General features: G+C 44.3%; 1 protein-coding gene and 1 long non-coding RNA gene across 2 annotated transcripts in view; both read right to left on the bottom strand.

The window, feature by feature from the left end:
• Positions 1 to 35,555: 35,555 nt before the first annotated feature.
• On the bottom strand, positions 35,556 to 103,371 carry LOC106594365 (leucine-rich repeat-containing G-protein coupled receptor 5; the record flags this gene model as incomplete). Its single annotated transcript, XM_082963351.1, has 14 exons — positions 35,556 to 41,771; positions 42,171 to 42,248; positions 42,445 to 42,581; positions 51,581 to 51,706; positions 52,285 to 52,356; positions 60,594 to 60,665; positions 60,771 to 60,836; positions 61,285 to 61,356; positions 62,452 to 62,520; positions 63,087 to 63,158; positions 76,636 to 76,707; positions 76,857 to 76,925; positions 98,102 to 98,173; positions 103,148 to 103,371. Coding segments are annotated over 14 exons (2,277 nt in total), but the record flags the coding sequence as incomplete, so codon positions are not given.
• A 21,296-nt stretch (positions 103,372 to 124,667) lies between these two features.
• LOC123733412 (uncharacterized) overlaps positions 124,668 to 137,884 on the bottom strand; it is an 89,088-nt gene continuing 75,871 nt past the window's right edge. Inside the window, exon 3 of the long non-coding RNA XR_014381241.1 lies at positions 124,668 to 124,845. This is a non-coding gene — a long non-coding RNA (uncharacterized LOC123733412). The remainder of the gene's footprint in view (positions 124,846 to 137,884) is intronic.

Below are 137,884 nucleotides of genomic sequence, written 5' to 3'. Positions count from 1 at the left end.
GAGGAGGTGAGGGGAGGTCACACTGAGTGATAATGTCTGAGGAGGGAGGAGATGAGGGGAGGTCACACCGAGTCATAATGTCTGAGGAGGGAGGAGATGAGGGGAGGTCACACCGAGTCATAATGTCTGAGGAGGGAGGAGACACTCCCAGACAATTTTCCCTCCAGGACTGACACGCAGTAGTGATTGAACGGCACTGAGTTCGCCCATTAGTTTCCACTATATAGATCAACGTTTTTTCTGTGATCGAATCAAAATTATATCAGCTCGTTTTCAAAGCAACAAATCAAAACAAATTTAACTTTGCAAGACTGAGTCTGTGATTTTGTTGTAGTCAGAGCCAGAGCTCAACGGAGTAGAATTCGGGCCCACAAGCGGTCTTTCAATCACCCGTGAGTGAGTGCGCTTTTCAGATGAATGCGCGGTGCCGCACGTGTGCACATTTGGTGATATTCTTTGCCAGTTAGAAAGTTATTAGCGCAGTTATAGATAAGTATAGGTCAGCAATGGGGAGTTACCGCTTCCTACAAGAGCACAAAACCTGTATGTTACATTTGAAGCTGTCTTTGAAAACCCGTCAGGTAAAAAAATCGTGTCTTAATTAAAGGGGCAGTGTTGTATTTTGAGACGGGCTTGAATATGCAAATAAGCCCACATGCAGAGGGCTAGCCTACATTGTCTAATTCTCTGTATGGTAATAATTATTCATTATATTTTGTAAAGTGGTTTCTTGCATCATACAACACAATGCAATGTACAGTCAGTCACCTGTTTGGCCCATGGTGTTGCAGACCAAGTAAAAAATCCTAAATTAATGTCAAGCCCTTCATAATGTAAAAACGTTTTTTTAAAGTCTCATGCAATGTAGGTCTGCATTGAACACCACAAATAGACTACTGTAGGCTATATCATATAAATCAAAAGCTATTTCAATGTGAACATTTTATGGGATTTGCTCCACTGGTTTTGTTGGTAGGCCAACATTATGCTCAAATAGCCACAATAGCCTATTGGCTACTGTCTAAAACTGTAAGGGTACAGCCTCAGTGTTCACTGTAAACGCGCCAGAATATAAAGAACATTCTCACAATGTTCAAGTTTCCGCTCACAAGACCCAAAATGTTGAGGGAACATTGCTCCCAGATGCCTCAGATACTGCTCAAGACTGACGCTGAAGGAGGCAGCCGCTGTGTCCACAACACTAAGCCCTACACCTGGTACCTCTAACTCAGCTCTAGCACCATCTCTGTCTTAGGGTAGTGAAGCGTGGAGGTGGCTAGGAGCTGTTGTTCCTCTTTAGTTCAGTCATATCTCTGTCTTAGGGCAGTGAAGCATGGAGGTGGCTAGGAGGAGTATCTCTTTACTTCAGTCATATCTCTGTCCTAGGGCAGTGAAACATGGAGGTGTCTTTACTTCATTCATATCGCTGTCTTATGACAGGGAAACATGGAGATGGCTAGGTGGTGTATCTCTTTAGTTCAATCATATCTCTGTCTTAGGGCAGGGAAACATGGAGGTGTCTAGGTGGAGTACTTCTTTAGTTCTGTAAGGATCGACGCTGGAGACGAGAAGCAGGTACAGGGAGTGAACATTTAATAACCATGGACAGAAACAGAATACGGACAGCGTCTGGACAGGGGAAAAGTAAACGACAATAATGCTGATGGGGATGAAACAGACAGATATAGGGAAGGCAATCAAAATGTGAAGGAGTCCAGGTGAGTCCGATGAGCGCTGATGCGCGTAATGATGGTGACAGGTGTGCGTAATGAAGGGCAGCCTGGCGCCCTCGAGCGCCAGAGAGGGAGAGCGGGAGCAGGCGTGACAAGTTCAGTCATATCTAGAGTTTCTATGTCTCAACATTTATCTCTCGGGTTTAACCTCTAAGCACAATCAAGGACTTGAAACGTTTACGTTTCAGTTCTAGTGGGGAGAATGAAGAAGAAAAACACACCTGTTTAAGAGCCTTTTTCAGTCCCTTCTTCGAAATTGTGTAATCAGATTTTAAAATATAATTGTTGAATCCACTCAAACCGTCTATTGTTTGTTTCATGTCTCTTCAGATAGCTCTGTGCTCACGTTCCATCTGACAAGACCTTGGAGAGGATTCATTGTTGAAAGAAGGCTGGTTTTACACACACACACTGATTACCCACACGCTCACCGCACAGATTTGCTCAAGTGTTACTCATTTAATTTCTCACACAATATTGATGTCCCTGTCTCCTTGGGCGGTCAGGCTACTTTGTAATGTTGACAGTCAACGAAGTTTGATGTGCCCTCCTCAGCTTCACAGGCTGAACCAAATTAAACACTATGGATCCCCCTTTTACTGTCATCTCTCTCTCTCTGTCTCTCTCACTCTCTTTCTTTACCTCCTTTCTCTCCTCTCCTTTTCTCTCCTTTTCTCTCTCGCTCTCTCTCTCTCTCTCTCCTTCTTTTCTCCCCTCCCTCCCTCTCTCTCTCCTTTTCCCTCTTCTCATCTGCTCTCCAGATGTGCAGCATGATAAACCCTATGCATTATACACGCGGAGAGGTCCCAGCTCTATTCCATCTCTGAAACTGCCGCCCAGCTTTCTGAGATCCCATGTGAACAAAAGGAAAGCTAACCACTGGGCCGTAAAGATAAGTCCCATTATCTTTTTAAGAGTAGTAACTGTCCTCTTAAACAATGTTTTCCGGTAGCGAGTATGGAAGATAATAGAATAATATGTGCTACTTATCCAACCTGACTTCCAGTTCAGTGACTGAATATGTTTGTAGTGTCTGTGATCCTTGGAATTTAACCCCTGACCTCAACACACTCTTATCAACTGAGACAGGAGAACCACATCACTGCTTTGTCACAACGAGTATTAAAGATAGACATTGATTATCAAATGTAACATACACCCTTTTGAAACTTGAGCATCCCATCTTCCACTCACGGCCTTAGTTCGTTTTTCACTGTCATCCTGTCCTGCTCTGTCCACATTATATTGAAGACTATTAAAGTGATGAAGGTTTCCTGTCTGAAGATCAGGAGTCTGTCCTTCAGTGAAAGCACAAATCCTAGATCAGCGAAACCCGAATGGGACCGCATATTTGTTAATGGTACAGACATTGGGTTTGAGCTGTAGGCTTGTGTCTTGATCCAGACAACTAGAACATGGTCATGGACTCATGTTGGTTATTGGAGAAAAGTAGTGGAGTATTTTTGCAATATTTAATAAGTTACAGTTTGTTTTACATTTTTGTAATCGGATGCATCACAAAAACACAAGGAAGAATGTCCAACAAAACAGATTAGATGGATTCTGGGGTTGACATCCATTTTACATACAGATGAAGCTATCAGTGCAATCATGATATTGAATATTGAGACCTTAAAACGCTAAATGGTAATCCAGCCAGTTTAGTAGGACTTGTCTTGGAGGATGATGTTTGACATTCAGTCGTTCTGGCCAATTCAACCAGGGTTATGTTGACAAGTGACATCCTGTTTGCATTGTGTTTATTTTCCACTGTGCAGAGATGGAGCCGAGGAGATGGCTTGTTTGTGTGTCTGTGTGTTTGTGTGTCTGTGTGTTTGTGTCTGTGTGTTTGTGTGACAGAGGGCCTAGTCAGTACAGTAGATGAACTTGCAGCCCTCTCTTTAGAAGACAGACATTCCTTGACCTTTGAGCCATTTCAACTCAGCGTGGCTGGTTTTATTAAAGGCTATGACCTGTGTTTGCCAGAAAGGTTGCACAAGAGGTAGACTATGGATGCAGAAAGTGATGAAGCTGAATTGGAGGTGGATACGACAGAACAGATGGACCGTAGTTTTGTTGGATTTGTTTTCCTATCAACATTTATTATTTTGTCCAGCCTCCAGGAATAATGAAACCTCTGGACCTCAGCCCTCCATCATCTGCACCTCAGCCCTCCACCCTCAAACCTCGGGACCTCAGCCCTCCACCCTCAAACCTCTGGACCTCAGCCCTCCACCCTCAAACCTCGGGACCTAAGCCCTCCACCCTCAAACCTCGGGACCTCAGCCCTCCACCCTCAAACCTCTGGACCTCAGCCCTCCACCCTCAAACCTCTGGACCTCAGCCCTCTACCCTCAATGACCTTTTCAACTTGTCACTCCATCTTTATTGTGTGTGTGTGTGTGTGTGTGTGTGTGTGTGTGTGTGTGTGTGTGTGTGTGTGTGTGTGTGTGTGTGTGTGTGTGTGTGTGTGTGTGTGTGTGTGTGTGTATGTGTATGTATGCTCTCAAATATTGTGGAAAGTGTGGCTTCGGGGTCATCCCCAAGAATGTGAGGAATGAAATCTGGACTCTGTCTCAACGTTCTGACACGCATCTCACAGGTTCCAATAATACAATACGTTTTGAGAGATATGTACCCTTTCTTTGTCTAGCTATAATACTATACTATTATATACTACCACTATACTATCTATAGTACTGCACTACTATATATACTACCACTATACTATCTATAGTACTGCACTACTATATATACTACCACTATACTATCTATAGTACTGCACTACTATATACTACCCCTATACTATCTATAGTACTGCACTACTATATATACTACCACTATACTATCTATAGTACTGCACTACTATATATACTACCACTATACTATCTATAGTACTGCACTACTATATAGTACCACTATACTATCTATAGTACTGCACTACTATATATACTACCACTATACTATCTATAGTACCGCACTACTATATATACTACCACTATACTATCTATAGTACCGCACTACTATATATACTACCACTATACTATCTATAGTACTGCACTACTATATATACTACCACTATACTATCTATAGTACTGCACTACTATATATACTACCACTATACTATCTATAGTACTGCACTACTATATACTACCACTATACTATCTATAGTACTGCACTACTATATATACTACCACTATACTATCCATAGTACTGCACTACTATATATACTACCACTATACTATCTATAGTACTGCACTACTATATATACTACCACTATACTATCTATAGTACTGCACTAGTATATATACTACCACTATACTATCTATAGTACTGCACTACTATATATACTACCACTATACTATCTATAGTACTGCACTACTATATATACTACCACTATACTATCTATAGTACTGCACTACTATATATACTACCACTATACTATCTATAGTACTGCACTACTATATATACTACCACTATACTATCTATAGTACTGCACTACTATATATACTACCACTATACTATCTATAGTACTGCACTACTATATATACTACCACTATACTATCTATAGTACTGCACTACTATATATACTACCACTATACTATCTATAGTACTGCACTACTATATATACTACCACTATACTATCTATAGTACTGCACTACTATATATACTACCACTATACTATCTATAGTACCGCACTACTATATATACTACCACTTTACTATCTATAGTACTGCACTACTATATATACTACCACTATACTATCTATAGTACTGCACTACTATATATACTACCACTATACTATCTATAGTACTGCACTACTATATACTACCCCTATACTATCTATAGTACTGCACTACTATATATACTACCACTATACTATATATAGTACTGCACTACTATATATACTACCACTATACTATCTATAGTACTGCACTACTATATATACTACCACTATACTATCTATAGTACTGCACTACTATATATACTACCACTATACTATCTATAGTACCGCACTACTATATATACTACCACTTTACTATCTATAGTACTGCACTACTATATATACTACCACTATACTATCTATAGTACTGCACTACTATATATACTACCACTATACTATCTATAGTACTGCACTACTATATACTACCCCTATACTATCTATAGTACTGCACTACTATATATACTACCACTATACTATCTATAGTACTGCACTACTATATATACTACCACTATACTATCTATAGTACTGCACTACTATATATACTACCACTTTACTATCTATAGTACTGCACTACTATATATACTACCACTATACTAGCTATAATACTATACTACTATATATACTACCACTATACTAGCTATAATACTATACTACTATATACTGCCACTATAGTAGCTATACTACTAAACGACTATATACTACCACTATACTGGTGATACTACTATACTACTATATACTACCACTATACTATCTATACTACTGCACTACTATATACTACCCCTATACTATCTATAGTACTGCACTACTATATATACTACCACTATACTATCTATAGTACTGCACTACTATATATACTACCACTATACTATCTATAGTACTGCACTACTATATATACTACCACTATACTAGCTATAATACTATACTGCTATATACTGCCACTATACTAGCTATAATACTATATAATACAACTATACTATCCATACTACTGCATTACTATATACTACCACTATACTAGCTATACTACTATACTACTATATAATACCACTATACTAGCTATACTACTATATACTGCCACTATACTGGCTATACAACTATATACTATCACTATACTATCTCTACTACTGCACTACTGTATACTACCACTATAGTAGCTATACCACTATATATTACTACTACTATACGACTATATACTACCACTATACTAGCTATACTACTATATTACTATATACTACTACTTTACTGGCTATATTACTGCACTACTATATATACTACCACTATACTATCTTGGTACTGTAATACTATATATACTACCACTATACTATCTATAGTACTGCACTACTAAATATACTACAACTATACTAGCTATAATACTATACCACTGTATACTGCCACTATACTAGCTATACTACTAAACTACTATATATTACCACTATACTAGCTATAACACTATACTACTATATATTACCACTATACGATCTATACTAAGTGTGCTGCTATATTCTACCACGTTACTATCTATACTACAGCACTACTGTATACTACCACTATAGTAGCTATACTACTATATATTACCACTTTACTTGCTATAATACTATACTGCTGTATACTACCACAATACTAGCTGTACTACTATACTAGTATATGCTACCACTATACTAGCTATACTACTATATTACTATATACTACCTCTATACTAGCTATAATACTACACTGCTATATAAAACCACTATACTGGCTATACCACTATATACTACCACTATACTAGCTATACTACTATGTACTACAACTATACTAGCTATGATACTATATTACTATATACTACTGCTATACTAGCTATAATACTATATTACTATATACTACCACTATACTGGCTATAATACTATACTACTATATATTCCCACTATACTATCTATACTAGCTATACTACTATATACTACCACTGTTCTAGCTATAATACTATACTACTATATACTACCACTATAATATCTATACTACTATACTGCTATTTACGACACCTATGCTAGCTATGCTTCTATACTGCGATATACTACCGCTATACTAGCTATGCTACTATATACTACCACTATACTAGCTATACTACTATATGCTACCACTGTACTAGCTATAATACTATGCTACTATATACTACTGCTATACTAGCTGTAATACTATACTGCTATATACTACCACTACACTAGCTATATTACTACGCTGCTATATGCTATCACTATACTAGCTATACTGCTATACTACTAGATACTACCACTATACTGGCTATACTATTTTACTACTATATGCTGCTGCTTTACTAGCTATACTACTACATACTACCTCTATACTAGCTGGTTGGCCATGGAGGGAGAGGACGATGGTCCTAGATGTATTCTAATACAACTCCTGGCTAGGTATCAAATCTATAGCACATCCAAAAGGATAGATCAAGTAGTCCTTTGGGAATTGAATTAGTCCCTGCTCAGCTGTGGTGCTGAGGTGGAACAAAAACCTGCACATGTAGTTAAAAAGTGAGGCTTTTGAATGTTAGCTAAACTCCTAGGGGAGACATTAAGGTTTTCCTCTTTAACAACAGAGGATGTAAAACTGGCATACTGAGATTCAAGATAGTTGGACTGATTATTGCCCGAGCAGAGAGGAGAGAGAGGAAAGAGCTGGAACTATGCCCCGTTGGTATAGTCAACCCCATCTCCTCCTCCCCTCCTCTCCTCTCCCCTCCTCCTCTCCTCTCTTCCTCTCCTCCTCCCTCCCCCATTGGTATAGTCAACCCCATCTCCTCCTCCCCTCCTCTCCTCTCCCCTCCTCCTCTCCTCTCTTCCTCTCCTCTCTCCCCTGTTGGTATAGTCAGCCCCCTCTCATCTCCTCCTCCCTCCCCTGAAGCCCTCCGGTCGAGACAAATGCGATGTAATCTCTCTCAAAATATACACAAATAATGATCAGCCTAAATTGTGTTATGAGAGTCAGGCTTGGCATGCTGTCAGACCTCCCAAACGGACAACGCTGAATAACCACTGGACTTCAGATGGAAACACTTCCAAATCAGACTTCCAACATTGTTCTTCGTGAGCTCTCTCTCTGTCTCTCTCTGTCTCTCTCTGTCTCTCTCTGTCTCTCTCTGTCTCTCTCTCTGTCTCTCTCTGTCTCTCTCTGTCTCTCTCTCTGTCTCTCTCTGTCTCTCTCTGTCTCGCTCTGTCTCTCTCTCTGTCTCTCTCTCTGTCTCTCTCTGTCTCTCTCTCTCTCTGTCTCTCTCTGTCTCTCTCTGTCTCTCTCTGTCTCTTTCTGTCTCTCTCTCTCTCTCTCTCTCTCTCTGTCTCTCTCTGTCTCTCTCTGTCTCTCTCTCTGTCTCTCTCTCTGTCTCTCTCTGTCTCTCTCTATCTCTCCCTGTCTCTCTCTCTGTCTCTCTCTCTCTGTCTCTCTCTGTCTCTCTCAGGCCCCATGAGTGTCTGTGCATGTGTGATATTTCAATGCTCTCAATCTATAATCTTAATTAGCAATGTAACATTTCAGTTACTTTAATAACAACTGTGTTGCCAATTTTGAATCTGAACTAAATATGTCTATAGATATGTTGACTAGCTTGTGCCATTCTAGTTATGTCTTGGTGTCTAGTCGATAGGCTGAAAAAAGAGATGGGGCAGATGAGCATAGTAACTGGCTGCATCGGAGGACTGTGTCACTTTGTTGAGGGAACCCATCCCTCTTAGTGATCCCTGAAGCACACTTCCTCTGTGACCATTCATGTGAATGGTACGCACAAATAAACCATTATGACTCAAACAAGGAGTGGCAGTCCAACAGATCCCTATGGACTGGTGAACAGATCTGTGCAGGATCATTTAGTCAGTGGCTAGCTAACCCAGGCAGCACAGCAAGTTATTTTAAGCAGCTACATGGACCAATCTAATGTGACAGTGGTGTGATGCTATCAGTGCTTTTATAGCTCTTGGACTGCTGTGTTCCCTATTGCCTCCCTCCACACATCCAGGCTCTGCTCTGCTGGAAAACTCAGAGCTGTGAAAAACAATTAAGAGCGCTCTTGAAATGCCCTCAAATGATCCGCCGGATATTGCCAGAGCTAGTGAGTGGGCGAGTGAATAACTATCTGATTCAAACAATAAGAGCTGTTGGTTGGACGCGTTGGCAGCATCCCGACCTTCTCTGAACATGCAGTTGTGCGTGTGAAGTGTGAAGGCATTATTTACTTAATCACATTTGTGAAAAGTAAAAGCGTCTTGTTTACTGGGACGGCACGAACCAATCTGATTGGGTATTTATTAGGGCCTTTGAAGCTACAAGCATCCACAACCCCATCCATGATGTAGTTACCCCACCTATTCAAAACAGACCCCCCATTCCTGATGTAGTTACCCCACCTATTCAAAACAGACCCCCCATTCCTGATGTAGTTACCCCACCTATTCAAAACAGACCCCCATTCCTGATGTAGTTACCCCACCTATTCAAAACAGACCCCCCATTCCTGATGTAGTTACCCCACCTATTCAAAACAGACCCCCCATTCCTGATGTAGTTACCCCACCTATTCAAAACAGACCCCCCATTCCTGATGTAGTTACCCCACCTATTCAAAACAGACCCCCATTCCTGATGTAGTTACCCCACCTATTCAAAACAGACCCCCCATTCCTGATGTAGTTACCCCACCTATTCAAAACAGACCCCCCATTCCTGATGTAGTTACCCCACCTATTCAAAACAGACCCCCCCCCCCATCCATGATGTAGTTACCCCACCTATTCAAAACAGACCCCCCATTCCTGATGTAGTTACCCCACCTATTCAAAACAGACCCCCCCCCCCATCCATGATGTAGTTACCCCACCTATTCAAAACAGACCCCCCATTCCTGATGTAGTTACCCCACCTATTCAAAACAGACCCCCCATTCCTGATGTAGTTACCCCACCTATTCAAAACAGACCCCCCATTCCGGATGTAGTTACCCCACCTATTCCAAGGAGGGTCAACAAAGGTCAATCCCTGGGCCTGACACTGGAGTCCCTATATAGTGCACTATTACATTCCCTATATAGTGCACTACTACATTCCTTATGGTAAAGGGTCCATAGGAGAGGTAACTAGCCAATAGGGTGTAAAGGGTTCCATAAGAGAGGTAACCAGCCAATAGGGTGTAAAGGGTTTCATAGGAGAGGTAACCAGCCAATAGGGTGTAAAGGGTTCCATAGGAGAGGTAACCAGCCAATAGGGTGTGAAGGGTTCCATAGGAGAGGTAACCAGCCAATAGGGTGTGAAGGGTTCCATAGGAGAGGTAACCAGCCAATAGGGTGTACAGGGTTCCATAGGAGAGGTAACCAGCCAATAGGGTATATAGGGTTCCATAGGAGAGGTAACTAGCCAATAGGGTGTAAAGGGTTTCATAGGAGAGGTAACCAGCCAATAGGGTGTACAGGGTTTCATAGGAGAGGTAAACAGCCAATAGGGTGTAAAGGGTTCCATAGGAGAGGTAACCAGCCAATAGGGTGTAAAGGGTTCCATAGGAGAGGTAACCAGCCAATAGGGTGTAAAGGGTTCCATAGGAGAGGTAACTAGCCAATAGGGTGTAAAGGGTTCCATAGGAGAGGTAACTAGCCAATAGGGTATATAGGGTTCCATAGGAGAGGTAACCAGCCAATAGGGTGTAAAGGGTTTCATAGGAGAGGTAACTAGCCAATAGGGTGTAAAGGGTAATACAGTCTGGGTAATGTTACAGTCGGGCTACAGTCTGACTACAGTCTGGCTACAGTCTGGCTAATGCTACATTCTGGCTACAGTCTGACTACAGTCTGGGTAATGCTACAGTCTGGCTACAGTCTGACTACAGTCTGGGTAATGCTACAGTCTGGCTACAGTCTGGCTACAGTCTCACTACAGTCGGGGTAATTTTACAGTCTGGCTACAGTCTGGCTACAGTCTGGCTAATGTTACAGTCTGACTACAGTCTGGGTAATGCTACAGTCTGGCTAAAGTCTGGCTACAGTCTTACTACAGTCGGGGTAATTTTACAGTCGGGCTACAGTCTGGCTACAGTCTGGCTAATGTTACAGTCTGACTACAGTCTGGGTAATGCTACAGTCTGGCTACAGTCTGGCTGATGTTACAGTCTGACTACAGTCTTTATTGTCACCAGAAGAATGTGCATCTGCATGGTATCTGGGTTAGTCTACATGGGTGAGGGTTTGTCTACATGGTATCTGGCTAAGGGTTAGTCTAAGGGTTAGTCTACCTGGTATTTGGGGTTAGGGTTACGGTTAGTGTACATGGTATCTGGTTTAGTGTAGCCTACTTGGTATTTGGGTTAGGGTTAGTCTACATGGTATCTGGGTTAGAGTTAGTCTACATTGTATCTGGGTTAGGGTTAGGCTTATTCTACATGGCATCTGGGTTAGGGTTAGTTTACATGGTATCTGGGTTAGGATTAGTCTACATGGTATCTGGGTTAGGGTTAGGGTTAGTCTACATGGTATCTGGGTTAAGGTTAGTCTACATTGTATCTGGGTTAGGGTTAGTCTACATGGTATCTGGGTTAGGGTTAGTCTACATGGTATCTGGGTTAGGGTTTGTCTACATGGTATCTGGGTTAGGGCTAGGGTTAGTCTACATGGTATCTGGATTAGGGTTAGTCTACATGGTATCTGGGTTAGGGTTAGGGTTAGTCTACATGGTATCTGGGTTGGGGCTAGGGTTAGTCTACATGGTATCTGGGTTAGGGTTAGTCTACATTGTATCTGGGTTAGGGTTAGGGTTAATCTACATGGTATCTGGGTTGGGACTAGGGTTAGTCTACATGGTATCTGGGTTAGGGTTAGTCTACATGGTATCTGTGTTAGGGTTAGGGTTAGTCTACATGGTATCTGGGTTAGGGTTGGTCTACATGGGATCTGGGTTAGTGTTAGTCTACATGGTATCTGGGTTAGGGTTGGTCTACATGGTATCTGGGTTAGGGTTAGGGTTAGTCTACATTGTATCTGGGTTAGGGTTAGTCTACATGGTATCTGGGTTAGGGTTGGTCTACATGGTATCTGGGTTAGGGTTAGTCTACATTGTATCTGGGTTAGGGTTAGTCTACATGGTATCTGGGTTAGGGTTAGGGGTAGTCTACATGGTATCTGGGTTAGGTTTAGTCTACATGGTATCTGGGTTAGGGTTAGTCTACATGGTATCTGGGTTAGGGTTAGTCTACATGGTATCTGGGTTAGGGTTAGGGGTAGTCTACATGGTATCTGGGTTAGGTTTAGTCTACATGGTATCTGGGTTAGGGTTAGTCTACATGGTATCTGGGTTAGGGTTAGTCTACATGGTATCTGGGTACACTCTTCCATGCCTTCTTAAAGCAGCACAGAATGTATAACAGGTGTTAGAGCAGAGAGGTAGTATTATGAATTGACACTTTGAAGAAGGGAGACGCACACACACACACACACACACACACACACACACACACACACACACACACACACACACACACACACACACACACACACACACACACACACACACACACTTAGAGGAAGGGTGGCACTCACAAAATGTGTGACTGATTGGTGAGGCGACAGTCATAGATACATTTAATTCCGGCTTATTAAAATGGTAAAAATAACATTACATTATTAAAAATCGCAGCCAAACAATTCATAATTTTTTTAATATACCCTCACCACAAAAATGAGAGGGATTTCTTAACAGACATCAAATAAAAAGCGACGCGTTTAGAGTTCCCAAATATAATTAAAATAAGATGACAGCAGAGTAGTTGGGATTCATAGGAAAATACACAAGCTGGAAGAACAGAGCAGAACAAAGATCATTATTCCAAACCAAAACAGAGAGAGAACTGCTGAGGCCTTTTTTAAATGAAAAGCACAAATACCTCTGAGTCAATCAAACCAACACAAACAAACATCAAATGAAAATTACAGTTCTTGTATTTATCCTAAAATATTTACTCCGTAACCCCAGAAAGTGAGACATCACACACCATTTAAAAAATATGTTTTTACTTTGTTTGGTTAGTAATTACGTCTCAATTGTGTACTGTACACATAACCACTGTTCAAGGCCTTGTCTTTGATAGATGCTTCCCTGGAATGGAGAGATGAGGGGATGAAGAGATGGAGGGATGGAGGGATAAGGGAGAAGAGGGAGAAATGTCTGCTGAGTCAAAGAAATGTCAGGAGGAGAGGAGAGACGCACAGTCACACCAGACTGTATGTGGAGCATGATTGCACATGGTTTAGACCCATTTCATATGTTCCTATTTCATGAGGGCTATAGACCCGGGCCTTAAACCAACACTGCATGCAACTCAATCAAACCAAATTGCGGCAATCAAACGAAATTGTTAATTGATGGCTTCATCAAAGCGATAATTATACAATTCTGTATTTTTTTTTGCTGGCCGACTCCAGGGGCGCAGACTGGAAAAGGAATCTCTGGTCTATTTTCATGGTCTACTGCAAATCCCTGTGTTTTCTTTCCACCACACCACTACTACAAGAGATGCCTCTTTATTCTGTGGCACCAGTCTGAAGGTAATAATGATTTCTGACTACATCTAACATAGTTTATAGGATTTGATTGCGAGTTGGGATATGAAAAAATAAAATAGAAAGCAAATAAACTGTATGAAAGCTTGCATGAGGTTTTTAAAGAGAAGGTCACATGTCACTATTTAAACAAAACAATATGGACAGATGTTATTATCCTGCTAATATGGTCAAAAGTCCTTGTTCTGAGCAGGGTTTTATGACAACATAATTATGTTATTGTTTTTACAAAGGAAATCGGCAATTTGTTTGGTGTGTCATTTTTTGAATTCCTCTTTGAAGATGTTGGTCCCGTCATTGTTGTGGGAAGTTAAATGTTTGTGCTGGGAGCACCAACACACAGCCTTCAGAAAGTATTCACACCCCTTGACTTTTTCCACATTTTGTTGAGTTACAGCCTGAATTTAAAGTTGATTACATTTAGATTTTGTGTCACTGGCCTACACACAATACCCCTTGATGTCAAAGTGGAATTATGTTCTTAGATATTTTTAAGCCGTGTGGCTCAGTTGGTAGAGCATGGTGTTTGCAACGCCAGGGTGGTGTGTTCGATTCCCACGGGGGACCAGTACGGAGAAAAAGAGCGTCTGCTAAATGACTAAAATGTAAAGCTGAAATGTCTTGAGTCAATAAGAATTCAACTCCTTTGTTATGGCAAACCTAAATAAGTTCAGGAGTCAAAATGTGCTTAACAAATCAGATAATTAGTTGCATGGACTCACACTGTGTGCAATAATAGTGTTTAACATGCCTTTTTAATGACTACCTCATCTCTGTACCCCACAAATACACTTATCTGTAAGGTCCCTCAGTCAAGCAGTGAATTTCAAACACAGATTCAACCACAAACCAGCTTGCAAAGAAGGGCACCTATCGGTAGATGGGTGAAAATAAAAAAAACAGACATTGAATATCCCTTTGAGCCTGGTGTGTTATTAATTACACTTTGGATGGTGTATCAATACACCCAGTCACTACAAAGACACAGGCGTACTTCCTAACTCAGTCACCAGAGAGGAAGGAAACCGCTCAGGGATTTCACCATGAGGCCAAGATGACTTTAAAACAGTTACAGAGTCTAATGGCTGTAATAGGAGAAAACTGAGGATGGATCAACAACATTGTAGTTACTCCACAATACCGACCTAAATGACAGAGTGAAAAGAAAGAAGCCTGTACAGAATAAAAATATTCCAAAACATGCATCCTGTTTGCAAGAAGGCACTAAAGTAAAACTGCAAAGAATTTGGCAAAAAAATATACTTTATGTCCTAAATACACAGCATTATGTTTGGGGAAAATCCAACACAACACATCACTGAGTACCATTCTTCATACATTTAAGGATGGTGGTGGCTACGTCATGTTATGGGTATGCTTTTCATCGGCAAGAACTACAGAGTTTTTTTTAGGATAAAAAGAAACAGAATAGAGCTAAGCACAGGAAAAATTCTAGAGGAAAACCTGGTTCAGTCTGCTTCCCAGCAGACACTGGGAGACAAATTCACCTTTCAGCAGGACAATAACCTAAAACACAAGGGCACATATACACTGGAGTTTCTTACGAAGATGACATTAAATGTGCCTGAGTGGCCTAGTTACAGTTTTGGCTTAAATTGGCTTGAATATCTATGACAAGAACTGAAAATGGCTGTCTAGCAATGACCAACAACCAACTTGACAGAATTTTTTAAAGAATAAAAATAATGTACAATTCAGATGTGCAAAGCTCTTAGAGATTTACCCAGAAAGACTCACAGCTGTAATCGCTGCCAAAGGTGGTTCAAACATTGACTCAGGAGTAGAAACGCTTATGTAAATGAGATATTTCTGTATTTCATTTTCAAGACAAAACAAAATAATATTCTAAAACATGTTTTTACTTTGTCATTATGGGGTATTGTGATGTCATTATGGGGTATTGTGATGTCATTATGGGGTATTGTGATGTCATTATGGGGTATAGTGATGTCATTATGGGGTATTGTGTGTAGATGGGTGAGAAAAATAGATATGTTTAATACATTTTGAATTCAGGCTGTAACAACAAAATGTGGAATAAGTCAAGGGGTGTGAATACTCTCTGACGGCGCTGTAGATCATTGATCTATACTTTATGCACAGGTTGGTCAGGGAGCTTTCCTTAAAGAAAAATCATATGCATTTTTCAAAGTTTATCCACGATAGATATTCTTCAAGTGTTTGATTTAGTATTCCGGGTTTTGGGCACTGTTCTATGTTTATGTATTTCTATGTTCAGTTTAGTTATTTGTATTTCTATGTTTAGTTAATTGGGGGTTGAACCCTCAATTGGAGGCAGGTGTTTTCTCGTTGCCTCTGATTGAGGGTTCTATAAATAGGTATGTGTTTGTTTTTAGTATTTGTGGGAGATTGTGCTGGGTATAGCTCTGTGCCTTACCGGCCTGTTATTAGTCGTTGTGGTTTTGTTGTGTATGTGTTTATTTTGGTTTACCTTCTTTGTCCGTTGAAATAAAAGAAGATGAGTGCACATTTCCCTGCTGCGTCTTGGTCCGCTTTACCCTACGACAACCGTGACATAGACTTCATAAGTTTGTGAGATTCTGTTGCTACGTACGTGGAACGTTTTATTTACTTTTGTGACTTTATTAAGGCTCTCTAGAAAATACCAACCAGGGGCCAGGAATTATCCGTCAACCTCCCCAACATCCCTGTATCATCCCAGGAGAAATCAGACCTGCCCTTGGAATATCTCCTGTCACATGCAGCACCTCCCAAAATCAACCAGCTGTCATCACAGCAACTCCTCTATGAAATGAAGAGGTGCTGTCACTATGGTAACCACACAGGGCACGGTAGAGACGTAACAACACGTTATTCCGGCTGTGTCCGTAATAGAACACTATTCAGTGCACTACTTTTGACCAGGGCCCTCAAAAGAATTGCACTATATAGGGAATAGTGTTCCTTTTAGGATGCAGCCTGGTTGTTTTAGACGTGGCCCTCTTCTCCCGAGTGGCTGCCGAGTGGCGCAGCGGTCTAGGGCATTACATCTGAGTGCTAGAGGCATCACTACAGACCCTGGTTTGATTGCAGGCTGTATCACAAACGGTCGTAAATTGGGAGTCCCATAGGACGGCGCACAATTGGTCTAGTGTCGTCCGGGTTAGGGTTTGGCCGAGGTAGGCCGTCATTGTAAATAACAATTTGTTCTTAACTGACTTGCCTAGTTAAATACATTTTTAAATGTTTTATTCTCTGACAGGGACCAACATTCTTCCTGTGGAGTATGATTCTTATTGTCTGTAGATTAGTCAGTGTATAGGACTCAGTACAGACTCCAATGGTCTGTCCCAAACAACTGCACTTCCTCACTCTGATTATTTTCATCATGAGCTCTAACATGCAGTTCATTTAATCAACTTCTAATAGGACTTTTCCCTTCTCCCTCCTTCCCTCTCTCCATTACTTCACTTTTATTGAATGGAGTGAATATGCCAGAGTGCGTGGCCTTAATGGGGTCGAGCCACGTGGAGTGGAGGAGAGGAGCGGAGGGAGAGGAGAGGAAGATAAACAGAGCAAGAACAATCAAAAGAAAGTTGGGAAATAACCGCTTCCAGATATTCACAGATATTTTTTGTGAGGTCCAACGAGTGAATGAGAGCAGATAAGTTATGGGAGAGTCAATAAAGTTCTTTCATGTCCAGTGGGAGTGAGGAGGGTGAGGCCATGATATATTAACTCACTTGGAGGCGTTGCACAGTACACATTAACGACAAACGCACATTAGCAAGTTATAGAGTCCTTGTGTTGCCGTTTGGTCTTATCTGTGACCTGGATAAGAGAGGAACAACAATGAAACATGAACACAGTTACAGGGTCACACAGAGCCAGGGAGGGAACATGAACACAGTTACAGGGTCACACAGAGCCAGGGAGGGAACATAAACACAGTTACAGAGTTACACAGAGCCAGGGAGGGAACATGAACACAGTTACAGGGTCACACAGAGCCAGGGAGGGAACATGAACACAGTTACAGGGTCACACAGAGCCAGGGAGGGAACATAAACACAGTTACAGAGTTACACAGAGCCAGGGAGGGAACATGAACACAGTTACAGAGTCACACAGAGCCAGGGAGGGAACATGAACACAGTTACAGGGTCACACAGAGCCAGGGAGGGAACATAAACACAGTTACAGAGTTACACAGAGCCAGGGAGGGAACATGAACACAGTTACAGGGTCACACAGAGCCAGGGAAGGAACATGAACACAGTTACACAGAGTTACACAGAGCCAGGGAGGGAACATAAACACAGTTACAGAGTCACACAGAGCCAGGTAGGGAACATGAACACAGTTACAGAGTTACACAGAGCCAGGGAGGGAACATGAACACAGTTACACAGAGTTACACAGAGCCAGGGAGGGAACATGAACACAGTTACACAGAGTTACACAGAGCCAGGGAGGGAACATGAACACAGTTACAGAGTTACACAGAGCCAGGGAGGGAACATAAACACAGTTACACAGAGTTACACAGAGCCAGGGAGGGAACATGAACACAGTTACACAGAGTTACACAGAGCCAGGGAGGGAACATGAACACAGTTACAGAGTCACACAGAGCCAGGGAGGGAACATAAACACAGTTACACAGAGTTACACAGAGCCAGGGAGGGAACATGAACACAGTTACAGAGTTACACAGAGCCAGGGAGGGAACATAAACACAGTTACAGAGTTACACAGAGCCAGGGAGGGAACATAAACACAGTTACACAGAGTTACACAGAGTTACACAGAGCCAGGGAGGGAACATAAACACAGTTACAGAGTTACACAGAGCCAGGGAGGGAACATGAACACAGTTACACAGAGCCAGGGAAGGAAGATGAACACAGTTACACAGAGTTACACAGAGCTAGGGAGGGAACATAAACACAGTTACACAGACCCAGGGAGGGAACATAAACACAGTTACAGAGTCACACAGAGCCAGGGAGGGAACATAAACACAGTTACAGAGTTACACAGAGCCAGGGAGGGAACATAAACACAGTTACACAGAGTCACACAGAGCTAGGGAGGGAACATAAACACAGTTACACAGAGCCAGGGAGGGAACATAAACACAGTTACACAGAGCCAGGGAGGGAACATAAACACAGTTACACAGAGCCAGGGAGGGAACATGAACACAGTTACAGAGTCACACAGAGCCAGGGAGGGAACATAAACACAGTTACAGAGTCACACAGAGCCAGGGAGGGAACATAAACACAGTTACAGAGTCACACAGAGCCAGGGAGGGAACATAAACACAGTTACAGAGTCACACAGAGCCAGGGAGGGAACATGAACACAGTTACAGAGTTACACAGAGCCAGGGAGGGAACATAAACACAGTTACAGAGTTACACAGAGCCAGGGAGGGAACATGAACACAGTTACACAGAGTTACACAGAGCCAGGGAGGGAACATGAACACAGTTACAGGGTTACACAGAGCCAGGGAGGGAACATGAACACAGTTACAGGGTTACACAGAGCCAGGGAGGGAACATGAACACAGTTACACAGAGTTACACAGAGCCAGGGAGGGAACATAAACACAGTTACAGGGTCACACAGAGCCAGGGAGGGAACATGAACACAGTTACACAGAGTTACACAGAGCCAGGGAGGGAACATGAACACAGTTACAGGGTCACACAGAGCCAGGGAAGGAACATGAACACAGTTACAGGGTCACACAGAGCCAGGGAAGGAACATGAACACAGTTACAGATTTACACAGAGCCAGGGAGGGAACATGAACACAGTTACAGAGTTACACAGAGCCAGGGAGGGAACATGAACACAGTTACAGAGTTACACAGAGCCAGGGAGGGAACATGAACACAGTTACAGGGTCACACAGAGCCAGGGAAGGAACATGAACACAGTTACAGGGTCACACAGAGCCAGGGAAGGAACATGAACACAGTTACAGAGTTACACAGAGCCAGGGAGGGAACATGAACACAGTTACAGAGTTACACAGAGCCAGGGAGGGAACATGAACACAGTTACAGAGTTACACAGAGCCAGGGAGGGAACATGAACACAGTTACAGAGTCACACAGAGCCAGGGAGGGAACATGAACACAGTTACAGAGTTACACAGAGCCAGGGAGGGAACATGAACACAGTTACAGAGTTACACAGAGCCAGGGAAGGAACATGAACACAGTTACAGAGTCACACAGAGCCAGGGAGGGAACATGAACACAGTTACAGAGTCACACAGAGCAAGGGAGGGAACATGAACACAGTTACAGAGTCACACAGAGCCAGGGAGGGAATTTATTTTATTTATTTCACCTTTATTTAACCAGGTAGACCAGTTGAGAAGAAGTTCTCATTTACAACTGTGTCCTGGACAAGATAAAGCAAAGCAGTGCGACACAAACAACAACACAGATTTACACATGGAATAAACAAGCGTACAGTCAATAACACAATAGAAAAAAAAGAAAGTCTATATACAGTGTGTGCAAATGGCGTGAGGCGGTAAGGCAATAAATAGGCCATAGTAGCGAAGTAATTACAGTTTAGCAAATTAACACTGGGGTGATAGATGAGCAGATGATGATGTGCAAGTAGAGATACTGGTGTGCAAAAGAGCAGAAAAGTAAATAAAAACAATATGGGGGTGAGGTAGGTAGATTGGGTGGGCTATTTACAGCGATCGGTTAGCTGCTTGGATAGCTGATGTTTAAAGTTAGTGAGGGAAATAGAAGTCTCCAGCTTCAGCCATTTTTGCAATTCGTTCCAGTCATTGGCAGCATGTCACAGTTGTATTTCTTTCTCTCCCAGGTTCAGGTTTCCACACCCGATGTATCGTTAGCACAAGTAGAGGATAACACCTACAAATACAAACTATTACATTATTACATAAACAGGTTTTAGGGCCGGTGGAGGGAAAGCATGTCAACATCATCTTTAACTCAAATTGTTATTTCATCAAGGTAATACTTCCCTTAGCAAAAACCAAGGCTTCCTAAGGAGCTCAGCCAATACCGAAGCTTCCCCTCTCACCTGCCTCTTCCCCTGGGCGGCCACAGCTTCAAACACCGTAGCTTCCCCTCTCACCTGCCTCTTCCCCTGGGCGGCCACAGCTTCAAACACCGTAGCTTCCCCTCTCACCTGCCTCTTCCCCTGGGCGGCCACAGCTTTAAACACCGTAGCATCCCATCTCACCTGCCTCTTCCCCTGGGCGGCCACAGCTTCAAACACCGTAGCATCCCATCTCACCTTCCCCTTCCTCTGGGCAACCACAGCTTTAAACACCGTAGCTTCCCATCTCACCTGCCTCTTCCCCTGGGCGGCCACAGCTTTAAACACCGTAGCATCCCATCTCACCTGCCTCTTCCCCTTGGTGGCCACAGCTTCAAACACCGTAGCTTCCCATCTCACCTGCCTCTTCCCCTGGGCAGCTACAGCTTCAAACACCGTAGCTTCCCATCTCACCTGCCTCTTCCCCTGGGTGGCCACAGCTTTAAACACCGTAGCATCCCATCTCACCTGCCTCTTCCCCTGGGCAGCTACAGCTTCAAACACCGTAGCTTCCCATCTCACCTGCCTCTTCCCCTGGGCAGCTACAGCTTCAAACACCGTAGCTTCCTAACTAACCTGCCTCTTCCCCTTGGTGGCCACAGCTTCAAACACCGTAGCTTCCCATCTCACCTGCCTCTTCCCCTGGGAGGCAACCTCAAACAAAGGAAACCAGGGTTATAAACAAAGCAAATTACATTGCTCCATGAATCAATCACTTAGGAACACTCAAATAGGGCAAAGCATGCACAGTAATTAAGGGCATTCCTCACACCTGTGACATTTACAAACATTTTTTCAATCGAAGGGGGATGCTCAGATTTCTTCTCGTTCATACTCTAAGATATACACTGAGTGGACAAAACATTAGGAACACCTGCTCTTTCCATGACATAGACTGACCAGGTGAATCTAGGGTGAAAGCTATGATCCCTTATTGTATGTCACTTGTTAAATCCACTTCAATCAGTGTAGATGAAGGGGAGGAGAAGTGTTAAAGAAGGGTTTTTAAGCCTTTAGACAATTGAGACATGGATTGTGTATGTGTGCCATTCAGAGGGTGAATGGGCAAGACAAAAGATTTAAGTGCCTTTGAATGGGGTTTGGTAGTAGGTGCCAGGTGCACGGGTTTGAGTGTGTCAAGAACTGGAACGCTGCTGGGTTTTTTCACGCTCAACAGTTTCCTGTGTGTATCAAGATTGGTCCAGCACCCAAAGGACATCCAACTAACTTGACTCAACTGTGGGAAGCATTGTGGTTAATCTTGGGCCTGCATCGTGTACAACATGTGTATATATCACTTCTAGCATGGTGACGTTAGACCTTTTAAATAAAGCCCTCCCTCTATGAATCCCCATCTCCATCAAAGGTGAACTACGACAATCAGGTCATCATTCTACACTACAGACACAATAGATCATTAAGGGTTACAACATTCTGGTACATTTGAATTTTTTTACCTAAAAACATTTTTAGCTGTCCCAAAATTCCCTGGTTTTCCAAAGAATTTAATTTTGGAGGATTCCAGGATTTCCTATTCATTCTGGGAAACTTCCAATTGGAATTTCTGGAAAACCAGGACATTTTGGGAAAGTGACCGGAATTTTGCAACCATAGACACAATGGACTTGTCATTAATTCAGTATTGATGCATTTCCTGTGGGGAGCTCAGAGCTGTACTGATCAGTTAGAAAGTAACAATGGCTTCTCCCTATGGACCTAGATGGGATCATTAAAACAGACTTCACACAAAGAAACTGACTTTTAACTCATTATACCCAAGTTCCTCACTTGGCCCGTCCCTATGTGTCTGTCATTAACAACCTTCAGATCAAGCAATCATTTTTTCTTTTTTGTATCTGTTTTTTTTCTAAACCATATTTATTGTTGTCCTTCTCAGCACTGAATTACAAAGGAGGTAATTGATTATCTGATATCAGTGAAATATTGTAAATCTAGTTCAGGTCAGACCGACATGGTCACACAGTAACCTAACCTTCAGGGGATTGTAGTCTAGCTAAACAATGAAAAACAGTTGGCCTTGACGTCCTCTACAACGGTCCTTTGAAGTATTCTAGGTGCTATTAAAGGTGCAGCCTTACAGACACAGTGGGTGCCTCCCAAATGGCACCCTAAGGGATTAGGGTCCTTGTCAACAGTAGTGTTCTATATAGGGAAAAGGGTGCAATTTGAGACGTAGCCAGAGATCTTTATTCCTGAGACTGTCAGTACAGGAGCTGGGTATCAAGCTGTGATGTGATTTTACAGAAGAGTAAAGGCTGGAACTGGTTCAAATACTAATGTCTTGGCCTCTGGCACCTTCAACATCCTCAGTGACTAGAACGATTGTTGCAACTGTGAAAACTACCCCCAAGTAACTCTAGAAAACAACCTATTTGCCTTGTCATTTCCTGTGGAATCATATCAGCCAGTCATAAAGTGATATGAGAGCCAACAGATACAGTGCCTTGGTATTCACACCCCTTAAATTATTCCACATTTTGTTGTGTTACAGCCTGAATTTTAAATAGATTACATTGAGCTTTTGTGTCCCTGCCCAACACAAAATATGTTTTTAGAAATGTTTACAACTTAATTTAAAAAAATTACGTTGAAATATCTTGAGTCAATACGTTTTCAACCCCTTTGTTATGGCAAACCTAAATATGTTCAGGAGTAAAAATGTGCTTAACAAATCAGATAATTAGTTGCATGGACTCACTCTGTGTGCAATAATAGTGTTTAACATGCCTTTTGAATGACTACCTCATATCTGTTCCCCACAAATACACTTATCTGTAAGGTCCCTCAGTCAAGCAGTGAATTTCAAACACAGATTCAAACACAAAGACCAGGGATGTTTTCCAATGCCTGCAAAGAAGGGCACCTATTTGTAAATTAGTTTTAAAAAACCCACAGAAAAACAGCCAATGAATATCCCTTTGAGCCTGGTGAAGTTATTAATCACACTTTGGATGGTGTATCAATACGCCCAGTCACTACAAAGATACAGGCGTCCTTCCTAACTCAGTTGCTGGAGAGGAAGGAAAACACTCAGGGATTTTACCATGAGGCCAATGGTGACTTTAAAACAGTTACAGATTTCAATGGCTGTGATAAGAGAAAGCTGAGGATGGATCAACAACATTATAGTTAAGCCACAATACTCATTTAAATGACTGAGTGTAAAACTACAAAACATTTGGCAAAGAAAAATACTTTATGTCCTAAATACACAGCATTATGTTTGGGGCAAATCCAACACAACACATCACTGAGTACCACTCTTCATATTTTCAAGCATGCTGGTGGCTGCATCATGTTATGGGTATGCTTGTCATTGGCAAGGACAAGGGAGTTTTTTTTAGGATAAAAAGAAACGGAATAGAGCTAAGCAGTATAGTAATTGAGAGAGAGCTCTCACATTTTTCAACATGTTTTTTTACAAAAGGATAGATTTGTAGTTAGATAAACTTGGGTTTTTCAGCAGGGACATATACAGGATGCTAACCTCCACAGCATGGCCTTCGCCCCAGATCAAAACTCCAAACCTACAACTTATTCTTGGACAAAATGAACCAGATAGATTACTATTACCAAGGTAACCCAGTTTTCAAGCTATACGGAGGATGCTCTAGCAAACAAACAGCAGAGACCTGAGGACACAATCCATCCTGGAACTGAGTGAGTAGCGTTTGGTCTGATGCTATTTTGAACGCCAAGAAGAAAAGTACATTACAATGATAGATTTTACTTTACGGAGATTGAATGCTGAGTTAAGGCTGCCAGGCTTGCTAGGACAGACCAGATACAACTTCAATTAGCACTGCGGTGTGAAGTGAAAGGTGTTGAGGCCTTTGGGCCCAACACGTGGCAGGAGTCTCTGAAGCCCCCTCGTGCTGTTCAAAGTCCATCCACTGGCATTTTCTACAAGAAATCTGCCTCCAGAAATTAAAGCTTCTTCCAAGTGGGTGTGACACCTACTCCCATTGCCTGCTGCATTGCTGCTTGGATTCCACCTGGTGATCTGTTCATCGTCTGTCCAGGCCTGTCTCCCCCTGTCTGGTACAGGTACCCCCACCACACTCACCCCTCTCTCCCGAGCTTTCGCTCGCCTGCAGCACACACACTAATTCAGATGACCATCCTACCCATGCTAGATTACGAAGACATAATTTATAGATCGGCAGGTAACGGTGCTCTCGAGCGACTAGATGTTCTTTACCATTCGGCCATCAGATTTGCCACCAATGCTCCTTATAGGACACATCAATGCATTCTATACTCCTCTGTAAACTGATCATCTCTATATACCTGTCGCAATACCCACTGGTTGATGCTTATTTATAAAACCCTCTTAGGCCTCACTCCGCCCTATCTGAGATATCTACTGCAGCCCTCATCCTCCATGTACAACACCCGTTCTGCCAGTCACATTCTGTTAAAGGTCCCCAAAGCACATACATCCCTGGGTCGCTCCTCTTTTCAGTTCGCTGCAGCTAGCGACTGGAATGAGCTGCAACGAACACTCAAACTGGACAGTTTTATCTCAATCTCTTCATTCAAAGACTCAATCATGGACACTCTTACTGAGAGTTGAGGCTGCTTTGTGTGATGTATTGTTGTCTCTACCTTCTTGCCCTTTGTGCTGTTGTCTGTCCAGTAATGTTTACACCATTATTAGTGTTTAAGTTTTCAGAAATGCTTTACAAATATTATCATTTTTCTTCCACTTTGACATTACAGAGTATTTTGTGTAGATCGTTGACAAAACAATTACAATTAAATCCATTTTAATCCCACTTTGTAACACAACAGAATGTGGAGAAAGTCAAGCCGTGTGAATACCTTCTGAAGGTACTGTATTCCATGTGGATATTAATGTGGTCTCCTAAATTGTGATGCAGCTACAAAGCAAAGAAACGTGAATCTGTGTTCGATGGTCTTTTCATGGCCGTGACCAGGAAGGTACAACACCTGCAGACGGCAGGAAGGTACAACACCTGCGGAGGGCAGGAAGGTACAACACCTGCAGACGACAGGAAGGTACAACACCTGCAGAGGGCAGGAAGGTACAACACCTGCAGACGGCAGGAAGGTACAACACCTGCAGACGACAGGAAGGTACAACACCTGCAGACGGCAGGAAGGTACAACACCTGCAGACGGCAGGAAGGTACAACACCTGCAGACGGCAGGAAGGTACAACACCTGCAGACGACAGGAAGGTACAACACCTGCAGACGGCAGGAAGGTACAACACCTGCAGACGGCAGGAAGGTACAACACCTGCAGACGACAGGAAGGTACAACACCTGCAGACGGCAGGAAGGTACAACACCTGCAGACGGCAGGAAGGTACAACACCTGCAGAGGGCAGGAAGGTACAACACCTGCAGACGACAGGTAGTGGTACATCATCAGACAGATACCTCAACCCTGATGAGTCATACGTAATAAGACAGGAAACAGAGGATCCTTTTACCTGATTCGTTAACCTGGACATTTTATTTATTCTGGGTCAAAGCAATCACGTGACCGCAGACGTCAATAAGGAGTTGCGTCTGGGAATACATGTCATTTTTCAGTCATTTAGCAGACACTCTTATCCAGAGCAGCTAGGGTTAAGTGTCTTGCTCAAGGGCACGTTGACAGCTTTTTAACAGATTTGGCTCAGGGATCCGAAACAACTATTTTGGTTACTGGCCCAACACTTTTAACCCACTGGATTAAGGAGGTCGTTATCGAATGCAAATTAATTTGCTGGGCCAATTGTGCGCTGCTCTATGGGACTCCCGATCACGGCCAGTTGTAATACAGCCTGGAATCAAACCAGGGTCTGTAGGGACGCCTCTAGCACTGAGATGCCGTGCCTTAGACCTCTGCACCACTCGGGAGCCGAAGTGAATCGTATCACTGCCGAACTCCATCCACCCTGGTGAAGCAGAGCGCCACACAGAGAGAGAGAGATCTGACCCCTGTTATCAAACATTGAGTAATCATTGTACTGCTATGAGCCATTCACATCGACGAGGCTGTAGTGGAGCGGATCTAGAGCTCCACGTTCCCTGGTGTCCACATCATTAAGGACCTATCGTGGTCTGAACACACCAAGAAAGTTGTGAAGATGGGACGACAACGCCTATTCCCCCTCAGGAGGCTGAAAATATTTGGCATGGGACCTCAGATCCTCAAACAAGTTCTACAGCATTGAGAGCATATTGACTGGCTGCATCACCGCCTGGTATGGCAACTGATTGGCATCCGACTGCAAGACACTACAGAGGGTAGTGCGTATGGCCTAGTACATCACTGGGACCGAGCTCCCTGCCATCCAGGACCTCTATACCAGGCGATGTCAGAGGAAGACCCTAAAAATTGTCAAAGACTCCAGCCACCCAAGTCATAGACTGTTCTCTCTGCTAGCGCACAGCAAGCGGTAATATCTATATTACCAGGGGTATTGTCAGGAATAATCTTCTGGCCATAATGTTGAATTCCACTGTTACCTCTGTTAGTGTTAACCCATTGGGAAGCCCACTGTAGTCAGCTGGTCCAGCGCTATTATTTCAAATACCACAAATATGGATACCCCCGCTGTTTTCATATCGCTTGGAGCGGCTTTAGCTGTTACGTGTAAATGTACATAGTTTGATGTCTAAGATGGATCTGCTTGATATCTGGGTGCATGACACGAGCCCAGATGTTTTGGTTCTGACAGAGAATTGGCTAAATGACATTGACATTGACTGGTTACAACATCTTCAGGTGGGACAGACTGAAAAAAGGCGGAAGGGGTAGTTAGATATGAAATAAATTATTGTGGCATTGTGCTCTCTTGAAAAACCCACACGGATTAATGTACAAAAAACCCCACAACTCCTGCCTGATTGATGTAATTCTAACTGATAGCTGCTGCTAGTACTTGTCCAGTGGTGTCTTTGCTAATGATCTCAGTGATCACTGTCCTATTGAATGTATTAGAGATGCCAAACCGATTAACATGGATCCTCCTATAATTATGAAGAGATTGAAAAAAAGAAAAATCCCCACAAGCTTTTCTTCATGATGTGTATTACTCTGCTTTCTCCTCTGTCAGATGCATCCTGACCCTGAATCAGCTCTAGAATGGGTCCCACCATCTTTGAAATGCAAGAGAAAGGTCGTAGTTATAAGCATCACTCTGGTTGTAATTCCGATACTAATACTTGGAAGTCTACTTTAAACACCTTGGAGTAAAAAAGAGCAAATCCTTGTTTCTCTATAGAACTTTCAGATCTTGTTACGACGAGAAATCAGGAAGGGGCCAAGCCTAAAAAAACAGACTCTGTAGCTGATTGGCAACTTTTCAGGCAATTGACAAATAGACGCACTTCCTCAATCAAGAAAGTTAAATCTACTTCCTAAGGTCTATCTCAGATTCTGCTGGTGCTCCGTCTACATTTTGGGAAACAGTTAATGCACGGAAGTGTGGAAATTCCTCTAGTTTCCTGCAAGTTGTGTCAGAATCTGGCTTCATTACTGAGAAGAATTTGATAAGTGATGCTTTTAATCAGCGTTTTATCTGTGCAGGCTCTTTATTTGAATTGAAGTGGTGGTTGAATTGACCCTGATCAGCCAGTCGACTGCCTGCCCCTGGAGATCCCTTCAGTCTCCTCAGAGTTCAGTAAATCTACTGTTAGATGTTTAGAGCCTCTCACGTGGGATGATCTCCACAAGTCCTTCATGTTGGTGGAGTTGGTACCTCTAGAGGGCAATCAGGAAGATGTTCTGAGGACCTTTTTACTGAAGAACGTGTTTGTTTCATATGGTTGTGTTTTGCTTTTTCATGTATTGTGTTATTGATGTGTATTTATGCAGTATGTGTAGTGTAATTGTTGTTTATTGATGTGTATTTATACAGTATGTGTAGTGTAATTGTTGTTTATTAATGTGTATTTATGCAGTATGTGTAGTGTAATTGTTGTTTATTGATGTGTATTTATACAGTATGTGTAGTGTAATTGTTGTTTATTAATGTGTATTTATGCAGTATGTGTAGTGTAAATGTTGTTTATTGATGTGTATTTATATAGTATGTGTAGTGTAAATGTTGTTTATTGATGTGTATTTATACAGTATGTGTAGTGTAATTGTTGTTTATTAATATGTATTTATACAGTATGTGTAGTGTAATTGTTGTTTATTAATGTGTTGGACAGGTCGTCATTGTAAATATCAATTTGTTCTTAGTTAACTCACCTGTATAAATAAAGGTTAAATAAAAACTCACTGCTCAAATAGTCTACAAATATGTAAAAGAGATGCACATCCACTATCTCCCACATCTTCCGCACCTCTCCTCTCCTCTCCCTCTCTCCTTCAACTCCTCTCCTCTCCCTCCCCCTCCCCCCTCTCTCCTTCAACTCCTCTCCTCTCCCTCCCCCCTCTCTCCTTCAACTCCTCTCCTCTTCCTCCCCCTCTCTCCTTCAACTCCTCTCCTCTCCCTTCCCCCTCTCTCCTTCAACTCCTCTCCCTCTCTCCTTCAACTCCTCTCCTCTCCCTCCCCCTCTCTCCTTCAACTCCTCTCCTCTCCTCTCCCTCTCTCCTTCAACTCCTCTCCTCTCCCTCCCCCTCTCTCCTTCAACTCCTCTCCTCTCCCTCCCCCCTCTCTCCTTCAACTCCTCTCCTCTCCCTCCCCCTCTCTACTTCAACTCCTCTCCTCTCCCTTCCCCCTCAACTCCTCTCCTCTCCCTTCCCCCTCTCTCCTTCACCTCCTTTCCTCTCCCTTCCCGCTCTCTTCTTCAACTCCTCTCCTCTCCCTCCCCCTCTCTCCTTCACCTCCTCTCCTCCCCCCTCACAACACACCTTCCAATCACATGGAAAATTGCCATTGATTTGTTTTGTTTGGTTAGTGTTTCAGCCCCAGCCCAAGAGAGATGTTTATTCAAACCTGGGCTCCCAATTAGGGTAGCGATGCCTGCTCATTCATAATAGGAGAAAAACCCCTCCTCTTCTGTTTACTAAACATATCAGTCATGCTGGGTCTGATTGATGTGTGTTTACTCTGCGCTGGGGAGATTGAGTCATTAGTCTGTGTGTGTCCCTTCACTTATGTGGAATATGATTTTAAACCGAAATGATTCTTCCTGGACCGGCCCGATCCGGCTGCCATTTTGTTCTGCATTTTGTGGGGGCCAGTTTATTTCCTGTTACCGTTCCAGAAAAGTATATTTTTTTGTTGCTCCTTTGTTGTTTCTCCCGACCGTACTATTGAGTCAGGCCCAGTTGGATCCTGTATCACGGACGTTTAAACACCGTCGATTAATTCTTGTCTTCCGAATAGGAGGAGTATTCTGGACAGTGAGTAGGCTGAGATATGGATTCCTTCCTGTTCAGTTCAGTGCAGTTTTTTTTTCTTTCTGTGAGGACATTTCCATGAGGAGGAATGCAACGCAGCGAGTGAACAGATGGTAGAGTTTAAAAGCAGCACACAGCTGTTCCAGAGAAATGATCAATACTCTACCTTATGATTACAATGATCATTATTTACAGTTACAGTTATTACAGTTAAGACTTCCAAGTATTAGTACAGTTATTTCAATCTCTGAGTGTAGAAACAATAAAGGCTAGAAAAACCTTCTAAACTGGATCAAACTGATATATATATATATATATATATATATATAGAGAGAGAGAGAGAGAGAGAGAGAGAGATTATTTTCCCTTTTGTACTTTAACCATTTGCACATCGTTACAACACTGTATATATACATAATATGACATTTGTAATGTCTTTATTCTTTAGGAACTTCTGTGAGTGTAATGTTTACGGTTCATTTTTATTGTTTATTTCACTTTTGTGTATTATCTACTTGTGTTAACATATGTTTCCCATGCCAGTAAAGCCCCTTGAATTGAATTGAATTGAGAGAGAGAGAGATTTTGATAAACTCCCATATCTACTGGGTGAAATACCACAGTGTTCCATCACAGCAGCAAGATGTGTGACCTGTTGCCACAAGAAAAGGGCAACCAGTGAAGAACAAACACCATTGTAAATACAACCCATATTTACTTATATTTATTTTCCCTTGTGTACTTTAACCATTTGTACATTGTTACAACACTGTATATATACATAATATGACATTTGTAATGTCTTTATTCTTTTGAAACTTCTGTGTGTGTAATGTTTACTGTTAATTTTTATTGTTTATTTCACTTTTGTATATTAGCTACCTCACTTGCTTTGGCAATGTTAACACATGTTTCCCATGCCAATAAAGCCCCTTGAATTGAATTGAATTGAATTGAGAGAGACAAATGGAATTGAAGAGAGAGACCTGGAACCTATTGACTCACCACATGAGGTCCCCATCTTGGAAGAAGTGTTACTTCTTAACCCAGATGAAATGCGAGTGGATTAATGGCCGCAAAATGAGAAAAGTGAACTCAATAAAAACACAGCAAGTGTGTTACAGTGACAGTCAAGATCAGGGAGGTAGTAAGAATGACAAAACGCTCACTATGCCATCATCTGGAAAGTCTAAATACAATGTTGGATTAATGACTAGTGTGTCCAAATGAGCGCTTTTCTTATAACAAATGGCCATGTTAATACCCTTAATCGTGGTTGATATAGCAACACATCCTAAACATTGTCATCTCTCCCCCTTTCACCTTCTCTTTCTCTGTCTCTCTCTCGCTCTCTGACCCATCACTCTCTCTCTCTCCTCCTCTTCAGTCTGTCTCATCTCTTTCTCAGCCGTGTTTAAACGGGCATGACCAATCCCAAAGGTATTCTGTCCTCTCAGGGCACACATTTTAATTAGTAAAGAAAATAAAGCCATCATACCATTGACGGCACACTGTGTAAACAACCCGTTGGTGGTGGGGCACCACGGAGAGTCTGGCCGGGCAGGGCCATGCATCACGGGGTCTACACACGGGACAGATATTTTATTAGTCCCAAATGGCACCCTATTCCCTATATAGTGCACTAGGGCCCATAGGGCACTGGTCAAAGTTGTGCACCATATTGGGAATAGGGTTCCGTTTGGGACGCAGACATTCTCACTAGGTATGGAACAACTAGGTTTATCAGGCATGGCTGTGATGGATCCATTATATAACTTTCCCAAGTAGGACAATATACAGTATAATGTGTATATACAGTATAATGTGTATATACAGTATAATGTGTATATACAGCGCGGGACATGAGCAAATAAATGGTGCTATTTGGTCTGACTGAAATGTGAGATAAGCGTGTTAAAATGAAGGTCAGTGTGTGGAAAGGTATACAGAGAGACTGTAACGGGAAGGGTTTCCACTAACTCATGTGTTTTAATAAAGTCAGAATAAAGGGCTGTTTTGACTCATTAGTATAAGTGGATTAATGCCTGTGGGTGTGTGTGTATGTGTTCATGGTAATGTTTCAATGAATATAAGGAAGAGAGAGAGATAGAGAGAGAGCGATAGAGAGATAGAGAGATACAGTTGAAGTCGGAAGTTTACATACACTTACGTCATTAAAACTCGTTTTTCAACCACTCACACATTTCTTGTTAACAAACTATAGTTTTGGTAAGTCGGTTAGGACATCTACTTTGTGCATGACAAGTAATTTTTCCAACAATTGTTTACACTGTATCACAATTCCAGTGGGTCAGAAGTCTACATACACTAAGTTGACAGTGCCTTTAAACAGCTTGGAAAATTCCAGAAAATTATGTCATGGCTTTAGAAGCTTCTGATAGGCTAATTGACGTCAAATGAGTCAATTGGAAGTGTACGTGTGGATGTATTTCAAGGCCTACCTTCAAACTCAGTGCCTCTTTGCTTGACATCATGGAAAATCAAAAGAAATCAGCCAAGACCTTAGAAAAAAAATTGTAGACCTCCACAAGTCTGGTTCATCCTTGGGAGCAATTTCCAAATGCCTGAAGGTACCACGTTCATCTGTACAAACAATAGTACGCAAGTATAAACACCATGGGATCATGCAGCCGTCATACCGCTCAGGAAGGAGACGCATTCTGTCTCCTAGAGATGAACGTAGTTTGCTGCAAAAAGTGCAAATCAATCCCAGAACAACAGCAAAGGACCTTATGAAGATGCTGGAGGAAACAGGTACAAAAGTATCTATATCCACAGTAAAACGAGTCTTATATCGACATAACCTGAAAGTCCGCTCAGCAAGGAAGAAGCCACTGCTCCAAAACCGCCATAAAAAAGCCAGACTACCGTTTGCAACTGCCCATGGGGACAAAGATCGTACTTTTTGGAGAAATGTCCTCTGGTCTGATGAAACAAAAATAGAACTGTTTGGCCATAATGACCATAGTTATGTTTGGAGGAAAAAGGGGGAGGCTTGCAAGCCGAAGAACACCATCCCAACCGTGAAGCACAGGGGTGGCAGCATCATGTTGTGGGGGTGCTTTGCTGCAGGAGGGCCTGGAGCACTTCACAAAATAGATGGCATCATGAGGAAAGAAATTTATGTGGATATATTGAAGCAACATCTCAAGACATCAGTCAGGAAGTTAATGTTTGGTCGCAAATGGGTCTTCCAAATGGACAATGACCACAAGCATACTTCCAGAGTTGTGGCAAAATGGCTTAAGGACAACAAAGTCAAGATATTGGAGTGGCCATCACAAAGCCCTGACATCAATCCTATAGAACATACTTCTGACCTACTGGGAATGTGATGAAAGAAATAAAAGCTGAAATAAATCATTCTCTCTACTATTATTCTGACATTTCACATTCTTAAAATAAAGTGCTGATCCTAAGTGACCTAAGACAGGGAATTTTTACAAGGATTAAATGTCAGGAATTGTGACAAACTGAGTTTAAATGTATTTGGCTCAGGTGTATGTAAACTTCTGACTTCAACTGTAGGTTTTAATGCTTACATCGTCTCAATGTGGCCTTGAGTCTTGGTTTGGTCATTAACTTGTTTGGTTCTTGTAGACACAGAAACTTTAGTCATACTCTGAGATTACTCTGCTATTCACCACTTCCTGATCTCCTACGTTCATTATCATAACTCATGACTTACAAATGTGGCTATATAATCAGATAGATACAGTCTTGTCCGTTACATGGGCAATCAGCAGGATTTTACTGTACCCTTTACATGGGCAATCAGCAGGATTTTACTGTACCCTTTACATGGGCAATCAGCAGGATTTTACTGTACCCTTTACATGGGCAATCAGCAGGATTTTACTGTACCCTTTACATGGGCAATCAGCAGGATTTTACTGTACCCTTTACATGGGCAATCAGCAGGATTTTACTGTACCCTATACATGGGCAATAAGAAGGATTTTACTGTACCCTTTACATGGGCAATCAGCAGGATTTTACTGTACCCTTTACACGGGCAATAAGAAGGATTTTACTGTATCCTTAACATGGGAAATCAGTAGGATTTTACTGTACCCTTTACATGGGCAAACAGCGGGATTTTACTGTACCCTTTACATGGGCAATCAGCAGGATTTTACTGTACCCTTTACATGGGCAATCAGCAGGATTTTACTGTACCCTTTACATGGGCAATCAGCAGGATTTTACTGTACCCTTTACATGGGCAATCAGCAGGATTTTACTGTACCCTTTACATGGGCAATCAGCAGGATTTTACTGTACCCTTTACATGGGCAATCAGCATGAGTTTTCTGTACCCTTTACATGGGCAATCAGCATGAGTTTTCTGTACCCTTTACATGGGCAATCAGCAGGATTTTACTGTACCCTTTACATGGGCAATCAGCATGAGTTTTCTGTACCCTTTACATGGGCAATCAGCATGAGTTTTCTGTACCCTTTACATGGGCAATCAGCAGGATTTTACTGTACCCTTTACATGGGCAATCAGCAGGATTTTACTGTACCCTTTACATGGGCAATCAGCATGAGTTTTCTGTACCCTTTACATGGGCAATCAGCAGGATTTTACTGTACCCTTTACATGGGCAATCAGCATGAGTTTTCTGTACCCTTTACATGGGCAATCAGCAGGATTTTATGAACAATAAGTCCTGTTGTGTGATTGCATATAAAATAACATCAAACATGATTTATTTCTCAGATATACAACGTTAAGTTCATTTAATTACACAGCCATATGAAAACAAGGATAATAGAAGGATACATGAGTCATGATTGATGCAGAGCCTGAAATAACTTTATTTTTCGTCTCAACATGCCTGGTGTGCCACCCACCCACCCCGGCGCTGACGGAATAATGACATAATTGTGCTCAAATCCATTATTTTAATAAATCACTAAGTTATAAGTCATATTTCCTTGTGGATCTTGACATGTTTACGAAAAAGTTCACAAAGTGTTTTCTTTCTGTTCTGTTCCACACAACGTTTATTACCTCTAAATCGTCCCACCATCAATCTCCTTTTAGGAATAACAAACACCACTCACAGATTACGCTCATTTGGTAAAGTTGTTTATTACATATTACACGGATTTAACACTCTGATATAAAAACAAAATATGCATTCTATTCACTGGCCCTATGAATGTAATGTACACACAGCCTCTAGCCAACGGGACGCTAGGCTAGCTAAACCTGGCTAACCAACAGGACACTAGGCTAGCTAAACCTGGCTAGCCAACGGGACGCTAGGCTAGCTAAACCTGGCTAGCCAACAGGACGCTAGGCTAGCTAAACCTGGCTAGCCAACGGGATGCTAGGCTAGCTAAACCTGGCTAACCAACGGGACGCTAGGCTAGCGGAACCTGGCTAACCAACGGGACGCTAGGCTAGCTAAACCTGGCTAACTAGGCCTACTACCTACAATCTGCAGAGCATGCGCCAGGCCTCCATCAGACCTCCTCCTCAGGGACCCTTTACTTTACAAAATATACTTTTGGTATAAATACTCATCTATATTTTTTTTATACAATTCTGGTATTTTAAGAGCTCAAGATAATAAAAAAATTGCTTTTGCCTCCAAATTCTGAATCTGGGTAACGATGGAGAGAGAGAAAAAAACAAGAAGAAGAAAAGAAAGACAATGTGTCACATTTGACAGTGGATTCATACAGCTACCCCAGTATCTGGTAGTTTGTAACAGAAACATTTGGCTACTTTATGGCCTAATGAACAACCCAGATTCAGCCCATCCACCTCTGTTGCAGAACGTTTTTAAAATGTTTGCTACGGTGTGCCCTAATGAACACAACCCAGATTCAGCCTACCCACCTCTCTTTTTAACCATGTCAAACACCTAGGAAAGGCCCTGAGACAAGGATGTCTCGCTTTCTCTGCTCTCTGTCTTCAGCATGTCACATGGACGAATGGCCACAGGCAGGTTCATTACAGTGAGTTTGTGTTTTGTTGAGAGAGAGAGAGAGAGAGAGAGAGAGAGAGAGAGAGAGAGAGAGAGAGAGAGAGAGAGAGAGAGAGAGAGAGAGAGAGAGAGAGAAGAGGGGCAGAAAACTAACTCACAGACAGACAGACAGACAGACAGACAGACAGACAGACAGACAGACAGACAGACAGACAGACAGACAGACAGACAGACAGACAGACAGACAGACAGACAGACAGACAGACAGACAGACAGACAGACAGACAGACAGACAGACAGCAGAGGGGCAGAAAACTAACTCACAGACCATGAGCAGCAGAGTTTTCAGGAACATTGAAGAATGGCAAAGATGGTTGATTACATTTTTAGGTTTCCAAGAGCAATTTGCTTTATAAGTAATGACATCTACCTCCTTAATTCATCCACACAAGGACAAAGGAGGGGCAATGTCAAGACTTTGCGGTTGTTTCACGAGGTTGCTACATTGAACCAGCAATAAAAGTCCCTAATTTTCCTCGTTCTAAGTGCTGGAGAGCTCTGAGGTGTTCTCCTGCTCTGATATAAAGGTAGATATGACCTGTGACCAGCAAGGCAGGAGAGGAGGAGAGGGAGAGAGGATGAGGAGAGGGAGAGCGGATGAGGAGAGGGAGAGAGGATGAAGAGAGGGAGAGAGGATGAGGAGAGGGAGAGAGGATGAGGAGAGGGAGAGCGGATGAGGAGAGGGAGAGAGGATGAGGAGAGGGAGAGCGGATGAGGAGAGGGAGAGAGGATGAGGAGAGGGAGAGAGGATGAGGAGAGGGAGAGCGGATGAGGAGAGGGAGAGCGGATGAGGAGAGGGAGAGAGGATGAAGAGAGGGAGAGAGGATGAGGAGAGGGAGAGAGGATGAGGAGAGGGAGAGAGGATGAAGAGAGGGAGAGAGGATGAAGAGAGGGAGAGAGGATGAAGAGAGGGAGAGAGGATAGAGGATGAAGAGAGGGAGAGAGGATGAGGAGAGGGAGAGAGGATGAGGAGAGGGAGAGAGGATGAAGAGAGGGAGAGAGGATGAAGAGAGGGAGAGAGGATGAAGAGAGGGAGAGAGGATGAGGAGAGGGAGAGAGGATGAGGAGAGGGAGAGAGGATGAAGAGAGGGAGAGAGGATGAAGAGAGGGAGAGAGGATGAAGAGAGGGAGCGAGGATGAGGAGAGGGAGAGAGGATGAAGAGAGGGAGAGAGGATGAGGAGAGGGAGAGAGGATGAGGAGAGGGAGAGAGGATGAAGAGAGGGAGCGAGGATGAGGAGAGGGAGAGAGGATGAAGAGAGGGAGAGAGGATGAGGAGAGGGAGAGAGGATGAGGAGAGGGAGAGAGGATGAAGAGAGGGAGAGAGGATGAAGAGAGGGAGAGAGGATGAGGAGAGGGAGAGAGGATGAGGAGAGGGAGAGAGGATGAAGAGAGGGAGAGAGGATGAAGAGAGGGAGAGAGGATGAAGAGAGGGAGCGAGGATGAGGAGAGGGAGAGAGGATGAGGAGAGGGAGAGAGGATGAAGAGAGGGAGAGAGGATGAAGAGAGGGAGAGAGGATGAAGAGAGGGAGCGAGGATGAGGAGAGGGAGAGAGGATGAGGAGAGGGAGAGAGGATGAAGAGAGGGAGAGAGGATGAGGAGAGGGAGAGAGGATGAAGAGAGGGAGAGAGGATGAAGAGAGGAAATAGAGCTGGACAGTGGACCAGACATGAGGTCATTCTCCTGGAGAGAAGAAGAAAGACGGGATGAGGAAAAGAGAGGTCGACAGCCTGGAGCTGAGCTCTGAAGATACCTCAGGAATCGCCTCAGAGGGCTTTTAATCCTCGCTAACCTCAGATCCAAGTATTTGTCTGGAGAGGCCGCTGATGTTTGGCATTAGTAGTCGGTTGCGTCTACCAAAAAGCAGAGGAAGTAAGAAGAAGAAGACAACAGAAAGAGGAACGGAGGAGAGGGGTGAACCAGAACGCGGGCCGCTCTGACCTGACCCTCGTCCCGGTGATATTTCATTTCACGAGCGATCCAGCTCCTTGGAAAGGGTTCAGTCCTGGAAGCCGGGGACTTGGCCACTTGATACCTCTATCCAGGTTAACACCCTGCTGCTGCTATGCTGCCGCTATGCCTGGCCAAAGAACAAAGAGGCACAACACAAGATGTCTCTGTCCTGCCCCAGCGCAGTGGGGGAGCAATACACATCATTACCACAGGTTTTCATTCTGACCTCTAAAACACATGAATAAGAATCCTCCTCTCTCTCTCTCTCTCTCTCTCTCCCTCTCTTTCTCTCCTCTCCTCTCCTCTCTCTCCCTCATCTCATCTCCTCTCCTCTCTCTTTCTCTACTCTCGCTCTCCCTCTCTTTCTCTCCTCTCCTCTCTCTCCCTCATCTCATCTCCTCTCCTCTCTCTTTCTCTCCTCTCGCTCTCCCTCTCTTTCTCTCCTCTCCTCTCTCCCCTCCTCCCCTCTGCCCTCTGTCAAGGTTGGGTTGAGGAAATATGCCGGTACGTGCTCTAGTCACTAGGTAATGGAGGAGAGTGATGCATGCTGGTGATTGACGTAGTTAAATGATAAACACAACTGAAGATGTATTATACTATGTTGTCATCACTCTAAACGGGCTGTAATGGTGCATCGATAAAACAGTCTAAAAGCACCAACCCACTAAATATACATTTTGACCATGGATAGAGATTAGAAATTACTTGTTTTTTTCTCTGCGAGCTACAGCAGTATCTTGAGATCAACAAGGGACTGAAGACAGAGAGGTGGACTGGGAAAATAGAGGTACGGAAATAGGGGGTCAAATATTATGGTCAAATACGTATACATACCAAACCTTACTTTAAAACAAACTGGCATATTCTACAAAGGAAAACAGATTGTCACAGTAAGTGTACACAAATGAAAGGGCACGTTAATGCAATCACACACACACACACACACACACACACACACACACACACACACACACACACACACACACACACACACACACACACACACACACACACAGACACACACACACACACACACACACACACACACACACACACACACACACACACACACACAGTGTAAACACACACAGTGTGGCATATGTGACCAAATGGCATTGGTGCCGTTGTTGCTGAAGGAGAATGTTGTGACATGGCAGTCTTAGCTGGTGTAATCTCACAAGGTCACCACACTTTTAACACCAAGTATCGATAGACGACAAGACCCAACACACACACACACACACACACAAACACACACACACACACACACACACACACACACACACACACACACACACACACACACACACACACACACACACACACACACACACACACACACACACACACACACACACACACACACACACACACACGGACACACACACACACACACACACGGACACACACACACGCACGCACACACACACGGACACACACGGACACACACACGCACACGCACACGCACACACACACGCACACACACACACACACACACACACGGACGGACGGACACACACGCACACACACACCCACACCCACACACACACACACACACACACGCACACACACCTTACAAATTGTTCTCACAAAACTCAGCTTGTAATTGTATAACTGTCAGAGAGACTGTTTAAACTCTAATGAGGTGTATAATCTTAGAGATCTAACGGAAATAAAATGAAAGCAAAGCGATGGAATTTTCTCTTCCTCCTCCTCCTCCTCCTCCTCCTCCTCCTCGTCCTGGCCTACATATTATAGAGTCAAGTACCTTCATTAAAAGAGCATGGCCACTGTGTTGGTGTACATATGATGATCGTAATGGTGATCATAACTGTGTTCATAACATAATCAGTTCTGCTTCTGTCCAGCATCAAGCTGCCAGGCCAGGGTATACACATAGCTGGTACTGTACAGACACATAGAGAGATATGAATACCAGGACAATGGGAGTCTATCTAGCTCTATATTAGAGTTCTGATTCAGACAGATAGAGAGATGCATACCAGGACAATGGGAGTCTATCTAGCTCTATATTACAGTTCTGATTCAGAGGAGAGCCATGGCGGCCATTTTGTGTCCTGTTCCTGTCCGTGTAGCAGTGGCCTTGTTTCTTCATCCTTCCTCTCTGGCTACATGTACTGCTCTAACACAGTCTTTGTCTGTGTGTAGGGGGTTGATATAGGGCATGGGGTACTGGGGGTAGAACCCAGAGCCCTGCAGCCCTGGGGGTAAAAACAGTGAAGCCTGAACGCTAGTCTGCCTAGCGACAGGGGATGAAGGCAACCGGAGGGTGGTGTGCCTCGGCGCTGGGTTGCTGCCCCGCCCCCCTAGACTCCTCCTCTTCCTCTGACACCCCGAAGGTGACCAGGGCCTGCGTGGAGTCACATGACTGTTTCTCGGCGTCCTCCGAGTTGAGCGAGACGAGGCTGAGTCGGCGGGGTCTGCTGAGGTGCAGGGCGCCGCGAGTCCTTCTGTGGAGCAGGCCCAGGTCCTCTCTGAAGTGAGGGTTGAAGAGGACGTAGAGTAGAGGGTTGAGGCAGGCTGGGAGAGGAACCACCACTAGAAGCACTGACTTCACCACCTCAGGCCCTACTGAGGGCAGTTTCAGCAGGGAGGAGAAGGAGAGGAAGGCTACAGGGAAGTACAGGAGACAGTTGGTGAACAGAAGCCAGGCAACGTGACGGATCATGGAGCAGTCCCACAGGCTGTCCGGCTCTCCTTTCTCCAGGCTGCAGTAGAGGCGGGCATATGTGACGGTCATGATGAGGTAACATAGGGAGTTGACCAGGACTAGTGCCACCATGAAGCCCAGAGAGGAGGGCTCTTCGTAGGGCATGGGAAGACAGATGGAGGAGACTCCATAGTCCCCCAGCAGGGGGAGCAGGGTGATAGCCAGGCCCAGAAGGAAACACAAGGCCGCCACCAGCCTCAGCGTGCCCGTCGAAGTCTTCCCCTCAGCGGCCTTGCCTCTCCGTACCGACAGCCCCCTCTCCAGAGCGGCCACCGTCAGTAAGAAGATACTGGTCTCAGAAGCGAAGATGGAGACGAAGCCGGTCAGCTTGCAGCCCGTGCTGCTCTCCCAGCGCGCCCCGTAGCGGCCGAAGCTGCCGAAGGTCAAGGCATCGACGGTGGCCAGCGTGGCAGACCACAGCCCCATCAGACTGTTTACCAGAGCCAGCAGGCCAATCAGCAGCTTCACAGGGGACAGGAAGGACGGGGAGAGAAAGATGGAGACCATCACCAGTGTGTTGCAGACCAGGGAGAGAGTAGCAATGACCCACACACCAACACGGATCAACCAGCTGCCAAACAGGTGGTGGCAAGGACGGAATGGACCTGAGGAGGGACAGATCAATCAATCAACCAGTCACTCAATCAACCAGTCAATCAATAAATCAATCAACCAGTCAATCAATAAATCAATCAATCAACCAGTCAATCAATAAATCAATCAACCAGTCAATCAATAAATCAATCAATAAATCAATCAACCAGTCACTCAATAAATCAATCAACCAGTCAATCAATAAATCAATCAATCAACCAGTCAATCAATAAATCAATCAACCAGTCAATCAATAAATCAATCAACCAGTCAATCAATAAATCAATCAACCAGTCAGTCAATAAATCAATCAACCAGTCAATCAATAAATCAATCAACCAGTCAATCAATACATCAATCAATGTATGAACCATGTTAGGGGGAAGGGTGGTGGGGGGGTGTTGCCTTACCAGGTGAAGGGGAACACTGGACAGTGTGGTGGGATTTGGGCTCATCATCAAAGTCCAGCAGAAAGTCCTCATGGTCTTCTTAAATCAAATCAAAGGTTATATCCAGGTTATCAACACGTTTCATAGGAACTGAAAATGAGTCACTGTTTCTGTCAGGGGCATATTAGCAACACACCATGTATCCTTACAAGAAGGATCTGAAGTGGTATCCCATTCCCTTTTAATGGGGCACTACTTTTGTGCAGTGTACTATCTAGGTTGTTTGAGAACACACCTTGGTTAGACAAGATGCCCTCCCTTCTCCCGAAGTCGTCCTTCCCGTTGTTGTTATTGTCTCTGTCCCAGGGAGAGGAGTGTTTCTCACAGGAGACGAAGGCACAACACTGGAAGGCATAGGGCAGCTCCATCACCCTGCAGAGAGAGAGAGAGACAGAGAGACAGAGAGAGAGAGAGAGAGAGAGAGGAGAGAGAGAGAGAGAGAGAGAGAGAGAGAGAGAGAGAGAGAGAGAGAGACAGAGAGACAGAGAGAGAGAGAGAGAGAGAGACAGAGAGACAGAGAGACAGAGAGAGAGAGAGAGACAGAGAGACAGAGAGACAGAGAGACAGAGTCATCCTACAAGAAACCTGGTATAGAGGAGATAGACCAACTGGTTGCCCTCTAGGTTACAGAGAGCTGGTAGTCCCATCCACCAAACTACCAGGTGTGAAACAAGGAAGAGACTCAGGGGGTATGCTAATTTGGTATAGAGCAGACCTAACTCATTCTATTAAATTTGTCAAAACAGGAACATTTTACATCTGGCTTGAAATTCAAAAGGAAATGATCTCAACAGAGAAAAATGTCCTCATGTGTGCTACCTATATCCCCCCAATAGAATCCCCATACTTTAACAATGACAGCTTCTCCATCCTGGAGGGGGAGATCAACCATTTCCAGGCGAAGGGACATAAACAAGTCTGTGGCGACCAAAATGCCAGAACTGGACAAGAACCTGACACCCTACCTGGAGGTGACAGCATTCCCTCCCCCATATGCCCCCCTAGACACAACTACATAACAAACATAACGGGTCACAGCTCCTGCAGCTCTGTCGGACACTGGGTATGGACATAGTCAGTCGAGGGGACTCCTACGGTAGGTACACCTATAGCTCATCTCTTGGCAGTAGTACTGTAGACCTCAACCCAGAGTCTCTCAGAGCGTTCACAGTCAGCCCACTGACACCCCTATCAGATCACAGCAAAATCCCACTCTACTTGAACATAGCTATGCTCAATCATGAGGCATCAAAGCCAAAGGAACTGAGTAACATTAAGAAATGCTATAGATGGAAGGAATGTAGTTTGGAAACCTACCAAAAACAAATGAGGCAACAACAAATTCAATTCCTTTTAGACAACTTCCTGGACAAAACGTTCACTGTAATAGTGAAGGTGTAAACTTGAGAGTAGAAAACCTAAACAGTTAATTTGACCTCAGCTTCCATATCAAATCTAAAAATGTCAAGCAGACAACCCCTTGAAAATGAACAACAATGGTTTGATGAAGAATGCAAAAACCTAAGAAAGAAATAGAGAAACCTGTCCAAACAAAAACATAGAAACCCAGAAAACCTGAGACTACGCCTTCATTATGGTGAATCACTAAAACAATACAGAAATACACTACGGAAAAAGAAGGAACAGCACGTCAGAAATCAGCTCAATGTAATCCATAGAATCTAATTTGGCATGAGGGCCTGCTATACAAATGGATGGAAAGTGGTGTTGGGGGAAAACATACAACATTATAAAATCCATGTACACAAACAAGTGTGTGGTTAAAATTGGCAGAAAACACGCCCATTTCTTTCCACAGGGCCGTGGAGTGAGACAGGGATGCAGCTTGAGCCCCACCCTCTACAACATATATATCAATGAACTGGCGAGGGCACTAGAACATTCTGCAGCACCCTCTACAACATATATATCAATGAACTGGTGAGGGCACTAGAACATTCTGCAGCACCCGGCCTCACCCTCTTCAACATATATATCAATGAACTGGTGAGGGCACTAGAACAGTCTGCAGCACCCGGCCTCGCCCTACTAGAATCTGAAGTCAAATGTCTACTGTTTGCTGATGATCTGGTGCTTCTGTCCCCAACCAAGGAGGGCCTACAGTAAGCACCTAGATCTTCTGCACAGATTCTGTCAGACCTGGGCCGTGACAGTAAATCTCAGTAAGAGAAAAATAATGGTGTTCCAAAAAAGGTCCAGTTGCCAGGACCAAGAATACAAATTCCATCTAGACACCGTTGCCCTACAGCACACAAAAAACTATACATACCTTGACCTAAACATCAGCGCCACAGGTAACTTCCACAAAGCTGTGAACGATCTGAGAGACAAGGCAAGAAGGGCCTTCGATGCCATCAAAAGGAACATACAATTCGACATACCAATTACGATCTGGATAAAAATACTTGCAATTAGTTATAGAACCCATTGCCCTTTACGGTTGTGAGGTCTGGGGTCCGCTCACCAACCAAGAATTCACAAAATGGGACAAACACCAAATTGAGACTCTGCATGGAGAATTCTGCTGAAAAATCCTCAGTGTACAACATAAAACATCAAATAATGCATGCAGAGCAGAATTAGGCCGATACCCGCTAATTATCAAAATCCACAAAAGAGCCATTAAATTCTACAACCACCTAAAAGGCAGTGATTCCCAAACCGTCCATAACAAAGCCATCATCTACAGAGATGTGAACCTGGAGAAGAGTCCCCTAAAGCAAGCTGGTCCTGGGGCTCTGTTCACAAACACAAACACACTCCACAGAGCCCCAGGACAGCAACACAATTATACCCAACCAACTCATGAGAAAACAAAAAGATGACACATTGGAAAGAATTAACAAAAAAACAGAGCTGACTAGAATGCTATTTGGCCCTAAACAGAGAGTACACAGTGGCAGTATGCCTGACCACTGTGACTGACCCAAACTTAAGGAAAGCTTTGACTATGTACAGACTCAGTGAGCATAGCCTTGCTATTGAGAAAGGACGCCGTAGGCAGACCTGGCTTTCAAGAGAAGACAGGCTATGTGCACACTGCCCACAAAATGAGGTGGAAGCTGAGCTGCACTTCCTAACCTCCTGCCAAATGTATGACCATATTAGAGACACATATTTCCCTCAGATTACACAGATCCACAAATAATTTGAAACCAAACCCAATTTTGATAAACTCCCATATCTACTGGGTGAAATACCACAGTGTGCCATCACAGCAGCAAGATTTGTGATCTGTTGCCACAAGAAAAGGGCAACCAGTGAAGAACAAACACCATTATGAATACAACCTATATTTAAGTTGATTTATTTTCCCTTTTGTACTTAAATTATTTGCACATCATTACAACACGGTATATAGCCATAATGAGATTTTAAAAGTATTTGTTCTTTCTGAACTTTTGTGAGTGTAATGTTCACTGTTAATTTTTAATAGTTTATTTCACTTTTTTTTATTGTTTACTTCACTTGCTTTGGCAATGTTAACATGTGTTTCCCATGCCAATATAGCCCTTACCGTAAATTCCGGACTATAAGCCACAAAGTTTTTCCCACACTTTGAACCTCGCGGCTTAAACAATGAGGCGGCTAATATATGGATTTTTCCCGCTTTCAAATTTTTTTTGTTGTTACAAGCCGTGTTTCGTTAAAGCCTATTTATTTATTTACAAGCCGTGTTTCGTTAAAGCCTATTTATTTATTGTTACAAGCCGTGTTTCGTTAAAGCCTATTTATTTTTGTTACAAGCCGTGTTTCATTAAAGCCTGTGTAAAGTTCATTTGTTTCAATGTACCGGTAGGCACCTGCGGCTTATAGACATGTGCGGCTTATTTATGTTCAAAATAATATATTTTTTAAAATTCAGTGGCTTATATTCAGGTGCGCTTAATAGTCCGGAAATTACGGTAAATTGAAACTGAGAGAAAGAGAGAGAGAACAGGAGAGAGAGAGAGCAAGGAGAGGAGAGGAGAAAGAAAAGGAGAGAGAGAGAGAGAGAGAACAGGATAGTGAACAGGAGAGAGAGAAAGAGAGAGAGAACAGGAGAGAGAGAGAGAACAGTAGAGAGAGAGAGAGAGAGAGAGAACAGTAGAGAGAGATAGAGAGAGAGAACAGGGTAGAGAGAGAGAGCAAGGAGAGGAGAGGAGAAAGAAAAGGAGAGAGAGAGAGAGAGAGAACAGGATAGTGAACAGGAGAGAGAGAAAGAGAGAGAGAGAACAGGAGAGAGAGAGAGAGAGAGAGAGAGAGAACAGCAGAGAGAGAGAGAGAGAGAGAGAGAGAGAGAGAACAGGGAGAGAGAGAGAGAGAGAACAGTAGAGAGAGATAGAGAGAGAGAGAACAGTAGAGAGAGATAGAGAGAGAGAGAGAACAGTAGAGAGAGATAGAGAGACAGAGAGAATAGTAGAGAGAGATAGAGAGAGAACAGTAGAGAGAGATAGAGAGAGAGAGAGAGAGAGAGAACAGTAGAGAGAGATAGAGAGAGAGAGTCAGTCAACACAACACAACACGTAAGGCATAGGGCAGCTCCATCACTCTACAGACAGACAGAAGAGACTAAACACAATGCTACCACCATGCTTACCTGTTTATTAAGTACCAACTGTTTATTAAGCACCAACTGTTTATTAAGTACAAACTGTTTATTAAGTACCAACTGTTTATTAAGCACCAACTGTTTATTAAGTACCAACTGTTTATTAAGCACCAACTGTTTATTAAGCACCAACTGTTTATTAAGCACCAACGGTTTATTAAGTACCAACGGTTTATTAAGCACCAACTGTTTATTAAGCACCAACTGTTTATTAAGTACCAACTGTTTATTAAGTACCAACTGTTTATTAAGTACCAACTGTTTATTAAGCACCAACTGTTTATTAAGCACCAACTGTTTATTAAGTACCAACTGTTTATTAAGTACCAACTGTTTATTAAGCACCAACTGTTTATTAAGCACCAACTGTTTATTAAGTACCAACTGTTTATTAAGTACGAACGGTTTATTAAGTACCAACTGTTTATTAAGTACCAACTGTTTATTAAGCACCAACTGTTTATTAAGGACCAACTGTTTATTAAGTACCAACTGTTTATTAAGCACCAACTGTTTATTAAGTACCAACTGTTTATTAAGTACTAACTGTTTATTAAGTACCAACTGTTTATTAAGTACCAACTGTTTATTAAGCACCAACTGTTTATTAAGTACCAACTGTTTATTAAGTACCAACTGTTTATTAAGTACCAACTGTTTATTAAGCACCAACTGTTTATTAAGTACCAACTGTTTATTAAGTACTAACTGTTTATTAAGTACCAAGTGTTTATTAAGTACCAACTGTTTATTAAGTACCAACTGTTTATCCAGAATTGAAATTGCAGTGGTGTATGACATCATACGAATATTTAAGTCTAGGAGTTCCTATGGCCTGGGTAAATCATGTTTTATTGGTTGATCCTTCAACTGTATCTATGGCCTGGGTAAATCATGTTTTATTGGTTGATCCTTCAACTGTATCTATGGCCTGGGTAAATCATGTTTTATTGGTTGATCCTTCAACTGTAACTATGGCCTGGGTAAATCATGTTTTATTGGTTGATCCTTCAACTGTATCTATGGCCTGGGTAAATCATGTTTTATTGGTTGATCCTTCAACTGTATCTATGGCCTGGGTAAATCATGTTTTATTGGTTGATCCTTCAACTGTAACTATGGCCTGGGTAAATCATGTTTTATTGGTTGATCCTTCAACTGTAACTATGGCCTGGGTAAATCATGTTTTATTGGTTGATCCTTCAACTGTAACTATGGCCTGGGTAAATCATGTTTTAATGGTTGATCCTTCAACTGTAACTATGGCCTGGGTAAATCATGTTTTAATGGTTGATCCTTCAACTGTAACTATGGCCTGGGTAAATCATGTTTTATTGGTTGATCCTTCAACTGTAACTATGGCCTGGGTAAATCATGTTTTATTGGTTGATCCTTCAACTGTATCTATGGCCTGGGTAAATCATGTTTTATTGGTTGGTCCTTCAACTGTAACTATGGCCTGGGTAAATCATGTTTTATTGGTTGGTCCTTCAACTGTAACTATGGCCTGGGTAAATCATGTTTTATTGGTTGATCCTTCAACTGTATCTATGGCCTGGGTAAATCATGTTTTAATGGTTGATTCTTCAACTGTAACTATGGCCTGGGTAAATCATGTTTTATTGGTTGATCCTTCAACTGTAACTATGGCCTGGGTAAATCATGTTTTAATGGTTGATCCTTCAACTGTAACTATGGCCTGGGTAAATCATGTTTTAATGGTTGATCCTTCAACTGTATCTATGGCCTGGGTAAATCATGTTTTAATGGTTGATCCTTCAACTGTATCTATGGCCTGGGTAAATCATGTTTTATTGGTTGATCCTTCAACTGTATCTATGGCCTGGGTAAATCATGTTTTATTGGTTGATCCTTCAACTGTAACTATGGCCTGGGTAAATCATGTTTTAATGGTTGATCCTTCAACTGTAACTATGGCCTGGGTAAATCATGTTTTAATGGTTGGTCCTTCAACTGTATCTATGGCCTGGGTAAATTATGTTTTATTGGTTGGTCCTTCAACTGTAACTATGGCCTGGGTAAATCATGTTTTATTGGTTGATCCTTCAACTGTAACTATGGCCTGGGTAAATCATGTTTTAATGGTTGGTCCTTCAACTGTAACTATGGCCTGGGTAAATTATGTTTTATTGGTTGATCCTTCAACTGTATCTATGGCCTGGGTAAATCATGTTTTATTGGTTGATCCTTCAACTGTATCTATGGCCTGGGTAAATCATGTTTTAATGGTTGGTCCTTCAATTGGCCTGGGTAAATCATGTTTTAATGGTTGGTCCTTCAAGTGGCCTGGGTAAATCATGTTTTGTTGGTTGGTCCTTCAAGTGGCCTGGGTAAATCATGTTTTAATGGTTGGTCCTTGGTAAGAAATATGACCCACTCTGATGGGCTTTAGAGTGTCCATGTTGAACCCTACTTCATGGTGAATGAGTGTGTATTGGTGTGCTGCTCCCTTCCCTACCATGATGTACTAGAAGGGAGTGAGGGTACTGTAGCAAGTCCATCATCTAACCTGTTTGTACTGAAATTAACTGGTAAAAGGTTGTCTACTAAAAATAAGGACAGGATGGGGAAAGAAGATATCCTCCTCCCCTTCCTCCTCCTCCTCCTCCTCTTCCTCTTCCTACACCTCCTCCTCCACCACCACCTCCTCCACCTCCCCCTCCTCCCCCTCCATCTCTACCACCTATTCCACCACCTCCTCCTCCTCCACCTCCCCCTCCCCCACCTCCCCCCACCTCCTCCTCCACCTCCTCCACCACCTCCTCCTACTCTTCCTCCACCTCATCCTCCTCTTCTTCCCCCTCCACCACCTCCTCCTCCTCCTCTTCCTCCTCTTCCTCCTCCCCTCCACCTCCTCCAACTCCTCCTCATCATCATCATCATCATCATTTTCCCCACCATCTCCACCACCACCTAGTGATGTCACAATACCAGAATTTTGACTTCGATCGCGATACCAGGTTTAGATTTTACGATACTTGATACCATCACAATACCACAGCATATTAGCCAAAATTACAGAATGGCACTTGATCCAGACAGATAAACCCAGCTACTGCTCTGTTCAATCATTGGGCATCTTTTGAGTTAAATATCATCAGAGCCCTGTTCTTCGCTGAGGCAATAGATGATCTATGGGAGAGACGTGAGAGAGAGAGACGTGAGAGAGAGAGACATGAGAGAGAGAGACGTGAGAGAGAGAGGCGTGAGAGAGAGAGAGACATCAGAGAGAGAGAGAGACGTGATAGAGAGAGGCGTGAGAGAGAGAGACGTCAGAGAGAGAGAGAGAGAGACGTGAGAGAGAGAGACATGAGAGAGAGAGACATGAGAGAAAGAGACGTGAGAGAGAGAGACGTGAGAGAGAGACGTGAGCAAGAGAGACATGAGAGAGAGAGACGTGAGAGAGAGACGTGAGCAAGAGAGACATGAGAGAGAGAGAGACATCAGAGAGAGAGAGAGACGCGAGAGACGTGAGAGAGACGTGAGAGAGAGAGACGTGAGACAGAGAGGCGTGAGAGAGAGAGACGTGAGAGAGAGAGACGTGAGAGAGCGAGAGATCTGAGAGAGAGACGCGAGAGACGTGAGAGAGACGTGAGAGAGAGAGACGTGAGACAGAGAGGCGTGAGAGAGAGAGACGTGAGACAGAGAGACGTGAGAGAGAGAGACGTGAGAGAGAGAGACGTGAGACAGAGAGACGTGAGAGAGAGAGACGTGAGAGAGAGAGACGTGAGACGGAAAGGCGTGAGAGAGAGAGATGTCAGAGAGAGAGAGAGACGTGAGACAGAGAGGCGTTAGAGAGAGAGACGTGAGAGAGAGAGACGTGAGACGGAAAGGCGTGAGAGAGAGAGAGATGTCAGAGAGAGAGAGAGACGTAAGAGAGAGACGTGAGAGAGAGTGAGACGTGAGAGAAAGATCTGAGAGAGAGAGGCGTGAGAGAGAGAGAGATGTCAGAGAGAGAGAGAGAGAGACGTGATAGAGAGAGGCGTGAGAGAGAGAGACGTCAGAGAGAGAGAGAGAGAGACGTAAGAGAGAGACGTGAGAGAGAGTGAGACGTGAGAGAAAGATCTGAGAGAGAGAGGCGTGAGAGAGAGAGTCCGCAATTACGTTTTGGTGGCAATGCAATCAGCATACACTGAGTGGACAAAACATTAAGAACACCTTCCTAATATTGAGTTGAACCCCCTATTGTCCTCAGAACAGCCTCGATTTGTCAGAGAATGGACTCTACAAGGTGTCAAAAGCATTCCACAGGGATGCTGGCCCATGTTGACTCCAATGTTTCCCACAGTTGTGTCAAGTTGTCTGGATGTCCTTTGAGTGGTGGACCATTCTTGATACACACGGTAAACTGTTGAGCGCGAAAACCCAGCAGCGTTGCAGTTCTTGACACAACTCTTGTGCTCCTGGCACCTACTACCATACCCTGTTCAAAGGCACTTAAATATTTTGTCTTGCCCCTTCTCCCTCTGAATGACACACATACACAATCCATGTCTCATTTGTCTCAAGGCTTCAAAATCCTTCTTTAACCTGTCTCTTCTCTTCATCTACACTGATTGAAGTGACATCAATAAGGGATCCTAGCTTTCACCTGGATTTACCTGGTCAGTCTATGTCATGGAAAGACCTGGTCAGTCTATGTTATGGATTCCACCACCACTACCACCACCAGCATCACCAAAAGCACCTCTACCACCACCAGCACCCTTACCACCATCCCGAGCATTACTACAGGTACCTCAGTTTGGGGAGGCTCTCAGCAGGCAGTAGCTCCTGCAGGTCCTCGTTGCCAGCTAGTTTGAGGTGTGTGAGTCCATGGAGCCCAGATACAGGCAGATAGGACAACCGGTTAGAAGTTAGATCACTGGGGGAGAGAGAAGGGAGGGGGAGGAAGAGGGAGGGAGGGAGGGAGGGAGGGAGGGAGGGAGGGAGGGAGGGAGAGAGAGAGAGAGGAGAGAGAGAGGGGAGGGAGGGAGAGAGAGAGAGAGAGGGAGGGGAGAGAGAGAGAGAGAGAGAGAGAGGGGAGAGAGGAGAGAGAGAGAGAGAGAGAGAGAGAGAGAGAGAGAGAGAGAGGGGAGAGAGAGAGAGAGAGGAGAGAGGAGAGAGAGACAGAGAGAGAGGGGGGAGAGAGAGAGGAGAGAGACAGAGAGAGAGAGAGAGAGAGAGAGAGAGAGAGAGAGAGGAGAGAGAGAGGGGGGGAGAGAGAGAGAGAGAGAGAGAGAGAGGAGAGGAGAGAGAGAGAGAGAGGGAGAGAGAGAGTATGAGAAACACATATCATCTACCACCTGATAACTAAGCAATAGCAATAGCAATCTAGCAATCATTAATCGAGCAAAACATACGAGTTTTTGATGCAATATAACTTGATTTAATGGACACATAATCCACTGCCGATTGACTTGAACTCTGCTTGGTGAATGAATAAAACAGTGGAGGACTCACAGTTTGATGAGGGCAGGCAGACTGGAGAAGGAGAGCGGGTTCAGAGAGGACAGCTTGTTCCAAGCCAGGTCACTGTTCAGAGGAAGCAGAAAAAACAGAGAGTTTCCTTCAGTTCAGATGTTTCCTTCAGCTCTACTAATCCTGCTGCACCTCCGATGGTTGGATTTACAAGCTGAGAGATCTCCTTCAGTCCCATGCTCTGCTGCACCAAGAATTCATTCCGTTCCTTCCTCCTCCTTCCCTAACAGATTATACCAGACATGTGCCATATCAATCCCATATTGCCGAAGCAGGCACTTTTAAGGTTAAGTTGATTCGCATATGTATTGTCGTCGTTTTGGCATTTGAGAGGAGAATAGAAGAAGGTATTCATATTGTTTAACTAGATGAGATGAGTTCAGTGAAAACACAAAAGATATAACTAACACAAGCAGACAGGAAAACAACGAGGGGCCATAGTTCAAACTGTTTGTCCAAGAGGGGACCTTAGATCAAACTGTATGTCCAAGTGGACCCATAGTTCAAACTGTATGTCCAAGAGAGAACCTTAGTTCAAACTGTATGTCCAAGAGAGAACCTTTAGTTCAAACTGTATGTCCAAGAGAGAACCTTTAGTTCAAACTGTATGTCCAAGAGAGAACCTTTAGTTCAAACTGTATGTCCAAGAGAGAACCTTTAGATCAAACTGTATGTCCAAGAGAGAACCTTTAGTTCAAACTGTATGTCCAAGAGAGAACCTTTAGTTCAAACTGTATGTCCAAGAGAGAACCTTTAGATCAAACTGTATGTCCAAGAGAGAACCTTTAGTTCAAACTGTTTGTCCAAGAGGGGGCCTTAGATCAAACTGTATGTCCAAGAGAGAACCTTTAGTTCAAACTGTATGTTCAAGAGGACCTTAGTTCAAACTGTATGTCCAAGAGGGGACCTTAGATCAAACTGTATGTCCAAGAGAGAATCTTTAGTTCAAACTGTATGTCCAAGAGAGAACCTTTAGTTCAAACTGTATGTCCAAGAGAGAACCTTTAGTTCAAACTGTATGTCCAAGAGGGGACCTTAGTTCAAACTGTATGTCCAAGAGGACCTTAGTTCAAACTGTATGTCCAAGAGAGAACCTTTAGTTCAAACTGTATGTCCAAGAGAGAACCTTTAGTTCAAACTGTATGTCCAAGAGAGAACCTTTAGTTCAAACTGTATGTCCAAGAGGACCTTAGTTCAAACTGTATGTCCAAGAGAGAACCTTTAGTTCAAACTGTATGTCCAAGAGGGGACCTTAGTTCAAACTGTATGTCCAAGAGGACCTTAGTTCAAACTGTATGTCCAAGAGAGAACCTTTAGTTCAAACTGTATGTCCAAGAGAGAACCTTAGTTCAAACTGTATGTCCAAGAGGGGCCATAGTTCAAACTGTATGTCCAAGAGAGAACCTTTAGTTCAAACTGTATGTCCAAGAGGGGCCATAGTTCAAACTGTATGTCCAAGAGGGGTCATAGTTCAAACTGTATGTCCAAGAGGACCTTAGTTCAAACTGTATGTCCAAGAGGGGTCATAGTTCAAAGTAACTGTGTATCCAAGAGGGGATGGAACTTGGGGAATTGCTGTTCACAATTTCAAACTTTCACTGAGCCATGAGAAAAAGACAAAATAGATATATTATCTTCCATGTAAACTATGTGATTTAATCTTTGGACAATGGTTTTGATCTACAGCTTGCTGAGCTTGGCCCCTGACTATATCTGTCTAGGGATTGTCTCTCTGCAGAAAATAGAAAACACTTGTCAGTGTTTGTCCCATACATACCAATATAATAACTGACAAAATCAGGGAAATATGGATGTACACAAAAAGAGACCTGAGGGAGACCTGAGAGAGACCCGAGGGAGACCTGAGAGAGACGTGAAGGAGACCTGAGGGAGACTTGAGAGAGACCTGTATGAGACCTGTATGAGACCTGAGAGAGACCTGTGGGAGACCTGAGGGAGACCTGAGAGAGACCCGAGGGAGACCTGAGAGAGACGTGAAGGAGACCTGAGGGAGACCTGAGAGAGACCTGTATGAGACCTGAGGGAGACCTGTATGAGATCTGAGGGAGACCTGCACGAGACCTGTTTGAGACCTGAGAGAGACCTGAGGGAGACCTGTATGAGATCTGAGGGAGACCTGTGGGAGACCTGAGGGAGACCAGAGGGAGACCTGAGGGAGACCTGTGGGAGACCAGAGGGAGACCTGAGGGAGACCTGTGGGAGACCTGAGGGAGACCTGTATGAGACCTGAAGGAGACCTGTATGAGACCTGTATGAGACCTGAGGGAGACCTGTATGAGACCTGTATGAGACCTGTATGAGACCTGTATGAGACCTGAGGGAGACCTGTATGAGACCTGTATGAGACCTGTATGAGACCTGAGGGAGACCTGTATGAGACCTGTATGAGACCTGTATGAGACCTGTATGAGACCTGTATGAGACCTGAGGGAGACCTGTATGAGACCTGTATGAGACCTGAGGGAGACCTGAGGGAGACCTGTATGAGACCTGTATGAGACCTGAGGGAGACCTGAGGGAGACCTGTATGAGACCTGTATGAGACCTGTATGAGACCTGAGGGAGACCTGAGGGAGACCTGTATGATCCAGACAGCCAACTACTAGTTGTTTGTGGTCCACATGTTGTTTGAGTGAGGATAAGTAAGGTCCTATAGAGCAGGGTTTCCCAAACTGGGTCCTGGGGCCCCCTGGGTGCACCTTTTGGTTTTTGCCCTAGCACTACACAGCTGATTCAAATCATCAAATCTGGGGGGGGGGGGAGGGTCTAGAGAACCTATCAGAGAGGCTTCCTGTGTGTGCTCATAACATAACACAACATCGTGCTCTTATATCAGGAGATCTCTTGTAACAGCGGGCCGTTGTTCCTGGTTATACTGTCATCCTGGGTATTTGGGATCATTACCTAGAAAGGGACTGGGACTGGAGAGGTTGGGGGTGAAGGAATGGTGACAGGAAAGGGGTCTCCAGAGTCCAGATCTCTCCTCTCTCTCGCTCTAGGCTGATTGGATGTGTAGAAGCCTTATTCAACACAGATTTGCTTAATTGGCTGTTTCTGACCCCTTTCGTCACTCAGAGGGAGCCAGGGGTTTAAACAGGCCCGTAAAGTCAGTTGGACTGCAGCCCTGCAGCCACGTCTTGAGCACACACACATAAAATCCCCTGCCATTTCCTGAAAGACCACAGCGACTCAGCAGAGAAGGGATTTTTAGAAAGACATGACTTGTGACTGTTTGATGATGCAGCTGGTTGCAGCTGGTCCTCTGTGCTACCTTAAGAGAGGGCCGAGAGACCTGGGAATCCTGGCAACAACGTAACGTGCACTTTTCATGTCCACTCTGCCTGGTAACCCGATCTGCTCCTTGAGGCTTTGCACACTGAGACGGAACCGAGCCAGGATCTCTCTCTCTCTCTCTCTCTCTCTCTCTCTCTCTCTCTCTCTCTCTCTCTCTCTCTCTCTCTCTCTCTCTCTCTCTCTCTTACGTCGGGAGGCCAACTATGACAGCATGCCTGTTGTGGACTCACCCAGGGTCAACTCACAGTGGAGAGAGCACCTTAGTGAGGCGATGGGAGGCGGAGGGAAGGGGAGGAGAAGGGGGGCTGGACCCACGGCCATGTGTGTCACTGTGTGGGAGCGTCCGTGTGTGTGAGCGTCCATCCATGCAGTCCATCCGTGTGTCTGTTGTCCGTCCGTCCGTCCGTCTGTATGTCTGTCGGTTCAAGAGCCAATACTTCCTCACATCCTACCCTGGACGTGTCCAAGGAGGCAGCAGCCAATTAAAATCTCTCGTTGCCTCGCTGAGGTAATTTGGAAGTGTTTACAGAGGGCACGCTTCGATCAGTGCGTGTGCACTGTGGGATAGTTGTCCAGAGGGATGGAGGACGGATGGCGGGGGTGGGGGCTGAGCAATCAGCAAATAGCCTCTTCAATTGGTTCTACCCTGAAAGCCTTGTGTACGGCTGCATGTAATGCAACCAAGGCTTCTATCAAATGAGCCATGCCTCATCCTTCTGTCATTACCTTTCCCTGTTTCCCCATTCTGCTAACAGGCTAACAGAATAACATGGTAATAATGTCTATTTCCCCATTCAGCTAACAGGCTAACAGAATAACATGGTAATAATGTCTATTTCCCCCATTCTGCTAACAGGCTAACAGAATAACATGGTAATAATGTATATTTCCCCCATTCAGCTAACAGAATAACATGGTAATAATGTCTATTTCCCCATTCAGCTAACAGAATAACATGGTAATAATGTCTATTTCCCCCATTCAGCTAACAGGCTAATAGAATAACATGGTAATAATGTCTATTTCCCCCATTCTGCTAACAGGCTAACAGAATAACATGGTAATAATGTCTATTTCCCCATTCAGCTAACAGGCTAACAGAATAACATGGTAATAATGTCTATTTCCCCCATTCAGCTAACAGAATAACATGGTAATAATGTTTATTTCCCCCATTCAGCTAACAGAATAACATGGTAATAATGTCTATTTCCCCCATTCAGCTAACAGGCTAACAGAATAACATGGTAATAATGTCTATTTCCCCCATTCTGCTAACAGGCTAACAGAATAACATGGTAATAATGTCTATTTCCCCCATTCAGCTAACAGAATAACATGGTAATAATGTCTATTTCCCCATTCAGCTAACAGGCTAACAGAATAACATGGTAATAATGTCTATTTCCCCCATTCAGCTAACAGAATAACATGGTAATAATGTTTATTTCCCCCATTCAGCTAACAGAATAACATGGTAATAATGTCTATTTCCCCATTCAGCTAACAGGCTAACAGAATAACATGGTAATAATGTCTATTTCCCCCATTCAGCTAACAGGCTAACAGAATAACATGGTAATAATGTCTATTTCCCCCATTCAGCTAACAGAATAACATGGTAATAATGTCTATTTCCCCATTCAGCTAACATAATAACATGGTAATAATGTATATTTCCCCCATTCAGCTAACAGGCTAACAGAATAACATGGTAATAATGTCTATTTCCCCCATTCTGCTAACAGGCTAACAGAATAACATGGTAATAATGTCTATTTCCCCCATTCAGCTAACAGAATAACATGGTAATAATGTCTATTTCCCCCATTCAGCTAACAGAATAACATGGTAATAATGTCTATTTCCCCATTCAGCTAACAGAATAACATGGTAATAATGTATATTTCCCCCATTCAGCTAACAGGCTAACAGAATAACATGGTAATAATGTCTATTTCCCCCATTCTGCTAACAGGCTAACAGAATAACATGGTAATAATGTCTATTTCCCCCATTCAGCTAACAGAATAACATGGTAATAATGTTTATTTCCCCCATTCAGCTAACAGAATAACATGGTAATAATGTCTATTTCCCCCATTCAGGTAACAGAATAACATGGTAATAATGTCTATTTCCCCATTCAGCTAACAGAATAACATGGTAATAATGTCTATTTCCCCCATTCTGCTAACAGGCTAACAGAATAACATGGTAATACTGTCTATTTCCCCCATTCAGCTAACAGAATAACATGGTAATAATGTCTATTTCCCCCATTCAGCTAACAGAATAACATGGTAATAATGTCTATTTCCCCATTCAGCTAACAGAATAACATGGTAATAATGTCTATTTCCCCCATTCAGCTAACCGGCTAACAGAATAACATGGTAATAATGTCTATTTCCCCCATTCTGCTAACAGGCTAACAGAATAACATGGTAATAATGTCTATTTCCCCCATTCAGCTAACAGGCTAACAGAATAACATGGTAGTAATGTCTATTTCCCCATTCAGCTAACAGGCTAACAGAATAACATGATAATAATGTCTATTTCCCCCATTCAGCTAACAGAATAACATGGTAATAATGTCTATTTCCCCATTCAGCTAACAGGCTAACAGAATAACATGGTAATAATGTCTATTTCCCCCATTCAGCTAACAGAATAACATGGTAATAATGTCTATTTCCCCCATTCAGCTAACAGGCTAACAGAATAACATGGTAATAATGTCTATTTCCCCCATTCAGCTAACAGAATAACATGGTAATAATGTCTATTTCCCCCATTCAGCTAACAGAATAGCATGGTAATAATGTCTATTTCCCCCATTCAGCTAACAGGCTAACAGAACAACATGGTAATAATGTCTATTTCCCCCATTCTGCTAACAGGCTAACAGAATAACATGGTAATAATGTCTATTTCCCCCATTCAGCTAACAGAATAACATGGTAATAATGTCTATTTCCCCATTCAGCTAACAGAATAACATGGTAATAATGTCTATTTCCCCCATTCAGCTAACCGGCTAACAGAATAACATGGTAATAATGTCTATTTCCCCCATTCTGCTAACAGGCTAACAGAATAACATGGTAATAATGTCTATTTCCCCCATTCAGCTAACAGAATAACATGGTAATAATGTCTATTTCCCCCATTCAGCTAACAGAATAACATGGTAATAATGTATATTCCCACATTCAGCTAACAGAATAACATGGTAATAATGTCTATTTCCCCCATTCAGCTAACAGGCTAACAGAATAACATGGTAATAATGTCTATTTCCCCCATTCTGCTAACAGGCTAACAGAATAACATGGTAATAATGTCTATTTCCCCCATTCAGCTAACAGAATAACATGGTAATAATGTCTATTTCCCCCATTCAGCTAACAGGCTAACAGAATAACATGGTAATAATGTCTATTTCCCCATTCAGCTAACAGGCTAACAGAATAACATGATAATAATGTCTATTTCCCCCATTCAGCTAACAGAATAACATGGTAATAATGTCTATTTCCCCATTCAGCTAACAGGCTAACAGAATAACATGGTAATAATGTCTATTTCCCCCATTCAGCTAACAGAATAACATGGTAATAATGTTTATTTCCCCCATTCAGCTAACAGAATAACATGGTAATAATGTCTATTTCCCCCATTCAGCTAACAGGCTAACAGAATAACATGGTAATAATGTCTATTTCCCCCATTTAGCTAACAGAATAACATGGTAATAATGTATATTCCCCCATTCAGCTAACAGAATAACATGGTAATAATGTCTATTTCCCCCATTCAGCTAACCGGCTAACAGAATAACATGGTAATAATGTCTATTTCCCCCATTCAGCTAACAGGCTAACAGAATAACATGGTAATAATGTCTATTTCCCAAATGGCACCCTATTCCCTACATAGTGCACTACATTTGACCAGAGGTCTATGGGTTATTAGTGCACTATAAAATGGAATAGGGAGTCATTTGATATGCAAGTGATGATTCTGGTGAAACCTGACAACTCCACTCGCAGGCTGGCAGCCAAACTAAACTAATTCAATCTCTCACTTGGTGGCTCTGAGAACGAGAGAGAGTCAGTGAACGTTTTGGACAGAGAAAGGACATTTCTTTCTCATGATTCTACACTACTATGAAGGGCCAAACAGGCATCTCATTAGAAGTAGTGGCCTGAGGGTAGCGGAGGGGGGTTGGGGTGCGTGGGGGGTGGGGAGAGGGGTGAGGGGAGGGTGTCCAGTTTTGAGTAGGAATGTCAAGGACAAGGCCACCCACGATATGACGGGGTGAAGGAAGGTGGCGACGGGATGGAAACAAGATGCAGGAAACGTAAACAGGAGGAGAGGAGTGTTTGTTTGTCTGACGGCTCAGCTTTAAACACACACACACACACACACACACACACACACACACACACACACACACACACACACACACACACACACACCACACACACCCACCCCCCCCCACAGGGTACTGCCAGACTGTATTTGTCAGAGGCTTCTCTTTCACACAGGAAGTAAACAATACCTTCTGTTGAACAGAACGGCCACTCACATGAAATATGGACAACACTTCTCATCCTGACATACCAAATGGCACCCTAATCCCTATGTAGTGTGTCAGAGTGGTCCAGGCCCCAAACTAGTGCACTAGGGAATAGGGTGCTAGTGAAAACAGGCCATGGTCCTGACATGCCGGTCACAATACTCGCTACATTCTCTCATTGCAACAGTGTGGAGAACCACCCTCCCTGGAATTCACCACATTCATCACTTTCTGAATTGAGAAAACAAACATTTGAGGCATATTGGAGTGAAAACCCGATACAAAATATGAACATGAAGTAATCTGAATATAATGGGAATGTGAGGTCATAAGCACGCACACATACACACACACACGCACACGCACACACCCAGACCAGTGTACTCACAGAGACCGTAGGGAAGTCAGTCCCTGGAATGTGTCTGCTTGCAGCTCTTCAATTTCATTGTGGTGCAGATCACTATAAAAAAATAAAATAAAATAAAAACCCAATTTAAACAGTTTTTATTGTAAAGCCACGGCTCATATCGTTTTATAAGGCTTCTCTGGTTGCCAAGATACTCACATTTTCTGAATCTTCTCACATCCTCTGAAGCTTGGCAGAGACTGGATCATGTTGTAGGACAGATCTCTGTGTGAGGGGGACAGAAAGGAGATCCACTGTAACCTACACTACCATTATACTTTACTACATGTCCTTTCAAATATGTCACTGTTATACATCTGATTTAAACATGGGGAAATGTTGACAGAGGGCATGATGCTCTTTGGGAGTCTATGCCAGGTTATTGTAAAGCAGTTTTTGATAAACTAGGGCAGGTAGCCTAGTGGTTAGAGCGTTGGGTCAGTAACCGAAAGGTTGCTAGATCAAATCCCTGAGCTGACAAGGTAAAAATCTGTCATTCTGCCCCTGAACAAGGCAGTTAACCCACTGTTCCTAGGCCGTCATTGTAAAATAAGAATTTGTTCTTAACTGACTTGCCTAGTTAAAGTAAAGGTTAAATAAAAAAATATATATACAAAAAATAGATGATTGATTGATTGATTGATTGATTGATTGGTGAAAAATAGGGACTCACAGCACTTGCAGGTTGGGTAGCTGGTCACACACAGTGGTGGGTAGGGATGTGATGCGAGCTCCAGTGATGGTCCTACACAGAGTTCAAAGGTCACATGATATTATCCCTGGATCTGTGTAAGAGCCTTGTGAATAGATTCATTCACTGAATGTGCAGACATTCCACAGGGCAGTTTGTTTATGTGTATAATAAAGCCCTGATATGTGTCATGGTATAATCACACTAGTAGAACTAAGAAACACTTATTCATTCAAAAACCCAACACCAACACTATGAAAACCAACACGTCTCAACGTAAATGACAACTCTGCACTGAACATCAACATTGGATAAAATAATAATCATTATTGATAAAAAACACTTGTATTTTGGGGCTTTAGGTTTAAATCCTGGGAAGACCAGCATGTTCCTGATTGCAGGTTACATGCTGGTTAAGACAGCAAATGAGCTGGGAGTCAGGTAGGTTATAACAGCAAACAGTACATTTTCAAATATGAAAAATTCTATGAAATTATTTGGTTGGGTAGCAGGTCACACACAGTGGTGGGTAGTGACGTGATTGCTGGCAAAACCAGGGCACATTTATTAGTATATGTGAGCTCTTAAACTCGTTTTCTGTGGGAAAATATTTACCTGACATTGGGTTAGAACAGTAAAGAAGGGTCTGGGTCTGAATGGTTGGGTGTTAGCATTGAGTCTGAATGGTTGGGTGTTAGCATTGGGTCTGAATGGTTGGGTGTTAGCATTGGGTCTGAATGGTTGGGTGTTAGCATTGGGTCTGAATGGTTGCGTGTTAGCATTGGGTCTGAATGGTTGGGTGTTAGCATTGGGTCTGAATGGTTGGGTGTTAGCATTGGGTCTGAATGGTTGGGTGTTAGCATTGGGTCTGAATGGTTGGGTGTTAGCATTGGGTCTGAATGGTTGGGTGTTAGCATTGGGTCTGAATGGTTGGGTGTTAGCATTGGGTCTGAATGTTTGGGTGTTAGCATTGGGTCTGAATGTTTGGGTGTTAGCATTGAGTCTGAATGGTTGGGTGTTAGCATTGGGTCTGAATGTTTGGGTGTTAGCATTGAGTCTGAACGGTTGGGTGTTAGCATTGTGTCTGAATGGTTGGGTGTTAGCATTGGGTCTGAATGGTTGGGTGTTAGCATTGCTCGCTGGACTTACAGGCTCTCAAGACTCTTGGTGCCAGTGAGGTCTGGGAACTCTGTGATTTCTGCTGCTCCATTCAGAGATCTGGATACAAAGGACAAGAGAGAAAGAGAGGTGGGGCAGACAGAAAGAGAGAGAGGGAGGGGAAAGAGAGAGGGGGGGCAGAGAGAGACACAGAGAGAGACACAGAGGGAGAGAGAGCGAGAGAGAGAGAGAAAGAGAGAGAGAGAGAGACATTAGAAAAGGAGAGAGAGAGGGGCGCAGAGAGAGAAAGAGATGAAGAGGGAGAGATGCATTAGAAAAGAAGAGAGAGAGAGAGGGTGGGGGACAGAGAGAGTGAGAGAGAGAGTGAGAGAGTGAGAGAGAGAGAGAGAGAGAGAGAGAGAGAGAGAGAGAGAGAGAGAGAGAGAGAAAGGGGGGGCAGAAAGAGAGAGAGCAATGAAGAGGGACAGATGCATTAGAAAAAGAGAGTACAGACCTTTCCATGATACTAGTCTGAAGTGTACAGAGTTCATGTATGTATCATAGATATGGCTTCACGGCAAGAATTCACCCATTTCACTTCACTTCATTTAACCTTTATTGAAGCATACAAATTGTTTTTCATTTTTTATACCAAACTAAAGTCAGTGTTTGACTGTGTGACTCACAGTGTCCGCAGCTCAGGGAGGTGCTGGAAGGCCGACTGGCCAACAAACTGGATGGGGTTGTCGTAGAAGAATCTGTTTGAAGACAGAACACGGTGTAAACCCAGGCAATGGGCCAGACAGATACAGAGGTTCACATTGTAGCACGTCTGTCCTCTCCGCTCTGTTCTGTTCTGTTCTGTCCAGACAGACAGACAGACAGACAGGACTAGGAGAGAGACAGGACTAGGAGAGAGACAGGACTAGGAGAGAGATAGGACTAAGAGAGAGACAGGACTAGGAGAGAGACAGGACTAGGAGAGAGATAGGACTAGGAGAGAGACAGGACTAGGAGAGAGACAGGACTAGGAGAGAGACAGGACTAGGAGAGAGACAGGACTAGGAAAGAGACAGGACTAGGAGAGAGATAAGACTAAGAGAGAGACAGGACTAGGAGAGAGATAGGACTAAGAGAGAGACAGGGTTAGGAGAGAGACAGGACTAGGAGAGAGACAGGACTAGGAGAGAGACAGGACTAAGAGAGAGACAGGAATAAGAGAGACAGGACTAGGAGAGAGACAGGACTAGGAAAGAGACAGGACTAAGAGAGAGACAGGACTAAGAGAGAGACAGGACTAAGAGAGAAACAGGGTTAGGAGAGAGACAGGACTAAGAGAGAGACAGGACTAGGAGAGAGACAGGGTTAGGAGAGAGACAGCGTTAGGAGAGAGACAGGACTAGGTGAGAGACAGGACTAAGAGAGAGACAGGGTTAGGAGAGAGACAGGACTAGGAGAGAGACAGGACTAAGAGAGAGACAGGACTGGGAGAGAGACAGGGTACTAGGAGAGAGACAGGACTAAGAGAGAGACAGGACTGGGAGAGAGACAGGACTAGGAGAAAGACAGGACTAGGAGAGAGACAGGACTAAGAGAGAGACAGGACTAGGAGAGAGACAGGACTAGGAGAGAGACAGGACTAAGAGAGAGACAGGGTTAGGAGAGAGACAGGGTTAGGAGAGAGACAGGACTAGGAGAGAGACAGGACTAGGAGAGAGACAGGACTAAGAGAGAGACAGGGTTAGGAGAGAGACAGGGTTAGGAGAGAGACAGGGTTAGGAGAGAGACAGGACTAGGAGAGAGACAGGGTTAGGAGAGAGACAGGACTAGGAGAGAGACAGGACTAGGAGAGAGACAGGACTAGGAGAGAGACAGGACTAAGAGAGAGACAGGACTAGGAGAGAGACAGGACTAGGAGAGAGACAGGACTAAGAGAGAGACCGGGTTAGGAGAGAGACAGGGTTAGGAGAGAGACAGGACTAGGAGAGAGACAGGACTAAGAGAGAGACAGGGTTAGGAGAGAGACAGGGTTAGGAGAGAGACAGGGTTAGGAGAGAGACAGGACTAGGAGAGAGACAGGACTAGGAGAGAGACAGGACTAAGAGAGAGACAGGACTAGGAGAGAGACAGGACTGGGAGAGAGACAGGACTAAGAGAGAGACAGGACTAGGAGAGAGACAGGACTAGGAGAGAGACAGGACTAAGAGAGAGACAGGGTTAGGAGAGAGACAGGGTTAGGAGAGAGACAGGACTAGGAGAGAGACAGGACTAGGAGAGAGACAGGACTAAGAGAGAGACAGGGTTAGGAGAGAGACAGGGTTAGGAGAGAGACAGGACTAGGAGAGAGACAGGACTAGGAGAGAGACAGGACTAGGAGAGAGACAGGACTAAGAGAGAGACAGGACTATAGGGAGGGCTAGGTGATGAGGTGAGAAATATTTCAATAGCCAAATTATCCGTTCCATATTTATCCAATCTAGTGGTGAAATAGTTTTGGCTCTGCTCTGCCTGGGCCGGGCTATATCCATGTTGTTAACTCTGGGCTGGGAAGGGAGGAAGGATGGAAGGATGGAGGGAGGGAGGGAGGATCAGGAGAGATAGATCTTTCTGTGCTCAAGAGGTATTTGGCTCTGTCCGGTAATGTGCTGCGGGTCGCGGCTAGGAAAAATGAGGTTGGGATTTATAGCTGAGGAGAATCTGAACAACAGGGTTCGGGGTGAGTTGGACGTGAATAAAGTTCAACAAGACATGGACCTTGGGAGAGGGAGAATATCTCAAAAGAACCACTCTGCTCAGCTTTACAGCAAACCAAGTGGTAGTGCTGCCAAGTTGTTGTTTTTCAAATGAAGGATTGGGCCTTTAAGATGGATGAAGAAGGGTCTGTTCTAGCGGAACTGGTATAGCTGGAGGTCCTGGAAGTTACCAGCAGGTCAAGGATCAGAGTGTGGAGAAAAGGAGCGAGAAAGAGAGAGAGAAAGATAGAGAAATAGAGAGAGAAAGAGAAAGAGAGAGAGAGAGAGAAAGATAGAGAAATAGAGAGAGAGAGAGAGAGAGAAAGAGAGAGAGGAAGAGAGAGAGAGAGAAAGAGAGAGAGAGAGGAAGAGAGAGGGAGAGAAAGAGAGAGAGGAAGAGAGAGAGAGAGATAGAGAGAGAGAGGGAGAGAGAGAGAGAGAGAGAGAGAGAAGAGAGAGAGAGAGAGAAACATAGAGAAAGAGAGAGAGAAAGAGAAAGAGAGGAGAGAGAAAGAGAGAGAGGAAGAGAGAGAGAGAGAAAGAGAGAGAGGAAGAGAGAGAGAGGGAGAGAGAGAGAGAGAGAGAAAGAGAGAGGGAGAGAGAGAAAGAGAGAGAGAGGGAGAGCGAGAGGAAGAGAGAGAGAGAAAGAGAGAGAGGAAGAGAGAGAGAGAAAGAGAGAGAGGAAGAGAGAGAGAGGAAGAGAGAGAGATAGAGAGAGAGAGAGGAGAGAGAGAAAGAGAGAGAGAGGGAGAGAGAGAGGAAGAGAGAGAGAGAAAGAGAGAGGAAGAGAGAGAGAGAGAGAGAGAGAGAGAGAGAGAGAGAGAGAGAGGGGAAGAGAGAGAGAGAGAGGAAGAGAGAGAGAGGGGAAGAGAGAGGAAGAGAGAGAGAGAGAGGAAGAGAGAAACAGAGAGAGAGGAAGAGAGAGCGCGAGAGCGAGAGAGAGAGAGAGAGAGAGAGAGAGAGAGAGAGAGAGAGAGAGAGAGAGAGAGAGAGAGAGAGAGAGAGAGAGAGAGTTTGAGTTTTAAATAATCTTTATTGGGTCTGGGAGCCCACCACACAATAAATACTCAAATAAAACAGTTACACATCAATTAAAAACTCCAATTCCTCCTCCACAGTAACTATACACAACAGCCTCTGAATACCCCATATACTCATAAACAGATCAATATTGTTGACCAGTGTATAATAGGCAAACTCAACCCTTAGTCTCGCTGCCAACATTCACTTCAGCATTCCCACCACCTCCACAGACCCTGTCCCCGAATACTGTTCTTTCGGGTCTTCCATATCGCTAATTTTTCTGCCCCTAACACAAAATTAAGCAACACAACTACACCCTTTCGACTGAACCTGTACTTTGGCCCAAATATATACAGTTGGGAAGAAAAAACCTCTCCCAACGTTGAGAACCCATTAGTGATCAGGTCAATCATCCCGACCAACCTGGGACACTGTAAAAACAGATGTGCCAGAGTTTCAGACTCAGCACAAAATGGACACCCCTCCCCAACAGTAGGGTCCAGGTGTACCAGATGCATGTTAGTGGCTATAGCTCCATGTATTATCCTCCATTGGAGGTCAGCTGTCCTCTTATCAATAGGCAGTTTGTACAGTGATCGCCAACAGCCTTTGGAGAGACACCTGGACCAAGCACACCCGCCCACCTCGTCAATTTGACCCCTTCCAGGGAAGAGGCATGGGACACCTTTACACATACTCTGTACATGGCCTACTTTCCCACCTCCTTGAACTCCCCCAGCTCCGGGGTATCGAAAGAAAGCAGCATCCCCACGTCCTCCTCGAATGCCCCCGCTGCAGCACTAACAATCAGTGCAGGGAACACATAATCCAGACCCTCCTTCCACCGATCACAATTGGAAATGTCAGTCACATACTGCAGATGAAGCACTGGCAGGGAGTCACAGACTTCAGCGACGACCTTCCTCAGTAGGCGAGATGATCGGATCCCCGCTCTTTCTCCCAGCTCCTCCAACGATCTATTCCTGTTTCCGCATCAGATGACCCAGTTTAGTACACCCCACGCCTAACAGGCATGAACGTAGGCTAGCTGAACCCAGAACACGGGACTGGATGGCAGTGTTGTGAAAAAGAGGCTCTTCAAAAAGCCACATCCCTGGTGGCGTGCAGGCCTTACGAGACTTCACAAAAACTCTCCAAGCCTGCATAACAGACTCATAAAATGTAGTCAGGCCAGGCAAATCACCCCCCTCCAGCTTTAAGAGGAAAATGTGCTTATCTAAGCCCAAACAGCCCGCTCTCCTCATCAATGTATAGGCTGTATCCACCCAGCTAGAACCGTCTCTGTACAACAGTCTCTGGGCTGCTTGAAGCCGGAAAGCCATGATCCTTGAGGAAATGTCCTCCAGGCCTTGCCCACCCTCGTGTAGTGGCAGGTACAGGGCTGCAGCTTTTATCCAGTGTTGTCCAGACCAGAAGAAATTGACAAGGGTCCTCTGAAGCTCTTGTATCAGACCCCCAGGTGGCTGTAAAATCATTAGTCTGTGCCACAGGGAGGAGGCAGCAAGATTATTAGCTACCAGTACCCTTCCCCTATAAGACAGCTGGGGCAGCACCCATTTCCATCTTGACAGTCTGACACACACTTTCTCCACTACACCCTCCCAGTTATTTTTCTGAAAGACATCAGAGCCTAGAAAACCCCCCAAAGTCTTCATCCCATCTCTGCCCCACTGAAGCCCCCCTGGTAACCGTGGAGCGGACCCCATCTGAAGCTGACGAGCCCACAGCGCTTCACTCTTTCCCCAATTGACTCTAGCTGAGGAGGCCCCCTCATACACCTTTAGAGCGTTTGAGAGAACCTTAACATCCTCAGCCCCTGTAATAAAAACTGTCACATCATCTGCATATGCAGACAGTGCAATTGCGGGACCCTTCATTACACCTGGCACAGAGAAACCAGTAAGCTTCGCTCTTAAAAAACAAAGCATTGGTTCAATCGCCAGACTTTATAACTGCCCTGAAATTGGGCATCCCTGCCTGATGCCCCTTTGGACGGGGATGGGGCAGCTCAAACCACCCCCCACCTTCACCATACACAAGGCCCCAGCATACAGTAAACTCATCCAAGACAAAAAAACATCCCCAAACCCAAAGGCTTTCATTGTTTTAAACAAGTACTGGTGGTCCACACGGTCAAAAGCATTCTCCTGATCCAAAGAAGGTAAACCCACATTTACATCAGACAGATTACAAATGTCTAAAACATCTCTTATCAGAAACAAGTTGTCAACAACAGAGCGGTCAGGTACACAGTAGGACTGGTCCTTGTGGACCAACAATCCCAGATACTCTTTCAACCTGTTTGAGAGACATTTAGAAACAATTTTATATTCTTTATAAAGCAACAGGTCTCCAATTTTTTATGAGAGCCAAATCCCCCTTTTTTGGCAATAATGAAAGCACCGCACGTTGACAGGATACAGGAAGAGAACCCTCATGAAAAGATTCACACACCACTTCATAAAAATCCTCCCCAATAGACCCCCAAAAGAGCTTATAAAACTCAGATGGTAAACCATCAATGCCAGGGGCTCGGCCTGTTGAGAGCTGCATAACTGCTGTGGACAGCTCTTGCAGTGTAATGTCAGAGTCCAATGCGACTCTCTGCTCAGGTCCCAATTGAGGAAGACCGTGTAGCAACTGTTCAGTACACAGAGAGTCACAATCCTCCGCCTTATAGAGGGCAGAGTAGAAATCCACTGCATGTTGACGCATTTCACTGTCATCCGTGGTCACCTTCCCATCAGGGAGACGAAGGCAGACCACCTGTTTACGTTGTAGTGTTGACTGTCCTAGGTTAAAAAAGAAAGCGCTAGGAGCATCCATAATCCTTGAGGGAAGCGAAACGAGACCCAATCAAGGCACCCTTCACTCTTTCATGTAGAAACGACCTCAGTTCATGTCTCTTGTCCTGTAAATTCATGACTTTTCCAGGGTCGTTCTGAGTGAGCAGCTTCAATTCAATAGATTTGATGTCCTGTTCAAGGGCCTTGATAGTCTCTTTGACTTCAATTCGAGACCGAGCAGTATACTGTTGACAAAATAATCGTATTTGGGCCTTCCCAACCTCCCACCATTGTCTCAAGGACTCAAAATGTCCTTTTGTAACCCTCCATTTTTCCCAAAACAACAAAAACCTTTCACAAAACATGTAACAATTTAACATTAAAATACCAGTAAGATGATGACCTTCGTGGACGGGACAAATGAATATCAACAGTAACAAAATGGTGATCAGAGAAACCCACAGGAGTAATGTCACACCTTCCAACCCTACTACAGTATTGATCAGATACATACAACCTGTCTAACCTTCCAACCCTACTACAGTATTGATCAGATACATACAACCTGTCTAACCATCCAACCCTACTACAGTAGTGATCAGATACGTACAACCTGTCTCACCTTCCAACCCTACTACAGTAATGATCAGATACATACAACCTGTCTAACCTTCCAACCCTACTACAGTATTGATCAGATACATACAACCTGTCTAACCTTCCAACCCTACTACAGTAGTGATCAGATACATACAACCTGTCTAACCTTCCAACCCTACTACAGTAGTGATCAGATACATACAACCTGTCTAACCTTCCAACCCTACTACAGTAGAGATCAGATACATACAACCTGTCTAACCTTCCAACCCTACTACAGTAGTGATCAGATACATACAACCTGTCTAACCTTCCAACCCTACTACAGTAGTGATCAGATACATACAACCTGTCTAACCTTCCAACCCTACTACAGTAGTGCTCAGATACATACAACCTGTCTAACCTTCCAACCCTACTACAGTAGTGATCAGATACATACAACCTGTCTAACCTTCCAACCCTACTACAGTAGCGATCAGATACATACAACCTGTCTAACCTTCCAACCCTACTACAGTAGTGCTCAGATACATACAACCTGTCTAACCTTCCAACCCTACTACAGTAGTGCTCAGATACATACAACCTGTCTAACCTTCCAACCCTACTACAGTAGTGCTCAGATACATACAACCTGTCTAACCTTGCTGCACTGACACGACCTTCATTAACTTTTAGCCATGTGTACTGCCTAGGTTCTTCAGCGGTGTGATCAACAGTAAAATCCACTGTACAGTTCCAGTCCCCCCCTAAAACCATACACCCCTCTTGGTCACACTGTCTTAAGGTTTCCTTTATTTGATCAAAACCAACAATACGCTCTGTTCCCTCATTAGGAGCATAAACATTCAAAAAATCTAAAACCCCATAACATCTGCCTTGACCAATAAAACCCGACCCAAAACCCGACCCAAAACCCAAACTGACAATCTCTGTTGTAGATACCACAGTCACCCCTAAGCCTGAAGAAAACAAGATTGCCACCCCAGCACTGAAATTAGTACCATGACTGGGTATATACTTCCCCTCCCACCACATACCCCAGTCAACCTCATTTTCCTCATCACTATGTGTCTCCTGTAGAAAAACTACATTAAGCCTTTCTGTTTTATTACTTCTTATACCCAAGCCCATCTTCTGTAACATCACAGCTGACCTCACAAACTTATCAACATCAAAATATTCTGCCAATTTCACAGATTTCCCAGAAGTCTGATCCAGAAACCTATTTACCTCCTCTAGATCATAAATTGAGTCGTCACCAGCTACTATCATATCAATAGAGATATCCATATCCTGCTCCTCCTCAACTGAGGCCACAGACCCCTGACTTCCTTCTAGTGGACATCGTCCCTTTCACTACCTGGGAAACTAGCCCCACTTGCAGCCCTATCACTCGTACCAGGACATCTCCTCCACTACCTGGGAAACTAGCCCCACCTGAACCCTATTACTGGTAGTGGACATCTCCTCCACTACCTGGGAGACTAGCCCCACCTGAACCCTATTACTGGTAGTGGGCATCTCCTCCACTACCTGGGAAACTAGCCCCACCTGAACCCTATTACTGGTAGTGGACATCTCCTCCACTACCTGGGAAACTAGCCCCACCTGAACCCTATTACTGGTAGTGGACATCTCCTCCACTACCTGGGAAACTAGCCCCACCTGAACCCTATTACTGGTAGTGGACATCTCCTCCACTACCTGGGAGACTAGCCCCACCTGAACCCTATTACTGGTAGTGGACATCTCCTCCACTACCTGGGAAACTAGCCCCACCTGAACCCTATTACTGGTAGTGGGCATCTCCTCCACTACCTGGGAAACTAGCCCCACCTGAACCCTATTACTGGTAGTGGACATCTCCTCCACTACCTGGGAGACTAGCCCCACCTGAACCCTATTACTGGTAGTGGACATCTCTTCCACTACCTGGGAAACTAGCCCCACCTGAACCCTATTACTGGTAGTGGACATCTCTTCCACTACCTGGGAGACTAGCCCCACCTGAACCCTATTACTGGTAGTGGGCATCTCCTCCACTACCTGGGAAACTAGCCCCACCTGAACCCTATTACTGGTAGTGGGCATCTCTTCCACTACCTGGGAGACTAGCCCCACATGAACCCTATTACTGGTAGTGGACATCTCTTCCACTACCTGGGAGACTAGCCCCACCTGAACCCTATTACTGGTAGTGGGCATCTCCTCCACTACCTGGGAGACTAGCCCCACCTGAACCCTATTACTGGTAGTGGGCATCTCCTCCACTACCTGGGAGACTAGCTCCACCTGAACCCTATTACTCGTAGTGGACATCTCCTCCACTACCTGGGAGACTAGCCCCACCTGAACCCTATTACTGGTAGTGGGCATCTCCTCCACTACCTGGGAGACTAGCTCCACATGAACCCTATTACTGGTAGTGGGCATTTCCTCCACTACCTGGGAGACTAGCCCCACCTGAACCCCCTCCTGTACCCTATTACTCGTAGTGGGCACCTCCTCACCAGTCTCAGGAACTGGCTCTTCAGATCCATCCTTACCTTCTACAACAATATTTTTCTGCTGCATAACATTTCCCTCTAACACAAGTTGCAACTCCGTGCCCTCAACACGGACAACTTGTTCCTCAGCAGCAGGTGCTTGTGGCTGCTCAACCACTGTCGGCCCACCTCTCCCTACATCAGTGGGCCCAGGCGTTACGAGGACCACCTCTCCCTACATCAGTGGGCCCAGGCATTACGAGGACCACCTCTCCCTACATCAGTGGGCCCAGGCGTTACAGGACCACCTCTCCCTACATCAGTGGGCCCAGGCGTTACGAGGACCACCTCTCCCTACATCAGTGGGCCCAGGCGTTACGAGGACCACCTCTCCCTACATCAGTGGGCCCAGGCGTTACGAGGACCACCTCTCCCTACATCAGTGGGCCCAGGCGTTACGAGGACCACCTCTCTCTACATCAGTGGGCCCAGGCGTTACGAGGACCACCTCTCCCTACATCAGTGGGCCCAGGTGTTACGAGGACCACCTCTCCCTACATCAGTGGGCCCAGGTGTTACGAGGACCACCTCTCCCTACATCAGTGGGCCCAGGCGTTACGAGGCCCACCTCTCCCTACATCAGTGGGCCCAGGCATTACGAGGACCACCTGCCCCTCCCTCTGCCTTCTCCCTTTTCGGGCAGCATGTCGCTTATGACCAACATCCCCACACTCAAAACACCGTTGACTACCCGTATTAGCATAACCAGTATACAATCTGTTGTCATACTTGACTTTAAACGCTAACTCCAAAGTCTGCTCCGGTGAGTCCAAAAACATAAACACCTGTCGCCGAAACGACATAACCTGTTTCAACGCCGGGTGTTTGCAACCCAACGGGACAACTTTAATTGAACTTGCAAACTTCCCAAAGCGCAATAACTCACTCTCCAATAGCTCATTTGGAATAAATGGCGGTACATTTGAAATCGTTACCCTTGTTGATGGAGAAAAAAGCGGCGTAAGGGAGAGAGAGAGAGAAAGAGAGAGAGAGAGAGATAGAGGAAGAGAGAAGGAAAGAGAAAGAAAGAGAGAGAGAAAGATAGAGAGAGAAAGAGAAAGAAAGAGAGAGAGAGAAAGAGAGAGGGAGAGAGAAAGAGAGAGGGAGAGAGAGAGGAAGAGAGAGAAAAAGAGAGAGCGAGAGAGAGAGGAAGAGAGAGAAAAAGAGATTGAGAGAGAGAGGAAGAGAGAGAGGAAGAGAGAGAGAGAAAGAGAGAGAGAGAAGGAAAGAGAGAGAAAGAGAGAGAGAAAGTCAGAGCGAGACAGAGAGAGGGAGAGAGAAAGAGAGAGGGAGAGAGAAAGAGAGAGGAAGAGAGAGAAAAAGAGAGAGAAAGAGAGAGAGAGAGAGAAAGAAAGAGAGAGAGAGAGAGAGAGAGGGAGAGAGAGGGAGGGAGAGAGGAAGAGAGAAAGAGAGAGAAAGAGAGAGAAAGAGAGAGAGAGAGAGAGAGAGAGGGAGGGAGAGAGGAAGAGAGAAAGAGAGAGAAAGAGAGAGAAAGAGAGAGAGAGAGAGAGAGAGAGAGAGAGAGAGAGAGAGAGAGAGAGAGAGAGAGAGAGAGAGAAAGAAAGAAAGCAAGAGGGTGAGAGAAAGAGAGATCAGCAGAATTTAAGGATCAGGGTGAAGCTATTTTGGCTGGCCAACTATGCAGATATCTCCACACGGACACACTTTGTTCTGTTCTGTTCTCCTAGCTGAGACGCTGAGGCCATGAAGGAATTCCACGCCAAACCGACAATAAGCAAAAACAGAACATGGATGGATTTTTAAATTTTTTATAAACCTATCTCACAGCATTAAGAATATACACTATATATACAAAAGTTTGTGGACACCCCTTCCAATTAGTGGATTCGGCTATATCAGCCCCACCCATTACTGACAGGTGTATAAAATCAAGCACACAGCCATGCAATCTCCATAGACAAATATTGACAGTAGAATGGCCTTACTGAAGAGCTCAGTGACTTTCAACATGGCACCGTCATAGGATGCCACCTTTCCAACATGTCAGTTCGTCAAATTTCTGCCCATCTAGAGCTTCCCCGGTCACCTGTAAGGGCTGTTATTGTGAAGTGGAAATGTTTAGGAGAAACAACGGCTCAGCCGCGAAGTGGTAGGCCACACAAACATAGAACGGGACCGCCGAGTGCTGAAGCACGTACCGAGTTACAAACTGCCCCTGGAAACAACGTCAGCACAATAACTGTTTGTCTGGACCCTCATGAAATGGGTATCAATGGCCGAGCAGTCGCCCGCAAGTCTAAGATCACCAGGCGCAATTCCAAGCGTCAGGAGTCGCCAGAGCTGCCCGCCAGTCAGGAGTCGCCAGAGCTGCCCGTCTGCCCGGATCAGCCAGATTGGCCCGTCTGCCCGGATCAGCCAGATTGGCCCGTCTGCCCGGATCAGCCAGATTGGCCCGTCTGCCCGGAGCTGCCAGAGTGGCCCGTCTGCCCGAAGGGGTCTGTTTGTGACCCAGAACCGAAGGGGTCTACCTGCGACCCGGAACCAGGGGGGTCGGCCTGCGACCCAGAACCGGGTGAGTCTGGTTACGATCCCAAATTAGAAATAAGTAACTGTGACTATAATGAGTCTGCCTACAGACCGGGACTGGCGGAGTTGGCCTACGACCTGGAACCGAAGGAGTCTGCCTACTGTCCAAAGCCAAGCAAGTCTGTCTACAGTCTAGAGGGCAGTAGGCCAGAACCGGAGCCACCTCCAATATAGGTGGGTTGGGGGGGGGGGGTGTAGCACAGTGCCGTCGTTGACGGCAGCCACCCTCCCTTCCCTCCCTTTAGTTTAGGGGGGTTATTTTGGTATTTGGTTTTCTTTATGTTGGTGCATTCGGTGTATGCACCTTTAGGGGGGGGGGGTAATGTCACGTCCTGACCAATATTTAGGTATTAGTTGTATTATATTTGGTCAGGACGTGGCAGAGGTATATTTGTTTTGTATTATGGGGTTTTGTGTGGGGTGTAGTGGGGTGTGTTAGTGGTTGGTATAGGTTCTAGGGTTGTTTTTCTATGTATCGTTAATTGGGGTTGGACTCCCAATTGAAGGCAGGAGTGTTGAGTTGCCTTTGATTGGGAGTCCTATATAGTAGGGTGTGTTTGTCTTTGTGTTTCGTGGGTAGTTGTTTTTTGCGCTGCTAGGTATAGCCTGCGAAACTGTCATTCGTTGTTCTTGTTTTCTTATTTTCACGTGTTCTCATTCATTTAATAAATTATGATGTTGAACACGCAACCCGCTGCGTATTGGTCCACTTTCTCCGACAGCGATTTCGCTATATCGTCAGACGATGAAGAAAGCTGTGACACCCCCACAGCAATGTTCCAACATCTAGTGGAAAGCCTTCCCAGAAGAGTGGAGGCTGTTATAGCAGCAATGTTCCAACATCTAGTGGAAAGCCTTCCCAGAAGAGTGGAGGCTGTTATAGCAGCAATGTTCCAACATCTAGTGGAAAGCCTTCCCAGAAGAGTGGAGGCTGTTATAGCAGCAAAGGTGGGGACCAACTCCATATTAATGGCCATGATGAGTTTGAAATGAGACGAGCAGGTGTCCACATACTTTTGGTAATGTAGTGTAGTTTGATGAAAAAGAATAAGGGCCCTGTCATGTGATGGAACATATATTTGTTTTTAATCACACCGTATAAGCTGTAACAGGCATGTCGCTACACCCGCAATAACATCTGCTAAATATGCGTATGTGACCGATAAAAATGTGATTTGAACAGTTGCTATATCACAATCAACGAATAAAACGGAGACAGTGGGTGGTGTTATCATAGAATATGTAGAATCTGTAATAGTCGATTCAAGCGATGTTAAATCACATCGAACTCGCTTCGTGAAACTGAAGTTACCACATATTGTTCAGATGTTTAACATAATCACTCTAAACAGCCTGCGTACGTTTATGGAAAAATTACAAAGCAGCCAGAAGAGTTCTGGTTGAGGAAAGACCTCTGGATTGGTTCTCAGAGGAGAGGAAGGAAAACCCCTCAGGAACACAATAGCACAACAACATCTAAGGGCCTGGTACACACACACCTGGGTTCAAATACTATTTGAAATCATTTAAAAAAGACTTGATTAAACTTGTCTGGCTTATAGGAACTAATGGAATAGTCAAAAGGACAAAAACCCCACCAATCTGTCACTCCAGGCAGACTAGAGTAAACGCTAAAAGTATAGAAAATGATTTCAGATTGTATTTGAACCACACCTGCAGCCGCACGCGCACGCGCGCGCACACACACACACACACACACAGCACACACACACACACACACACACACACACACACACACACACACACACACACCCAACACACACACACACACACACACACACACACACACACACACACACACACACACACACACACACACACACACACACAGACACACACACATGCGCGCGCAGACACACCCGCACACAAAGACAATGGGTTGTAGTGAAAGTGGGCAGGGATCTCTTGGCAATAGCAGCAGTTTGATTAGCGTAGTTAGTTATGTTGACCTACATTGTCAGAAGAGTGGGGTTTCCAGTGAAGGCCTGCTCAGGGATGGACTTGATGTTGTTGCTGTGGAAACCCCTGGAAAGTGAATATTACAACAGATGGTTGAAGGAGGTTGCAGACCAGAGGGTGGACTGAGGACAGGACAAAGGTCAGAGGTCAGGGGTAAGGGGTCAGGGCAGCGTTAGCACAGCTGGTAGTAAAGACATATGGACATGTATACTCACAGCTCCTTCAGGGTGCTCAGGGCTCTGATTGCAATAGGGAACTCTTCCAGGTTGTTGTAGTTGAGATCTCTGTCAGGGGAAGGAGGGAGGGGGAGGTACGGAGGGAGGGGGAGGTACGGAGGGAGGGAGAGGTACGGAGGGAGGGGGAGGTGGAGGGAGGGGGAGGTACGGAGGGAGGGGGAGGTACGGAGGGAGGGGGAGGTACGGAGGGAGGGAGACAAATTGAGACGTGATTAGAGTTCCTGCTATGGTCATTTATAAGAATTAAACACATGATGACTGCTATGCCATTACAATTAATGTGGCTTTTTATTCAATGTCCATCCTATGAAAACAGGCCGGTTTCCCGGACCCATAATTATTCCTACTCCTGGACTAAAACGGATGCTCAGTCCAGCAGTAGGCTGACTCTGTGTCTGGGGCACCAGACCATAGGGTATAGTCAGTACTGCCTTATTGCACTGTTAGCTAGCTGTTGTCCTTGAGTTCATTATTTGTTTTATGGCAGTTCATGTTGACATAAACCGTCCATAGAGATGTGCTGCAGACAGACAGACAGACAGACAGACAGACAGACAGACAGACAGACAGACAGACAGACAGACAGACAGACAGACAGACAGACAGACAGACAGACAGACAGACAGACAGACAGACAGACAGACAGACAGACAGACAGACAGACAGACAGACAGACAGGCAGGCAGGCAGGCAGGCAGGCAGGCAGACAGACAGACCTGAACAACACCATGAGAACACAACTTCACAATGGCCCACTATTTTAAACCAAGACCCTCCAAACACAAAGATGTTTCACTCAACTAAGCAAACATCAACTGGGATCTACTAACCAGTCACATGGGCCTTGTTTGCCCCCACAACCAATAGTGGACTAAAACAGAAACACCTAATAGTGGACTAAAACAGAAACACCTAATAGTGGACTAAAACAGACACACACAATAGTGGACTAAAACAGAAACACCCAATAGTGGACTAAAACAGAAACACCCAATAGTCAACTAAAACAGAAATACCCAATTATGGACTAAAACAGAAACACACATTAGTGGACTAAAACAGAAACAGCCAATAGAGGACTAAAACAGAAAAAACACCCAATAGTGGACTAAAACAGAAGCACCCAATAGTGGATTAAAACAGAAACACAAAATCGTCAACTAAAACAGAAACACCCAATTGTGGACGAAAACAGAAACACCCAATAGTCGACGAAAATAGGAAGGGAACCACTCAACTTAACCCGACCGACAGTGTGAGAGTTCCACCCAGACCCAGACTACCTCCCAAATGGCACTCTATTCACTATATAGTGACCTACTTTTGACTAGAGCCCTATGGGTAGTGCACTATAAAGAGAATAGCAATAGTGTGCCATTTGGCACGCAGATACTATCTATATTTCCCAGGGTCTCAGAGGAAGACCATCGGGAAATAATACTCCACTAGTCACCTTCCTGCTACAGAGTCCATCAATAGAACCAACAACCATCCAACAGGGACCCATTCATTCATGGAAAAGTTGTTAACGTTTTCCTCCCGTGTCGATAGGCCCGTGATAAACAACACTGTGTTTCTCATAAGGGAGGCTTCCTGTTTGTAAACTCCTAGTAACAGCCCTAGAGGGGTGAGGCTAGACTGTGAGGCCCTCAGGCAGACCTGGGTTCAAACAGTAGTAGAAATATTTTAAAATACTTTGAGCGTTTGCTTTAGCCTGCCTTGGAATGCCATAATGGGCGGGGTTTGTACTTTTGAGACATTTCAATTGGTTCCATTGCTACAGACAAGCTCAATCGAGTCCAGATAAAGCATGTGAAATTATTTCGAATAGTGTTTGAACCCATGTCTCCTCTCAGGACTGGCCTCTGCATGTCAGGCCTTTCTCTTTCCTGTCTGAAATGATATCTCCCCTGTTTCATTTATACAGTGTTGATGAAAGGGGGAAGAAGGAGGTGGGAGGAGGTGAAGGCAGTGTTTCCGGTCTTCAAACAAAGTGGACTGTGAGAATGTTTTGACTGGCGACCTGCGTTCCACCCTGTCACGGGTTATAAAACCAAACCGATGAACAAACAAAACCAGACACAACACACAAATGGTATATAGGTTACCATCACAACGGTAACAGCAGAGTCCACGACAGACTATTGTGCATCTTCTCTCCTCAGAACACACACAGAGACAACTGTACAAACAAAGACAACTTGGTTCAGTTTCTATGGCGAGCCCTTAGACACTCTGAACGAAACATCCTGTTACCGAAACGAATAAATTATACGTTTTATTTATATTTTCTCTCTTTTTCAATTATTCTGTCTGTCAGTCTGTCGACTCTCTCTCTCTCTCTCTCTCCCTCCTGTTCTCTCTCTCCCTCCTGTTCTCTCTCTCCCTCCCTCCCTCCTCATCATCATCAGAGTGGTCTGTGTTCAGGTCTTCCACCTGGTTTCTATTAGAGTTAGTGATCCCTGTCTGGGGCGCAGGTGGTTCAGCATCACAGGAGCATTAGACCAGACAGCCTGCCTGCCTCACTGTTTAGCCAGATGCACTCCAAACCCTCCTCAACGTCAACACAGTGAAACAAACTCAGAGATTGGGAAAATACCATTACATTGAAATTGCTTCAATGTGGGCCCAGAGAGAGAGAGCGAGAGAGAGAGAGAGAGAGAGAGAGAGAGAGAGAGAGAGAGAGAGAGAGAGAGAGAGACAGACAGACAGACAGACAGACAGACAGACAGACAGACAGACAGACAGACAGACAGACAGACAGACAGACAGACAGACAGACAGACAGACAGACAGACAGACAGACAGACAGACAGACAGACAGACAGACAGACAGACAGACAGACAGACACAAGAGAGAGAGAGAGAGACAGAGAGAGGGAGAGAGACCGAGCGAGAGAGATATAGAGACAGAGAGAAAGATAGAGACAGAGTGAGAGATAGAGACAGCGACAGATAAATACTGTCATGAATATTTTTTTTATTTTTTTTATTTCACCTTTATTTAACCAGGTAGGCAAGTTGAGAACAAGTTCTCATTTACAATTGCGACCTGGCCAAGATAAAGCAAAGCAGTTCGACAACATACAAAAACACAGAGTTACACATGGAGTAAAACAACATACAATCAATGATACAGTAGAAAAAAATAAGACTATATACAATGTGAGCAAATGATGTGAGATAAGGGAGGTGAAGGCAAAAAGGCCATGGTGGCAGAGTAAATAAAGTATAGCAAGTAAAACACTGGAATGGTAGATTTGTTATTTGAAGAAAGTTCAAAGTTAAAATATAAATAATATGGAGCAAAGGAGCAAAATAAATAAAATAAATAAATAAAGTAGGGGAAGAGGTAGTAGTTTGGGCTAAATTATAGATGGGCTATGTACAGGTGCAGTGATCTAGGAGCTGCTCTGATAGCTGGTGCTTAAAGCTAGTGAGGGAGATAAGTGTTTCCAGTTTCAGAGATTTTTGTAGTTCGTTCCAGTCATTGGCAGCAGAGAACTGGAAGGAGAGACGACCAAAGGAGGAGTTGGCTTTAGGGGTGACCAGAGAGATATACCTGCTGGAGCGCGTGCTACAGGTGGGTGCTGCTATGGTGACCAGTGAGCGGAGATAAGGGGGGACTTTACCTAGCAGGGTCTTGTAGATGACCTGGAGCCAATGTATTTGGCGACGATTATGAAGCGAAGGCCAGCCAACGAGAGCGTACAGGTCGCAGTGGTGGGTAGTATATGGGGCTTTGGTGACAAAACGGATGGCACTGTGATAGACTGCATCCAGCTTGTTGAGTAGGGTATTGGAGGCTATTTTGTAAATGACATCGCCGAAGTCGAGGATTGGTAGGATGGTCAGCTTTACGAGGGTAAGTTTGGCAGCATGAGTGAAGGATGCTTTGTTGCGATATAGGAAGCCAATTCTAGATTTAACTTTGGATTGGAGATGATTGATGTGAGTCTGGAAGGAGAGTTTACAGTCTAACCAGACACCTAGGTATTTGTAGTTTTCCACAAATTCTAAGTCAGAACCGTCCAGAGAAGTGATGCTGGACAGGCGGGCAGGTGCAGGCAGCGATCGGTTGAAGAGCATGCATTTAGTTTTACTTGTATTTAGGAGCAGTTGGAGACCACGGAAGGAGAGTTGTATGGCATTGAAGCTCGTCTGGAGGGTTGTTAACACAGTGTCCAAAGAAGGGCCAGAAGTATACAGAATGGTGTCGTCTGCGTAGAGGTGGATCAGAGACTCACCAGCTGCAAGAGCGACATCATTGATGTATACAGAGAAAAGAGTTGGCCCAAGAATTGAACCCTGTGGTACCCCCATAGAGACTGCCAGAGGTCCGGACAGCAGGCCCTCCGATTTGACACACTGAACTCTATCAGAGAAGTAGTTGGTGAACCAGGCGACGCAATCGTTTGAGAAACCAAGGCTACTGAGTCTGCCGATGAGGATGTGGTGATTAACAGAGTCAAAAGCTTTGGCCAGGTCAATGAATATGGCAGCACAGTATTGTTTATATATGCAGTTTAAGGAACAAAATTCATGAATATGCTGTCTAGTGCAGTCAAACTATATTCATGTATTGGCAATATCAGAGACTCACTTGGACTCTTCTTTTGAGGATGCTGAGATCTCTATACATGGAGACAATATGTTCAGGAGGGACAGAAATAGATATGGGGGTGAAGTTGCAGTTTACATCCAGAATCATATTCCAGCAAAAACAACGTAAGGACTTAATGTTGAATGGATTAGAGGCTCTATGGGTACAAGTGTATTTAACACATTTAAAACCTATAGTAGTTGGTTGCTGCTATAGGCCACCTAGTGCTGATGTCAAATATCTTGATGTCATTTGTGAAATGTTGGATAAGGTATCTGATGAAAAGTTATGACATTATCAACCAGAACGTTCACCAATAGGTTCGGTATCACATCATCAACTTGTATGGATCACATTTTTACTAACATGGCTGAACATTGTTCTAAAGCTGTATCAGTGGCACTAGGTTGTAGTGACCATAAGTTGGTTGCACTCACTAGGAAAACTAAAATACCAAAGGCTGGCTCTAAGGTAATCTACCCAAGGTCCTACAGAGGGTTCAATCAGGACTCACTCACTAGGAAAACTAAAATACCAAAGGCTGGCTCTAAGGTAATCTACCCAAGGTCCTACAGAGGGTTCAATCAGGACTCATTTGTGGATGAGATTAAGAATGTGCATTGGCTAGACGTGTGTAGTAAGGATGATCCTGAAATGTCACTAAGTTTGTTTATGAAATTATTCATGAGTATAGCTGATAAGCACTCCCCTTTAAGAAAATGCACTTTGAGGTCAAACGATGCAACATGGATTGATGTTGAGCTGAGAAATGTAATGATTCAATGTTATGATGCCAAAAAAAGTACCAGATAAATCTGGCACTCTGTTTGATAAGCAAAGTTATTGTAAATTAAGAAATCTAGGTAGGAATTCGAAAACGTCCGCATCTTTTGTTGAATCAGAGGGTATATTTATTACAAATCCACATGACATCGCAAATTACTTTCATTAATATTTTACAGGCAAAGTGGACAAGATGAGGAATGCTGTGATTCCAACTGATGGTTCCATGTCATATAGCCTTATAACAGAATGTATCGTGAAGGAGACGCAGCATGTTCGAATTTCACCAAGTAGAACGGGAAGAGGTAGAAAGGATGCTGTTGTCTCTTTCGGATGACGGAAGTCACCTGGTACAGATAATCTTGACGCCAAATTTCTTAGAGTTACAGCTAACCAAATATCAACCCCAATCGCTCATATTTTTAATAAGTGCTTGATGTATGGGGTGTTCCCAGAAGTCTGGAAAGAGTCAAAGGTTATTTCACTACCTAAGGATAAAAAAAATCTGCATTCACTGGTCCTTATAGTCGTCATATAAGCTTGCTGCCTGTGTTAAATAAATGATTGGAAAAAATTGTATCTGTACAAATCAAGGATTTTTTCTCATGTAATGGTCTGATAACGGGTTTCCAGCATGCATATAAAGAAGGGCATTCTACGAGTACGGCCTTAGCACAAATGACAGATGATTGGTTAAAGAGTATGGATGACAGGAAGTTAGTTGGTGTAGTGTTGCTAGATTGCAGTGCTGCTTTTGATGTAATTGATCATGAACTGTTGCTAGGTCAACTCAAATGTTATGCTTTTAAGTATGCAGCTCTATCCTGGATGGAAAGTTATCTATCCAGGAGAAGGCAAAAAGTGTTCTTTAATGGTAGCTTTTCAAACAGTAAAGATATACACTGTGGTGTTCCTCAAGGAAGTTGCCTAGGCCCACTTCTCTACTGTCTTTACTAATGATTTACCTTCAGTAATGAACAAAGAAAGAGTGGTCATGTATGCTGATGACTCTACAATTTATTTAATTTTTATTTAACCAGGAAGGACTCATTAAGATTTTAAATCTCTTTTGCAAGAGGGTCCTGGTCCCTGGTCCTATCACACTTAGAGTTATATGGTCAATCCCTGGTCCTATCACACGTAGAGTACTGTCCAGTTATATGGTCAATCCCTGGTCCTATCACACTTAGAGTACTGTCCAGTTATATGGTCAATCCCTGGTCCTATCACACTTAGAGTACTGTCCAGTTATATGGTCAATCCCTGGTCCTATCACACTTAGAGTACTGTCCAGTTATATGGTCAATCCCTGGTCCTATCACACTTAGAGTACTGTCCAGTTATATGGTCAATCCCTGGTCCTATCACACTTAGAGTACTGTCCAGTTATATGGTCAATCCCTGATCCTATCACACTTAGAGGACTGTCCAGTTATATGGTCAATCCCTGGTCCTATCACACTTAGAGTACTGTCCAGTTATATGGTCAATCCCTGGTCCTATCACACTTAGAGTACTGTCCAGTTATATGGTCAATCCCTGGTCCTATCACACTTAGAGTACTGTCCAGTTATATGGTCAATCCCTGGTCCTATCACACTTAGAATACTGTCCAGTTATATGGTCAATCCCTGGTCCTATCACACTTAGAGTACTGTCCAGTTATATGGTCAATCCCTGGTCCTATCACACTTAGAGTACTGTCCAGTTATATGGTCAATCCCGGGTCCTATCACACTTAGAGTACTGTCCAGTTATATGGTCAATCCCTGGTCCTATAACACTTAGAGTACTGTCCAGTTATATGGTCAATCCCTGGTCCTATCACACTTAGAGTACTGTCCAGTTATATGGTCAATCCCTGGTCCTATAACACTTAGAGTACTGTCCAGTTATATGGTCAATCCCTGGTCCTATCACACTTAGAGTACTGTCCAGTTATATGGTCAATCCCTGGTCCTATCACACTTAGAGTACTGTCCAGTTATATGGTCAATCCCTGGTCCTATAACACTTAGAGTACTGTCCAGTTATATGGTCAATCCCTGGTCCTATAACACTTAGAGTACTGTCCAGTTATATGGTCAATCCCTGGTCCTATCACACTTAGAGTACTGTCCGGTTATATGGTCAATCCCTGGTCCTATCACACTTAGAGTACTGTCCAGTTATATGGTCAATCCCTGGTCCTATCACACTTAGAGTACTGTCCAGTTATATGGTCAATCCCTGGTCCTATCACACTTAGAGTACTGTCCAGTTATATGGTCAATCCCTGGTCCTATAACACTTAGAGTACTATCCAGTTATATGGTCAATCCCGGGTCCTATCACACTTAGAGTACTGTCCAGTTATATGATCATCTGCAGCAAAGAAAGATATAAAAAAGCTTCAAATCACTCAAAACAGGGCAGCCAGATTAGCTCTTAATTTCTCTAACTGTATGATTATCCAAACGCATCAGAATCTCTCATTGCTTTACGTTAAAAACAAATTACTATCTAGTCTTCTGATTTTCTTTAGGAATGTTATATTATTAAAAAAATCACAGTCTTTTTCAGTCCAGTTAGTACATATTAGCAACATGCATAACCACCAAACCAGACAGGCAAATTCAGGGCAGCTAAAACAACCCAAGCCAAGGACAAATCGACTTAAATCTACAGTTTTATATAGAGCCATAGCTTAATGGAACTCTTTACCAATCCATATTTCTCAGGCAAAAAGTAAATCAACCTTCAAGAAAACAATTCAAGAACATCTAATGCGATAGACCATATGACTGGACAGGAAATAGAAAGAACATCTAATGCAATAGACCATATGACTGGACAGGAAATAGAAAGAACATCTAATGCGATAGACCATATGACTGGACAGGAAATAGAAAGAACATCTAATGCGATAGACCATATGACTGGACAGGAAATAAAAAGAACATCTAATGCGATAGACCATATGACTGGACAGGAAATAAAAAGAACATCTAATGCGATAGACCTTATGACTGGACAGGAAATAGAAAGAACATTTAATGCGATAGACCATATGACTCGACAGGAAGTAGAAAGCATCAACTGAATGTTAAATGTGTTCCTGTCAGGTATTTTAATTATCTGTATTGTCTACTTGCTGAATGTGTGTGAAGTCTTGATTGTGGTTGTTTGTAATGTCTTGTTAATGGGTGTTGGACCCCTGGAAGACTAGCTAGCATTACGGCGTTAGCTAATGGGAATTAACAAAAAAACGGAGCAAACTAGAAGGCTGTTTGGCCCTAAACAGAGAGTACACAGTGGCAGAATACCTGACCACTGTGACTGACCCAACGTTAAGGAAAGCTTTGACTATGTACAGACTCAGTGAGCATAGCCTTGCTATTGAGAAAGGCCGCCGTAGGCAGACCTGGCTCTCAAGAGAAGACAGGCTATGTGCACACTGCCCACAAAATGAGGTGGAAGCTGAGCGGCACTTCCTAACCTCCTGCCAAATGTATGACCATATTAGAGACACATATTTCCCTCAGATCACACAGATCCACAAAGAATTACAAAACATGTTTATTTAGTTTCCCTTTTTTAATTTAACTATTTGCACATTGTTACAACACTTTATACATACTGTACATAATATGACATTTGAAATGTCTATTCTTTTGGAACTTGTGTGAGTGTAATATTTAATGTTAACTTTTTATTGTTTAATTCACTTTTGTTTATCCATTTCAATTGCTTTGGCAATGTTAACATATGTTTCCATGCCAACAAAGCCCCTTGAATTGAAATTGAATTGAGAGTCAGTCTGTCTGTCTGTCTGTCTGTCTGTCTGTCTGTCTGTCTGTCTGTCTGTCTGTCTGTCTGTCTGTCTGTCTGTCTGTCTGTCTGTCTGTCTGTCTGTCTGTCTGTCTGTCTGTCTGTCATGGGAAAAACCTGGTTGGGTCGATATCTCTTTATCTCTGGCCCCTAGGACTAAGACACCCTTTGGACAGAGTGGCCCCTAGGACTAAGACACCATTTGGACAGAGAGTGGCCCCCCTTAGACTAAGACACCATTTGGACAGAGAGTGGCCCCTAGGACTAAGACACCATTTGGACAGAGAGTGGCCCCTAGGACTAAGACACCATTTGGACAGAGAGTGGCCCCTAGGACTAAGACACCATTTGGACAGAGAGTGGCCCCTAGGATTTAGACACCATTTGGACAGAGAGTGGCCCCTAGGACTAAGACACCATTTGGACAGAGAGTGGCCCCTAGGACTAAGACACTATTTGGACAAAGAGTGGCCCCTAGGATTAAGACACCATTTGGACAGAGAGTGGCCCCCCTAGGATTAAGACACCATTTGGACAGAGAGTGGCCCCTAGGGTTAACAAACCATTTGGACAGAGAGTGGCCCCTAGATTCAAGACACCATTTGGACAGAGAGTGGCCCCTAGGATTAAGAGCTAATCATGGCTTGGGCTCCCAGTCCCCCTAGTTCGTGGGAGGTTGTTTGGTTGCTTGGTCAGCCTGTGCATCTCTCCAGCAGGAGTGGTCAGGGTTCAGTAGTAGAAATCTGTGCTGCTGGCATGCTGCATACATAGATATCCTGTTGCACCCTGCCAGAAGGTTGTCTCTAATATAGTTAAACATTGGGAGAACATGTGTATGCCGGTCGTTCGTTTGGTCGTTTGTATGGAAAAATCTAATCAAATCAAATTGTATTGGTCACATACACATGGTTAGCAGATGTTAATGTGAGTGTAGCGAAATGCTCGTGCTTCTAGTTCCGACAGTACAGTAATATCTAACAAGTAATCTAACAAGTAATCTAACAATTTCACAACAACTACCTTATACACACAAGTGTAAAGGAATGAACAAGAATATGTACATATAAATATATGGATGAGCGATGGCCGAACCACATAGGCAAGATGCAGAAGATGGTATAGAGTACAGTATATACATATGAGATGAGTAATGTAGGGTATGTAAACATTATATAAAGTGGACAGCAATTATTACAGAGCCCTGCTCACAACGACCACACACAGAGTCAGAATCGGCATCAACAAATGGCACCTTATTCCCTTTAGAGTGCACTACTTTTGACCAGGGCCTAATAGGACTCTGGTCAAAAGTAGTGCACTATACAGGGAATAGGTTCATTTGGAACAACGACAGAGATACATAGACACACTGCAGCAGGAAGGACATAGAACCCTTTCCATATGAATAACGGGCATTTGTGTGTTAGAACTCAGGTTCTAGAGATCAGATGGAGAATATCATGTCTGTGTGTTAGAACTCAGGTTCTAGAGATCAGATGGAGAATATCATGTCTGTGTGTTAGAACTCAGGTTCTAGAGTTCAGATGGAGAATATAATGTCTGTGTGTTAGAACTCAGGTTCTAGAGATCAGATGGAGAATATCATGTCTGTGTGTTAGAACTCAGGTTCTAGAGATCAGATGGAGAATATCATGTCTGTGTGTTAAAACTCAGGTTCTAGAGATCAGATGGAGAATATCATGTCTGTGTGTTAGAACTCAGGTTCTAGAGATCAGATGGAGAATATCATGTCTGTGTGTTAGAACTCAGGTTCTAGAGATCAGATGGAGAATATCATGTCTGTGTGTTAGAACTCAGGTTCTAGAGATCAGATGGAGAATATCATGTCTGTGTGTTAGAACTCAGGTTCTAGAGATCAGATGGAGAATATCATGTCTGTGTGTTAGAACTCAGGTTCTAGAGTTCAGATGGAGAATATCATGTCTGTGTGTTAGAACTCAGGTTCTAAAGATCAGATGGAGAATATCATGTCTGTGTGTTAGAACTCAGGTTCTAGAGATCAGATGGAGAATATCATGTCTGTGTGTTAGAACTCAGGTTCTAGAGATCAGATGGAGAATATCATGTCTGTGTGTTAGAATTCAGGTTCTAGAGTTCAGATGGAGAATATAATGTCTGTGTGTTAGAACTCAGGTTCTAGAGATCAGATGGAGAATATCATGTCTGTGTGTTAGAACTCAGGTTCTAGAGATCAGATGGAGAATATAATGTCTGTGTGTTAGAACTCAGGTTCTAGAGATCAGATGGAGAATATCATGTCTGTGTGTTAGAACTCAGGTTCTAGAGATCAGATGGAGAATATCATGTCTGTGTGTTAGAACTCAGGTTCTAGAGATCAGATGGAGAATATCATGTCTGTGTGTTAGAACTCAGGTTCTAGAGATCAGATGGAGAATATCATGTCTGTGTGTTAGAACTCAGGTTCTAGAGATCAGATGGAGAATATCATGTCTGTGTGTTAGAACTCAGGTTCTAGAGATCAGATGGAGAATATCATGTCTGTGTGTTAGAACTCAGGTTCTAGAGTTCAGATGGAGAATATAATGTCTGTGTGTTAGAACTCAGGTTCTAGAGATCAGATGGAGAATATCATGTCTGTGTGTTAGAACTCAGGTTCTAGAGATCAGATGGAGAATATCATGTCTGTGTGTTAGAACTCAGGTTCTAGAGATCAGATGGAGAATATCATGTCTGTGTGTTAGAACTCAGGTTCTAGAGTTCAGATGGAGAATATAATGTCTGTGTGTTAGAAATCAGGTTCTAGAGATCAGATGGAGAATATCATGTCTGTGTGTTAGAACTCAGGTTCTAGAGATCAGACGGAGAATATAATGTCTGTGTGTTAGAACTCAGGTTCTAGAGTTCAGATGGAGAATATCATGTCTGTGTGTTAGAACTCAGGTTCTAGAGATCAGATGGAGAATATCATGTCTGTGTGTTAGAACTCAGGTTCTAGAGATCAGATGGAGAATATCATGTCTGTGTGTTAGAACTCAGGTTCTAGAGATCAGATGGAGAATATCATGTCTGTGTGTTAGAACTCAGGTTCTAGAGATCAGATGGAGAATATAATGTCTGTGTGTTAGAACTCAGGTTCTAGAGATCAGTTGGAGAATATCATGTCTGTGTGTTAGAACTCAGGTTCTAGAGATCAGATGGAGAATATAATGTCTGTGTGTCAGAACTCAGTTTATAGAGATCAGTTGGAGAATATCATGTCTGTGTGTTAGAACTCAGGTTCTAGAGATCAGATGGAGAATATCATGTCTGTGTGTTAGAACTCAGGTTCTAGAGATCAGATGGAGAATATAATGTCTGTGTGTTAGAACTCAGGTTCTGGAGTTCAGTTGGAGAATATCATGTCTGTGTGTTAGAACTCAGGTTCTAGAGATCAGACGGATAATATCATGTCTGTGTGTTAGAACTCAGGTTCTAGAGATCAGATGGAGAATATCATGTGGATTTTAGTTTTGTTTAATTCCCTCACACAGATATCTGTTATGTAAACGTGGTCATATTTGCGGCTGGGTTAATTAAACAGAAACAGAACCTCGTCATGACTTTGATATTAAATAAACACAGTACTACTAAGCCAGGTAGTGTTTCGTTAAATAAACACAGTACTACTAAGCCAGGCAGTGTTTCGTTAAATAAACACAGTACTACTAAGCCAGGCAGTGTTTCGTTAAATAAACACAGTACTACTAAGCCAGGCAGTGTTTCGTTAAATAAACACAGTACTACTAAGCCAGGCAGTGTTTCGATAAATAAACACAGTACTACTAAGCCAGGCAGTGTTTCGTTAAATAAACACAGTACTACTAAGCCAGGCAGTGTTTCGTTAAATAAACACAGTACTACTAAGCCAGGGAGTGTTTCGCTAAATAAACACAGTACTACTAAGCCAGGCAGTGTTTCGTTAAATAAACACAGTACTACTAAGCCAGGCAGTGTTTCGTTAAATAAACACAGTACTACTAAGCCAGGCAGTGTTTCGTTAAATAAACACAGTACTACTAAGCCAGGCAGTGTTTCGTTAAATAAACACAGTACTACTAAGCCAGGCAGTGTTTTGCTAAATAAACGCAGTACTACTAAGCCAGGCAGTGTTTTGCTAAATAAACGCAGTACTACTAAGCCAGGCAGTGTTTTGCTAAATAAACGCAGTACTACTAAGCCAGGCAGTGTTTTCAAAGGTACACTACAGTATTCATATTTCTACCAGAGCAGAGGTCTTTCCATGTTGTTCTACAGTAAAGGTATATGCCCTACTTTCTTTCCTTTTCTCTTTCTCTCTCTTTCTCTCTTATTTTCTTTCTTTCTTTCTAAATGATGTAATTTACGTAGCACTAAAATGGAGCATAATATACTCACAGAGTATGTATTCTGCATAGAGCTATAACTCCGCTCTTTAATAAAACATATTTGAAATATTTCTACCATGGGCAGTTAGTTTTCCATGTTGTTTTGGATGGTACCAGGAAGAGAGTGTTACTCTGACACCATAAACCACCTGTTGTTGTGGAGACCCAGGATGGTACCAGGAAGAGAGTGTTACTCTGACACCATAAACCACCTGTTGTTGTGGAGACCCAGGATGGTACCAGGAAGAGAGTGTTACTCTGACACCATAAACCACCTGTTGTTGTGGAGACCCAGGATGGTACCAGGAAGAGAGTGTTACTCTGACACCATAAACCACCTGTTGTTGTGGAGACCCAGGATGGTACCAGGAAGAGAGTGTTACTCTGACACCATAAACCACCTGTTGTTGTGGAGACCCAGGATGGTACCAGGAAGAGAGTGTTACTCTGACACCATAAACCACCTGTTGTTGTGGAGACCCAGGATGGTACCAGGAAGAGAGTGTTACTCTGACACCATAAACCACCTGTTGTTGTGGAGACCCAGGATGGTACCAGGAAGAGAGTGTTACTCTGACACCATAAACCACCTGTTGTTGTGGAGACCCAGGATGGTACCAGGAAGAGAGTGTTACTCTGACACCATAAACCACCTGTTGTTGTGGAGACCCAGGATGGTACCAGGAAGAGAGTGTTACTCTGACACCATAAACCACCTGTTGTTGTGGAGACCCAGGATGGTACCAGGAAGAGAGTGTTACTCTGACACCATAAACCACCTGTTGTTGTGGAGACCCAGGATGGTACCAGGAAGAGAGTGTTACTCTGACACCATAAACCACCTGTTGTTGTGGAGACCCAGGATGGTACCAGGAAGAGAGTGTTACTCTGACACCATAAACCACCTGTTGTTGTGGAGACCCAGGATGGTACCAGGAAGAGAGTGTTACTCTGACACCATAAACCACCTGTTGTTGTGGAGACCCAGGATGGTACCAGGAAGAGAGTGTTACTCTGACACCATAAACCACCTGTTGTTGTGGAGACCCAGGATGGTACCAGGAAGAGAGTGTTACTCTGACACCATAAACCACCTGTTGTTGTGGAGACCCAGGATGGTACCAGGAAGAGAGTGTTACTCTGACACCATAAACCACCTGTTGTTGTGGAGACCCAGGATGGTACCAGGAAGAGAGTGTTACTCTGACACCATAAACCACCTGTTGTTGTGGAGACCCAGGATGGTACCAGGAAGAGAGTGTTACTCTGACACCATAAACCACCTGTTGTTGTGGAGACCCAGGATGGTACCAGGAAGAGAGTGTTACTCTGACACCATAAACCACCTGTTGTTGTGGAGACCCAGGATGGTACCAGGAAGAGAGTGTTACTCTGACACCATAAACCACCTGTTGTTGTGGAGACCCAGGATGGTACCAGGAAGAGAGTGTTACTCTGACACCATAAACCACCTGTTGTTGTGGAGACCCAGGATGGTACCAGGAAGAGAGTGTTACTCTGCCACCATCAATGTAACATCCTATGCCTGTGTGTTTTTAAGGTATAGGAACTACATATTTTATTTTCCCATGTTGTTTTATGGAGAAGCAGCCAGGATAAAGGTCCTATATGTAATACTATGGGGGGAGCTCAGGGTTCGGATGATCATGTGACGATCGGCCCTTTGTTGTGTGGACATGTAAATGTCTAACCATTATCAAAATGACAAATGGATAAAGGAGGTTTGTAAGGCAGGCAGGCAGGCAGGCAGGGGGTTAATGAATAGCTCCCAGTCCCTGGAGCTGTAAGGAAGGCAGGCAGGCAGGCAGGGGGTTAATGAATAGCTCCCAGTCCCTGGAGCTGTAAGGCAGGCAGGCAGGCAGGCAGGGGGTTAATGAATAGCTCCCAGTCCCTGGAGCTGTAAGGCAGGCAGGCAGGCAGGCAGGCAGGCAGGGGGTTAATGAATAGCTCCCAGTCCTGGAGCTGTAAGGCAGGCAGGCAGGCAGGGGGTTAATGAATAGCTCCCAGTCCCTGGAGCTGTAAGGCAGGCAGGCAGGCAGGCAGGGGGTTATGAATAGCTCCCAGTCCTGGAGTGTAAGGCAGGCAGGCAGGCAGGCAGGGGGTTAATGAATAGCTCCCAGTCCCTGGAGCTGTAAGGCAGGCAGGCAGGCAGGCAGGGGGTTAATGAATAGCTCCCAGTCCCTGGAGCTGTAAGGCAGGCAGGCAGGCAGGCAGGGGGTTAATGAATAGCTCCCAGTCCCTGGAGCTGTAAGGCAGGCAGGCAGGCAGGGGGTTAATGAATAGCTCCCAGTCCCTGGAGCTGTAAGGCAGGCAGGCAGGCAGGCAGGGGGTTAATGAATAGCTCCCAGTCTCTGGAGCTGTAAGGCAGGCAGGCAGGCAGCAGGGGGTTAATGAATAGCTCCCAGTCCCTGGAGCTGTAAGGAAGGCAGGCAGGCAGGCAGGGGGTTAATGAATAGCTCCCAGTCCCTGGAGCTGTAAGGCAGGCAGGCAGGCAGGCAGGCAGGGGGTTAATGATTAGCTCCCAGTCCTTGGAGCTGTAAGGCAGGCAGGCAGGCAGGGGGTTAATGAATAGCTCCCAGTCCCTGGAGCTGTAAGGCAGGCAGGCAGGCAGGCAGGGGGTTAATGAATAGCTCCCAGTCCCTGGAGCTGTAAGGCAGGCAGGCAGGCAGGCAGGGGGTTAATGAATAGCTCCCAGTCCCTGGAGCTGAATAGATGTCATGTGACACATGGAGAGTTAATGTGAGCGCTCCTCACCCCCGCAGGGTGGAGACAGACAGGACAGAGACCCCTCCCTGAGGAGAATATGCTGGCTGTGTCCAAGCAGCTGCTGCCATTACTGATACACTATTCTTTATGGGGGAGTGGAGGAACGCCCCCACATCCACAACAATCTGGAAGACAAACGTTTCATAGTTACCCACAAGTCTCTCTGTTACCCACACGTCTCTCTGTTACCCACACGTCTCTCTGTCACCCACACGTCTCTCTGTCACCCACACGTCTCCCTGTCACCCACACGTCTCTCTGCTACCCACACGTCTCTGTTACCCACACGTCTCTCTGTTACCCACACGTCTCTCTGTTACCACACGTCTCTCTGTTACCCACACGTCTCTGTTACCCACAAGTCTCTCTGTTACCACACGTCTCTCTGTTACCACAAGTCTCTCGGTTACCCACAACGTCTCTCTGTTACCCACACGTCTCTCTGTTACCACACGTCTCTCTGTTACCACACGTTTCTCTGTTACCCACACGTCTCTCTGTTACCACTCGTCTCTCTGTTACCCACACGTCTCTCTGTTACCCACAAGTCTCTCTGTTACCACACGTCTCTCTGTTACCACAAGTCTCTCGGTTACCACAAGTCTCTCTGTTACCCACACGTCTCTCTGTTACCACACGTCTCTCTGTTACCACACGTTTCTCTGTTACCCACACGTCTCTCTGTTACCACTCGTCTCTCTGTTACCCACACGTCTCTCTGTTACCACACGTCTCTCTGTTACCACACGTCTCTCTGTTACCCACACGTCTCTTTGTTACCCACACGTCTCTCTGTTACCCACACGTTTCTCTGTTACCACACGTCTCTCTGTTACCACACGTCTCTCTGTTACCCACACGTCTCTCTGTTACCCACACGTCTCTCTGTTACCCACACGTCTCTCTGTTACCCACACGTCTCTCTGTTACCACACCGTTTCTCTGTTACCACACGTCTCTCTGTTACCCACACGTCTCTCTGTTACCACACGTTTCTCTGTTACCACACGTCTCTCTGTTACCCACACGTCTCTCTGTTACCACAAGTCTCTCTGTTACCACACGTCTCTCTGTTACCCACACGTCTCTCTGTTACCCACACGTCTCTGTTACCCACACGTCTCTCTGTTACCCACACGTCTCTCTGTTACCCACACGTCTCTCTGTTACCCACACGTCTCTCTGTTACCACAAGCCCCTCTAAATGCAAAACTAATGAACATGTAAAAGCCATGGGAGTGTGTGATTTTTGGAGGGAATCTCCTAACAGGGAATATATTTAACTACATGACAAATAGGAGATTCCTTTAATGAACCAGCCAGCCAGCCAACCAGCCAGCCAGCCAACCAGCCAGCCAACCAACCAGCCAGCCAAACAACCAACCAGCCAGCCAGCCAGCCAGCCAACCAGCAAGCCAAACAACCAACCAGCCAGCCAGCCAACCAGCAAGCCAACCTTCCAACCAACCAGCCAACCAACCAGCCAGCCAACCAACCAGCAAGCCAGCCAACCAACCAACCAACCAGCCAGCCAACCAACCAGCAAGCCAGCCAACCAACCAGCCAACCAGCCAACCAACCAAACAGCCAACCAACCAAACAGCCAACCAGCCAACCAACCAGCCAACCAACCAAACAGCCAGCCAGCCAACCAGCAAGCCAAACAACCAAATAGCCAGCCAGCCAACCAGCAAGCCAACCTTCCAACCAGCCAACCAACCAGCCAGCCAACCAACCAGCCAGCCAGCCAACCAACCAGCAAGCCAGCCAGCCAACCAACCAACCAGCCAACCAACCAACCAGCCAAACAGCCAACCAACCAAACAGCCAACCAACCAGCCAGCCAGCCAACCAACAGCCAACCAACCAAACAGCCAACCAACCAAACAGCCAACCAGCCAACCAACCAGCCAACCAGCCAACCAACCAACCAACCAGCCAAACAGCCAACCAACCAACCAACCAGCCAGACAGGCAACTAGCCAGCCAACCAGCCAGCCAGCCAGCCAACCAACCAGGCAACCAACCAGCCAGACAGGCAACTAGCCAGCCAACCAACCAGCCAACCAACCAACCAACCAGCCAGCCAGCCAACCAACCAACCAGCCAGCCAGCCAGCCAGCCAGCCAGACAACCAACCAACCAACCAGCCAAACAGCCAACCAACTAGCCAGCCAACCAACCAGCCAACCAACTAGCCAAACAGCCAACCAACCAACCAGCCAAACAGCCAGCCAACCAACCAACCAGCCAGACAGGCAACTAGCCAGCCAACCAGCCAGCCAGCCAACCAGCCAGCCAACCAGCAAGCCAACCTTTCAACCAACCAGACAACTAACCAGCCAGCCAACCAACCAGCCAACCAACCAACCAACCAACCAACCAACCAACCAGCCAAACAGCCAACCAGCAAGCCAACCTTCCAACCAACCAGCCAACCAACCAACCAGCCAAACAGCCAACCAACCAACCAGCAAGCCAACCAATCAACCAGCCAGACAGGCAACTAGCCAGCCAGTCATCCAGCCAACCAACCAACCAGCCAGCCAACCAACTAGCCAACGGCTTCTGGTATGCTTCAGAGCACCCAGACCCAAAAACATCTATTTATGCATGTGAATGACTTTCAGTCAGGCAAACAATTAACTGAGAGAGAAAGAAGCAGAGAGAGAGAGAGAGCAAGAGAGCAGTGGCCCACTTCTAGAGCTGTAAGGAAAACTCTCTGTGTTGTGTGACTGTCAGTGGCAAAAGAAGGAGGGAGGGAGGAGTAGGGAGAAGAGAGATGTAGGGAGGGAGGAGTAGGGAGAAGAGAGATGTAGGGAGGGAGGAGGAGAGAGAAGAGAGATGTAGGGAGGGAGGAGGAGGGAGAAGAGAGATGTAGGGAGGGAGGAGGAGGGAGAAGAGAGATGTAGGGAGGGAGGAGGAGGGAGAAGAGAGAAGTAGGGAGGGAGGAGGAGGGAGAAGAGAGATGTAGGGAGGGAGGAGGAGAGAGAAGAGAGATGTATGGAGGGAGGAGGAGAGAGAAGAGAGATGTAGGGAGGGAGGAGGGAGAAGAGAGAGGCAGGGAGGGAGGAGGAGAGAGAAGAGAGGGAGGGAGGAGTAGGGAGAAGAGAGATGTAGGGAGGGAGGAGTAGGGAGAAGAGAGATGTAGGGAGGGAGGAGGAGAGAGAAGAGAGATGTAGGGAGGGAGGAGGAGGGAGAAGAGAGATGTAGGGAGGGAGGAGGAGGGAGAAGAGAGATGTAGGGAGGGAGGAGGAGGGAGAAGAGAGATGTAGGGAGGGAGGAGGAGGGAGAAGAGAGATGTAGGGAGGGAGGAGGAGAGAGAAGAGAGATGTATGGAGGGAGGAGGAGAGAGAAGAGAGATGTAGGGAGGGAGGAGGGAGAAGAGAGATGCAGGGAGGGAGGAGGAGAGAGAAGAGAGGGAGGGAGGAGGAGGGAGAAGAGAGATGTAGGGAGGGAGGAGGAGGGAGAAGAGAGATGTAGGGAGGGAGGAGGAGAGAGAAGAGAGATGTATGGAGGGAGGAGGAGAGAGAAGAGAGATGTAGGGAGGAGGGAGAAGAGAGATGCAGGGAGGGAGGAGGAGAGAGAAGAGAGGGAGGGAGGAGGAGGGAGAAGAGAGATGTAGGGAGGGAGGAGGAGGGAGAAGAGAGTTGTAGGGAGGGAGGAGGAGGGAGAAGAGAGATGTAGGGAGGGAGGAGGAGAGAGAAGAGAGATGTATGGAGGGAGGAGGAGAGAGAAGAGAGATGTAGGGAGGGAGGAGGGAGAAGAGAGATGTAGGGAGGAGGGAGAAGAGAGAGGCAGGGAGGGAGGAGGAGAGAGAAGAGAGGGAGGGAGGAGGAGGGAGAAGAGAGATGTAGGGAGGGAGGAGGAGGGAGAAGAGAGTTGTAGGGAGGGAGGAGGAGGGAGAAGAGAGGGAGGGAGGAGGAGAGAGAAGAGAGATGTAGGGAGGGAGGAGGAGTGAGAAGAGAGATGTAGGGAGGGAGGAGGAGAGAGAAGAGAGGGAGGGATGAGGAGGGAGAAGAGAGGGAGGGATGAGGAGGGACAAGAGAGATGGGGGGAGGGAGGAGGGAGAAGAGAGATAGAGAGAGGGATGAGGAGGGAGAAGAGAGGGAGGGATCAGGAGGGACAAGAGAGATGGAGGGTGGAGGAGGGACAAGAGAGATGGGGGGAGGGAGGAGGGAGAAGAGAGATAGAGAGAGGGATGAGGAGGGAGAAGAGAGGGAGGGATGAGGAGGGAGAAGAGATGGAGGGATGAGGAGTGAGAAGAGAGGGAGGGATGAGGAGGGAGAAGAGAGGGAGGGATGAGGATGGACAAGAGAGATGGAGGGAGGAGGAGGGAGAAGAGAGATGGAGGGAGGGAGGAGAAGAGAGGGAGGGAGAAGGAGGGAGAAGAGAGGGAGGGAGGAGGAGCTAGAAGAGAGATGGAGGGAGGAGGAGGGAGAAGAGAGATGAAGGGAGGGAGGAGGAGGGAGAGAGAGATGGAGGGAGGGAGGAGGAGGGAGAAGAGAGATAGAGAGAGGGATGAGGAGGGAGAAGAGAGGGAGGGATCAGGAGGGACAAGAGAGATGAGGTGGAGAGGACAAGAGAGATGGGGGAGGAGGAGGGAGAGAGAGATAGAGAGAGGGATGAGGAGGGAGAGAGAGATGAAGGGAGGAGGAGGAGAGAGAGATGAAGGGAGGGAGGAGGAGGGAGAAGAGAGATGGAGGGAGGGAGGAGGAGGGAGAAGGAGATGGAGGGAGGAAGGAGGAGGGAGAAGAGAGATGGAGGGAGGGAGGAGGAGGGAGAAGAGAGATGAACAGGGCAAAGAATCTTCAAATGGCAGTAGTTGTCTACATGATAATGAGAGGTCAACTTACAGAGTCTCCAGGCTGTGAAGGCCGTCAAAGCACTGCGTTCCCAGGGTGCGGATTCTATTGTTATTGAGATGCCTGCAGAGGAATGCAAAGAGAACAGTCAGAGAGACACACCCACACAGCCCGGGACAGGACAGCTGATTGGCTGGGGAGGGAAAACAAAGGGAGGGGGAGGGGGGTTGGAGACTGGGGAGAGGGTGAGGGCGGGGTGAGGAGGAGGGAGAGGGTGAGGAGGAGGAAGAATGGGGGAATCTGCCCCCTTGTCTCCTTGTTCCTCCCCAAGGCTTCACTCATTACATACAAATTAGTGGCAGTGTATAGGAGACTTGCATACTGTATGATTAGACAGAGCAGTGTGGAGGGATGTGGAGGGATGTTTGCTACGCAGAATAACAAAGCTGTTAAATGGTATATGACTAGAGGAGGATAACACCATGAAACTTAACGCTAACTGAGACTGACACAGAACATAACGAAGAGAGGAAGAGAACACGTCCTTTTGACCAGTTCAATGACGAATGAAATGAAACCTTCTGGGGGAAAAACAAATCAACAGACATGGTTGTCAGTAACTGTTGCTCGTCGTTTTAGTGGAAGTGGCTCTGTCAACTGTCTGGAAGTGGCTCTGTCAACTGTCTGGAAGTGGCTCTGTCAACTGTCTGGAAGTGGCTCTGTCAACTGTCTGGAAGTGGCTCTGTCAACTGTCTGGAAGTGGCTCTGTCAACTGTCTGGAAGTGGCTCTGTCAACTGTCTGGAAGTGGCTCTGTCAACTGTCTGGAAGTGGCTCTGTCAACTGTCTGGAAGTGGCTCTGTCAACTGTCTGGAAGTGGAAGTGGCTCTGGGAGCTGTCTGGCCCCAGGACACAGTCAGCCCACAACCCTCTCTATATATCTCTTCTGTCTCTGACCCCAGGACACAGTCAGCCCACTGCTGGGCATATAATATCATAGAGGATATCTATCAATTCAATTCAATCCAAGGTGTTTTATTGGCATGGGAAACATGTGTTAACATTGCCAAAGCAAGTGAGGTAGATAATATACAAAAGTGAAATAAACAATAAAAATTAACAGAAAACATTACACATACAGAAGTTTCAAAAGAATAATGACATTACAAATGTCATATTATGTATATATACAGTGTTGTAACAATGTACAAATGGTTAAAGTACAAAAGGGAAAATAAATAAACATAAATATGGCTTGTATTTACAATGGTGTTTGTTCTTCACTGGTTGCCCTTTTCTTGTGGCAACAGGTCACAAATCTTGCTGCTGTGATGCACACTGTGGTATTTCACCCAGTAGATATGGGAGTTTATCAAAATCGGGTTTGTTTTCTAATTCTTTGTGGATCGGTGTAATCTGAGGGAAATATGTGTCTCTAATATGGTCATACATTTGGCAGGAGGTTAGGAAGTGCAGCTCAGTTTACACCTCATTTTGTGGGCAGTGTGCACATAGCCTGTCTTCTCTTGAGAGCCAGGTCTGCCTACGGCGGCCTTTCTCAATAGCAAGGCTATGCTCACTGAGTCTGTACATAGTCAAAGCTTTCCTTAAGTTTGGGTCAGTCACAGTGGTCAGGCATACTGCCACTGTGTACTCTCTGTTTAGGGCCAAATAGCATTCTAGTTTGCTCAGTTTTTTTGTTAATTCTTTCCAATGTGTCAAGTAATTATCTTTTTGTTTTCTCATGATTTGGTTGGGTCTAATTGTGCTGCTGTCCTGGGGCTCTGTGGGTTCTGTTTGTGTTTGTGAACAGAGCCCCAGAACCAGCTTGCTTAGGGGACTCTTCTCCAGGTTCATATCTCTGTAGGTGATGGCTTTGTTTAGGAAGGTTTGGGAATCGCTTCCTTTTAGGTGGTTGTAGAATTTAACGGCTCTTTTCTGGAGTTTGATAATTAGCGGGTATCGGCCTAATTCTGCTCTGCATGCATTATTTGGTGTTCTACGTTGTACACGGGGGATATTTTTGCAGAATTCTGCATGAAGGGTCTCAATTTGGTGTTTGTCCCATTTTGTGAATTCTTGGTTGGTGAGCGGACCCCAGACCTCACAACCGTAAAGGGCAATGGGTTCTATAACTGATTCCAGTATTTTCTGCCAGATCCTAATTGGTATGTTGAATTTTATGTTCCTTTTGATGGCATAGAATGCCCTTCTTGCCTTGTCTCTCAGATCGTTTACAGCTTTGTGGAAGTTACCTGTGGCGCTGATGTTTAGGCCAAGGTATGTGTAGTTTTTTGTGTGCTGTAGGGCAACGGTGTCTAGATGGAATTTGTATTTGTGGTCCTGGCGACTGGACCTTTTTTGGAACACCATTATTTTGGTCTTACTGAGATTTACTGTCTACCCTGAGTGTGTGTGTGTGTGTGTGTGTGTGTGTGTGTGTGTGTGTGTGTGTGTGTGTGTGTGTGTGTGTGTGTGTGTGTGTGTGTGTGTGTGTGGTTGTGTGTGTATGTGTGTGTGCATGTGTGTGTGTATGTGTGGTTGTGTGTGTGTTTGTGTGCGTGTGTGTGTGTGTGGTTGTGTGTGTGTTTGTGTTTGTGTGTGTGTGTGTGTGTGTGTATGTGTGTGTGGTTGTGTGTGTGTGCGTGTGTGTGTGTGTGGTTGTGTGTGTGTGTTTGTGTTTGTGTGCGCGTGTGTGTGTGTGTCTGTGTTTGTGTGCGTGTGTGTGTGGTTGTGTGTGTGTGTGTGTGTGTGTGTGTGTGTGTGTGTGTGTGTGTGTGTGTGTGTGTATGTGTGTGTGTGTGTGTGTGTGTGTGTGTGTGTGTATGTGTGTGTGTGTGTGTATATGTGTGTGTGTGTGTGTGTGTGTGTGTGTGTGTGTGTGTGTGTGTGTGTGTGTGTGTGTGTGTGTGTGTGTGTGTGTGTGTGTGTGTGTGTGTGTGTGTGTGTGTGTTTGTGGTTGGTTGGGCGGGTTGGTTGGTTGGGCGGAGGTTATTACGAGGCCTTGGAAGGGGCAGAGATCCAGCCTAGACCGGGGCTGCTGTGGAGAGCGGATGCCCCTGGGCACCAAAGTCTTTGTGGCGGACGGAAGTTTGCCAGGAAAACAATCAGCCCCATCCCCCATCTCCTCTTCTCCTGGTCCTACTCTCTACCTCTGCCTGTCTAATGCTATCTGTGCTGCTTGCCCTGGACACGGTGAATCAGCCCTGCGAGCTTACTTCCTTCCTTCCTCCCAGGCTCTTAGGCCTGGCCGCATCGCATGGACCAACACACAGTCACACTGTGATTACCTCCACACACTGCTGGGAGCTGGGACAGACAGACAGACATCACCTCACTCACATCACCAGATTCAGATTCAGATCAGATTCAGATCAGGTTCAGATCAGATTCAGATCAGATTGGAAAAAACTACCCCTATGAAGTCCCAGTGCAGTCCAACAGGTGATTTTCTCTGTGTTTTATATACATTTCCACACTATGAAGTTGGAATAATACTATAGAATTGTGAAAATTATGATCATGTCCTTTTAGTTTAAGAGCTGTTTGAAAAGACCACCTGAAATTTCAGCCTGTTTTGGTGGGATGGAGTTTTTGGCCTGCCTGTTGACATCACCAGGCAGTAAATTAGTTATTAGACCAATAAGAAAGAGAGTTCCAAACCTCTCTGCCAATAACAGCTCGTTTTCAGTCTTCCCCTCCCCACTCAGACCACTCCCAGACAGTCCTAGATAAATCCTTTCTTGAGGAATTGCTCTTTTCCTAAGAAGCTATTTTTGTTTCTTTTAATTACCTATTTAATTGAAAACAATCCCAGTAAGATACAGTGTTACCCAGAAATGATTGGATATTGAGATAAAAATACCTGTATTGGACCTTTAACAACTTCAACAAGTGTTTGACAACTCTCTCTCCTGTGGCGTTGACAGATTTGTTTGACAGTTGGGAACAAACTAACTCCCTGAAGGCCTCAGGAGGGGATTCAAGAGGCGTAGGAGAGGCTGTCATCACCTGAACGGACGCAATGTGTGTGTGTGTGTGTGTGTGTGTGTGTGTGTGTGTGTGTGTGTGTGTGTGTGTGTGTGTGTGTGTGTGTGTGTGTGTGTGTGTGTGTGTGTGTGGCCGTCATCCCCTGTCGGGAACTGAACGGAGGTGAACGGATGTTCTTTCATTCTGTTTTTCAAAAAAATTTAATCATCCCTTTTTCCTACACTCTGTCAATAAATATCCCCTCGTTTCAGCTTGGTGCTTTTGTGAATGGACTCTCTGTGTGTTGATTAATAAATAGAGGATGGTGGGACTGGGGAGGAGAGGAGGGGAGGAGAGCTGGAGGGAGGAGAGGGGATGGAGGGAGAAGAGGGGATGGAGGAGGGGGAATGGAGGGATGGCAGAGAGGATGGTGGGACTGGGGAGGAGAGCTGGAGGGAGGAGAGGGGATGGAAGGAGAAGAGGGGATGGAGGAGGGGGAATGGAGGGATGGCAGAGAGGATGGTGGGACTGGGGAGGAGAGGAGGGGAGGAGAGCTGGAGGGAGGAGAGGGGATGGAGGGAGAAGAGGGGATGGAGGAGGGGGAATGGAGGGATGGCAGAGAGGATGGTGGGACTGGGGAGGAGAGGAGGGGAGGAGAGCTGGAGGGAGGAGAGGGGATGGAAGGAGAAGAGGGGATGGAGGAGGGGGAATGGAGGGATGGCAGAGAGGATGGTGGGACTGGGGAGGAGAGGCCGGGAGGGAGGAGAGTTGAGGAAAGGAGAGCAGTAGAGCTGGAGGGAGGACAGAGGATGGAGGGATGGCAGAGAGGATGAGGGGTCTGATGGCAGAAGGGAGGATGAGTTAGAGAAGGGCAGACAGGAGGGAAAGAAGAAGAGACAGACAGGCTGTTGTCTAGTACACACAGGACCACCAGGCTGAAGAGGTTGGCCAGGGAAAGAGAGGGGGATGGAGAGAAGGACAGAGGGAAGATGGAGGAAGAGAGGACACGGTAGTATCCAGTACTCACAGGACCACAAGGCTGAAGAGGTTGGCCAGGGAAAGAGAGAGGGTGGAGAGAAGGACAGAGGGAAGATGGAGGAAGAGAGGACACGGTAGTATCCAGTACTCACAGGACCACGAGGGAGGAGAGATTAGTGAAGGCCCGGTCAGGTATATGTGTGATTCTGTTGAGAGCCAGGGTCATGGCTTGCAGGGAGGACAGGGCCCCCAGGGCGTCAACCGGCACCTCTGTCAAGGAGTTGTCATCCAGCCACAGGTGACGTAGAGACTGGAGGCCGTCAAAGCAGCCCCGAGGAACACTGGATATGTGGTTGGCATCCAGACGACTGGTCAGAGAGAGAGAGAGAGAGAGAGAGAGAGAGAGAGAGAGAGAGAGAGAGAGAGAGAGAGAGAGAAAGAGAGAACAGTACACAGTTACAGAGGACCACCTTGCAGGGTTTGGTCTGATGACATTTTGATATAAGAGCAGTGAGTTCTCTCAGGGCCCTTCGTCATTCAAGACCATTTCAACGTTCAACATGCCATCTGAATCTGAAGAATCTCACACATGATCTGTCCATCAACTCTCCCCAGCAGGAATAGAACCCAGACTAACACGGCGTGTGTTCCTCAGTTACAGGGAACTGAGCAGAACTTTATTCATTCATTCAAGGTTTCACCTGGGTGTTATTGAGAGGGAACGTTTGGCTTGGACTGGGCTGTGTCTATATACAGCCTATATCCAGTTATATACAGTTATATATAGTTATATACAGCCTATATCCAGTTATATACAGTTATATATAGTTATATACAGTTATATACAGTTATATACAGTTATATACAGCCTATATCCAGTTATATACGGTTATGTATAGTTATATACAGTTATATACAGCCTATATCCCGTTATATACGGTTATATATAGTTATATACAGTTATATACAGTTATATACAGCCTATATACAGTTATATACAGTTATATATAGTTATATACATTCTATATCCAGTTATATACGGTTATATATAGTTATATACAGCCTATATCCAGTTATATACGGTTATATATAGTTATATACAGCCTATATCCAGTTATATACAGTTATATATAGTTATATACAGTTATATACAGTTATATACAGCCTATATCCAGTTATATACGGTTATATATAGTTATATACAGTTATATACAGTTATATACAGCCTATATACAGTTATATATAGTTATATACAGTTATATACAGTTATATACAGTTATATACAGTTATATACAGCCTATATCCAGTTATATATAGTTATATACAGTCTATATCCAGTTATATATAGTTACATACAGTTATATACAGTCTATATTGAGTTATATATATATAGTTATATACAGTTATATACAGTCTATATCCAGTTATATATAGTCTATATACAGTTATATACAGCCTATATCCAGTTATATACAGTTATATACAGTTATATACAGTCTATATCCAGTTATATATAGTCTATATACAGTTATATACAGCCTATATCCAGTTATATATAGTTATATACAGTTATATACAGTTATATACAGTTATATATAGTCATATAGAGTTATATACAGTTATATAAAGTTATATAGAGTTATATACAGCCTATATCCAGTTATATATAGTTATATACAGTCTATATCCAGTTATATATAGTTACATACAGTTATATACAGTCTATATTGAGTTATATATATAGTTATATACAGTTATATACAGTCTATATCCAGTTATATATAGTCTATATACAGTTATATACAGCCTATATCCAGTTATATCCAGTTATATACAGCCTATACCCAGTTATATATAGTTATATCCAGTTATATATAGTTGTATAGTTAATCTGTCGTTCTGCCCTGAACAAGGCAGTTAACCCACTGTTCCTAGGCCGTCATTGAAAATAAGAATTTGTTCTAAACTGACTTGCCTAGTTAAATAAAGGAAAACATTAAAAAAAGAAAAAAAATATATATATGTACAATTATATACACCCTATATCAAATCATCTATAGTCTATATCCAGTTATATATAGCTATAAACAGTTATATACAGCCTATATCAAATTATCTAATTATCTATAGCCTATATCCAGTTATATACAGCCTATATCAAATGATCTATAGCCTATATCCAGTTATATACAGCCTATATCAAATTACCTAATTATCTATAGCATACATCCAGTTATATACAGTTATATACAGTTATATACAGCCTATATCAAATTATCTATAGCCTATATCCAGTTATATACAGTTATATACAGCCTATATCCAGTTATATCCAGTTATATATAGTTATATACAGTCTATATACAGTTATATACAGTCTATATCCAGTTATATCCAGTTATATACAGTCTATATCCAGTTATATATAGTCTATATCCAGTTATATCCAGTTATATACAGTCTATATCCAGTTATATATATATAGTCTATATCAGGTATATACAGTCTATAGACACAGTCTATATCCAGTTATATATAGTCTATATCAGTTACATACAGTCTATATACAGTCTATATCCAGTTATATATAGTCTATATCAGTTATATACAGTCCATATCAGTTATATACAGTCTATATCCAGTTATATACAGCCTATATCCAGTTGTATACAGTTATATATAGTTATATACAGTCTATATACAGTTATATACAGTCTATATCCAGTTATATACAGTTATATACAGTCTATATCCAGTTATATATAGTCTATATCCAGTTATATACAGTTATATACAGTCTATATCCAGTTAAATATATAGTCTATATCAGGTATATACAGTCTATAGACACAGTCTATATCCAGTTATATATAGTCTATATCAGTTATATACAGTCTATATCCAGTTATATACAATCTATATACAGTCTATATCCAGTTATATATAGTCTATATCAGTTATATACAGTCCATATCAGTTATATACAGTCTATATCCAGTTATATACAGTCTATATCCAGTTATATACAGTCTATATCAGTTATATACAGTCTATATCCAGTTATATACAGTCTATATCAGTTATATACAGTCTATATCCAGTTATACACAGTCTATATCAGTTATATACAGTCTATATCCTGTTATATACAGTCTATATACAGTTATTTACAGTCTATATCAACTTATATACAGTCTATATCCAGTTACATACAGTCTATATCAATTATACACAGTCTATATCCAGTTATAAACAGTCTATATCAGTTATATACAGTCTATATCCAGTTATATCCAGTCTATATCCAGTTATATACAGTCTATATCCAGTTATATACAGCCTATATCCAGTTATATGCAGTCTATATCCAGTTATATATAGTCTATATCCAGTTATATACAGTCTATATCCAGTTATATACAGTCAATATCCAGTTATATATAGTCTATATCCAGTTATATACAGTCTATATCCAGTTATATACAGTCTATATCCAGCTATATATAGTCTATATCCAGTTATATCCAGTCTATATCCAGTTATATCCAGTCTATATCCAGTTATATACAGTCTATATCAGTTATATAGAGTCTATATCCAGTTATATACAGTCTATATCCAGTTATATATAGTGTATATCCAGTTATATACAGCCTACATATAGTATTATAGAGTCATTTCCCTTTTCTGTTCATGTAAGCGCTGGTTTTTCACTGTGGAGTATTTAGGAGACAGCCCGGGAAGAAAGAAAAACAAAGCCCAGATCCGCAAGACTAAAGAGAATGGGCAGTGGTTCATTCTAAAGTTGACTGTCAAGTGTGTGTGTGTATTCAGAATCACATGGAGGGTGTAGCACACTGACAGTGGGATGAATAGAGAGGTGCACGGCCCTCTTTCCAAACAAGACGAGGTTCTATCAACAAAGTGCTTCAGGAAGGATGCAGCAGCCCTGTACCCTGCAAGGCTAACCCACAGTTTAAACACACTAATAATCCTGACAATAATATTACAACTAGAAAAAGAAGAAGAAATTAGTTCCTATCCTAGTCAGCCGTGTGTAATGAGTTCCTATCCTAGTCATCCACGTGTAATGAGTTCCTATCCTAGTCAGAAGCATGTAATGAGTTCCTATCCTAGTCATCCACGTGTAATAAGTTCCTATACTAGTCAGCCGTGTGTAATGAGTTCCTATCCTAGTCATCCACGTGTAATGAGTTCCTATCCTAGTCAGAAGCATGTAATGAGTTCCTATCCTAGTCAGCCGCGTGTAATGAGTTCCTATCCTAGTCAGCCGTGTGTAATGAGTTCCTATCCTAGTCATCCACGTGTAATGAGTTCCTATCCTAGTCATCCGCGTGTAATAAGTTCCTATCCTAGTCAGAAGCATGTAATGAGTTCCTATCCTAGTCATCCACGTGTAATAAGTTCCTATCCTAGTCAGAAGCATGTAATGAGTTCCTATCCTAGTCAGCCGTGTGTAATGAGTTCCTATCCTAGTCATCCACGTGTAATGAGTTCCTATCCTAGTCATCCACGTGTAATGAGTTCCTATCCTAGTCAGAAGCATGTAATAAGTTCCTATCCTAGTCAGCCGCGTGTAATAAGTTCCTATCCTAGTCATCCACGTGTAATGAGTTCCTATCCTAGTCATCCACGTGTAATAAGTTCCTATCCTAGTCAGCCGCGTGTAATAAGTTCCTATCCTAGTCAGCCGCGTGTAATAAGTTCCTATCCTAGTCAGAAGCATGTAATGAGTTCCTATCCTAGTCAGAAGCATGTAATGAGTTCCTATCCTAGTCAGCCGTGTGTAATGAGTTCCTATCCTAGTCATCCACGTGTAATGAGTTCCTATCCTAGTCATCCACGTGTAATAAGTTCCTATCCTAGTCATCCACGTGTAATGAGTTCCTATCCTAGTCAGCCGCGTGTAATAAGTTCCTATCCTAGTCAGAAGCATGTAATGAGTTCCTATCCTGGTCAGAAGCATGTAATGAGTTCCTATCCTAGTCAGCCGTGTGTAATGAGTTCCTATCCTAGTCATCCGCGTGTAATGAGTTCCTATCCTAGTCATCCACGTCTAATGAGTTCCTATCCTAGTCAGAAGCATGTAATGAGTTCCTATCCTAGTCAGCCGCGTGTAATGAGTTCCTATCCTAGTCAGAAGCATGTAATGAGTTCCTATCCTAGTCAGCCGCGTGTAATGAGTTCCTATCCTAGTCAGAAGCATGTAATGAGTTCCTATCCTAGTCAGCCGTGTGTAATGAGTTCCTATCCTAGTCATCCGCGTGTAATGAGTTCCTATCCTAGTCATCCACGTCTAATGAGTTCCTATCCTAGTCAGAAGCATGTAATGAGTTCCTATCCTAGTCAGCCGCGTGCAATAAGTTCCTATCCTAGTCATCCACGTGTAATGAGTTCCTATCCTAGTCAGCCGCGTGTAATGAGTTCCTATCCTAGTCATCCGCGTGTAATGAGTTCCTATCCTAGTCAGAAGCATGTAATGAGTTCCTATCCTAGTCATCCACGTGTAATGAGTTCCTATCCTAGTCAGCCGTGTGTAATGAGTTCCTATCCTAGTCATCCACGTCTAATGAGTTCCTATCCTAGTCAGAAGCATGTAATGAGTTCCTATCCTAGTCATCCACGTGTAATGAGTTCCTATCCTAGTCAGCCGCGTGTAATGAGTTCCTATCCTAGTCAGAAGCATGTAATGAGTTCCTATCCTAGTCAGCCGCGTGTAATGAGTTCCTATCCTAGTCAGAAGCATGTAATGAGTTCCTATCCTAGTCAGCCGCGTGTAATGAGTTCCTATCCTAGTCATCCACGTGTAATGAGTTCCTATCCTAGTCAGAAGCATGTAATAAGTTCCTATCCTAGTCAGCCGCGTGTAATAAGTTCCTATCCTAGTCATCCACGTGTAATGAGTTCCTATCCTAGTCATCCACGTGTAATAAGTTCCTATCCTAGTCAGCCGCGTGTAATAAGTTCCTATCCTAGTCAGCCGCGTGTAATAAGTTCCTATCCTAGTCAGAAGCATGTAATGAGTTCCTATCCTAGTCAGAAGCATGTAATGAGTTCCTATCCTAGTCAGCCGTGTGTAATGAGTTCCTATCCTAGTCATCCACGTGTAATGAGTTCCTATCCTAGTCATCCACGTGTAATAAGTTCCTATCCTAGTCATCCACGTGTAATGAGTTCCTATCCTAGTCAGCCGCGTGTAATAAGTTCCTATCCTAGTCAGAAGCATGTAATGAGTTCCTATCCTGGTCAGAAGCATGTAATGAGTTCCTATCCTAGTCAGCCGTGTGTAATGAGTTCCTATCCTAGTCATCCGCGTGTAATGAGTTCCTATCCTAGTCATCCACGTCTAATGAGTTCCTATCCTAGTCAGAAGCATGTAATGAGTTCCTATCCTAGTCAGCCGCGTGTAATGAGTTCCTATCCTAGTCAGAAGCATGTAATGAGTTCCTATCCTAGTCAGCCGCGTGTAATGAGTTCCTATCCTAGTCAGAAGCATGTAATGAGTTCCTATCCTAGTCAGCCGTGTGTAATGAGTTCCTATCCTAGTCATCCGCGTGTAATGAGTTCCTATCCTAGTCATCCACGTCTAATGAGTTCCTATCCTAGTCAGAAGCATGTAATGAGTTCCTATCCTAGTCAGCCGCGTGCAATAAGTTCCTATCCTAGTCATCCACGTGTAATGAGTTCCTATCCTAGTCAGCCGCGTGTAATGAGTTCCTATCCTAGTCATCCGCGTGTAATGAGTTCCTATCCTAGTCAGAAGCATGTAATGAGTTCCTATCCTAGTCATCCACGTGTAATGAGTTCCTATCCTAGTCAGCCGTGTGTAATGAGTTCCTATCCTAGTCATCCACGTCTAATGAGTTCCTATCCTAGTCAGAAGCATGTAATGAGTTCCTATCCTAGTCATCCACGTGTAATGAGTTCCTATCCTAGTCAGCCGCGTGTAATGAGTTCCTATCCTAGTCAGAAGCATGTAATGAGTTCCTATCCTAGTCAGCCGCGTGTAATGAGTTCCTATCCTAGTCAGAAGCATGTAATGAGTTCCTATCCTAGTCAGCCGCGTGTAATGAGTTCCTATCCTAGTCAGCCGTGTGTAATGAGTTCCTATCCTAGTCATCCACGTGTAATGAGTTCCTATCCTAGTCAGCCGCGTGCAATAAGTTCCTATCCTAGTCATCCACGTGTAATGAGTTCCTATCCTAGTCAGAAGCATGTAATGAGTTCCTATCCTAGTCATCCACGTGTAATGAGTTCCTATACTAGTCAGCCGTGTGCAATGAGTTCCTATCCTAGTCATCCACGTGTAATGAGTTCCTATCCTAGTCAGCCGCGTGTAATGAGTTCCTATCCTAGTCAGAAGCATGTAATGAGTTCCTATCCTAGTCAGCCGCGTGTAATGAGTTCCTATCCTAGTCAGCCGCGTGTAATAAGTTCCTATCCTAGTCAGAAGCATGTAATGAGTTCCTATCCTAGTCAGCCGCGTGCAATAAGTTCCTATCCTAGTCAGAAGCATGTAATGAGTTCCTATCCTAGTCAGAAGCATGTAATGAGTTCCTATCCTAGTCATCCACGTCTAATGAGTTCCTATCCTAGTCAGCCGCGTGCAATAAGTTCCTATCCTAGTCATCCACGTGTAATGAGTTCCTATCCTAGTCATCCACGTGTAATGAGTTCCTATCCTAGTCAGCCGTGTGTAATGAGTTCCTATCCTAGTCAGCCGCGTGCAATAAGTTCCTATCCTAGTCATCCACGTGTAATGAGTTCCTATCCTAGCCAGCTGCGTGCAATAAGTTCCTATCCTAGTCATCCACGTGTAATGAGTTCCTATCCTAGTCATCCACGTGTAATGAGTTCCTAGCCTAGTCAGCCGCGTGCAATAAGTTCCTATCCTAGTCAGCCGCGTGTAAATGCGTCACAAATGAAAAAGCTCAGCGAAGGACCTACCACTGTTCTGTTCTCCTCTGTTCTCCTCTGTTCTCCATACACAACTAATTAGGACCAATCCAGTATCTCCTCTCTCTCTCGCTCCCAGGGAGCATACCCAGTATCTCCTCTCTCTCTCTCCCAGGGTGCATACCCAGTATCTCCTCATTCTCTCCCAGGGTGAGACCCAGTATCTCCTCATTCTCTCCCAGGGTGCATACCCAGTATCTCCTCATTCTCTCCCAGGGTGAGACCCAGTATCTCCTCATTCTCTCCCAGGGTGCATACCCAGTATCTCCTCATTCTCTCCCAGGGTGAGACCCAGTATCTCCTCATTCTCTCCCAGGGTGAGACCCAGTATCTCCTCTCTCTCTCTCCCAGGGTGCATACCCAGTATCTCCTCTCTCTCTCTCTCTCTCTCTCTCTCTCTCTCTCCCAGGGTCTAAAGTAGTGCACTACATATGGAATAGGGCTCTGGTCTAAAGTAGTGCACTACCTGACACAGAACACAGAACACAGATGCTTTTACATCTATCAGAGAGAGGTGACACAGAACACAGACCCTTTTAAATCTATCAGAGAGAGATGACACAGAACACAGACCCTTTTAAATCTATCAGAGAGAGGTGACACAGAACACAGAACACAGACCCTTTTAAATCTATCAGAGAGAGGTGACACAGAACACAGACCCTTTTAAATCTATCAGAGAGAGATGACACAGAACACAGACCCTTTTAAATCTATCAGAGAGAGGTGACACAGAACACAGACCCTTTTAAATCTATCAGAGAGAGATGACACAGAACACAGACCCTTTAAATCTATCAGAGAGAGATGACACAGAACACAGAACACAGAACACAGATGGTTTTACATCTATCAGAGAGAGGTGACACTGACACAGACACAGAACAGTTGTAGGGTAGACTTTGTATTAATATAGCCTGTAGCTGTAGGGTCGACTGTGTATTTATACAGCCTGTAGCTGTAGTGTAGACTGTGTATTAATATAGCCTGTAACTGTAGGGTAGACTGTGTATTTATATAGCCTGTAGCTGTAGGGTAGACTGTGTATTTATATAGCCTGTAGCTGTAGGGTAGACTGTGTATTTATATAGCCTGTAGCTGTAGGGTAGACTGTGTATTAATATAGCCTGTAGCTGTAGGGTAGACTGTGTATTTATATAGCCTGTAGCTGTAGGGTAGACTGTGTATTTATATAGCCTGTTGCTGTAGGGTAGACTGTGTATTTATATAGCCTGTAGCTGTAGGGTAGACTGTGTGTATTTATATAGCCTGTAGCTGTAGGGTAGACTGTGTATTTATATAGCCTGTAGCTGTAGGGTAGACTGTGTTTTTACACAGCCTGTAGCTGTAGGGTAGACTGTGTATTTATCTAGCCTGTAGCTGTAGGGTAGACTGTGTATTAATATAGCCTGTAGCTGTAGGGTAGACTGTGTATTTATATAGGCCTGTAGCTGTAGGGTAGACTGTGTATTAATATAGCCTGTAGCTGTAGGGTAGACTGTGTATTAATATAGCCTGTAGCTGTAGGGTAGACTGTGTATTAATATAGCCTGTATGCTGTAGGGTAGACTGTGTATTTATATAGCCTGTAGCTGTAGGGTAGACTGTGTATTAATATAGCCTGTAGCTGTAGGGTAGACTGTGTATTAATATAGCCTGTAGCTGTAGGGTAGACTGTGTATTAATATAGCCTGTAGCTGTAGGGTAGACTGTGTATTAATATAGTCTGTAGCTGTAGGGTAGACTGTGTGATTAATATAGCTGTAGCTGTAGGGTAGACTGTGTGTTAATATAGTCTGTAGCTGTAGGGTAGACTGTGTATTAATATAGCCTGTAGCTGTAGGGTAGACTGTGTATTAATATAGCCTGTAGCTGTAGGGTAGACTGTGTATTAATATAGCCTGTAGCTGTAGGGTAGACTGTGTATTAATATAGCCTGTAGCTGTAGGGTAGACTGTGTGTATTAATATAGCCTGTAGCTGTAGGGTAGACTGTGTGTATTTATATAGCCTGTAGCTGTCGGGTAGACTGTGTATTTATATAGCCTGTAGCTGTCGGGTAGACTGTGTGTATTTATATAGCCTGTAGCTGTAGGGTAGACTGTGTATTAATATAGCCTGTTGCTGTAGGGTAGACTGTTTGTATTAATATAGCCTGTAGCTGTAGGGTAGACTGTGTATTAATATAGCCTGTTGCTGTAGGGTAGACTGTGTGTATTAATATAGCCTGTAGCTGTAGGGTAGACTGTGTATTAATATAGCCTGTTGCTGTAGGCTAGACTGTGTATTTATATAGCCTGTCGCTGTAGGGTAGACTGTGTATTAATATAGCCTGTTGCTGTAGGGTAGACTGTGTATTTATATAGTCTGTAGCTGTAGGGTAGACTGTGTATTAATATAGCCTGTAGCTGTAGGGTAGACTGTGTATATTAATATAGTCTGTTGCTGTAGGGTAGACTGTGTATTAATATAGCCTGTAGCTGTAGGGTAGACTGTGTGTATTTATAAAGCCTGTAGCTGTAGGGTAGACTGTGTATTTATATAGCCTGTAGCTGTAGGGTAGACTGTGTGTATTTATATAGCCTGTAGCTGTAGGGTAGACTGTGTATTAATATAGCCTGTTGCTGTAGGGTAGACTGTGTGTATTAATATAGCCTGTAGCTGTAGGGTAGACTGTGTATTAATATAGCCTGTTGCTGTAGGGTAGACTGTGTGTATTAATATAGCCTGTAGCTGTAGGGTAGACTGTGTATTAATATAGCCTGTTGCTGTAGGGTAGACTGTGTATTTATATAGCCTGTAGCTGTAGGGTAGACTGTGTGTATTAATATAGCCTGTTGCTGTAGGGTAGACTGTTTATTTATATAGTCTGTAGCTGTAGGGTAGAATGTGTATTAATATAGCCTGTAGCTGTAGGGTAGACTGTGTGTATTAATATAGTCTGTTGCTGTAGGGTAGACTGTGTATTAATATAGCCTGTAGCTGTAGGGTAGACTGTGTGTATTTATATAGCCTGTAGCTGTAGGGTAGACTCTGTGTATTAATATAGCCTGTAGCTGTAGGGTAGACTGTGTATTAATATAGCCTGTAGCTGTAGGGTAGACTGTGTATTTATATAGCCTGTAGCTGTAGGGTAGACTGTGTATTAATATAGCCTGTTGCTGTAGGGTAGACTGTGTATTTATATAGCCTGTAGCTGTAGGGTAGACTGTGTATTAATATAGCCTGTAGCTGTAGGGTAGACTGTGTATTAATATAGCCTGTAGCTGTAGGGTAGACTGTGTATTAATATAGTCTGTAGCTGTAGGGTAGACTGTGTATTTATACAGCCTGTAGCTGTAGGGTAGCCTGTGTATTAATATAGCCTGTAGCTGTCGGGTAGACTGTGTATTTATATAGCCTGTAGCTGTAGGGTAGACTGTGTGTATTTATATAGCCTGTAGCTGTAGGGTAGACTGTGTGTATTTATATAGCCTGTAGCTGTAAGGTAGACTGTGTATTAATATAGCCTGTAGCTGTAGGGTAGACTGTGTATTTATACAGCCTGTAGCTGTAGGGTAGACTGTGTATTTATATAGCCTGTAGCTGGAGGGTAGACTGTGTATTAATATAACCTGTAGCTGTAGGGTAGACTGTGTATTAATATAGTCTGTAGCTGTAGGGTAGACTGTGTATTAATATAGTCTGTAGCTGTAGGGTAGACTGTGTATTAATATAGCCTGTAACTGTAGGGTAGACTGTGTATTAATATAGCCTGTGTATTAATACAGCCTGTAGCTGTAGGGTAGACTGTGTTTTTATATAGCCTGTAGCTGTAGGGTAGACTGTGTATTAATATAGCCTGTTGCTGTAGGGTAGACTGTGTATTTATATAGCCTGTAGCTGTAGGGTAGACTGTGTATTAATATAGCCTGTAGCTGTAGGGTAGACTGTGTATTAATATAGCCTGTAGCTGTAGGGTAGACTGTGTATTAATATAGCCTGTAGCTGTAGGGTAGACTGTGTATTAATATAGTCTGTAGCTGTAGGGTAGACTGTGTGTATTAATATAGCCTGTAGCTGTAGGGTAGATTGTGTATTAATATAGCCTGTAGCTGTAGGGTAGACTGTGTATTTATATAGCCTGTAGCTGTAGGGTAGACTGTGTATTAATATAGCCTGTAGCTGTAGGGTAGACTGTGTATTAATATAGCCTGTAGCTGTAGGGTAGCCTGTGTATTAATACAGCCTGTAGCTGTCGGGTAGACTGTGTATTTATATAGCCTGTAGCTGTAGGGTAGACTGTGTGTATTTATATAGCCTGTAGCTGTAGGGTAGACTGTGTATTAATATAGCCTGTTGCTGTAGGGTAGACTGTTTGTATTAATATAGCCTGTAGCTGTAGGGTAGACTGTGTATTAATATAGCCTGTTGCTGTAGGGTAGACTGTGTGTATTAATATAGCCTGTAGCTGTAGGGTAGACTGTGTATTAATATAGCCTGTTGCTGTAGGCTAGACTGTGTATTTATATAGCCTGTCGCTGTAGGGTAGACTGTGTATTAATATAGCCTGTTGCTGTAGGGTAGACTGTGTATTTATATAGTCTGTAGCTGTAGGGTAGACTGTGTATTAATATAGCCTGTAGCTGTAGGGTAGACTGTGTATATTAATATAGTCTGTTGCTGTAGGGTAGACTGTGTATTAATATAGCCTGTAGCTGTAGGGTAGACTGTGTGTATTTATATAGCCTGTAGCTGTAGGGTAGGCTCTGTGTATTAATATAGCCTGTAGCTGTAGGGTAGACTGTGTATTTATATAGCCTGTAGCTGTAGGGTAGACTGTGTATTAATATAGCCTGTTGCTGTAGGGTAGACTGTGTATTTATATAGCCTGTAGCTGTAGGGTAGACTGTGTATTAATATAGCCTGTAGCTGTAGGGTAGACTGTGTATTAATATAGCCTGTAGCTGTAGGGTAGACTGTGTATTAATATAGCCTGTAGCTGTAGGGTAGACTGTGTATTAATATAGTCTGTAGCTGTAGGGTAGACTGTGTATTAATATAGCCTGTAGCTGTAGGGTAGACTGTGTGTATTTATATAGCCTGTAGCTGTAAGGTAGACTGTGTCTTAATATAGCCTGTAGCTGTAGGGTAGACTGTGTATTTATACAGCCTGTAGCTGTAGGGTAGACTATGTATTTATATAGCCTGTAGCTGTAGGGTAGACTGTGTATTAATATAACCTGTAGCTGTAGGGTAGACTGTGTATTAATAGAGCCTGTAGCTGTAGGGTAGACTGTGTATTAATATAGCCTGTAGCTGTAGGGTAGACTGTGTATTAATATAGTCTGTAGCTGTAGGGTAGACTGTGTATTAATATAGCCTGTAGCTGTAGGGTAGATTGTGTGTATTTATATAGCCTGTAGCTGTAAGGTAGACTGTGTATTAATATAGCCTGTAGCTGTAGGGTAGACTGTGTATTTATACAGCCTGTAGCTGTAGGGTAGACTGTGTATTTATATAGCCTGTAGCTGTAGGGTAGACTGTGTATTAATATAACCTGTAGCTGTAGGGTACACTGTGTTTTTATATAGCCTGTAGCTGTAGGGTAGACTGTGTATTAATATAGTCTGTAGCTGTAGGGTAGACTGTGTATTAATATAGCCTGTAGCTGTAGGGTAGATTGTGTGTATTTATATAGCCTGTAGCTGTAAGGTAGACTGTGTATTAATATAGCCTGTAGCTGTAGGGTAGACTGTGTATTTATACAGCCTGTAGCTGTAGGGTAGACTGTGTATTTATATAGCCTGTAGCTGTAGGGTAGACTGTGTATTAATATAACCTGTAGCTGTAGGGTACACTGTGTTTTAATATAGCCTGTAGCTGTAGGGTAGACTGTGTATTAATATAGTCTGTAGCTGTAGGGTAGACTGTGTATTAATATAGCCTGTAGCTGTAGGGTAGACTGTGTATTAATATAGCCTGTAGCTGTAGGGTAGACTGTGTATTAATATAGTCTGTAGCTGTAGGGTAGACTGTGTATTAATATATTCTGTAGCTGTAGGGTAGACTGTGTATTAATATAGCCTGTAACTGTATGGTAGACTGTGTATTAATATAGCCTGTGTATTAATACAGCCTGTAGCTGTAGGGTAGACTGCGTATTTATATAGCCTGTAGCTGTAGGGTGGACTGTGTATTTATATAGCCTGTAACTGTAGGGTAGACTGTGTATTAATATAGCCTGTAGCTGTAGGGTAGACTGTGTATTAATATAGCCTGTTGCTGTAGGGTAGACTGTGTGTATTAATACAGCCTGTAGCTGTAGGGTAGACTGTGTATTAATATAGCCTGTAGCTGTAGGGTAGACTGTGTATTAATATAGCCTGTTGCTGTAGGGTAGACTGTGTGTATTAATACAGCCTGTAGCTGTAGGGTAGACTGTGTGTATTTATATAGCCTGTAGCTGTAGGGTACACTGTGTTTTAATATAGCCTGTAGCTGTAGGGTAGACTGTGTATTAATATAGTCTGTAGCTGTAGGGTAGACTGTGTATTAATATAACCTGTAGCTGTAGGGTACACTGTGTTTTAATATAGCCTGTAGCTGTAGGGTAGACTGTGTATTAATATAGTCTGTAGCTGTAGGGTAGACTGTGTATTAATATAGCCTGTAGCTGTAGGGTAGATTGTGTGTATTTATATAGCCTGTAGCTGTAAGGTAGACTGTGTATTAATATAGCCTGTAGCTGTAGGGTAGACTGTGTATTTATACAGCCTGTAGCTGTAGGGTAGACTGTGTATTTATATAGCCTGTAGCTGTAGGGTAGACTGTGTATTAATATAACCTGTAGCTGTAGGGTACACTGTGTTTTAATATAGCCTGTAGCTGTAGGGTAGACTGTGTATTAATATAGTCTGTAGCTGTAGGGTAGACTGTGTATTAATATAGCCTGTAGCTGTAGGGTAGACTGTGTATTAATATAGCCTGTAGCTGTAGGGTAGACTGTGTATTAATATAGTCTGTAGCTGTAGGGTAGACTGTGTATTAATATATTCTGTAGCTGTAGGGTAGACTGTGTATTAATATAGCCTGTAACTGTATGGTAGACTGTGTATTAATATAGCCTGTGTATTAATACAGCCTGTAGCTGTAGGGTAGACTGCGTATTTATATAGCCTGTAGCTGTAGGGTGGACTGTGTATTTATATAGCCTGTAACTGTAGGGTAGACTGTGTATTAATATAGCCTGTAGCTGTAGGGTAGACTGTGTATTAATATAGCCTGTTGCTGTAGGGTAGACTGTGTGTATTAATACAGCCTGTAGCTGTAGGGTAGACTGTGTATTAATATAGCCTGTAGCTGTAGGGTAGACTGTGTATTAATATAGCCTGTTGCTGTAGGGTAGACTGTGTGTATTAATACAGCCTGTAGCTGTAGGGTAGACTGTGTGTATTTATATAGCCTGTAGCTGTAGGGTACACTGTGTTTTAATATAGCCTGTAGCTGTAGGGTAGACTGTGTATTAATATAGTCTGTAGCTGTAGGGTAGACTGTGTATTAATATAGCCTGTAGCTGTAGGGTAGACTGTGTATTAATATAGCCTGTAGCTGTAGGGTAGACTGTGTATTAATATAGTCTGTAGCTGTAGGGTAGACTGTGTATTAATATAGTCTGTAGCTGTAGGGTAGAATGTGTATTAATATAGCCTGTAAATGTAGGGTAGACTGTGTATTAATATAGCCTGTGTATTAATACAGCCTGTAGCTGTAGGGTAGACTGTATTTATATAGCCTGTAGCTGTAGGGTGGACTGTGTATTTATATAGCCTGTAACTGTAGGGTAGACTGTGTATTAATATAGCCTGTAGCTGTAGGGTAGACTGTGTATTAATATAGCCTGTTGCTGTAGGGTAGACTGTGTGTATTAATACAGCCTGTAGCTGTAGGGTAGACTGTGTATTAATATAGCCTGTAGCTGTAGGGTAGACTGTGTATTAATATAGCCTGTTGCTGTAGGGTAGTGTGTGTATTAATACAGCCTGTAGCTGTAGGGTAGACTGTGTATTAATATAGCCTGTAACTGTAGGGTAGACTGTGTATTTATATAGCCTGTAGCTGTAGGGTAGACAGTGTATTAATATAGCCTGTAGCTGTAGGGTAGACTGTGTATTAATATAGCCTGTAGCTGTAGGGTAGACTGTGTATTTATATAGCCTGTAGCTGTAGGGTAGACTGTGTATTAATATAGCCTGTAGCTGTAGGGTAGACTGTGTATTAATATAGCCTGTAGCTGTAGGGTAGACTGTGTATTAATATAGCCTGTAGCTGTAGGGTAGACTGTGTATTAATATAGCCTGTAGCAGTAGGGTAGACTGTGTATTAATACAGCCTGTAGCTGTAGGGTAGACTGTGTATTTATATAGCCTGTAGCTGTAGGGTAGACTGTGTATTAATATAGCCTGTAACTGTAGGGTAGACTGTGTATTAATATAGCCTGTAGCTGTAGGGTAGACTGTGTATTAATATAGCCTGTAGCTGTAGGGTAGACTGTGTGTATTTATATAGCCTGTAGCTGTAGGGTAGACTGTGTATTAATATAGCCTGTAGCTGTAGGGTAGACTGTGTATTTATATAGCCTGTAGCTGTAGGGTAGACTGTGTGTATTTATATAGTCTGTAGCTGTAGGGTAGACTGTGTATTTATATAGCCTGTAGCTGTAGGGTAGACTGTGTATTAATATAGCCTGTTGCTGTAGGGTAGACTGTGTGTATTAATATAGCCTGTAGCTGTAGGGTAGACTGTGTATTAATATAGCTTGTAGCTGTAGGGTAGACTGTGTATTAATATAGCCTGTAACTGTAGGGTAGACTGTGTATTAATATAGCCTGTTGCTGTAGGGTAGACTGTGTATTAATATAGCCTGTTGCTGTAGGGTAGACTGTGTGTATTAATATAGCCTGTAGCTGTAGGTTAGACTGTGTATTAATATAGCCTGTAGCTGTAGGGTAGACTGTGTATTTATATAGCCTGTAACTGTAGGGTAGACTGTGTATTAATATAGCCTGTAACTGTAGGGTAGACTGTGTATTTATATGAGTGGATAGTCATCTAAGTGTCAGAGTACTGAGTCAGAACTAACACAGCATAGGCCTACTGTGTCATCATTAAAATACAATATAATACAATAGACTACAATAGAATACAATAGACTACAATAGACTATCCTAATGCACACAGATCATACAGAATACTCTGCTCTGGTGTAGCGTTAACGCAGCCAAATCTGGACCACATATACCCACTGGTGATAGGGTTACGAATCCCACCTCGGCCCCTATCTCTGTCTCCCTCAATATCTGTCAATTCAATTCAAGGGCTTTATTGGCATGGGAAACATATGTTAACATTACCAAATCAAGTGAAATAGATAATAAACAAAAGAGAAATAAACAAAATATATATCTTTCTCTCTCTCTAGACTGTCACTCTCCATCCAAAAATAAAATACTTATATATGTATAAATTCTAATGCACAAATATCCTATCGCTAATCCCTTGGGAAACAACATCTCTGGACTGTGTTAGTACATAATCTAATCTACTGTCTGTACATGAACAAACTGGGTGTTAAATCTTCATCCAGAGTTCCATAGTCTGTCAAGCCACAGATGAGGAACACACAGACAGGATCACAGGCAGCAGAACATCGGATGTGGACATTACCCAAACATGTTGGAATTCAGGCTTAGAGGCAGATGTGTACTCAACTCTGTCTGTCTGTCTGTCTGTCTGTCTGTCTGTCTGTCTGTCTGTCTGTCTGTCTGTCTGTCTGTCTGTCTGTCTGTCTGTCTGTCTGTCTGTCTGTCTGTCTGTCTGTCTCTCTCTCTCTCTCTCTCTCTCTCTGTCTCTCTGTCTCTCGCTCTGTCTCTCTCTCTCTCCCCTGTTTGAGCGAGCTGTGAATGTAAACAAACTAATAACTTAATGAGCTCATTTGATTGGCTGTGAAAGTGTGTCACATTCCTCTATCTGACCACTAAGACCTCTTCTCCCCAGATGTCCAGTATAAAACTCTTCTTGACAACAGTCACAACAAGCCTTCCTCGGACAACGGTAGTGTAGCATTTGTAACCACAATGCCAGGAGAAAGGATAATGAAACAATGGTTTATAGAACCAAACATCTATATACCTATGAAGAGAAGACCAGACCAGCTGCTATCACTAATAGTCTTTGCGGGAAAAATATGTGAATATACATCAACTTTTATATTTAATAAATCTTTCCTGTTCTTCTTTTTAACTACACGTTGTTTTTCTTCTTCCGATTGCTAAATTACACTACCAAAAGTATGTGGACACTTCCTCGTCGAACATCTCATTCCAAGCTCATTAATATGGAGTTGGTTCCCCCCCATTGCTGCTACAACAGCCTCCACTCTTCTGGGAAGGCTTTCCACTAGATGTTGGAACATTGCTGCTATAACAGCCTCCACTCTTCTGGGAAGGCTTTCCACTAGATGTTGGAACATTGCTGCTATAACAGCCTCCACTCTTCTGGGAAGGCTTTCCACTAGATGTTGGAACATTGCTGCTATAACAGCCTCCACTCTTCTGGGAAGGCTTTCCACTAGATGTTGGAACATTGCTGCTATAACAGCCTCCACTCTTCTGGGAAGGCTTTCCACTAGATGTTGGAACATTGCTACGGGGACTTGCTTCCATTCAGCCACAAGAGCATTAGTGAGGTCGGACACTGATATTGGGCGATTAGGCCTGGCTCGCAGTCAGCGTTCCAAATCATCCCAAAGGTGTTCGATGGGGTTGAGGTCAGGGCTCTGTGCAGGCCAGTCAAGTTCTTCCACACCGATCAACAAACCATTTCTGTATGAACCTTGCTTTGTGCACGGGGGCATTGTCATGCTGAAACAGGAAAGGGCCTTCCCCAAACTGTTGCCACAAAGTTGGAAGCACAGAATTGTCTAGAATGTTATTGTATGCTGTAGCATGAAGATTTCCCTTCACTGGAACTAAGGAGCCTAGCCTGAACCATGAAAAACAGCCCCAGACCATTATTCCTCCTCCACCAAACTTTACAGTTGGCACTATGCATTCGGACAGGTAGCGTTCTCCTGGCATCTGCCAAAACCAGATTTGTCTGTCGGAATGCCAGATGGTGGAGCGTGACTCATCACTCCAGAGAACGCGATTACACTGCTCAAGAGTCCAATGGCGGTGAGCTTTACACCACTCCAGCTGACACTTGGCATTAGAAATGGTGATTATAGGCTTGTGTGCGGCTGCTCGACCATGGAAAACCACTTTATGAAGCTCCAGACGAACAGTTATTATGCTGACGTTGCTTCCAGAGGCAGTTTAGATCTCGGTAGTGAGTGTTGCAACCAAGGACAGATGATTTTTACGCGCTATGCACTTTGCGGTCCCGTTCTGTGAGCTTGTCTGGCCTACCACTTCGAGGCTGAGCCGTTGTTGCTCCTAGACGTTTCCACTTCACAATAACAGCATTTACAGTTGACCGGGGCAGCACTAGCAGGTCAGACATTTTACGAACTGACTTCTTGGAAAGGTGGCATCCTATGACAGTGCCACGTTGAAAGCCACTGAGCTCTTCAGTAAGGCCATTCTACTGCCAATGTTTGTCTATGGAGATTGCATGGCTGTGTGTTCGTATTCATACACCAGTCAGCAACGGATGTGGCTGAAATAACCGAATCCACTAATTTGAAGGGGTGTCCACATACTTTTGTATATATAGTGTATGTGTTGCTTGACGTACATCCTTCATCTAAGTTACACAAAACGGGAAATCCTTTGCAGTGCTGCTCTTGCAAAAAATGTCTTTGAAGTCTTCAACGGGAAGAAGGAGAGGTTGTATAGACGGAAGAAAAGAACCCAGCCCAGAGAGACTTACACCAGACCAGATTCTCTCATTTTGACAAATGACATGGTGCTGAAATATGGTCCAATATTCCTGCCGCGCTTTCATCAAAAACGGCCGTTTCACAGGAAATTTACTTTTACAAAGCTCACTTACCTGGGACATTTGTTCTACATGTCACAAACAGGATTTTATTTACTTTTATGAGATCCTCACCGCCGGTCCAGATGTTTCTGGTACAGAGTAATAAATTAAAACCCTGCCCGTAGCCTCAACATGTGTATTTAAGTATAAAACTTTACAAATGTAGGGACTGTAAGTGATTATCCCTAGTATTCATATCAAAGAGGTGTTCTTTTATGAATCTACGTGGAGAGGCACCATAACAAAGAGTTCAGGAAGAGTTTTCCAATGGATCAACGGTCTCAGATGTTAGAAGGGTCACAGGAGAACTATCTCAACACCAGACAAAAAAAACAAGTTTATTACATTTTTACAGTCTAGTCAGAAAAAACACTGATAAACTGTCAGCAACTGTAAAAGTTTGACATGTCAAGGCCTTGTCAGAGAGAGAGAGAGAGAAAGAGAGAGAGCGAGAGAGAGAGAGTGAGAGAAAAAGAGAAAAAGAGAGAAAAAGAGAGAGAGGAAGAGAGAGAGCTGGGTAGCACTAACATGTTGATGGAGATGTACCACCCTGAGTCCTCCCTCCTTCCCAGATCTCCCTCCTTTCCTCCCTCCTTCCCAGATCTCCCTCCTTTCCTCCCTCTTCCCAGATCTCCCTCCTATCCTCCCTCTTCCCAGATCTCCCTCCTTTCCTCCCTCTTCCCAGATCTCCCTCCTTTCCTCCCTCTTCCCAGATCTCCCTCCTTTCCTCCCTCTTCCCAGATCTCCCTCCTTTCCAGATTTCCCTCCTTTCCTCCCTCCTTCCCAGACCTCCCTTCCTTTCCTCCTTCCTTCCCAGATCTCCCTTCCTTTCCTCCTTCCTTCCCAGATCTCCCTTCCTTTCCTCCCTCCTTCCCAGATCTCCCTCCTTTTCATCCCTTCATCTCCAGAATACCTTGAGGTTTCATGCTACAAGTGTAAAGCATGAAGCTGAAACTCCCTGAAGCTCCTATCTGCTGTAGGTAGAACTGGGCTTTGTTCCTAAATGCACCCTATCCTCTATTTAGTGCACTACTTAGGGAATATGGTGCCATTTAGGATACATTGAAGGCCTTACAGGGTGATCCATCCACAAAGCACTTCTCAGGCAATTTTCTCAAAGTGGCAAAATTGCTTTCCAATACTTTCCTAAGACTAACCCCTTTTAACACCAATTACTATAAATTACCAGCACATTTTCATAATTAAAGATTCCTGTGAATCATTTGATCCCTGTCCAAGGCTCTTTCTGGGGAGACTGAGAGGTAGCAGGAGAAACAATGACCTCCAGGTCAACTCACAGTAAAAACACTTCTGCTGAGAAAACAGAGATAATCGCCTCTGGTTTGAGACGGAGACACAGAGAGAGAGACAAAAAGAGTGAGAGAGAGACAGGGTGAGAGGTGGAGAGAGAGAGAGAGAGAGAGAGAGAGAGACAGGGAAAGACAGGGAGAGAGGTGGAGAGAGAGAGAGAGAGAGAGAGAGAGACAGGGAGAGACAGAAAGAGTGAGAGAGAGACAGGGTGAGAGGTGGAGAGAGAGAGAGAGAGAGAGAGAGAGAGAGAGAGAGAGAGGGTGAGAGGTGGGAGAAAGAGAGAGAGAGAGACAGGGAGAGACCAGGAGAGAGGTGGAAAGAGAGACAGAGATCGAGTGAGAGAGACAGGGAGAGAGGTGGAGAGAGAGAGAGAGAGAGACCTGGAACCTGTTGCCTCACCACATGATGTCCCCATCTTGGAAGAGGTGGGTAAAAGACGGTTGAGAGACATGAGAGGAGGGTTTACTTACAGTACTTTGAGGTTGAAGAGGCCGTAGAACGCTCCTTTGGGAATGTGCGTCAAATCGTTGCCTGCAAGACGTCTGTGAAGAGAAGAAGGGAACACAAAAAAAGACAGATGAAATGATGTGTTTTGATGTTTCTTTCTTGTCACGGGGAGCTCATTTTGCTGTGAAACAACGAAGATAGATAGATAGATGAGAGATTCTATCAGGTTCCACTGGATTCACTGGAGGACGATTGTTGGGTCCAATGCCGATGACATTGTTCCTCTGTCCAGCTCTTCCTCCTCATCATCTGCTACTCAAATAACAGGATGTCTCTGGTCCAATTTATACCCTATTCCCTATATAGTGCACTACTTTAGACCAGAGCCCTATTCCCTATATAGTGCACTACTTTAGACAAGAGCCCTATTCCCTATATAGTGCACTACTTTAGACCAGAGCCCTATTCCCTATATAGTGCACTACTTTAGACCAGAGCCCTATTCCCTATATAGTGCACTACTTTAGACCAGAGCCCTATTCCCTATATAGTGCACTACTTTAGACCAGAGCCCTATTCCCTATATAGTGCACTACTTTAGACCAGGGCCCTATTCCCTATATAGTGCACTACTTTAGACCAGAGCCCTATTCCCTATATAGTGCACTACTTTAGACCAGCGCCCTATTTCCTATATAGTGCACTACTTTTGCCCAGGGCCCTATTCCCTATGTAGTGCACTATATAGGGAATAGTGTGCCATTTGGGACGCATCCCATCCATGTGAAGCCAATCCGTCAACGCTTGGCTCGCTGCAATGGAGGAATGCACCAGATATACATATTCAATTGATATTTACATGACAAATATACCAGACAAACTCAACAGGAGATGGGAAGATAGCAGTAGTTATGCAAACTTTGATTTCTTTCTACAAAGGGATCCGCTTGAATCAACCTTCCAGGCATGTATCCATGCCAATACAGATACTCTTTCTCAGAACCCGGTGTCCATAGGAAATCAAATCAGAGCCTTCAGAATGGTGCAGAGACAATGGGCACCAACAACATGGTTTCAACATCATCTGTCAACGATGAAAGCAAAACATCTCGATAAAATCTGGCTTTGGTTTGGCGACATCAATACAAGGTGCCCATCTGCAGGACAATCAACATGTGTTAATCTATCACAACATGAGTTAGACTGTCTCCACATTGACAGTCTGTTCAGTACTGTAATCAACATGTTAATCTATCACAACATGAGTTAGACTGTCTCCACATTGACAGTCTGTTCAGTACTGTAATCAACATGTTAATCTATCACAACATGAGTTAGACTGTCTCCACATTGACAGTCTGTTCAGTACTGTAATCAACATGTTAATCTATCACAACATGAGTTAGACTGTCTCCACATTGACAGTCTGTTCAGTACTGTAATCAACATGTTAATCTATCACAACATGAGTTAGACTGTCTCTACATTGACAGTCTGTTCAGTACTGTAATCAACATGTTAATCTATCACAACATGAGTTAGACTGTCTCCACATTGACAGTCTGTTCAGTACTGTAATCAACATGTTAATCTATCACAACATGAGTTAGACTGTCTCCACATTGACAGTCTGTTCAGTACTGTAATCAACATGTTAATCTATCACAACATGAGTTAGACTGTCTCCACATTGACAGTCTGTTCAGTACTGTAATCAACATGTGTTAATCTATCACAACATGACTTAGACTGTCTCCACATTGACAGTCTGTTCAGTACTGTAATCAACATGTTAATCTATCACAACATGAGTTAGACTGTCTCTACATTGACAGTCTGTTCAGTACTGTAATCAACATGTTAATCTATCACAACATGAGTTAGACTGTCTCCACATTGACAGTCTGTTCAGTACTGTAATCAACATGTTAATCTATCACAACATGAGTTAGACTGTCTCCACATTGACAGTCTGTTCAGTACTGTAATCAACATGTGTTAATCTATCACAACATGACTTAGACTGTCTCCACATTGACAGTCTGTTCAGTACTGTAATCAACATGTTAATCTATCACAACATGAGTTAGACTGTCTCTACATTGACAGTCTGTTCAGTACTGTAATCAACATGTGTTAATCTATCACAACATGAGTTAGACTGTCTCCACATTGACAGTCTGTTCAGTACTGTAATCAACATGTTAATCTATCACAACATGAGTTAGACTGTCTCCACATTGACAGTCTGTTCAGTACTGTAATCAACATGTGTTAATCTATCACAACATGAGTTAGACTGTCTCCACATTGACAGTCTGTTCAGTACTGTAATCAACATGTTAATCTATCACAACATGAGTTAGACTGTCTCCACATTGACAGTCTGTTCAGTACTGTAATCAACATGTTAATCTATCACAACATGAGTTAGACTGTCTCCACATTGACAGTCTGTTCAGTACTGTAATCAACATGTTAATCTATCACAACATGAGTTAGACTGTCTCTACATTGACAGTCTGTTCAGTACTGTAATCAACATGTGTTAATCTATCACAACATGACTTAGACTGTCTCCACATTGACAGTCTGTTCAGTACTGTAATCAACATGTTAATCTATCACAACATGAGTTAGACTGTCTCTACATTGACAGTCTGTTCAGTACTGTAATCAACATGTGTTAATCTATCACAACATGAGTTAGACTGTCTCCACATTGACAGTCTGTTCAGTACTGTAATCAACATGTGTTAATCTATCACAACATGAGTTAGACTGTCTCCACATTGACAGTCTGTTCAGTACTGTAATCAACATGTGTTAATCTATCACAACATGAGTTAGACTGTCTCCACATTGACAGTCTGTTCAGTACTGTAATCAACATGTGTTAATCTATCACAACATGAGTTAGACTGTCTCCACATTGACAGTCTGTTCAGTACTGTAATCAACATGTTAATCTATCACAACATGAGTTAGACTGTCTCCACATTGACAGTCTGTTCAGTACTGTAATCAACATGTGTTAATCTATCACAACATGAGTTAGACTGTCTCCACATTGACAGTCTGTTCAGTACTGTAATCAACATGTTAATCTATAACAACATGAGTTAGACTGTCTCCACATTGACAGTCTGTTCAGTACTGTAATCAACATGTTAATCTATCACAACATGAGTTAGACTGTCTCCACATTGACAGTCTGTTCAGTACTGTAATCAACATGTTAATCTATCACAACATGAGTTAGACTGTCTCCACATTGACAGTCTGTTCAGTAATGTAATCAACATGTTAATCTATCACAACATGAGTTAGACTGTCTCCACATTGACAGTCTGTTCAGTACTGTAATCACTGTTAATCTATTACAACATGACCCAGGGATTTCAGTGTACACTACTGTGACCTCCCTTCAGTCATCAAAGTATCCACAGGGCACCATCCACAGAGCACCATCCACAGGGCACCATCCACAGGGCACCATCCACAGAGCACCATCCACAGGGCACCATCCACAGAGCACCATCCACAGGGCACCATCCACAGAGCACCATCCACAGGGCACCATCCACAGAGCACCATCCACAGAGCACCATCCACAGGGCACCATCCACAGAGCACCATCCACAGGGCACCATCCACAGAGCACCATCCACAGAGCACCATCCACAGGGCACCATCCACAGGGCACCATCCACAGAGCACCATCCACAGAGCACCATCCACAGGGCACCATCCACAGAGCACCATCCACAGGGCACCATCCACAGAGCACCATCCATAGAGCACCATCCACAGGGCACCATCCACAGAGCACCATCCACAGGGCACCATCCACAGAGCACCATCCACAGATCACCATCCACAGGGCACCATCCACAGGGCACCATCCACAGGGCACCATCCACAGGGCACCATCCACTGGGCACCATCCACAGAGCACCATCCACAGAGCACCATCCACAGGTCACCATCCACAGGGCACCATCCACAGAGCACCATCCACAGGGCACCATCCACAGAGCACCATCCACAGGGCACCATCCACAGAGCACCATCCACAGGGCACCATCCACAGGGCACCATCCACAGAGCACCATCCACAGGGCACCATCCACAGGGCACCATCCACAGAGCACCATCCACAGGGCACCATCCACAGAGCACCATCCACAGGGCACCATCCACAGAGCACCATCCACAGAGCACCATCCACAGAGCACCATCCACAGGGCACCATCCACAGAGCACCATCCACAGAGCACCATCCACAGAGCACCATCCACAGGGCACCATCCACAGAGCACCATCCACAGGGCACCATCCACAGAGCACCATCCACAGAGCACCATCCACAGGGCACCATCCACAGAGCACCATCCACAGAGCACCATCCACAGAGCACCATCCACAGGGCACCATCCACAGAGCACCATCCACAGAGCACCATCCACAGAGCACCATCCACAGGGCACCATCCACAGAGCACCATCCACAGGGCACCATCCACAGAGCACCATCCACAGAGCACCATCCACAGAGAAATCAACGTGTCTGACTGAATATGAACTAAGTCTATCACTGTATTGCCACAGTCTTCTATCAGTGCTGTGGGTCATGTTAATTAGAGCACACCACAGTGAAAAGCTTTCCAATGGAAAAAAGTTGAGGTAGTCCCTCCCCATTGCAGTCCGTTTTGTTTCATTGATGTCCAGTGATATTGTGTCTCAGAGACGGGACGGGCACAGCACCAACACCAGCAACAACTACCCCAACATTCCTCACGCCTGCGGGAATCAGGTCGGGAAGGAGGTCAAGGATCCATAAATACCCAATGTGCACTTTCCTGTGTTCTGTCACAGGGGTGCTGCTTCTGACGGGGCGGCGCTGAATATCGGCCCACGCTGGGAAAGACAGGGGCCCCCGACCACTGCCCTGTGAATCAGACCACTCAGACCACTCAGTGTGTGTGTGTGTGTGTGTGTGTGTGTGTGTGTGTGTGTGTGTGTGTGTGTGTGTGTGTGTGTGTGTGTGTGGTCCTGGTACGGGATTGCCAACAGACTGGAACAGCACCTAGCATCATGTTCTGGGCTTCAGAGTTGGGGTCAGGCTGAGTCCAGTTGGCGAGGGTGGTGAGGGTGGCAGAGAGATCAATCCCCTGGCCAACGCACACATCTCAGTAAAACACCATGTACCTGCTACCTTCCTTCCTCCCTGTCTGTCTGACCCAGCATTAACCTCCCTGTCTGTCTGTCTGTCTGTCTGTCTGTCTGTCTGTCTGTCTGTCTGTCTGTCTGTCTGTCTGTCTGTCTGTCTGTCTGTCTGTCTGTCTGTCTGTCTGACACAGCATTAACCATCCTGTCTGTCTGTCTGACACAGCATTAACCTCCCTGTCTGTCTGACTGACACAGCATTAACCATCCTGTCTCTGTCTGTCTGTCTGTCTGTCTGTCTGTCTGTCTGTCTGTCTGTCTGTCTGTCTGTCTGTCTGTCTGTCTGTCTGTCTGTCTGTCTGTCTTACACAGCATTAACTTTCCTGTCTGTCTGACTGACACAGCATTAACCTCCCTGTCTGTCTGACTGACACAGCATTAACCTCCCTGTCTGACACAGCATTAACCATCCTGTCTGTTTGACTGACACAGCATTAACCATCCTGTCTGTCTGTCTGTCTGTCTGTCTGTCTGTCTGTCTGTCTGTCTGTCTGTCTGTCTGTCTGTCTGTCTGTCTGTCTGTCTGTCTGTCTGTCTGTCTGTCTGTCTGTCTGTCTGTCTGTCTGTCTGACCCAGCATTAACCTGTCTGTCTGTCTGTCTGTCTGTCTGTCTGTCTGTCTGTCTGTCTGTCTGTCTGTCTGTCTGTCTGTCTGTCTGTCTGACCCAGCATTAACCTCCCTGTCTGTCTGTCTGTCTGTCTGTCTGTCTGTCTGTCTGTCTGTCTGTCTGTCTGTCTGTCTGTCTGTCTGTCTGTCTGTCTGTCTGTCTGTCTGTCTGTCTGACCCAGCATTAACCTCCCTGTCTGTCTGTCTGTCTGTCTGTCTGTCTGTCTGTCTGTCTGTCTGTCTGTCTGTCTGTCTGTCTGTCTGTCTGTCTGTCTGTCTGTCTGTCTGTCTGTCTGTCTGACCCAGCATTAACCTCCCTGTCTGTCTGTCTGTCTGTCTGTCTGTCTGTCTGTCTGTCTGTCTGTCTGTCTGTCTGTCTGTCTGTCTGTCTGTCTGTCTGTCTGTCTGTCTGTCTGACCCAGCATCTCCCACCCTCCTTCCTTCTCTCCCCCCTCCCTGTCTGTCTGCTGTCTGTCTGACCCAGCACCTCCCTCCCTCCCTCCCTCCCTCCCTCCCTCCCTCCCTCCCTCCCTCCCTCCCTCCCTCCCTCCCTCCCTCCCTCCCTCCCTCCCTCCCTCCCTCCCTCCCTGCCTGCCTGCCTGCCTGCCTGCCTGCCTGCCTGCCTGCCTGCCTGTCTGTCTGTCTGTCTGTCTGTCTGTCTGTCTGTCTGTCTGTCTGTCTGTCTGACCCAGCATCTCTCTCTCTCATCTCTCAGACCTGCTCAACTGGCTCATACCATACTGTCAAATCCCAAACTGCACCCCATTCCCTATACAGTGAGGGAAAAAAGTATTTGATCCCCTGCTGATTTTGTACGTTTGCCCACGGACAAAGAAATGACCAGTCTATAATTTTAATGGTAGGTTTATTTGAACAGTGAGAGACAGAATAACAACAACAAAAAATCCAGAAAAACGCATGTCAAAAATGTTATAAAATGATTTGCATTTTAATGAGGGAAATAAGTATTTGACCCCCTCTCAATCAGAAAGATTTCTGGGTCCCAGGTGTCTTTTATACAGGTAACGAGCTGAGATTAGGAACACACTCTTAAAGGGAGTGCTCCCAATCTCAGCTTGTTACCTGTATAAAAGACACCTGTTCACAGAAGCAATCAATCAATCAGATTCCAAACTCTCCACCATGGCCAAGACCAAAGAGCTCTCCAAGGATGTCAGGGACAAGATTGTAGACCTACACAAGGCTGGAATGCGCTACAAGACCATCGCCAAGCAGCTTGGTGAGAAGGTGACAACATTTGGTGCGATTATTCGCAAATGGAAGAAACACAAAAGAACTGTCAATATCCCTCAGCCTGGGGCTCCATGCAAGATCTCACCTGGTGGGGTTGCAATGATCATGAGAACGGTGAGGAATCAGCCCAGAACTACACGGGAGGATCTTGTCAATGATCTCAAGGCAGCTGGGACCATAGTCACCAAGAAAACAATTGGTAACACACTACGCCGTGAAGGACTGAAATCCTGCAGCGCCCGCAAGGTCCCCCTGCTCAAGAAAGCACATATATATGCCCGTCTGAAGTTTGGAGGAGGAGGAATGCTGCCTATGACCCCAAGAACACCATCCCCACCGTCAAACATGGAGGTGGAAACATTATGCTTTGGGGGTGTTTTTCTGTTAAGGGGACAGGACAGCTTCACCACAAAAGTGCACTACTTTTCACCAGAGTCCTATGGGAACCCTATAGGCCCTGGTCAAATGTAGTGCACTACATAGAGGATAAGGTGGCATTTGGGTAGGAGACTGGCTCTGTATTGACCCCTGACCCCTGTCTCTGTATTGACCCCTGTCTCTGTGTTGACCCGTCTCTGTATTGATCCCTGACCCCTGGCTCTGTACTGACCCCTGGCTCTGTATTGACCCCTGGCTCTGTATTGACCCCTGTCTCTGTGTTGACCCGTCTCTGTATTGATCCCTGACCCCTGGCTCTGTACTGACCCCTGGTTCTGTATTGTATTGACTACTGGCTCTGTATTGATCCCTGACCCCTGGCTCTGTATTGATCCCTGACCCCTGGCTCTGTATTGACTACTGGCTCTGTATTGATCCCTGACCCCTGGCTCTGTATTGATCCCTGACCCCTGGCTCTGTATTGACTACTGGCTCTGTATTGATCCCTGACCCCTGGCTCTGTATTGACCCCTGGCTCTGTATTGACCCCTGGCTCTGTATTGACCCCTGACCCCTGGCTCTGTATTGATCCCTGACCCGTGGCTCTGTATTGATCCCTGACACCTGGCTCTGTATTGACCCCTGTTGTGTGTGACCACTGGGTTCTCTCTGTGGTCTGAGACCTGTGACCACTGGGTTCTCTCTGTGGTCTGAGACCTGTGACCACTGGGTTCTCTCTGTGGTCTGAGACCTGTGACCACTGGGTTCTCTCTGTGGTCTGAGAACTGTGACCACTGGGTTCTCTCTGTGGTCTGAGACCTGTGACCACTGGGCTCTCTCTGTGGTCTGAGACTAGATCAAATGGGATCCCATGACCCCAAAATTTGATTGATTTCATTGGACGCTCTGGCTAGGAGACCATTATGTGATTATATCATTGTTCAATTAGCAATGATTTGGGGGTGAAATGTCATTATCGTTCAATGGTAATCACTCATTTTGATTAATTAAAAAAAGTTTTGCACAATGCAAGGGTATCGTCCTGCTCCATTCTGCTAATGCATTTCTTAACAGAAACGCCGATTTGTCATCAATTCCATGCGGGTGACATCATGTGATTTTCAGAACACAAGCCGATACGATGGAATTCAACCTTTCAACGAGGGGTCAGAGTGCAGACTGACGGAGCAAATACTGCACATACATGAGACTCTTGACATGGGACTGAGTGGGCTAGCATGTACACACACACCATATACACACACACACACACACACACGCACACACCACCGCTCCTCACCCCACTCAACAAGCCCTCTGGGCACTGTTTATATCTGGAGGCCCTATGCCAGCAGCCACACACACACACACACACACACACACACACACACACACACACACACACACACACACACACACACACACACACACACACACACACACACACACACACACACACACACACACACACACACACACACGCACGCACACACACACACACACTACTTATTTCATCACATTTCATAAATATTCCAATAAATGACCCCATGCAGTGAAATAACAGCCATGTCTAAGTCACTTGTTCTACGGTTGGTAGGATTACATTCCAAATATGGTGAAATGAACTTTCCAATAGAAGGGATTTATGGGTCTGTAGAGTGAGTCTAGGGCTAACTTAATATGTTGATCAACTGACTGTTCAGAGAAAGCAGAAAGTGAAAGAGAGAGAGAAAGAGGGGGGAGAGAGAGAGAAAGAAGGGGGAAAGAGAGAGAGAGAGACAGAGACAATGAGAGAGAGAGGGAGAGATGGACAGAGAGAGAGGGAAAGACAGACCGAGAGAGAGAGAGCAAGACAGAGAGACAGAGACAGAGAGAGGGAGAGACAGAGACTGAGACATACAGAGACAGAGAGAGAGAGAAAGAAGGGGTAAAGAGAGAGAGAGAGACAGAAACAATGAGAGAGAGAGAGGGGGAGACAGACAGAGAGAGAGAGAGAGTGAGACAGAGAGAGAGAGAGAGAGAGAGAGAGAGAGAGAGAGAGAGAGAGAGAGAGAGAGAGAGAGAGAGAGAGAGAGACAGAGAGAGAGAGAGAGAGAGAGAGAGAGAGAGAGAGAGAGAGAGAGAGAGAGAGAGAGAGAGAGAGAGAGAGAGAGAGAGAGAGAGAGAGAGAGAGAGAGTGAGACAGAGACAGAGAGAGAGAGAGAGAGACAGAGAGTGAGACAGAGAGACAGAGAGAGAGACAGAGAGAGACAGAGAGTGAGACAGACAGAGAGAGAGAGCTCTGATTACTGAATACCTAATCTAACTATTCCTGGTACTCTACTACTTACAACCACTACTACTCTCTCTGTGACATGTGACAGTGTTTCACTATGCCCCGAGAGAGAGGGGAGAAACCAGACACTGTTCACCTCTCCATAGCGCCTGCTCCACACCCCTCTCCTCACCTATTTTTGACCAGGGTTCCCTACAGGTAACTGGCAAAATAAAGGAAACACTTGAGTAAATCAGGGATACAAAGTATTGTATATTGAAAGCAAGGTGTTTCCACAAAGCAATTAACATCCCATCATGCTTAGGGTCACGTATAAAAATTACCAGTTGCCCATTATTTGGTCTACCATGGCTAGAAGAAGAGATCTCAGTGACTTTGAAAGAGTCTGAAAGGACCATAGGGGGTTTAAACAACGAAGTATTTAAACCCTGGATTGTTGATGCTATGTATTGGCCATTGAGAGGCTTTGAAGTCACCGGTCGTCCATATTGCCACTCCCCGGTAGGATCAGTCCTTCATAGGAATTCATGGAATTCTACAGTATTTAAATGTAATGTTTCAAGGACATAATTACATGTAATTAAGTATTTGTTTTGGTTGTGGTAGGGACAGTAACATTAATCATCTCTAGAAATTCTACTTTAAGGATTTTTTTACAAATATTTTTGATTTGTGTGTATCCTTTATTTTGGCAGTTACCTGTACATAGGGCAGCGTTTCTGACCAGGGTCCATAGGGGCCATTCTATAGGGAACAGACAGCCATTTAGAACGCATCCCGAGACTCAGACAAGCCCCTCCTGGCCCCCTGCGTGCGTACACCAGTCAGATGTTGACCCAATTCATTCATGTGTCGTCCCGTTGCTGACGCAGCCTAATTTAACCTATTGCTGGTGGGTCCGTCCAGGGGGCTCAGAGGAGCTAACATGCAGCCAAACTGTTACGTGTGTCTGGGACTAACTGAACCTGAGAGGGGAGCGGTGAGCTATACTCTACCCTGCTTCCAAAACAGCTGTATGGTAACGACCTGAAATCCTCTACTCTCCTCAGCCCCCGTGACACCCTCCAATACCAACCCTCCAACCTTACCACCTCCCCCATAAGCCACCACTCGCGGAACCCCCCCCAAACCCCCTCATCCTGTGACAACCCCCATACCACATCGCCCTCCACAAGCCACCACTCGCTCCCACCGTTCCACCGCTCGCTTCCCCCTAACCACACTGGCACCTCATACACTTGCCATGTGTCTGTGTGTGTGTGTGTGTGTGTGTGTGTGTGGTGTGTGTGTGTGTGTGTGTGTGTGTGTGTGTGTGTGTGTGTGTGTGTGTGTGTGTGTGTGTGTGTGTGTGGTGTGTGTGTGTGTGTGTGTGTGTGTGGTGCGTGTGTGTGTGTGTGTGTGTGTGTGTGTGTGTGTGTGTGTGTGTGTGTGTGGTGCGTGTGTGTGGTGTGTGACCTGCGAGCTGGCATGTTTAACAGAGCTCTAACAGAGCTGACAGAGGGAAGACATTGTTTCCATACTTGCTGCGTCTACTTTAGGGGCGGCTCCATAAACAAGTCTGTTTTAGTAACAATGTCCTGATTAGATTTCTGTGCTGCTCTGCTGGGGAATGGCCCAGTGTCATCACTCCTGATAACTATTGCATTAGAGAGAGATGGTATTACTGCTTTTAACTGGGCCGGAACGTTCAGCTGCCCTGAATACCCAGCATTCCACACTGAACAGTGATGGTGGAGGACAGTGGAGTCACACACAGGAGGACAAACACACACACACACACACACACACACACACACACACACACACACACACACACACACACACACACACACACACACACACACACACACACACACACACACTCCCAGCCTCAGCTCAGGATACCAGACTCAGTAGAATACAGCAGGGCCAGTAGAATAACAGTAGAATACAGCAGGGCCAGTAGATGCTGTCTGCCAGTAGATGCTGTCTGCCAGTAGATGCTGTCTGCCAGTAGAGGCTGTCTGCCAGTAGATGCTGTCTGCCAGTAGATGCTGTCTGCCAGTAGATGCTGTGTGTTGAGTTATAGATAATAACAGTAGATCACAGCAGGGCCAGTAGATGCTGTCTGCCAGTAGATGCTGTCTGCCAGTAGATGCTGTGTGTTGAGTTATAGATAATAACAGTAGAACACAGCAGGGCCAGTAGATGCTGTCTGCCAGTAGATGCTGTGTGTTGAGTTATAGATAATAACAGTAGAACACAGCAGGGCCAGTAGATGCTGTCTGCCAGTAGATGCTGTCTGCCAGTAGACGCTGTGTGTTGAGTTATAGATAATAACAGTAGAATACAGCAGGGCCAGTAGATGCTGTCTGCCAGTAGATGCTGTCTGCCAGTAGATGCTGTGTGTTGAGTTATAGATAATACCAGTAGAACACAGCAGGGCCAGTAGATGCTGTCTGCCAATAGATGTTGTCTGCCAGTGGATGCTGTTTGTTGAGTTATAGATAATAACAGTAGAACACAGCAGGGCCAGTAGATGCTGTCTGCCAATAGATGCTGTCTGCCAGTAGATGCTGTGTGTTGAGTTATAGATAATAACAGTAGAACACAGCAGGGCCAGTAGATGCTGTCTGCCAATAGATGCTGTCTGCCAGTAGATGCTGTGTGTTGAGTTATAGATAATAACAGTAGAACACAGCATGGCCAGTTGATGCTGTCTACCAGTAGATGCTGTCTGCCAGTAGATGCTGTGTGTTGAGTTATAGATAATAACAGTAGAACACAGCAGGGCCAGTAGATGCTGTCTGCCAGTAGATGCTGTGTGTTGAGTTATAGATAATAACAGTAGAAAACAGCAGGGCCAGTAGATGCTGTCTGCCAGTAGATGCTGTGTGTTGAGTTAGATAATAACAGTAGAATACAGCAGGGCCAGTAGATGCTGTCTGCCAGTAGATGCTGTGTGTTGAGTTAGATAATAACAGTAGAAAACAGCAGGGCCAGTAGATGCTGTCTGCCAGTAGATGCTGTCTGCCAGTAGATGCTGTGTGTTGAGTTGTAGATAATAACAGTAGAACACAGCAGGGCCAGTAGATGCTGTCTGCCAGTAGATGCTGTGTGTTGAGTTATAGATAATAACAGTAGAACACAGCAGGGCCAGTAGATGCTGTCTGCCAGTAGATGCTGTCTGCCAGTAGACGCTGTGTGTTGAGTTATAGATAAAAACAGTAGAACATAGTAGGGCCAGTAGATGCTGTCTGCCAATAGATGCTGTCTGCCAGTAGATGCTGTCTGCCAATAGATGCTATCTGCCAATAGATGCTGTCTGACAATAGATGCTGTCTGCCAGTAGATGCTGTGTGTTGAGTTATAGATAATAACAGTAGAATACAGCAGGGCCAGTAGATGCTGTCT

This window comes from Salmo salar, chromosome 17 (genome assembly GCF_965601325.2).
Source record: "Salmo salar chromosome 17, fSalSal1, whole genome shotgun sequence".
NCBI lineage: Eukaryota > Metazoa > Chordata > Actinopteri > Salmoniformes > Salmonidae > Salmo > Salmo salar.
This window is presented reverse-complemented; position numbering and strand designations above follow the sequence as displayed.